At 42.8% G+C, this 142,835-nt stretch overlaps 1 protein-coding gene across 2 annotated transcripts; it reads right to left on the reverse strand.

The window, feature by feature from the left end:
• Positions 1-40,072: 40,072 nt before the first annotated feature.
• On the reverse strand, positions 40,073-113,867 carry LOC109641014 (storkhead-box protein 2-like). Of its 2 annotated transcripts, none has more exons than XM_069531052.1 (4): positions 112,788-113,867; positions 50,443-50,595; positions 42,434-44,804; positions 40,073-41,210 (listed from the first exon to the last, which is right to left on the reverse strand). In XM_069531052.1, exons 1-4 carry the CDS (start codon positions 113,125-113,127, stop codon positions 41,006-41,008), a joined length of 3,069 nt encoding a protein of 1,022 aa, XP_069387153.1. In that variant the 5' UTR covers positions 113,128-113,867; the 3' UTR covers positions 40,073-41,005. The 2 variants fall into 2 exon arrangements, with proteins under 2 accessions (XP_069387153.1, XP_069387154.1); XM_069531053.1 differs by lacking the exon at positions 112,788-113,867 and adding an exon at positions 58,331-58,625.
• Between the last annotated feature and the right edge of the window lie 28,968 nt (positions 113,868-142,835).

Genomic DNA, 142,835 nt, shown 5'->3' on the forward strand with positions numbered 1-142,835 from the left:
GACCCCGGAACAGGAGTGCGCCGCCGTCCGGGAGACCCCCCCCCCGAAGCAGGGTCAGCAGGCGTCGGCCTATCCGCCGACCGGGGACCCAGAGCTGCGGGGATCGCAGGGCCCGCGAGCGTCAGCCTCACCTCTGACCGGGGACCCCGAACTGCGGGGACTGGGAGCCTCAGCATCTCCGCTGACCGGAGCGCAGGAAGAGGATCAGGACCCGGAGGTGTCGGCTTCCCCGCCGACCTCGGCACCGGGACCGGTGGCGTCAGCTTCTCCGTGGACCGGGGCGCAGGAAGAGGAGCAGGACCCAGAGGTGTCGGCTTCCCCGCCGACCTCGGCACCAGGACCGGAGGCGTCAGCTTCTCCGCGGACCGGGGCGCAGGAAGAGGAGCAGGACCCGGAGGTGTCGGCTTCCCCGCCGACCTCGGCACCGGGACCGGTGGCGTCAGCTTCTCCGCGGACCGGGGCGCAGGAAGAGGAGCAGGACCCGGAGGTGTCGGCTTCCCCGCCGACCTCGGCACCGGGACCGGAGGCGTCAGCTTCTCCGCTGACCGGGTCGCAGGAAGAGGAGCAGGACCCGGAGGTGTCGGCTTCCCCGCCGACCTCGGCACCGGGACCGGAGCCGTCAGCTTCTCCGCTGACCGGGGCGCAGGAAGAGGAGCCGGCCCGGGAGGTGTCGGCTTCACCGCCGACCTAGGCACCGGAACCGGAGGTCTCGTCTTCCCCACCGACCTCAGCGCTGGAACCGGAGGCTTCCCCGCTGACCCTGCAGCCGGACCCATCGGCTTCACCGCCGATCGGGGACCAGCGCTCCCCGCCCTCTCCAGCTCGGTGCCGCAGGTGAGACGCCCAAGCCTCATCCTCTCCGTCTGCCTCAGGATCTCCTCCGTCTGCCTCAGCATCTCCCCCGTCTGCCTCTGGATCTCCGCCGTCTTTTCCCAGTCCATGTCTCTGGCTGTGTGAGGTCCCTGTTCAGGCGCCAGTGTGGCAGTCGACCATGCCACGGGGTTCCCACCATGACAGCCAAAGACAAACCAGTCCACCCATTGCGTGCTCATCAACATCTTTTATTAATATCCAACTTTTCAAGTCTGAGGATCAATCAGCTAACAGCTCTCACCTGTGCTGACTGATCCTCTGTGGTGCAGGTGAAGGTGCTCTCTCCGCCCCTTCACCTCCACAGGCTCTTTCTAAAAGTTTAGAAGTAAATGGGAGGTTTGATATAGGTCTGTAATTTGCAAAGATACCTGTATCTAAACTAGGCTTCTTTAGCAGAGGCTTAATTACTGCTAGTTTAAAAGCCTGTGGTACATAGCCAGTTAATAAAAAGCTATTGATAAGATTCAATACAGTGCTGCTGACTTCTAAGAAAGCCTCTTTAAAGAGCTGAGTAGAGATTGGGTCCAGCAAGCAGGTTGAAGTTTTAGAGGATGAGACTAAAGAAGATAGCTATGAAAGGGTTATCTGGGAGAACTGATCTAACCGTGAGTCTAAGTCTACACTTTTTTCATAGTTGACAGTTTATGACTGAGTTTTTGGGGAGTAAAGGTAAATTTTCTCTCTGATAGTTTCAATTTTATCAGTGAAGAAGTGAATAAAATCATTGCTGCTCAATGACAATGGGATTTTTGGTTCAATAGAGCTGTGGCTCTTGGTCAGCCTGGCTACAGTGCTGAAGAGAAACCTGGGGTTGTTCTTATTGTCCTCTATTAGTCTAGAGTAATATGAGGTTCTGGCATGTTGAAGAGCTTTTTGATACACTTCAAGGCTACTGCTCCAGGAAGAAAATTTACTTCAAACTTCCTCTTTAACCTCCGTGTTGCCTGTTTTAGGGTCAGAGATTCAGAAGTAAATCACGGAGTGAACCTCCTCTGATGAATTAACTTCTATTTCAGAGGAGCAATACGATCAAGGACAGTGTGAAGTGATGAGGTTGTATTATCCACTAAGTTATCGAGCTCTGCAGGAGTGAGGTTGAAAAGATTATCATGCATTTCATTTACGCATGGCTGCAGAATACAGGAAATTATCTCCTTGAATTTATCAATTTTGTAATCGGACAGTAACCGACTATGGGAGAATTTTTGACTCGCTAGAGCACAGTTGCTAGTCATAAATTCAAATGAGAGAAGGAAATGATCTGATAATAAAGGGTTGGAATCACACACTACTAGATTCTCAACATCAATGCCAAGTGTCAGTATAAGGTCTAAGGTGTGGTTTAAGTTATGAGTTGGTTTATCTTCGTGCTGACTGAAACCAAATGAGTCTATCAGAGAGTCAAACACACCTCTAAGGCTACCATTGGCTTCATCAACATGAATGTTAAAGTCACCCATTTTATCTGCACTAAGGACTAATTCTGACAGAAATTCTGCAAATTAATTTAGAAACTCTGCGGGTGGGCGATAAAGGATGGTTAAATAAACAGGTTTATGTTATTTGAGGGTTGGGTGGGAAAGACAAAGGGTGAGGCTTTCAAACGATGTAAAATGTTCTTTAACTCGAGGGGTAATTGTAAGGTAAGAGTTATATATTGCTGTTACCCCTCCACCTCTACCTGTACTTCGGGGAATATGTGTATTACTGTGGGTTGGAGGTGTAGCTTCATTTAGGATCACAAATTCGTCCTGTTGGAGCCAGGATTCTGTTATACAGAATAAATCAAATTTGTGATCACTAGTCAGGTCATTGATCAGTAGAGATTTGGACCTGAGTGATCTGACGTTTAGTAAGCCACATTTAATTTTACTATGTTTAGATTCTGTGGCATGGGTTGTCAAGATTTTTACTAGGTTACTGTGGACTGCTCCTCTCCTTCCTATAATATAATACATTACAGATATGATACATTACAGATTTTAAAGAATCACTCAGCACATGCATACACACACTGGCCACCTCATTAATACATCTGTGCGATCTAATACAACAACTCTGTCATAAGTTCAACTTTTACCTGTATATATTGTCAGACAGTGGATTAATGTACACTCCTACTACTATTATTAATGTTTATTAATACTGTTATTAATTCTAAGTATAGCTATCCTTTATCTAGCCTTTTGCAATCAGTTGATGTGAACCCAGCGCTAAACAAGCAGTGCGTGTTCCTGTGCTCCGGAGGCGTGGCTTCTGAGAGAAGTCTGAGGAAAACGGCTTAGAATTTTGTCTGTGTATTTTTAAATTGTGGCCTGCTCAAACTGTTTTTCCAGGATCTCCCACCCATACCTCTAATTCTTCTTTGTTTCCACTATCACAGTGAATGGTGCTAGAAGTGTTCCAGTGACACAGAGTGAATGTGGCAATGCAAGACCTGCCCTTCAGTTTTTCCAAGTAGGTCCCATATTCTGAAGCAATATCAAGTCAGACATAGACATTATGGGAATAACAATCGTATTCCATGTGTGCATGCCAGCTGCCCATGCACTTTAGAACATGGAATGCACTGTTATTCATTTGAATAGATGTCATGTTATTAAAACGAGTCGTCATCAGTCAGAGAAATGTACATTTAGTTGCCATTTGTGTCCTTGTAAGGATCTTGTGTCTGAGAGGGATTACTGGACTCACGTTAATGCACATTTGAAGAAAAATGAGGTTGTAACGTGTATGTTCTTGGATTGCAAATTTCAAACAAATATCTTAGGATCTTTTAAATCCCACAAGAGCAGAAAACACAGGTCGTTTTCACCAAAAGATTTTAAACTAGGAATTGTCGTATCAGTCACCCTCGCTTCCCCAGAATCTGCTTCAAATACGTCTGATGATGACATTGGTAAGGATGCTCAACCCAGTAGCAGTACTGGTGCTCTAAATGACCTCCCAGATGTAATCAAGCACAGTTTGGCAGCAGCTTTGTTAAAATTTGAACATTTTTCCCATGTATCAAGCAGAGCAATCAATGATTTTTTGGTAGAACTTCACCACTTAACTGGCTGTCTCTCCAAATCTCATGCTGAAGGTGTTCTAGTAGACATTTTTCCGAAGCACAAGCTCCAAGTTGACAGAGCTATCATAGATGAAAAAATCTCCTCTCTATGCTCAGAAAATCCTCTAAATAAGGTTATGGAGAAGGATGGACCTTTGAGTTCTGCATATCAACGTAAGCAATATTACAAGGTAATATTTAATGTTGTAGAACCACTTGAATATATTTTAGATGCGAAAGAGAACAAAACATTCCAGTATGTCCCCATCCTAGAATCCCAGCAAGTGCTGCTGAGTAGGAAAGATGTTGTGGACAAGATAGTTAGTAATCACAAAACACAAAGGGAGACAGAGACTGGAAAATAAATTGTGTACAGGTCTTATAAGGATGGTCTGCATTTTAAAGGAGCTGAGGTCTTTGGAAGTAGATGGAATTTTGTCCCACAACTGAACAAATCACTGAAGGGTACAGTGCAGACTATTGCTGCTGACAATTTAGGAGCACATGGAATAGCACGTTTTGCGGAGAACTATACAGGCTGCTACTTTTGTCGTTTTTGTACAGCACCAGCTTCAGATATTCAATCGCATGAGGTTAGGTCAGGAACTTTCAGCCTCAGAACAAAAGAAACACATGAAATCCATTTCAGAGCAGCGCTAGATAGTGGCAGTAGCTTTTTTGGGGTTAAAAGAGCCTGTCCTTTTACTGAAGCACTGTCTCATTTTCATGTTGTCAGTGGCTACCCTGACATTGCTCATGATCTTATTGAAGGCATTGTCCCTGTTAGATAGCACATTGCCTCACATTACTAATATCAAAGAAGTACATCACCTTGGATGATATAAACAGTTCCATTCTGTATTTCCCGTACAAGTGGACAGACAAAACAATAAGCCTCATACTTTGCCACAAAATATTTCAAGCAGGAACACCATAGGGGGCAATGCCCATGAAAATTGGAGCTTGTTAAGATTGCTCCCATTTCTAATTGGCTCCAAGATTCCTGAACATGAGCCAGTATGGCAGGTCTTGTTGGGTCTAAAACAGATTGTTGAGCTAGTGGTTGCCCCAGTTCACAGTGAAGAGTCCATCGCTTACCTTGAGAGCAAAATTTCAGATCATCAACAAAGGTATCAAGTGGTGTTTCCTAACAAAAAATTGCTGCCCAAACACCACTACATAGAACAGTACTGTCAGGGTTTGAGTGGGGGGTGACGTGAGAAGGGGAGGACCAAAACGCAGAAACTAAATATGGTTTAACAAAAAGTGTATTTTATTTAACAGGGGGTAAACGTAACACAAGAAATCTTCAGGAAATAAAAATCGCACTCAAAAACAGGAGTGGAAACACAGGAAGGACAGGAAACAAACTTACGGGGAAACGTGACGAGAGCTGACGAGACACATGAACAGACAGAACCAGGATTGAGCTGACGGACAGGACCTGACCCGAAATGACGATGACACATGAACAGACAGAACCATGACGACGGCGAACCAACAACCACATGGGGGAAACACAAAGACTTATATACCGACTGGAACTAATTAGTAACTGGGGACAGGTGGCACAAGACAAACAGGTGAAACTGATGAGGGCAGGAAGTCAATAGATGAAAACACACAGGGAGCAAGGACTACAAAATAAAACAGGAAACACTGAACGAACTTATTAACAAGAACAAAATACAATAACCAAGACAGGGATGAACACAGAAGAGGCACAGGGTGAAACATAGCGAGGGACAAGGAGGGGAACACAGGAGAGGGACACCGAATACATAACCGTGACAAGTACCGACAACAGATACAGCTTTTGGGGCCTCTCGTGGGACTTTGGACCATCAGGTTTGAGGCAAAGCACAGTTTCTTTAAAAAAGTTATGAAACACACCAGTTGCTTTAAAAACGTGCCTCTGTCTCTGGCTGTGAAACATTAGATTATGATTGGTTATCACTTGTCATCTCCAAATATTGACAAACAAATGCTGGATGTATCAGATGTATCCACTGTCCCATTAGATGTTTTGAAGGAAGAGCTAGCTCAAGCTTTTAAACAGAGAGATCCTGATGTATCTGAAATAAACCTAGCAAAAAACATTTGGAGCAAGGCAATAAACTACAGACCAGGTATGATAGTGGCATATGGTTCTGAATTTAGGGAAATCCATCAAATATGCATTTTGCAGCAGAGACTATTTTTTGTGTTGAAACTACTGTGTGGACGGTATTGTGAGCATTATGGAGCCTTTCAGCTGACTCCATCTCCAGCACGAGAACTTGCTCTAGTGGAAATCTCCAAACTGGTTGATGAGTATCCACTGGCTGCCTATGTAGTTGGGGGGTGTGCGGATGGTGACCTTGAAGAGATCAATCTGTGTGTTCTGGTAAGATAATGTAAAAATCATTGTGCCTACAGTTGCAAACAGTCTTTAAAAGGAGGCACAGGGTTCTCATGGACACACAATTCCAGCAAAAGCTATTAACTTGTCCTCTCCTTTTGCGACCTCTCTTTCTCTCCTCCTCTTCTGCTCCTCTCTTCTCATCTCTTTCCTTGTTATCTTCCCCCTTTCTCTCTGCTTATCCTATCTCTTTCGCTCCATCTCTTTCCGCTTTCTTTCTTCTCTCTGTCTCAATTCCATCTGCTCTTCTCTTCCCCTCTTCATCTCTTTAATCCTCATCCTTTTTTGTCTTCTCTCTGCTCATCTCTTCTTATTTCCACTCCCTTCCTCTCATTTCTTTCCTCATCCTCTCCTACTGCTCCAATAGTTTTGTTCCCTATGATCACTAAAAAGATCTATTTTTTTTAAATATTATGGGAATCTTATGGAAAAGTTTGAAAAATTAATGTATGGAAACCCTGGAGAACACTCTTTTTCAATTCTGTTGTGTGCCTGTAGCGCACTTCATCACTCCTCTGGTATTGTCCTTTGATCTCCTCAGCCTCTGGATGTTATCACTACATGTTTAACCTCGTTTGTGTGGGAAATGGTGATGGGATTGGCAACATCATGCACTCATGACTGCGATGCAAGGTGATGATGATGATGAACGGTAGGACTGTGTTGGGGAACACTAGAAGACAGTGTAAAAAAAAATAAAAAATTGTCTTCTCTGCTGTCATGCACTAATGTGCATGGGAAACCCTGGACAAACTAACTAACCCAATTTCTTGTACACTTCTGACAAATTGATGTTGGCATGTCTGTTTTTCTTTCTGAGTTAAGTTGTCAGATTCTTAAAAGTATTAGTGTTTTAACAGTAAAAGATGACATTTGGTAATTTAACAATAACTCGTTATAAAACTGATTCTAACTAGATTTTCTTATTCTTTCCTAACAGATAGTCAAGTGAGACCATGACAACTCAAGCTATTCTCAGAGTTATCCTTGGACCAGACAGTTGTCAGAGGGTCATGTTTTCTGCTGGTCTGCCTTCAACTGTGGCTGAACTAGAGACTAACATAAAGACTCAGTGTAAAATAATGGAACCCTTTTGACTGTAGTTCATGGACACGCTTTTTGGCAACGAGTTTATGAGCTTAACTTCAATGGAAGAAATAGAAGACAAACCGACACTCAAAGTTGTATACACATCCTGCCAACCTCAAGACCAAGGTGAACACAGATTCTCCTTTTCATCAACCAGTGGTCCTGATGACACCTCATCCTGTTCTGGTGACAGCACTGTGATTCTTTCATCTCCAGAGTCCACATCATCACGGGCTTCATGGCCAGATTTGTTCTGTGTTCCGTTTCACATATGATGCGGAAAAGCTTCAGAAAGCCCACGTAGCTTTCAAAGAAAATGGGATGCTGCTGATCCCTGATCCAGAGGCACTCATCCTGAAGCATCCATGTTTAAAAGAAAAAGGCTCACCCACTGGCTACGAAGGATGGAAGATGAGCCTCAAATACAAATTGTCAAACTACCGCACACATTTCCGGAAAGTAGGATGTCCTGAAGTATCTGTAAATTCTTTGAAATATAAACCAGCTGAGAAACGTTCCCCTGCTTTTGACGTTAAGAAACCAAAGAGGGGTGAAGTGGAATACTGCCCCTCTTTTCCACTTGGAGAATGTGCCCAGTTCCTGGAGAAAATGAGGGTTGAACTCCTTTCAGATGTCAAGATCGCAACAACAGAGAGACAATTAGGGCTAAAATGGACAGAACATTTGCATTAAGAAGACAAGAAGTTATTTGTGATGCTCCCATGATCAGCAATGCACAAGAGAGATGGCCAGCTCTTTTTGATGCAATGGAGGTAATTTAAAAAATGATGCCCTGACTAGTGGTGTAATAGATAATGTCTTAATGTGTCAAAGTAATGCTCAACTTCATTAGGATGTGTTTCCAAATATTCCATAGCAGAGCCCAGATGATTAACCATGTACAATGCACGCCATGATATGGCGGCGGGTGTAGTTTTGATGTTAGAAATGTCTTCTAAAATCTGTTGGCTGTGCCATTATTTAAAAATAATTTCATGTTTCAGATAAACGCAGAGTTTAAGCGCATCACAACCATGCCTCTACAATCAAGGTTTCTGTCGCAGCTTGACCTTCTCTCTGGAAGTCTGCTGAGAGTGTTTGCAAAGCAATCAGTGGAGCAGGGCAAAAAGCTGAAAGACATAGCTGCCATGATGACGGTAAGAACTTTTAACTCTAAATTGTTTAACTATAAAGTGTATATGCATTTCATTAGGTCAGTAAAAGATTTATATACATCCATTGCAAAGCTCAACTCCCTTTACCTGTGAGTACTGATTCCACTGAAAGGACCCAGTCATTTTTTCTCATGCATTCACTGTCCACTGTGAGAAATGTATATTTTTTATATCATCTCTGGTGATGATATAAAGTCCAGTCGATAAAGGTCAGGTCCAAACTGGTAGTTCTAATGTTGTTTTGTAGATACTGGTGTCACATGCTGATTGTTTAAAACAAGTCAGAGTTTTTGTCTTTGATCACTTTCTTCTGTGCTACTGAAAATTTGAGTTCAAATATGTATATTTTCTTTGTGATAATTCTTAAGGATGACATTGATGCCGGAAGGGAGTCCCTCATTAAAGGACTCTGCATCTTCGTGCGCATGCGCAAAGTCATGTGCTGCCTGTTACGAGCGCTCCCGATACCCAACCACTTTTCTATACTTTTCTTAGACTTAACTTTCTTTTTAATTTCTTTTTTCGAGTATGGGGATCACTTATACTTCACATCGAATCATCATGTGGTTTTCTCGAGTTTTGGTGTTTTTGTTAGCTGCTACACAACTCTACACCGGCACAGCGGCACAGCAACTCCATGCTGCCCGCATTGTTTACAATACGGATCAGCTGATCGACCTGAAGCCGGCACCTTCGGTGACCACGGACAACAATATTTCGGCTGAAATCTTGAGACGGACACACAGGAGATGCAGAGGAAGTAAAAAACTATAGAGGAAAAGGGAGGCTGTGAAACAACAAAGACTTATCGAGAAGAGCTATAAGCCGAGTCTTCCCTCCGTTGTCATGGGAAACGTGAGATCGCTGGGGAATAAGATGGACGAGCTGACTGCACTGGCCAAAAGTCAGAAGGAGTATCGTGAGTGTAGTTTAATGTGTTTTACAGAGACATGGCTGCACCAGGATGTTCCTGACGACAACACCACGATCAAGGGCTTCCACACAGTGCGCACGGACAGAGACAGCGTTCAGAGCGGTAAGCGCAAAGGAAGGGGGCTTGCCGTTCTTGTAAACAGCCTCTTTCCTTCTCCTTTGATGGTTCCCAGTGGCCTTGCCTTCCTGCTATACTCTATGAAGAGAACATTAGTGAGGTAAAAAAGCCTACCAGCATCCTCAACATCTCTATATCTGCTGTCCCAATCACTCTGAATGTCTCCCAGTGCAGCACTTGGAAGGTTATCCCGATACTTGACCTAAGGTCAACCTCTCCACCACAGCTTGAGGCTGAGATCATGCTCTTCCATCAGATTTGTTAGCGCTCCAGTCAATAAAGGCTCTCCCCTCTACCAGTAAATTATCCACTTTAGCACCAGAGCTGGATGCAGTTCTTAATGTCATCAGGGTTGGAGGAGGCATCTCCGTAGAGCAGAGGATCTTGACCCTGACATGATACATCCAATCATATTAGATTCCAGTCACCCAATTGCCAAACTACTGATCCAGGAGTATGATAAAAAATATCCTCCATCCAGGACCTGAGCACCTTTTTGCGGAGCTGTGTCGCAAATACTGGCTACTGCGAGGGAGATCAGCAGTTTGTCAACACCTTTCTTGTCGACAATGTCAAAAGTTGCGTGCTTCACCCGGTGTTCCCAACATGGCAGACATACCACCGGCTAGACTCTGTCTGTTCAAGCCAGCTTTCTAGTCCACTGGTGTTGACTGCTCTGGACCATTCTCTGTCAAAGGAGGCAGAAGGTCTGAAAAGTGCTGGGGAATTATCTTCAAATGTATGACCACAAGATGTGTTCATCTGGACATTTTGGAAAGTCTGGACTCGGATGCATTCCTTATGGCCTTCCGGCATTTTATAGCAAGGAGGGTTGAACCCTATGAAATCTTGGCTGACTGTGAACCCAATTTCCAAGGAGGATGTGCTGAGCTGAAAAGGGCCTTCTAGGATATGGCTCCTGTCCTTCAGGAGCAGCTGCAACAACAGCAGGTCACATTCAATTTCAATCCCCCCAGCTCTCCACACTTTGGCAGCACCTGGGAGAGAGAAATAAAGTCAGTTCAAGATGTTCTAAGGGTCATCGTAGGCAGCCAGTCTGTATCTGTAGACGTCTTGCATACTGTCCTGGTGGAGGTGGAGGTGATCCTAAATTCAAAACCTCTTGGATACATCTCCTCAGACGTTGCAAGTCTGGACAATGTCACCCCAAATCTGCTCCTGATGGGGCGGTGTGACATATCATTTCCTCAAGCTGATTGGGAGGAGGCGCTGGCAACACACTCAAATCCTAGCTGACCACTTCTGGAGAAGCTTTATCTGGCCCCACCTTCCAGACCTGCAACCAAGACTAAAAGGGACCACGGAAGAAGAGAACTTAAAACAAGTTGCGATGATTGTGAATCTGCAACTTCCTCGATCCGTATGGCCTGTGGGAAGAGTAATGGAGACTTACCTGGAGCAGACAGCCATGTCAGGTCAGCCAACATAAAAGTAAAGGATCGGATCTACCACTGTCCTGTGGCCCACCTGGTACCTCTCCCTGAGATCAAGGAAGATGATTGATGGGGACTCTGTGTTCCAAAACATCCGTTTTGGGGGCGGCTGTCAGAAGTCCCAGACCAGGGATCACAAGACTTCACCTGAGAAGAGGAAAAACAAATGCTCCTGCCAGGGAAGGACACGCCCCCCTCAGGTGGAATCACTTCAGCCTAATTAGAGGCATTAATACTGCCTTCCTCCCTTTGTTCTGTCTTTTTCCCCTCAGCCGTGCGGTGTGTGTCCTGTAAGTAGAATTTCTCATTTGATTTGTTTTTCTTATCAATGCCCACTATTTCTGTTGAGATTTTCTGATGATTTTCTGATAGCTAAAGCCACATACACACCAGAAAATAAAATTACCCAGAAATGAAAGAAAATAAAATTGCTCTGATTTGACCTCTGAATTTGGAGACTTGTCTCGTCTGTGGTTCTCCAACATACTCCAGCCTTACCCCTAACCGCCAGATTCAGAATCTGACAAACAATACACTTCACATTTGTTCTATACAGATCCCACAAGAAAACTACATCTCCCATAATGCCCGCGGGTCACTGGTGCGATTTGCCAGGAGCAACCTGGGAGCAACTCTAAATAAGCGGCAGCACTTCAAAGGGACACAGCCGAAAACAATGCAGCGCTAACTTCTAAAATAATTCTAAAAACGGCTTACAGTACATACTTGTGCTTTATACATTACAGCTGTCTTATATTGCTCTTTAAGAAAGTAGGTAGACACAGGCTGTCTCTGTGTCAAACAGCTAAAACCGGACTCAAATATCAGTAACATCACCTGTAATATATCTGTATATACCAATATGCTGTACACACTGTATATGTATATTTATTATTTCATCCTTGCACTATGCACCATTTGCACCAACTATTTAGCTTTTTTGTACATGTACATAGCTTTTGTTATTGTCTTTTGTCCTTGTTCATCTCTATGTTTGTATGTATACCTGTCTCCTTCAGCTCCAAATGCAGACAGGTTCCTGAGCAGCATGTACCACAGCACGACAGGGGGTTAACAGACAGGATTTTGGCTGCATTTGTTTTGTAAAGCATCACATACTGACTGGTTCAGTGCTCCTAAGCCAGGAAAGGTACAGACCTGTCCCTCTAAGTCTACATGCTGAACTACAAAAAGGGATGTTCATTGATTGCTCTGCCTTTTTAGCTGGTTTTGTATTAATTGTTCTGCCTTTTTGACTGGTTTTATTTTTTAATACTTAAGCAATCTTTATACATTTTTATCACAACATCTGATTTTAAAGTATCACATTTATATTTTATATTTGTCTGTTTTATACATTATTACATTATTTTAAAGCTCCCTCTGTGCTATATTTCTCCTCTCATCCCCCTCCCCCCTATCTATCTCTCTTCTCTCCCTTCTTTTCTACTCGTCTCTTCTCTCCTTCCAATTTTACTCAGCTCACCCAACCGGTCGAGGCAGATGTCACCCACATTGAGTCTGGTATGGTCTATGGATTGTTTTTTTGCACAAATTTCTCACTTGCACAGATTATTGAAATATTAATTTTATTATTGCTTTGACTGTATGTATAGAGTCTCTGAACCACTCTGTTAATTTTATGTCCTTGTATTTCTGTCTGTTAAGCAGTGAGTAGGTGTTTTGTGTACATGTGTGTATTTTTACAGTTTGTGTTCTGTCTGTTTGTATGGTCAATTTCACTGAAAGGGACAATAAAGATACTTTGAACTTATTAGACATTAGTCTATGTCTAACTGCAAGTAACTGAAGAATGTTGTTGTAATTCTTTCCTAGATGAAAGTAAAATGAAAAACTTGAGGTCGACAAAGCAAAGATACCCCTGCCAGTTAGTCAATGAACAACTGTCTTACAAAAGTATTCCAATCCCACCAATCATTAGTGTAGCCAAAGCTTAATGATCATATTTAAGTGTTGGCACAACTTATGGAAAGCCTAATGAGAATTTTTCATTTGCCACCTACACGTAAACAACATGTTAACAACACGTTGTTAAAGCATTGATTTTTCAGGCGTCAACAACATGTCAGGGTTCGAATGGGGGGTGACGTGAGAAGGGGAGGACCAAAACGCAGAAACTAAATAAGGTTTAACAAAAAGTGTATTTTATTTAACAGGGGTAAACTTAACAAAAGAAATCTCCAAGAAACAAAAGTCGCACTCATGAAACAGGAGTGGAACACAGGAAGGACAGGAAACAAACTTACGGGGAAACGTGACGAGAGCTGACAGGATACATGAACAGACAGAACCAGAATTGAGCTGACGGACAGGACTGACCCGAAATGACGATGACGAACCAACAACCACATGGGGGAAACACAAAGACTTATATACAGACTGGAACTAATGAGTAACTGGGGACAGGTGGCACAAGACAAACAGGTGAACCTGATGAGGGCAGGAAGTAAACAGGTGAAAACACACAGGGAGCAAGGACTACAAAATAAAACAGGAAGCACTGAACAAACTTATCAACGAGAACAAAATACAATAACCAAGACAGGGATGAACACAGGAGAGGGACACAGAGCAACACAGGAGAATCACCGGGTGGAACATAGCGAGGGACGAGGGGAACACAGGAGAGGGACAATGAAAATACAAAACTGTGACAGAACCTCCCCCTTAAGGACCGGATTCCAGACGGTCCAAAACTGAATTAAAACAAGGACTAAACCTGAAACTGAGAGGGGTGGGAGGAGGGTGGGAATCTGGAACAGAGCACGGGGCTCGACCCGGAGGCCAGTCAAAGTCAGAGCACGGGGCTCGGGCGGGCGACCCGGAGGCCGGTCAGAAACTGACCCCGGGGGCTCGGGCGGGCGGCCCGGAGGCCGGTCAGAAACTGAGCCCGGGGGCTCAGGCGGGCGGCCCGGAGGCCGGTCAGAAACAGAGCCCGGGGGCTCGGGCGGGCGGCCCGGAGGCCGATCAGAAACAGAGCCCAGGGGCTCAGGGAAAATCAGCTGCTTCTGCAGTCCAGTCAAAGGAAGTTCTGGGGAAGATAGCAGCTGGGGCTGCTGCTGTGACACAGAAGGCTCTGGAGAAGATAGCAGCTGAGGCTGCTGCTGTGACACAGGAGGCACTGGAGAAGATAGCAGCTGAGGCTGCTGCTGTGACACAGGAGGCTCTGGAGAAGATAGCAGCTGAGGCTGCTGCTGTGACACAGGAGGTTCTGGAGAAGATAGCAGCTGAGGCTGCTGCTGTGACACAGGAGGCTCGGGAGAAGATAGCAGCTGAGGCTGCTGCTGTGACACAGGAGGCTCGGGAGAAGATAGCAGCTGAGGCTGCTGCTGTGACACAGGAGGCTCGGGAGAAGATAGCAGCTGACGCTGAGGTCGACACTCAGGAGGAGATGACCGATGACGCTGCTGTCGCTGTCCCGGAGAAGACGACAGCTGCCGTCGCTGCACCGGAGGAGACGACAGCGACCGCCGCCCCAGCTGTGCCGGCGCCAGCCTAACCCTCGACCGTGGGACAGGAACAGGAACTGAAACGGAGCCCGGCGAGACCCGCAACCGTGGAACAGGAACAGGAACTGAAGCGGAGCCAGGCGAGACCCGCATCCGTGGGACAGGAACAGGAACAGGAACTGAAGCGGAGCCAGGCGAGACCCGCAACCGTGGAACAGGAACAGGAACTGAAGCGGAGCCAGGCGAGACCCGCATCCGTGGGACAGGAACAGGAACAGGAACTGAAGCGGAGCCAGGCGAGACCCGCATCCGTGGGACCGGAACCGGAACTGAAGCGGAGCCAGGCGAGACCCGCATCCGTGGAACAGGAACAGGAACTGAAGCGGAGCCCGGCGAGACCCGCAACCGTGGAACAGGAACAGGAACTGAAGCGGAGCCCGGCGAGACCCGCATCCGTGGGACAGGAACAGGAACTGAAACGGAGCCCGGCGAGACCCGCAACCGTGGAACAGGAACAGGAACTGAAGCGGAGCCAGGCGAGACCCGCATCCGTGGGACAGGAACAGGAACAGGAACTGAAGCGGAGCCAGGCGAGACCCGCATCCGTGGGACAGGAACAGGAGAGCTGCTCGCCGTAACCCTCAGCCGAGGGACAGGAACTGGCGAGACGACTGCTTGAACCCCCGACCGTGGGGCAGGAACTGGAGAGCCGCTCGCCGTAACCCTCAGCCGAGGGACAGGAACAGGAACTGGAGAGCTGCTCGCCGCAACCCTCAGCCGAGGGACAGGAACTGGCGAGACGACTGCTTGAACCCCCAAACGTGGGGCAGGAACAGGAACTGGAGAGCCGCTCGCCGTAACCCTCAGCCGAGGGACAGGAACTGGCGAGACGACTGCTTGAACCCCCGACCGTGGGGCAGGAACAGGAACTGGAGAGCCGCTCGCCGTAACCCTCAGCCGAGGGGCAGGAACTGGCGAGACGACTGCTTGAACCCCCGACCGTGGGGCAGGAACAGGAACTGGACAGCCGCTCGCCGTAACCCTCAGCCGAGGGACAGGAACTGGCGAGACGACTGCTTGAACCCCCGACCGTGGGGCAGGAACAGGAACTGAAGCGGAGCCAGGCGAGACCCGCAACCGTGGAACAGGAACAGGAACTGAAGCGGAGCCCGGCGAGACCCGCAACCGTGGAACAGGAACAGGAGAGCTGCTCGCCGTAACCTTCAGCCGAGGGACAGGAACTGGCGAGACGACTGCTTGAACCCCCCACCGTGGGGCAGGAACAGGAACTGGAGAGCCGCTCGCCGTAACCCTCAGCCGAGGGACAGGAACTGGCGAGACGACTGCTTGAACCCCCGACCGTGGGGCAGGAACAGGAACGGCGACCTCCGAAACCGGAACGTGGGTAGCATCTGCCAGGATCCCCGACGCCGGAACATGAGTGACGTCAGCCGGGACCCCCGACGCTGGAACGTGGGTAGCATCTGCCGGGATCCCCGACGCCGGAACATGAGTGACGTCAGCCGGGACCCCCGACGCTGGAACGTGGGTAGCATCTGCCGGGATCCCCGACGCCGGAACATGAGTGACGTCAGCCGGGACCCCCGACGCTGGAACGTGGGTAGCATCTGCCGGGATCCCCGACGCCGGAACATGAGTGACGTCAGCCGGGACCCCCGACGCTGGAACGTGGGTAGCATCTGCCGGGATCCCCGACGCCGGAACATGAGTGACGTCAGCCGGGACCCCCGACGCTGGAACGTGGGTAGCATCTGCCGGGATCCCCGACGCCGGAACATGAGTGACGTCAGCCGGGACCCCCGACGCTGGAACGTGGGTAGCATCTGCCGGGATCCCCGACGCCGGAACATGAGTGACGTCAGCCGGGACCCCCGACGCTGGAACGTGGGTTGCTTCTGCCAGAATCCACGATATTCCGAATTGAGGTTGCTGCCTGTTAACTGGTGGAGACGGATGGAAACTGAGTGAGGGGGCTCCCCTCCGGCGCCCGCCCCGCGCCGTAGCGTTTCTACGCAGACTACGGGGGCCACCAAAAGCCAGGCGGGTGCCGAGGTAGGGATCTGCAGGGGGAGTTGGGGATGAGAGGATGTCCTGTAGTCTCCTCTCTACGGTCACCAGGTGCGGGACAAAGTGGCTGACCCAGGGTCTGTCCTTAAGCCAATCCCGCACCGATGCCATTTTCTCCAGGAGCTCTTCACGCTCCTTGGTGCCTGCGGTGCTCAGCTCCTCCACCAGTGAGTCAAAATAAAAAACCTTCCTATAAAAAACATAAAGCTCTGCTTGGTCCATTACTGGTTGGTTCGTACTGTCAGGGTTCGAATGGGGGGTGACGTGAGAAGGGGAGGACCAAAACGCAGAAACTAAATAAGGTTTAACAAAAAGTGTATTTTATTTAACAGGGGTAAACTTAACAAAAGAAATCTCCAAGAAACAAAAGTCGCACTCATGAAACAGGAGTGGAACACAGGAAGGACAGGAAACAAACTTACGGGGAAACGTGACGAGAGCTGACAGGATACATGAACAGACAGAACCAGAATTGAGCTGATGGACAGGACTGACCCGAAATGACGATGACGAACCAACAACCACATGGGGGAAACACAAAGACTTATATACAGACTGGAACTAATGAGTAACTGGGGACAGGTGGCACAAGACAAACAGGTGAACCTGATGAGGGCAGGAAGTAAACAGGTGAAAACACACAGGGAGCAAGGACTACAAAATAAAACAGGAAGCACTGAACAAACTTATCAACGAGAACAAAATACAATAACCAAGACAGGGATGAACACAGGAGAGGGACACAGAGCAACACAGGAGAATCACCGGGTGGAACATAGCGAGGGACGAGGGGAACACAGGAGAGGGACAATGAAAATACAAAACTGTGACACAACATGTTGAAAACACGGTGACAACACGTTGGCAATGCGTTAATTACATGATCTCAGGCTTCAATTTTATGTGTTTTTGAGCTTTTTGGTCACTTCCCCAGTTTAAACGTGTGTCTGCCTCAAGGTCTCATTCACTGCTGAGCACTATTTTTTTGTCAACACACACAATTTAACATAATAGCTGATCAATTAAATATTTTAATTGCACTTTGATGACTCATCTTTTATCACCTTATAAAAACTTCCACCTGTTGATCCTCCAAGGAAGAAACCCATTAGTACATATTCTGGCTTCAATCATTCATCGACCAACAGTTTTCTATTTTCAAAAAACAATAGCAGCTGAATCTTTCAATGATGGTTCAGATGTTTCATCATACAGATCATTGAAAAATACAATGTGAACATGCTGTGTTGAAGGTGAATTGTTTCTTCATTCTCCAGCACAACAGCAGAGGATATACTTGAATATATCGTTAGTTCCAATGAAATGGTAATATAATGACAATCAGATTGACAAAAGTGATCAGATTTTAACTAGGTGCTTAGTTAAAGGAAATCATGTAAAATCATAAACTCTAAATCATAATTCATAATTCTTAACCCTCAAGCTCACCAATTGTCAAAATAGCTCTTGAAACTGCTTTCAAAAATATTTTTTCTCCAAATGTATGCGTAACACAGAACAATACTGCTCTTGTAACAATTTACATATATTTTAAGCAGATGTCTCCCCATTATTCACTTTCTGTAGACCAAAGTTAATCTTTTTCCCACTTATTCTGTGGATATACACCTTTAAATGGTTTGGGTTGAACACCCAGGGGTCCATCACATCCATAAGCCTAGAATACTTCAGAACACACCTGATATCAATCCATTCCATGCTGAGCAACAGTATCTCTTTTAATCAGTCAATCAATCAAATTTTATTTGTATAGCCCATATTCACAAATCACAATTTGTCTCTGTGGAGGTGAAGGGGCTGAGAGAGCACCTTCACCTGCAGTCAGCACAGGTGAGAGCTGTTAGCTGATTGATCCTCATGCTTGAAAAGGCAGCAGCAGAGCTTCCTCTAAAAACACACACTGGGGAAGAGACTGGGTGAAGCTAATGGTCCAGCCGAAAGTGCTGGACCCTTTAAGTTCAATGTTTTGTCAGTTCTGTTGGCATGCAATAAAAAGATGTTGCTGAGCACCCAATGGTTGGACTGGTTCGTCTCTGGCTGTCGTGGTGGGAACCCCGTGGCATGGTCTACTGCCACAGTCTCATAGGGCTTTAACAAGCTGTGACATCCTCTGTCCTTAATTCTCAACAAGAGTAAGGAAAGACTACCAAAAACTTTTAACAGGGAAAAAATAACGTAGAACCTCAGAGAGAGCCACGTGTGAGGGATCCCTCTCAGGATGGACAGTAGTGTAATAAATGTCACATGTAATGGAGAATGTCAGAGAAATAGAGTAATTACAGCATTGGTTAAAGTAAAAAGTTTGTAGCATGATGTAAGGTAAATTAATTAAGGACTTATTGTCAGTAATAGTAGAGTATCTGAGGAGACATATTGTATGTCAAGCAGTCTTGTTGTAGTCATAGTCCATTATCAACTGCCACCACGATCAGGATAGACCATTAGAATCCATCATCATGATCCATCGCCATCATGATTTACCATCAGCTGCCACCTTAATCATGGTCAACCACTACGATCAGATGCCAGCACGATACACAATCCATCATTTCCTTCATGATCAGCCAGCACGATACAGGATCCGCCATTATGATCACAATCTGTGATTCCCAATCCACCATCATAATCCACGATGTGGCCGCAGTCGCGGTCCTGGATCTGTAAGCGATAAGACACAGGGACTCCGGGGGAAGAAGTCGAGTCAGTAACAGGTACTGATGTGACGTTAAGTTATTTGATGTGATAAGGAGGGAGAAAAAGAAAGAGAAGCTCCATGTGGAACCGTGGACAAGATGGCGGCGCGTGTAGACGCAGCGACCACCCACGCTCCCGAAAATGCGGTGTTTTGTTTATTTAATAAGTGTTTGTCCGAAAGTTTGTCGTGTTCGTCTCGTCTGTATGCGTTGGATTACAAGTACAGTCAACAGGCTCTGCTAAACATCCGTAAAAGCAACAATAACAACGTGTTGGACACTCCAACAGAGAAAACAATCCAGGAGCTCGGACTACTTCGCCAGCCCTGGACTACACCGGACCCACACCGGACTACACCGGACCCACACCGGACTACAGCCCCGATCAGGAGACGTCGGAAGCGGTGTGCGAGAGTGCAGAAGAGGGGCAAGCGTGGAGGTATCCGAGCCAGGCTAGCGGCTAGCCCAACTCGCCCAGCCATACCATCCATCATCATGGCCAACGTAAGATCCCTGGACAACAAAATGGACCACATACAACTGCTGAGATCTGCTGTGTGCTTGTCTTCACTGAAACATGGCTAACTGACAACATCCCCGACTCTGCTGTACATCTTGAGCAGCTAACATGCTATCGAGCGGACAGAGCCCACGTTAACGGGTGTAAACAACGCGGTGGAGGAGTCTGTGTTTACATTCGTGACGCGTGGTGCCAGGACGTTGTGGTAGTATGCAGACACTGTTCACCACTGGCGGAGTTTATGATTCTAAAGTGCCGTCCTTTCTACCTGCCGAGGGAATTTACTGCGGTTTTGATAATCGCGGTTTATATCCCTCCAACCTCCAGCAGCAGTGACAGGAATGCGGCACTCTGTGAATTATATCAGGCCATCAGTCAACAACAGACAGCACACCCAGATGGATTCACTATCGTCGCTGGAGACTTTAATCATGCCAATCTTAAAACACTACTCCCAAAACATCACCAGCATGTTAATTTCCCAACAAGGGAGAAAAACACCTTGGACTTGGTTTACACCTCACACAAAGGTGCATACAAAGCCTCCCCCCTCTCCCACATCGGACTTTCTGACCACATCACTGTTATGCTAATGCCAGCATATCGGCCCAGAGTGAGAGTGGAAAAACCGGTTCGGAAAGAGATTTCAGTGTGGCCGGAGGGATCAATGAGTGCTCTTCAAGACTGTCTTGCGACAACAGACTGGGACATGTTCAAGCAAGCAGCCACTCACAACAACCTCATTGACAATGAGGAGCTCACAGACACTGTTTGCTCTTACATCCGCAAATGCATAGATGATGTGACCCACACAAAGACCATCATCACTCGGGCTAACAAGAAGCCATGGCTGACAGGAGCTGTCCATCAGCTGCTGAGGGCCAGGGATAGGATTGGCCTAAGAACAGCGAGAGCCAGCCTGTCCCGTGGCATCTAAACAGCTAAACAGGACTTCACAAAAAAGATTACAAGCCACTTCAAGGACAGCAGAGACACGCGCAGCCTGTGGCAGGGCATCCAGACCATCACGGATTACAAGCCTGCATCACAGACCTGCGACGACAACACCTCTCTGCTCAACGACCTCAACAGCTTCTTTGCAAGGTTTGAAGCAACCAACAACACAAGCCCACAGAAAACTCCACCCCCCCCCCCACGACCAGGCTCTGTGCCTGTCTGCAGAAAGTGTGGAGAGGGCACTCTCCACTATCAACCCCCGAAAAGCAACAGGCCCAGACAACATTACAGGCCGTGTACTGAGGGACTGCGCAGAGGAGCTTAAGGATATCTTCACAGATATCTTCAACACTTCTCTGAGTCAAGCTGCTGTTCCATCACATTTCAAGACCTCCATCATCATACCTGTACCAAAGAAACCGGCTCCATCCTGCTTCAATGACTATCGCCCTGTGGCACTTACCCCCATCATAATGAAGTGCTTTGAACGGCTAGTCATGTCACACATCAAGTCCATCCTCCCCCCCACCCTGGACCCCTTTCAGTTTGCATACCGGGCCAAACGTTCCACAGAGGACGCAATCTGCTCTGCTCTCCACCCAGCCCTCACCCACCTGGAAAAAGCAGACTCACATGTGAGAATGCTTTTCATAGACTTCAGTTCAGCTTTTAACACCATTATCCCACAACAACTCATCTGTAAACTGGACCAGCTGGGGCTCAACACCTCCCTTTGCAATTGGGTGTTGGACTTCCTCAGCGAGCGGCCACAAGCAGTACGAGGCGGCAACAACATCTCGAGCAGCATCACACTGAGCACAGGGGCCCCACAAGGCTGTGTGCTCAGTCCCCTGCTCTTCACCCTGCTGACTCACGACTGCACACCTACCTACAGCACCAATCACTTGGTTAAGTTTGTGGACGACACTACTCTGGTGGGTCTCATCACCAAGAACGATGAGACCTACTACAGGAAGGAGGTCAACCTCTTGACCACGTGGTGCAGAGACAACAACCTCCTGCTGAATGTCAGCAAAACAAAGGAGATTGTGGTTGACTTCAGGAGAAGACACACTGAACACCCACCACTGACCATCGATGGTGCTGCTGTGGAGCGAGTGAGCAGCACCAAATTCCTGGGGGTGCACATCAGTGAGGACATCTCCTGGGCCACCAACTCTGCATCACTGGCGAAGAAAGCCCAGCGGCGCCTCTACTTCCTCCGCAAGCTCAAGAAAGCAAAAGCCCCCACTCCCATCCTGAACACATTCTACAGGGGCACCATTGAAAGCATCCTGTCAAGCTGCATCACTGTGTGGGGCAGTAGCTGCACTGAATACAGCCGAAAAGCACTGCAACGCGTGGTGAACACAGCTGCTAGGATCATTGGTGCCCCACTCCCTTCCTTGCAAAGCATATACACCACCCGCCTCACCCGGAAAGCCACCTCGATTGCGAGGGACACCAGCCACCCCGCACACAGCCTTTTCAGCCTCCTACACTCTGGAAGAAGGTATAGGACCCTCCGTTCCCGCACCACCAGACTCAGCAATAGCTTCATCCACCAAGCTGTGAGGAAGCTAAATTCTCCCCACTCACTCCCCCCAGCCATATCCGACAGTCTGACAACAGGCTGAAATCCCCCCCCCCTCCAAAAATCACTCAGGACTCTGAAACAAACTGTCTCTGCACTTTATCACTTTTTATCACTTATCACTTATACCTCGTTTAACTTGCACTGCTAATACTTATATCTATATATGTTCTATTTAGTGATATGTTATGTTAAGTTATGTAATGTCTTGTCTGTATACTGTATATTACCTAGCTCCAAGTAATGTTTATCTGTTGTTTATCTCTTGTGCCTGTGCACTTTATATGTTTCACTGTGGGGAGAGTGGGAAACGTTCTTTCGACTGCTTTTTATGTTTACATGTAAAATAGTTGACAATAAAGCTACTTTGACTTTGACTTTGATGTGTCATGTGTCCCTCAACATTCTAAACCTATAGCAGCATAACTAAGAGCAAATCTAAGACAAACCTGGACCAGCTCTAACTTTATCAAAAAGGAATGTTTTAAGCCTACTCTTTAACATAGAGAGGATGTCTGCCTCCCGAACTGAAACTGGGATATGATTCCACATGATAGAAGCCTGATAGCTGAAAGCTCTGGCTCCTATTCTACTTACCGATAGTTTCGGGACAACAAGTCTGAATTCTGGGAGCGCAGTGCTCTAGTAGGGGGATATGGTACCACAAGTGACAATCAAAGGACAAATCAGGATCAAAGATGACTCCCAAATTCCTGACTGCTTCATTGGAAGCAAGGGCAATGTCATCTAGCGCAGCTATATCATTAGATAATGTATATTTAAGGTGTTTAGGGCCAAGTATTAGAACCTCAGTTTTATCTGAGTTTAATAAAGGAAAATTGCAGGTCATCCAGGTTTTTATGTCCTTGAGACATGCTTGAAGTTTAGTAAATTGATTACACTGTTCTGGTTTTATTTTTAATTATAACTGGGTGTCATCCGCATAGCAGTGGGAATTTACAGTGTGTCCTGATAATGTTTCCTAGTGGAAGCATATATACTGAGAATAAAATTGGGCCGAGCGCAGAACCCTGTGGAACACCATGGTTAACTTTGGTTAATGGCTCATCATTAATTTGCACAAATTGGAAAATAGGATTTAAACCAGTTTAGGGTGGTTCCTTTAATGCCAATTAACTGTTCTCATCTCTGTAATAAAATGTGATGATCAATTGTGCACTAAGGTCTAACAGGACAAGAACAGTCACAAAACCTTGATCTGAAGCTATTAGAAGGTCAGAAGGTGATTTTTGCCAAGGCTGTCTCCGTGCTGTGATGAGCTCTAAACCCTGACTGAAAGTCTTCATATACATTACTTTTCTGGAGAAACTCACACAGTTGATTAGCTACAACCTTCTCAAGGCTTTTAGACAGGTGTTGGAATTATACCAGGGAGCTAATTTACTATGAAGTCTATTGTCAGTCGTAATGAATTTACAGAGCTATCAACATAATGGTCAATTTCAGTGGAGCTTGGGTTTTTAAAGAAATTGTTGGATACGTCACCGGATAATACGGGGTTAAATGTAATTGGAATAATTTCCTTAAATTTAGCTACAGCACTATCAGGTAGACACCTAGAAAATTAGTTTTTCATTAATGGCATGTAGTCTGATAATGAAAAACCAAAGGTTATTAAGTTATGGTTTGATTGAATCGGATTATGTGGAAGTACTATTAGATGTTCAATTTTGACACCGTATGATATTACAAGGTCAAGTGTGTGGTTACATCAATGAGTAGGTTGGTGTAGACACTGACTGAAACCAATTGAGTCTAATATTGAGATGAATGCAACACTAAGGCTATCATTATTATTGTCTACATGAATATTAAAGTCACTGACAATAATAACTTTATCTGTTTTTAGGACTAGGCTTGATAAAAACTCATAATAAGCCCCCAGGAGCAAGGTAAACTACAGCAAATATGATTGGCTGTTGTGTTTTCTTGGATGGGTGTGGAAGACTAAGAACAAGACTTTCAAATGTGTTGTAGCTTAGTTTGGGTTGAGGATTAATTGACTGGAGCAGCAACTCCACCTCCTCGGCCAGAGTCTCTGGGAATGTGTATTTATATGACTGGGAGGAGTTGATTAATTTAGGCTGACATATTCATTAGGATGCAGCCAGATCTCAGTGAGGGACAATAAATCAATATTGTGAACAGAGACTATTTCATTTACTAAAATAGCCTTTGATGATTTTGATTTTATATTTAAGAGTCCACATTTAATTGTTTTTGTTTGTTGGAAGGGACGGCAGACACAGTCTATGGAGTTTTGGTTGTGTAACTGATACAGAGGGAGCACAGAGAAGTGTGTAGGACTACAGCTCGGCATCCTGGTCCCAACTCTGGACTGTCATTTTATAGACTTAGTTATGTTCCTAGATAAGAGAGCTGCTCCATCCCATGTGGGATGAACACCGTCTCTCCTAACAAGACCAGGTTTCCTCTAAAAAACACTTGCCAATTATCTACAAAGCCACCTTGACAGCCAGCAATTAAATGAACATGTGGTTAAACATGTCATCACCGGTTGTAATAAGAAGAGGTCCGACATCGTTTTTGCAAAACCACACACAGACTCCACATTAACTTTGGTGACCTTCGACATACAAAGTTGCTGCTGACGTGAGTAACTATCTTACTATATTTACGTTTAAATATAGTAAGATATTTGCCATGCTCATCTTTCTGATTGCCTGCCAGTCAAAACATCATTCATGACGTGATGACGTTGTGTGTAGACCTGGCTGTTTGTGCCATTTATCAAGCTGCTCTGCTCCTCAAGCTAGCGTAGCAAGCGCTAAATAGACAGGTTTTTGACAAGAAAGAGACCGAAGGAACAGACCAACCACCAGCTAATGCTGTTTGGGGGGCCATGGCATGGAACAGTTTGGGAACCCCTGGTCCAAGGAACATATTACTTTTTTTTCTGTTTTTTTCTCAATATTTTTATTGAAAATATGGCACAAGGGATACATATAAAATACATTTCAACAGAGAAAGTAATCCATAAGGCCTCTAGGAAAGTGATGGTATATTTAGAGGTACAGCGAGTCTCAATGGGTCCAGTGAAAAATATGCCATACTTTCTATGTTTATTTGTTTTTTAACAGAAATCTTTGAATTCTACAATAAATTAGTAACTGAGATCAGAAAAAATAAATAAATAAATACAAATAAAATAATAACAATAGTAATAAAATAAAGAGTTAACATACAATTCAATTTAAATAAATAAAAAAGGAAGAAGGGGGGTGGGGTAGCGTGGGGACTTCACTGAACCACTCAGAGCTGGAGGGAATTCTAGTGGACTTCCAGTGAAGCAGAAGATGGCGTCTTGCAAGTAAAGAGGTAAAGGCCAAAATGTCTAGTTGCATGGGGGTGTATTGGCTATAATCTTCAGGAAGCCCAAATATAGCAATGTGGGGAGAAACTACTATAGTTATCGACAGTATTTTTGACATAGTGTCAAAGTTTTTCTTCCAGAAACAGGATAATAATGGGCAAGAATAAAACATGTGGGTTAAATTGCAGGATGAAGAATGGCATTTGTGGCAACTATCAATGACGTTGGTATATATAGTAATGACAGTCAAGCTTTTGAAAAGTGAGTTCTAAATATCACTTTGACTGTATGAGTGTCAAACGAACGCTAGTTGAGCTTGTGTGGATCTTGTCTAGTGCCTTATCCCACCAATTATCTTCCAGGCTCAACCCCAGCTCATTTTCCCAGGCTGCCTTGACCTTAGTGGCTGGTGAACTGTTATAGGATAGCAATTTGTTATAAACCTTTGAAATTAAAGATTTTTGGAGGGGATTAGAGCAGAGAAACTCATCCCATAATTTATTTGAAGGTGAATAAGGAAAAGTTGGGAAGAAAGATTTAATACAGTGTCTGATTTGAAAATAACGAAAGAGATGAGAGGTAGGGAGATGAAATTCAGGTCTGTAAAACTCCGAAAAAATACCATCCTATATAGGTTTTTAAACATTTCAGGCCTTTAGCATGCCATCCGGAAAAGGTGGAGTCTGTGAATGTGGGCTGGAATAAGTGATTCTCTAGTAAGGGAGCAAAAGTTAAAGCTGGAGTAAATTTGAACTGTCTTCTGAATTGGTACCAGATCTTGATGGTGGAAATTACCACTTGATTATTTGAAAAGCCAGAGGGGCTGTTTGGGATAGAGAAGGTAAGTAAAGCCGACAGAGAGGACAAGACACAAGATTGATAGATAGATAGACACACTTTATTCATCCCCGAGGGGAAATAATTGTGTTCCAGCAGTACAGACGTGCAAGTTAAACCAAAATTCAATTTTTTGGATGTGTACTGCCCGAAAATAATTTGGAAATTGGGGAGAGATAGTCCACCATTAAATTTGCATCTCTCCAGTAGTGATTTGCTAATTCTGGGTGCCTTTCCACACCATAAAAAAGAAGAAATTGTCTGATCAATAGTTTTAAAAGAGGATTTTGGCAAAAATAGGGGGGAGACAATTGAATAAAAACAGAAATTTGGGCAAGATGTTCATTTTCACTGCATTAATTCTTCCAATTAACGACAAAGGTAAACTTCATCTTTGATGGTCAGATTTGATTTTGGTCATCAGAGGGGAGAAGTTGGCAGAAAAAAGAGACATTAATCTTCTAGTCACATTGATTCCCAGATACTTGAAGCCAGATGGGCTCAATTAAAAAGGGATATCAGTCTGGTTAAGTTTTAGGGCCGAGGCATTGATAGGATAGCATTCACTCTATAGAAATGTTTACTTTATACCCTGAAAATGAATCAAATGTCTGTAGGAAGGATAGGATAGCAGGTATAGAATGATCTGGATCTGAGACAAATAGTAATAGATCATCCGCGTAAAGTGATAGCTTGAATTCCATGCCTGATCGAGATATCCCAGCAAAAACGGAAGATGACCTAAAATAAATTGACATTGGTTCTATTGCTAGGGCAAATGATAAAGGTGACAAGGGACAACGCTGTCGAGTGCCACCCGTCAGAGTAAAAAGCTGGATTGAATGCCATTGGTGGAGATGCTGGCTTTTGGGGATGTATAAAGGAGGCGTATCCATGAAATAAATATATTTCCCAGCCCAAATTTATTTAGAACAGCAAGCAAGTAGTCCCTTTTTCGCTTTTTCAGCATTAAGAGAGATCACAACTTCAGGGGAGTTTGTGGTTGTTTTAGAATGAATTATGTTTAAGAGGGATATTATAGAACAGCTGACGCCCTTTTATGAATCCAGTTTGTTCCTCTGAAACAATAGTTGGGAGAATATTTGCCAAGCGATGAGCGAGAGCCTTAGCAAGGATCTTAGCATCCACATTTATTAAGGAGAGAGGTCTGTACGAGCTGCAAAGATTTGGGTCTTTATCTTTTTTAGAAGCAGACTTATGGAGGCTTGTCTCATAGTGGGAGGGAGAGAGCAATGCTGCAGAGATTCAATGTAAACAAAGTGCAACAGTGGGGCCAGGTTATCCTAGAATCTTAAAAAAATTTTTAACTGGGTATCCGTCAGGGCCAGGAGCTTTACTGTTTTGCATGTTTTTCATTGCACTAATGATTACCTCTACACCACCACCAAAAAGAAAGAAGAGAAAAAAGGAAAAGACAAATAAATAAATATAGTAAAAATAATAATAAAAAAAAAAAGATTAAATATCTACCGTCCCTATCAGATATAACTTTGGAAGCTGAAAATTGGATTCTATTAGTGGCTTTTGAATTGAAACTGTTTCTGGGGGTGCTCCAAGCCCAGGCGGAGAGGCATGGCAGCGTGCTTGAGAGGCAAGGCGGCATGCTGGAGCCCCGGGGCCCGCTGCCCGCTCCCCGTTGGCCGGCATCACCCTCCACAAGATGTCAGAAGCCGACGATTCACAGGCGTTCTTGGAAATGTTTGAGTCGACAGCGGAGGCGTGCGGCTGGCCGACGGGGGAATGGTCCATGCTTCTCCCTTTATTGTCAGGGGAGGCTCAGACCGCGGCGCAGGGTCTTCTGCCGGCGGCGAGGGGGAACTACGGGCCCGTGAAACGCGCGGCCCTGGACAGACTTGGACTGACGCCGAAGGACCATCGCCGGAAGTTCCGGGACGCCAGGCTAGGGCCAGCAGACCGCCCGTTCACATTTGCTAAACAGCTGCGGGACGCAGTGAGACGGTGGCTACAGCCAGGGGGATCGGATGGAGAGACAACAATGCTGGAAAAAATAGTACTGAACCAGCTGGTGGAGGGACTTCCGGACCACGGCGTGGGTTTGCTACCATCGGCCAGCGACGCTGGAGGCGGTGGTGACACTCGCCGAGGACCACCTCGTGGCCCATCCCGGTGGTCAAGGGGGGGCAGCCGCCCGCCCACACCGAACCGCCAGACTCCAGCCCCGCGCCGAAAAAACCCCCTGGCGGCGACGTTCCAATTCAATTTATTTATATAGCGCCAATTCATAATTTACATTATCTCAAGGCACTTTACATTTAAAGGTCAAGACCTTAAAACAATATTAACATAGAGAAACCCAACAGTTCCCACAATGAGCAAGCACAGGCGACTGTGGAGAGGAAAAACTCCACCGGCGCTCCACCCTAACCAAGCTCTTTATTGTCCCCCACAGGTCTCAGCCGCTACGGGACTCCTCGAATGTCTGGGCAGGAGTGTTGGAAGTGCGGGCAGTCCGGACACTTTCGTGAAGCTTGTCCTCTCATGGAGGTGGGGCAGGTGATTCGGGTTGTCGGCGCTGCAACACCCTCCACCGATTCAGGAGCGACATACCGCGTTCCGGTAAGGATTCAGGGGGGTGTACATCGGGCTATGGTGGATTCTGGCTGTGCGGAGGCAATGATTCACCAGAACCTGGTTCGACCCGGGGCATTGGTGGAGGCATGCTGGGTGAAAATTAAGTGTGTGCATGGGGATATTCACAAATACCCTTTGGTGACAGTTGAAATTAGACATAAGGGAAAAAGCATAAAATCAAGGTTGAGGTTAGCTCCCGCCTGACGCGCCCCCTGATCCTGGGGACTGATTGGCCTGGGTTTAACGCAGTAGTGGGGCAGTGTGCGGGGGCGCGTTCACGACAGACAGGGACATATGACGTATGTGCGGCGCTCAGTGGTGACGCGAGGTTGTCCAACACTGCAGACGGGGAGGGGGAACCCACAGCGCCTCCTCTGGAGGCACCGCTGGTACCCGAACTACACTCCATGGAAGATTTTCCACTCGAGCAGTCTCGGGATGACACTCTACGCTTTGCCTTCGGCCGCGTGATGACGATTGATGGCCACAAGGTGCGCCCTGACGCCGAGCAGGCGTTCTCCTATTTTTCACTGATTAGGGACAGGCTGTACAAGGTGAGTCGTGACACTCAGACCGGAGAGGAAAGCACCCAGTTGCTGGTGCCTAAAAGCCGTCGGGAAATGGCGGCTCATTATAGCCCAATGGCTGGTCACATGGGGGTAGATAAGACACAAAACTGGATAATGACCCGATTTTATTGGCCTGGCATTCACGGGGACGTGCACCGCTGGTGTGCATCCTGTCGTGAATGTCAACTGGTGAATCCTCCAACGATTCCCAGAGCACCTCTGCACCCATTACCGCTGATGGAGGTTCCATTTGAACGCATTGGCATGGACCTCATCGGGCCATTTCACCGGAGCGCACGAGGATATCGCTTTGTGCTAGTCCTGGTGGATTATGCAACATGATATCCCGAAGCAGTGCCGCTGCGCACTATCTCGGCAAAAAGTGTGGCACAGCACTGTTTCAGGTCATCTCCCGAGTTGGGATCCCGAAAGAGATCCTGACTGACCAAGGCACGTCATTCATGTTACGAACACTAAAGGAACTGTACGGATTACTGGGCATTAAGTCTATCTCTCGGACCAGCGTCTACCATCCACAGACTGATGGGCTGGTAGAGAGGCTGAACAAGACATTAAAATCCATGATCCATAAGTTCATTCACAAAGACGATAGTAATTGGGATAAATGGCTAGACCCCCTGTTGTTTGCAGTGCAGGAGGTACCCCAGGCCTCCACAGGATTTTCTCCCTTTGAGCTATTATTTGGTAGAAAACCACGGGGTGTACTGGACCTACTTAGGGAAAACTGGGAGGAAGGTCCAAGCCCCAGTAAGAACGAGATTCAGTACGTCTTGGACCTGAGAGCAAAACTCCACACACTGGGACAGTTATCACGTGAGAATTTGCTCCAAGCCCAAGCACGTCAGCAACGCCTGTACAACAGGGGAGCTCGGCTGAGACAATTCACACCGGGAGAGAAAGTACTTGTATTGCTTCCCTCGTCGAGCTCGAAATTACTCACCAAGTGGCAAGGACCCTTTGTGGTCACACGGCGGGTAGGGGAGGTCGATTATGAGGTGGTGCGGTCTGACAGGGGAGGAACCACACAATTGTACCATCTTAACCTCCTCAAAGCATGGAGAGAGGCTGAGTCCGTTTCTCTGGTGTCAATAATAAACGAGAGAGAGGGGTTGGGTCCGGAGGTGCCAAAAGCGATTAATCCAACCTCGCTCCCCTGTGATAACCATCTTACCTCTACCCAGAGAGCGGATATTGCCATGCTACAGCATCGATTTGCTGATGTGTTCTCCCCCCTGCCAGGTCACACCACACTCATACAACATCATGTTGAGACTTTCCCCGGGGCATCTGTACGTTTACGGCCCTATCGGCTTCCTGAACATAAAAGAAAAGTGGTTCAGAAAGAATTGGCAGCTATGCTTGAGATGGGGGTGATAGAAGAGTCCAACAGCGCATGGTGTAGCTCCATCGTTCTGGTGGCAAAGAAGGATGGGTTCTGCGTGGACTATCGCAAGGTGAATGATATTTCACATTTTGATGCGTACCCAATGCCCCGGGTCGACGAGCTCCTGGATCGGCTGGGCACTGCACGTTTTTTCACCACGCTGGATTTAACCAAATGCTACTGGCAGATTCCCCTTTCTCCAGGGTCTAAGGAAAAAACGGCCTTCTCCACTCCGTACGGATTGTACCAATTTGTCACGCTTCTGTTCGGGTTGTTTGGGGCCCCAGCCACTTTTCAATGTCTCATGGACCAGGTACTGCGGCCGCATGCTGCATATGCTGCCGCCTACCTTGATGATGTCATCATCCACAGTGACACCTGTGCGGAGCATGTGCAGCGGGTGGCCGCGGTGCTTGAGTCACTGAGGCAGGCGGAGAGGGAAAGAGTGGGCAGCTGGCTCAGGGATTGGTGCCAGGGAGAGAGTCTGATTGTGTACAGGTGTACTGTGTTTGCTAATGACTTTCTCCCCCCCTCTTATTAGCAGTAGCGTGCTGGGACAAAGGGAGAGACGCTGGAGGACACGAAAGAACGGACTGATATCTGCTGACATATGTGTGTGTGTATTGGAAAATAAAGAAACTTAACTGAACCCTGTCCGACCTCATCTGTAACGAGGAACCCGCGGTGGCACGAGCGTGCTACAGTATGTTACTAACTAAACTTCTTCCCCAGAGTTTCTGTGCTCTCTCGTCCAGCAGGTTCTCATGGATCATGGCTGCTCCCAGGTCATGGATCGTGGTTGCCACTACTGCCATGGCCCTGCCTGACATCCACCACTACTGTTATTATTATTGTTAGTCATAATTCTATGACATTAATATTAACTTGCATATTATTGTAGCATTGTTATAACTCACCACTATATATTTTACCACCACTGCTAACCACTGCTACTGTAATCATTGTCATTCATTGTAATTGTACAATATGTTACTGATGCTTTGTTCTGTACACGTGACATCCATTGCACGTCTGTCCGTCCTGGGAGAGGGATCCCTCCTCTGTGGCTCTCCCTAAGGTTTCTTTCAAAATCAGAATCAGAAGTACTTTATTTTTTCCCCGTAGGGAAATTCATATGTTACAGAGCCCCTGAGAAAGAGGCGAAAGAGCAAAAGCAGGTATAAACATAGCAATATAAAAATCAATTAAGGCTAAAAGAAATAAAAGATATACATATGTAGAAATAAAAGATATACATATGTAGAAATAAAGACCGGGTATATATAGATTTACATTTCCAGCCACAGACAGGAATGATTTCCTGTGATGTTCTGTCAAGTAGTGTGGGTGGATGAGTCTGCCACTGAACGAGCTGCAGAGGCTAATCAAGACAAAATCGAGAGGGTGTGGCGGAAAGTCCAATATTGTCCTTACTTTGGACAAAGTTGTCCTCTCCATCCCCACTGTGACACTGTCCAGCACCCCCCCAACAACATAGCTGGCTTTCCTGATTAGCTTGTTGAGTCTATTAATGTCCTTCTTCTTCAAGCTGTTGCCCCAGCAGACAACAGCAAACATGATGGCACTGGACACAACAGACTCATAGAACATCCGCAGCATCGTTCTGTCTATGTTGAAGGACCTGAGCCTGCTCAGAAAATAGAGACGGCTCTGGCCTCTTTTGCAAATCATATCCACATTTTTTGACCAGTCCAGTTTATTATCTAAGTACAACCCCAATTACTTGTAGTTCTCCACCATGTCCACACAGGCCCCTTGGATGGTAACAGGGGTCACTGTCCCCATAGACCTCCTTAAGTCCACCGCCAGTTCCTTTGTCTTTGACATGCTGAGCTGTAGGTGGTTCTTACAGCTCCATGTGACAAAGTTGTCCACCACAGTCCAGTACTCACTCTCATTACCATCAGTGATACATCCTACTACTGCAGAGTCCTCAGAAAACTGCTGATGGTGGCAGGTCTCTGTGCAGTAGCTGAAGTCAGTGGTGTAGAGAGTGAATAGAAAAGGAGAGAGGACACCTTCTTTTCCCTGTTAAAAGGGTTTTTTGGTGGTCAAGTTTTTCCTCACTGGAACCGAGGGTCTAAGGACAGAGGGTGTCACTCCCTGTACAGATTGTAAAGCCCTCTGAGGCAAAATGTGTTTTGTGAATTCGGGCTATACAAATAAAATTTGATTTGATTTGATAAGTTGGTGTGTGGAGTAAATAGTTTGTAATTGTCCATACTATTTAGGAGTTGCATTACAACACCAACATTATAACTCTTCACAGTTCTCTTACTTGCTCAGGGTTGAAATGAATGCGCTGGCATCTTCTGGTGTTTTAAACTCCTTCTAGGTGCCGTTGTGGGTAACACGGAGGGACGCAGGGTAAAGCAGTCCAAAACGAATCCCCGGTATCTCACGGAGCTGGTGCCCAATGTCATTGAAGGCAGTTCTAGCCCGGGCTGTTTTCGCGGTGTGGTTGGGGAAGATGGAGATGACCATGTCTCCAGCCTTGATTCGCTGTTGGGCTCTGGAGCGGCGCAGGATGTCAACACAGTCCGTGTGATAGTGTGAACGAGCAATTATGGTGCGGGGACGGTCACCTGGTTTCGGCTTCGGCTGAAGAGTGCGGTGAGCACGGTCAGGAGGGTCTCAAGTTGAAGTGCCTCCTTAAGCAAAGTGGAGACAGCCGCTGTAGTGGAGGAGTTGGGCAAGTCCTTGGGTATACCCACTATCCTAATATTGTTGCACCGCAATCTCGCTTCAAGATCTTCACATTAATTATCCAATCTGGCTAATTCGGCTGACATACAGTATGTTCCACTTTAGCCTGGACCAATAACGTTGCCTGTGCATGAAGAGAGGGAAGTTTCCATTACGGCTACGGTGATATTATGTTTTAGAGCGCTCACCTCAGACTGGATGTTCGTAATATTTAGGGATAACTCCGTTTTCACTGCCTGGGGCTCTGTCTTAATGGATGATAGGTTCATCCCTCAGAGCCATTTGTAGCTTAGTCTTGAAAATACCTGCCATCTCATTGTGTAGGGAAGAGAGCAGTCACCGTCCGGGTGTGTGGGGATACCATGAGGCGGGGATGTGGTGTGCGTTACAGGCCACTGTGGTTGTGCAGATGAATTACTCCTGGTTTTGCGGGCATTTTAGTCCACTAAAACTCAAAGTTAAAGTTTTGGGAAAATCTCACACCAGAAGAGAGCATATAAATGTGTTTTGCATCAGGATTGGTAATGACTGTTGCAGGAGCATCTTACTTCACTGATAACTACGCCGGAAGTCAGTAACATATGACTTTGAGAACATCATATGGTGTTTAAAAACACTAAGTTGTGAGCATGATGGCACTAGCATTAGCAGGCTGGTTTGGTGGTGTTAGCATGTTAGCATTAGCATGGATGTCATTAGCATTTTAGCTCGTTGGCACGTCTTGTGTGTTAGCATGTTAGCATTAGCATAGTTACTCATTAGCATGTTGGCTTGTTAGCTGGTTGGCACGTCTTGTGTGTTTTCACTCTGTCCAATGAGTGACGAATAAAGTTCATGAAGGAGAACTACTTCAACGTATCATTAATTCGAAGAGTTAGCTATCTGCGTAGCTGCATCGGGGAAGCAGCGAGGGCAGAATAAGGAGCAACATTTCTCTATTGTGATAAAAGAGTAATTTAAGTGCAATTCACATATTGTATTTTTATCAGCTACACAAAAAAGAAGAAAGCTCAGAGAAATAAAAGGGCCTGTATTATTTGCAGTTGTACTGACTGACTCCCCCTGGACTTACAAATACGATTTAACCATAGTGCTCAGAAGCCAATGAGACCTTGAGGCACACACACGTTTAAACTGGGGAAGTGTCTAAAAGGCTCAAATACACACAAATTTAATGACTGAGATCACATGTAGTTGCATTGTCAACATGTCCCTTTCCTAAACTCAGTTTACTGGCTCCACTATCTTATGCTGTGCCAATGCCCCAGCACTATTGCTTTCCAAAAGGCAGTGACAGTGATCACATCACAGTTAACAGTGGTGTAACCAAATATTTTATTATCTTAAAAAGTAACACAATCCCCATTACATACACTACAACAATGGTAATACCAACACGACACACCACAGGGACTCTCATATTACAGACATTTGAAAAAAACCTCTCTTTATTGTTCATATTATTTGACTATGAATGAATGCTAAACATCATTTACAGGTATGGCATACCATCACCATTAGAAACGATGTTATTGTTTAATCTCAGTTTTAATAGCCCACCACTGATGTTAAAGGAAGACCTTTGACATTTGATTTGAACACTGTAGAAAAGGGATAGAAGGTGACAGCAGAGGAGCACTGAACAAGAAAGTTGCCGGGCAGATGGGGAATGGGGCAGTGCACACATCAGACGTGAGGCATGGAGCCCATGACCTCCACCAGGCATGCCAGCCTTATTTTAAAGGTGGAACAAAGGCAGGAACTCTACTGTAGCTGTGGTACAACAGAGATGAAAAGTAAATGGTATGGACAAGAACTCAACTTTAGGTATAAAGGATAAATGCAACATTAGTGTTAAAAAAGTGACTAAAACTACTGTAATTGAAAAAACCTTAATAGAATCTGGACTTACCCATGTCCTTTTGTCTCACAGCTGGCACGACAAATCCCACTGTCGAGCTATAACTGGGATCAGAAGCTTACTGTAAGTATGTAGCCAGGGATAAAGCCTTGTGAACTTTGTAATGTATTGGAAGTGTCCTATTACTGGTAGAATACGCCCCTATAATATTGAAAGACGAGGGACCAAAACCCCTTGAGTAGCTAGAAACCTGTCAACATGATAGACAATCAAAAGACCCAAGATCTGTAGTGGACTGCAATTTTCTTTCAGACTCAGAAAAGAGGTAAGAATAATAAGATGTTTATACTGTAGAAGACTAACCATTAGTATAATCCATTGTTCTTGGATCCTTGAGGACAGCATATAAACCAGTATGCTGGTAAATGGTGGAGAAGGTCAGGTCATAATATAGTTTGACGGATACTGAACAGCAGCTGTTCAGAAAATACTGTATAATCCTAAACAAGTGGTAATTGTGACACCCCTTACTTCACATCCAGAGCCATGTGATTAGTTCTTGAATGGGCTGAAGAGATTTATGAAAGATGTGAAGGGGAAAACACTCAAAAGTTTAAAATCTCACAGTGACTGGACATGTTTGAAGGTGAAAAGTGCATTTAAAATTCTCTCTTTGCTTCACTTTGTTTGAACAACCAAGCACAACACAATGAATGTCTTTTAGGATGGACTGAAAGTGTGCAGCATATGAACAATTCATCATGTCGAGACTACAAAGACACACAATAGACAGTTCTGGGAAACCATGGAAGCAGTTGGATGCAGCCAAGAGGGGCCTTCTAGTGTGGATATTAAGAGCAAGCTTCAAGGTGGGTGTAGGAATATATATATATATATATATATACACAATGTATTAAAATATTTATAGCGGCCAACAACTATTTTCTACGTAAAGACCTTATTATATGATGTCCTGAGCAGAGAATTAAGTCACATTCTCTCTCTATGTGTTGTGATCCAACTTTCTGTTTTTGTTTTGGTTGTCGATTTGGGCACATTTATGTAATTACATGCAAGACTCTCCTTATGAAACCATTGACCCTCCTCCCATTTGTAGACAAAGATGTACTAATCAACAGTGATGTACACATGACACTCGGGTGGACGCAGCCCTTTTTCATGCTGTGACACCTTTAATAGACACTAACACATCTGCCACCTACCCATCATGGTGCTTTTTATTTCTTGTGCAGAAGATACCTTTTGATGCCTTACCAGAGCATGCAAACATTTATCACTGCATATCAGGATTTATTGTCACACGTGTTGTTTGTGAAAAGGCCAACATTTCTTGGGTTTCAGTTCTTCTTTGGTATCCACCAGAATAAGTCATTTACCAGCAGAGGGTCCAGACATTCACAGACGAGTCTGATGACAGTGCTGTGGAGATAGTTGTAGCCTTTGTAATAACAACACTGCGATGACTACAGCTCCCTGAGCCAGTATGAGAACCAGAAATGACTAATCTATGGGACTGCGGGATATTTTAAGAAAGGCTATTCCAGCCCAGGGTGTGTTTTACACAACTGTGCAAGATGCAATCACAAATCTTTACAGGTGTGTAAAGATCAAAATGGATGTTGAGAGACAACAGTGTTCTCCAACCTGTGAATACTGAGTTCTAATGTAATAATGTTGTAATAATTACTAAGTACTCATGTGTTTGAACATTAACATGCTGATGTGTTTGGGCTGCTGATTCCATTGCCTGTCTGATTTCATACCTCTGATTTCATACTTCCCTCTCACTGTCCCTATGTGCATCTGTTGAGTCAGTGTCAAATCCTAGGCTTTCAAGCGAATGCATTATAAAAGGGACTAAATAGCCCTTTCCAAAGGTGTGCCAGTTAAACAAAGTGTAAGAAGTCATTTGATTATATAGTTCAACACTGTCTTTATTAAGATTATTACCAAGGCCATCACTGACCATTATACATCTTAGCACAAGGAGTGAGAGTGGCTTAGGGATCTGATTCAAATAATTCAAACAAAATCAAGTAATAAAAAGCTTGAAAAAGTGAAAAGAAAAATTACACCCTTATTTTTGTGTAGTGGTGAGGATGACTTTAGATGTTCTTTGTTGGATGCACAGCCAAAGAGTGCCATACTGCTACTCCGGATTAACATAAATGCCATGGGCTGACCACCATAGAGCAGCACATTCTACCTTTTTGAATTCCAAGACACATATTTTCAAATTCCTTATCCACTGAAAATGCATAGTGCTTCTTGATGGTTAACATCTCAAGATGGGAAAGTTTAGCTGTTAAAATCATTAGTGTCAAACCCATCAGTTCCACTAGCTGCAGTTGCATCATGTCTTTAAGCAGTCTGTTATTAACACCACTACTGGAGTTTGGTTTTTATGCTTCTAGTGTTTACTGGAATGAGGGTACTTCAAGGAGGTTATACTTTCATTGCTGTCTGTAAATCAGAAGATTACAACTACTACTGTAGGCTTTATAAGGAATGAATATAATGACATATGCATTCTTTGAATCATCTTTGTGTCAAAGTACTTCATCTTGTGTAACAAATCCAATTATCTTTTGCAAGTCGTCATTACATGCCTCCCCATATGCAAATATTCCATCAAAACATGATAAAATGCTTCTTAAAAGAAAGGACAGACAAATATTTTCCACAACTATTGGAGAATAATGATGGGAGCGGCCAGATCTTTTTCCAGTGGTGACACAGTACTGTGGCAAGACTTTTAGAGAGGCAAGACTAGTTCTGAATTTAACCAAATTGACAACGATATGAGGCCATAACAATGTTCCCATGTTGTGTTGCATTGTCACAATCACACTGCTTTTTCTCACTGAAATGCAAAAACATCTCAGTGATGTTCATTTAAAGGAATGTGATGTTTAACTAAAATGTTTTTGTGGCCAATTAGTTACTTGTGCAGCCAGTATGAATAGTTGTTTGGCAGTTGTTACTGTGACCAATGAGATGAGCAGGACCTCAGCAGTTTTCTGTGTGAAACTGCATTTGCTATATGAACCAGTGTTTTTTCCATTAACTATCTTGAATGTAGCAGCCCACCAGATTCATAATGAACTAAAAAATAGTTTACACTTTTTACACCGTCCATGCAGACAGTCAGACCTCATAGTTTCAATAGCAGTTGTGGCATGCAATGCAGTTTTTCTTCAGATCTTTCACTATTTAGCCTGTGTACCTGTCAATCAGAATTTGTTCCGAGGGAGTGTGACTTTTGAGACCATGCTCGTGCATCCCCCATTACAGCCACATATTTAATTATTCTGTGGAAAACACTATATGAACATAAGTCTAAAGTCAGTAACTAAAGTAAGCATGTCATTAAATAATTAACTTCATGACAAATGTCAAATAACGACATTCATATATTGAATATATAAAATTTAGTGTGTGTGTTATTTTTGACAAGGTAGTGTTACATATACAGTGGAAACCGCTTATAGTGAACACGCATATCCCAGGCCAAATTTATCACCAAAAGTTGTTGATTACTTAAACCAAACTGAGTAGCTTGTGTATGATAGTCCCAGAACTTAAAGGAAAAGTAACGGTGGTCTTTAAGATAAGGTTCGATATCACATCGCACACAACCGCCCGCAGGCATACACACACGCGCTCTACTACTCACTTCTCTATTTCTCACTGTTGCCCTGACTCGTGAACGCACACACAAATCACAAGAGACACTGACATAGAACTGCTACAGTTTCTATGTTGATCTGTTTGAAATGGCCCCCACATTTTCAACACTGATCACCACATAATGATCGATAGTCTTAAATTAGTAAAATCCTTCATCACAGCTGCATGCATGATTCAGTAATTCAGCTCATCTCTCTCTCACACACACACTGGGTAAAACAACAAAATGTGTGAACTTAGACAATGTTCGGAGAGCTGGAGGAGATGGTGGTGTCCTTTTGGCTCAATTCCGTTGGCAGTGCGCAGCGCGAATAATGGCAAAACAGTGAGGAGCAGTAAATTATTGACAGAGCCGGTAAAGCTGTAGAAAATAACTTTTTTTTTTTTAAAGGTCCAAGCTTTTTTGAACCATATAAACGGTTCATCACTCCATCCGGTTTCCACTGTATGTTGAATATAGATGTTTAATACAATTGCTATAGTAATTTTATATCGAATTCACCGTATGTGTTTATTAAGTTGCATCTCTGAGCTGCTGTAACACAGGAATTTCCCCTGAGAAATCAAGTCTTTTTTATTAAAAACACACCTGGCCTGCTACAATAGTACAGTGGAGAAAACATGTGTCAGTGAACATTTTAACACTCACTTGAAGGACAGAGATTGTTTATGGCAACCAAAACTGAAACATGATGCAGCTGCATCTGGTGGATGAGCAGTCAAGTGAAGGGGCCCAGAAATATGCAAATTCTAAATAATTTCTAATCAAAATCTTATCCCTTGAGATGGTCCTCAGGCTGCCTGTAAAGCTAGAGGAGATTTAAAGTCAAAACTGGAAACAATGTTCACACAGTTTATCTGGGCATTGGCGCATTAATGTTACAGGTTATTGATTTGAAAGTCTATGCACCAAAATTCTCTCAATATCAATTTTTTGCTACATTTTACAGGGTACCTCCTAGTGGATAATGTTAAGAGTTGGATTAGTGTCAGTGTGTATACCATTAGTAACAGTGGTCAGCAGAGCAGCATCTCTTCAATGTGAACACCTAGACACACTGCAAGAGTTATATGTACTGATCTGGAGCAGCTAGAATGGGAGTGGAAAAAACATGACCTGAGATTACAGATTATACAAATATATCACACACACACACACACACACACACACACACACACACACACACACACACACACACACACACACACACACACACACACACACACACACACACACACACACACACACACACGAGCCAATGTAAGTGAAAGAACATAACAGCTTAAACAAGAGGCTGTACAATGACTACCCAGTGGCCTGTGTTTATATGTGTGAGTGTATGTGTTTAACAGCTATAGTTCCAGAGTGGGCCTGTCACAGCTCCACTGACTAAATCCATTTGTTTGTCTTAAAGTGTAACAGTCCTTGGGATTGGAAATTATATTTTATCTTATATTTCAGCATCCAGCTCAGCCATTAGTTCTGTCCCTAGACGCTGGTGATTGATGCAAGGCAGGTGCTGGGCTTCTGAAGTTTCTCTGGTTGGGTGCTGGCAGGTTCTGTGATGTTATGGAATGAGAAGGGGGGACCGTTGCCAGTATTGATGCTGAGGTGTCCAGGACTCAATGCCAGGTTCTGCCGACGGTTACTCTCCACTATGGAAGAGGTGTTAGATGCTAGACTCTCCCTTGTTCTGTTGAGAGATAGAGAAACCCAGTGACAAATTGTACAACACTGACGAAAGCACAAAAAGCTTCCTCTTCTGCTGGAAATAAAGCATAGGAAAATGACAATAGAAGTCTATGTAGAAACACATAAATAAATGACCAGCTGGATTGGAACACTCTTCTACAGCCTCAAAACAACTGACAAAATTATGTCCATCACTGAATGCTTTGTCCAATTTTTGCTTGTGGCTTCCATGTTCCCTATTTTTGGAAGTAAAAGAGAATGTAACAGGCAAAGATAAGATACCAAAACTAAACTCAAGTGGCAGTCAGTAATGCTAATAGGAGTAAGTAATATCGAATGTTGCACATGATATAAAACGAAAACAATCGTAATATCACAGTGTTGGTATTGTTTTTCAGTGTCTAATAATCAGGGGTCCTCCCTGCAGAAGGGGGATGTGTTATACAAGACAGACTTAAAAAAAACAAAACATATAAAGGATATTAACTTGAGGAAGACATATCCACCATCCCCACTTGTGGTTACCCTTTTCAATATACATAAAATATTGTAGGCAGTTTTTTACATAGATCACAACACTGTCAACACAGTTATTTTTATTACTACTACTACTGGTGCTGCTATCATTAATAACATAAGTATAAGTATTATTATTTCCATTATAACAACAATTCTGAAAGACCTTAAATATGACTGTTACAGAGCTGTTACTAGCATTAGTAACAACATTCATGATAGATTGTAATATCCAAATATCACAATCACAATCTAACTCATACATTTTAATTCAGACATTGCATTTGACAAATGCAAAATTACAGTTAACTACTTGTCAGTGATGACTAAAAATAATAATTCCTAAATGTCTGTAATCTTCCTTTACTGGCTACAAAAAGAAAAGTTAATTATTCAGTGTTATACTGAATATAAATAGTTTTGCCTTTCTGCAAACCCAGCCGATCTGGGCACATAAACCCAATGCAATCTTGTCTGGGGTTAAACATCATTAGCTTACCTAAAACAGATAAAACATTTGAAAGCTGAGAGCGACAAAAATGAATCAACATTTGCCCAAAACCAGGCAGTGCAATCCCTTTCATTTAATACATACAAAATTATGGCAATAAATGTGCATCTACAGTGCAGGGTACAAAAACTACTGTATCAGTTCTAAATGTGTGTGTGTGTGTGTGTGTGTGTGTGTGTGTATCTACAAGTTCTCACCGTGGAGAATTGAATCCACTGTCAACTGTGATAGAGCTGGAGTCCATACTGTCCAGTCTAGCAGAGTGGGCTGACTGCTGGTTCTGACTGGACTCTGGAGGCCTCTCTTTAGCACTGGGGAAGGTGAGGGTTCTTTCAAACCTCCTCTGTAAGTCCCTCTCCTTCTCTCTCTCCAAGAGCCACTGCATGGTACCTGCTGCACCGCCCCCCATCCCAACAATGCCTCCTCCAGCCTTCTCGTCCTCTCCTCGACTTTTGGTCCCACCCTCCTCAAGTTCATCGTCATCTGAGACATTGTAATAATCAAATGATGCCTCTGCAGTACTGGTAGTGGGTTCAGTCCCCTGTGGGGGGGCAGATGTGGCCACCAAAGGTTTGGGAGCATCAAAGGCCTCCTGGGAATCAAGTACATCACAGGATGAGGACAGAATAGAAGAGACAAGGGCAGGTGTTTTTCTCAAAGAGCTGTAGCCAGGCAAATGTAGGCCAGGAGGAGGTTTGAAGAGAGTGTCTTTACTAAAGATCTCTTTACGTTTCTCCTGACCAACGGAGGCACTGTGGGAAGGTCGTCCATTTGGAACGGGTGGGTCAGGGTTAGTGAGAGGTATAGGAGGCAGGCTGCCACCTTTAGGTCCCACCCATTTGTCCTCCTTATTTTCTGTCAGGTGGGGTGTCTGTCTGTCTGTCTTCCTGTTAGTGTTACCTATTTTTAATCCTTCATGACTACTTTTGCCCAGAGTTCCCAGTGGGTCTGCTGTTGTGAGAACAGCATCAGAGGAACCAGAGCACTGAAAGTAATCATCAGGAGCAACACAAGTGGGCAGTGGTTTCGGTGAGTATGCTGGAAGGTTGTCCCTGCTCTTATTCCTCTCTAAGCTCCTGCCACCATCCAATCCCAGAGAATCCCCAGCAAGCTTAGCTGAGGTGGGTGTGGCTCGAGGGTAGTGAGAAGAGCTCTGATTGGCTCGCAGGGTGCCATCATCAGTATAGTAACGGTTCCGGTCATCATAATAATCGGGTGGTGCAATCAACCCTGCTGCAAGCGGTCCTTTGGAATTGTCCATGGATCTAGAGCGTTCCTTGGCCTTGTCACTCCTTTCATTCCTTGATTTTCTCTCCTGGGTGTGAGAGTGTGAGCGGTGGACTTTGGAGTGGTGGGCTGATGGGCCATGGCTTGGCTCTGGGAAAGGCATTTCTGTTCTCCGCTTAGCAAGCTCTCCAGACACATCCCATTCCGGTGTAACAGGCAGGTGGGAGGCGTCAAGAATGTTGGGGTTGCTGTGTGCAAGGTGAAGCCGGGCCCGCTGTCGCTCTATGGCCAGAGCATGTTCCCTTGGTGACCGAGCCAGTGAGGCTGAGTAGGCTCTATAGTCCCTGTCAGCCAGCTCTAGGTGGGAAGCATCACTTGGCTCACCATGTGATGCCCTTGTTTTACTATGAGAGCGGCTGAATTTGGTCTGTGATTGCTTCCTATGTCTACCTCCACTTCTCCTACTCCTAGAGCTCTGATTGGCTGTTGAGGCTTTACTTCTTTGAACACGCTCTTCTTCAAGGCGCTTCATGACCGCTGTGTGCCGAGCAAGGTTCTCCACAGTAAGGTCAGGATTGATTCTGCGGATAATTTCCATCTCTACATGACGTGGCAGCTGGCTGGGCACCTCCTCATCACGGAGTGGCCACTCATCAGGGGGGAACTGTGCCGAGAAGGTGGTGAACTGCTTGGCCTTATCCTTCTTAAAGCTCAGACGGAACAGCTTCAGACCAAACTTACGACTACCTGTGCCACTTCCTCCACTGGCTTGTTTCTCTATCTCTGCAGTTCCTCCTCCTCCCCCATTGCCCCCCCCTCTGTGCTTGGTTAGAGTGTCCGTCTTGAAGGTGAACCCGAGGGTGCTGCGGTTTTTTTCTGTGTTGCCTCCTGTTTGCTGGGGAGGTGTTTGTGGGGGGTGTGGGGATGAATACACTTCCCGGTGGTCTTTGGAGAATCTGCACTGTAAGCTGGTGTGGTGGCTTGGAGGTTCGTCTCCACGGTAAGTGTTACTGTAAAAAGAATCTCCACCTCCCCCGCCTCCTGCACTATGGTTTTGGCTAGTCTTTGGCTGTGTTTTATCGCGCACGGCTCCAGAAGTGGATGGGTTAACAGCGCCAAAGAGAGGTGAGGTGCACTGTGTCTGCTGATGCTGCTGGTGTCGGTCAATGGATCTCTCGTCTAAGTGGTACCACTTGGAGCTGGTTCGGATTAGGCTCGGAGTGATAAAGTAAGTCTGTGGGGTAACAATAAAATATCCGTCCGTTGTTGGGTAGATCTTCCTCTCATGGACCAGCATGCTTAGTGTGTGGTGCAAAACCTCCTCCGTTGGCGTAGGAACACCTAAGAACAATAGACAATAAGCATTGGAGCAGGGGCAATTCTCACAGGTAATTAGATTAAACTGCAAGCAGTAATACCTCAGAAGATTTTTAACTGATAAAATTATTAACCGGTAAAATCCAAAGGTTTTGTGAAACCTGTGCTCCCAAAGGTACACATAGTAATACCACCATATAACCAGGTTATATAGAAATAATTTTGGAGAAAGGGTAAAACTGTGCACAACTGTGAATGACATTGTTCACTCAACTTCTATTTTTAGAAAGATTTTCAAGTTTGTTAGACAAGTATCACATGTCTCCTCGTTTTTAACAAACCATACCTATATATGTGAAAAATACTGTATTATACATTTTTGCATCAGCTTTGTGTTAGAAATTTCCAGAGAAGCTCCAGAGGATCTCCTGAGTTCAGTGCATGTCTGAAAGCAGTTTTACAGAAATGATAGTACGTGAATGATGGTTATATCTTAAAGCAAAGACAAGAATCAAAGATAACACCTATATTCCCTGCTTTATCTCTGGATCTGCCATTTGCCATGTAAACGTAGTTGATAAAATAACCACATTATATTTCAATGTGATTGTCAACGACAAGAAGTTACATGATGATTCACAGTTTTTTAACGAGTGATGAGTGTGTGTACATTCTTTTGCAAACTCTCTTATTATCTTGTCTCTACAGTTGGTTTCCTCTTCATTTTTCCCTTTGTCTACCCTCCACAAACCTCTCTCTCTCTCTTCAAAATCTCTAGCTGTCTCTCTTTGTCAGTCTGGAGGTATTACTAGCAGTTACATCATAATAGCCTTTCAGCCCAGCCAGAATGATGCAATGCCATGCAGACAGACTGACAGTCTGCACACGTGCGTGTGTGTGCGTGCACATATTCACACACACATACAGGGTTGGTCTATGCCTCTTCCTCTCCAATTTGTTCATTAGAAGACAAGCAAGCAGGAAGAAAGCAGAGGAAACAGAGTTAGGCTAATGGGCAGGTTCATCCTGATAAACACACTCACTCTTCTGCATTGTAATATACCAAGTTTAATATGGAACAGAATATGTACATGATTGTGAGACTGTGAGAGTTCTGAGTCTACTGACAGCAGTTTTTCCACTCCATAGTAATTGATTTGATCTGTCTTGCTCTCTCACCTATTTCCCCATCCCCCAAGTGATAAAGTTATGTGTGTGCAGATAGAGGATTTGTTTGTGCAGGTAAACATCCTTTAGTTAGTGCTGATAACTACATTATGGGATCCGCAATTTATTCTAAAAGTTTAAGCAAATACATTAGGTGAAAATCCAAACAAAGAAAGCACAGAAATGTGCCCAACCCCCAACACAGCGGGGGGTTCTCTGCACACGTTCACAGCTAAATATTCTCTTCAGGAGTCAGGTAAGGGGTGGAACAGCAGAATGGGGCACAATTTACATAATTGGAAGTATATAGTATTGGTAACATTCTTCACATTTTAGCAAATAACATTTATGAGTAATATGTACCATAAATACGACGGAGTATTAGGGCCACATTTTAAAAAACTAAAATTGGAATTAATTACGAGATTTAAGTCGTTATTAAATATGGCGACAATTAATTACAAGATTAAAGTCGTTATTAAATATGGCGAGAATTAATTACGAGATTAAAGTCGTTAATAAATATGGCGAGAATTGATTACGAGATTAAAGTCGTTATTAAATATGGCGAGAATAAAGTCCAAAAGATTCAGTATCTCCTTGTTTGTGAAACCTATAATAAAGTACAATTCAATTCAATTCTCCACAGCCCTCATTTTACCAACTCTCCTCCTCTAAAACAACGGGTTAGAATATTTACGACTTTATTCTCGTAATTAATTCTCGCCATATTTAATAACGACTTTATTCTTGTAATTAATTCCCCCAATTTCTTTTTTAATGTGGCCCTCATACTCCATCATACATAAATGCTCAAACAATATTTAAAAATATGCTAATGTTAATTTACTTCCCTTATACATTTTATGGAGTTCACTTATGTGTATTATAAATGCTCAAGCAGTAAATATAACAACATAAATGTACTTGTACTCTATTAGTAGTATATTTCACATACATTATAAGTATTATCTAGTGGAGTATATGTTAGCACATTGTTAGTGCACTTTAAAGTCTCCCTTACTTACATTAGTTTTTTAAATTATTTTTACTTCACTTCTTCAGTATTTGTAATGTTCAGATTAACACCAAAAGTCTGAATGTACATAATGTTGACACTTTTACATATACTTCAACATAGAGACGAAGTCTGATAATGTTGTGCACTTGGGGAAAGTATTATAATTATGAAGACCCAATCTATGAATATTGCAAACTTTTTTCACATTGTACACACTATTTTCACATTATAAATAATTATATAAATAATTTTTACAAGTTAAAATATGCCCATCACCCACTCATTCATTCTCTCCACAGCCTTGTTGCTTCAACACAAAGTAGCAGCAGCTACAGGAGGCAGGGCCCCTCCCCAAAATGGGCATCAGCAGTGGGCAAATAGGGCACACATGGTATTCTCCACTTAAGACATTTTTAAACATGAGCTGTGGGTAAAATTCCAGAGAATTGGCTACAGAGTTTACCCGCAGTCTGCCTTTCACACATGCAAAACACAGCCGGAGGTTCTATGCACAGATGTGTTCACAACAGCATCAAATACTCTTCTGACATCTTTGTCAGTGCCTGCTACCTGTGTGACACTGCTTTTTCACCAGGAGATATTTGTATTCTCTATGTAAGAAGCGGAAAAAAGTCTGCAGGAACATATCAGAGCATATCACTTGGACATTTGCGTTCACACATGCTCCTCCCTCTGCAGAATATACTGAGAAGATGCAGAGTTCAGTGCATTTTCTCGCTGATTCTTGTTTAACAGGTTAGATTGTAAAAAAAAACCAAAAAAAAACAGAAGCCTTTCACATTTACCACAACAGTTAACTGCAAAATAACAATGTTAAGGTTAAAATCCCTATCTTAAAAGCCTGGATCTATAAATGGGCAGGCAAGCTTCTACTCTGTGTGTGTACAATACAGGAAAGTTATCAAAACTCCACTCCTGCACTCAGAGCTCCAGCCTGACTTTTTTTACAAGGAGCACTGTAGCCCCTTTGAATATTTTAGGAACACAAGCAGAAAATTTAGGGGCACACCTTAAAATGATGCACTTATTCACATTTCCCCCCATAAATAGACAACTTACAGATATTATAATGTCAGGGCTCCAGCACTAGTTTTAGGGGCACCAGTATGGAGCCAAATCCAGGCCAAGAGTTTTGATCATTTGAAACCGAAAGTTCAAGTTTTGGTCTTGAACATTGAAAAATACAACAATGTATTCAAATTTTATGGGTTAAATATAAGTTTGATTCAGTTCTGGAATAGTTTTCAATAAAATATTTTTTTTCATTTTTCACTTTCATATATATTTTGATATTTTATAGCCATTCAGACTATGTTTTAAGCCTAAAATTGCTTTCAGTAAAGGGAACTTCCTCTTGCCTTAGAGCACCCCCCCTAAAAACCATTAGGGCCTGGCACCTCTTTTGCCCTGACTGAAACTAATCTGTACAGCCTCTGGCATCAACCTCCTCAAGCTAGTTCCCTCAAGACTTATTCTAATCAGCTCCTCCACAGTCTCCCCATCCTGGGTCCCTCTGACATCAGATTTAATCCTTTTCTGTGCTAATAATCCTGAGATATTATTCTGAAATTGGCTATTCTGTTTAAGTAGATGCTGATTCGGGCTGGGTATCCTCACACTAATTTCCCAAATTGATTTGACTCATAAGTTCTCGATTCAACATCGATTCAGTTAGGTATATGTCAGTCTACAATACCCATTTTACTTGAATATGAGAACTAAAGCTGTAAACTGTGAAAGGAAACTTCTAACTTGATGCATTATTAAAAAATATCATGTTAGGCCTGTCATGATAACAAATTTTGTTGAATGATATATTGTCCCAGACATTGTTGTGATGAATAATATTATTATCATCATTTTGAAACAATTTCATACCACTGAAAAAAGAATGATATTAGAGCATAATCCTTCAGGTACACCCCTTCAAAGAGCAATGAACTTTCTATTCATAAAAAATATACGATCTCACATTTGAATTAGAATTAAAAAACATAATATCCTCAATAAATAAACAATTAATAAAATACACCATACACAGTCAAAACAGTAAATAAAATGGACTCTCTGGCTCTGTTAACAAAAATTGCTCTTGAATAAGATTTAACATTTTGCACAAGGTATGTGTAACCAGCTCGGTAAACAGGATGGGATGGTTATGATTTAAACGACAAACTTACGATCATGTATTTAGTTATTAATCGATGGTGTCGTATCAGGAATCCTGATCGCTCCAGTCACTTTAACCTTTTGTTCGCGGCACATCTCGTGTTGTACTGAGCAAATCAAACAAACACTAAGTAAACTTCATGTACTGATCAGGTCCTAACAACTTGTGATGAGTGTTTATTAGTTAACGTGAGAGCAGATAAGCAGAAGAGTAGAGGAGAACAGAAACCTACAGCACAATACAAACCAAAAGCAGCGATGCTGATCATTGAGTGTGATATTTTCAAGTTTGTGCTGCAAGTAGCTATAAAATTTACTTGTGCTGTCTCCAAAAATAGTTGCATTTTGCGACTATTTGGTTGCAGTCTGGAGCCCTGCAAACTAGTTGATAACTTTGTCAATAGTACAGCAGCCTTATTACAAATAAACCTTGACACTGTCAATGCACTAAAAAGTAAATCTGAGGTGATTAGTTCCATGTTATAATTCTCAAATACGTGTTTTAAAACAGACATCATGAAAGCTGGAGAGGAAGTGGCGTTCCACCAGCCAAGATGATTTTCACCTAGGCTGGAAAGATAGCCTGATAAATTACAAGAAAGCACTCCAAAATGCCAGAACCTCCTATTATACATTATTTATAGAAGAAAAAGGGAACAACCCCAGGTTCCGCTGCAGCACTGTAGCCAGGCTGACAGAAAGTCACAGCTCTAACCCATCTTTTCTTCTAACACTGAGGAGCAATGATTTTATGAGCTTCTTTACAAATAAATAGCCATCGGGGAAAAAAATCCACCACCTCCTCCCCATGAACAGCAGTTACATTGTCTAGTACAGAAACCAACGAACCATCTGTTGCAAACAACAACTATTATTATTATTATTACATGAATTGTTGCTGCTATCATTAATAGCATTTTTACATAAATAACTATCCATTTTATTGTTTTCATCACAAAAACTATTCTGTAAAGCTAAAACCTGATGGTACACGACTGTTCCTGGTCTGTCTCTCCTCTCCCCCACCCATCTCTCCTCTCCTCCCTGTTTTTCTCTGCTCATCCCAACCAGTAGAGGCAGATGTCTTGACCTTCAATGTAAAGTGCCTTGAGATAATATAAATTATGATTTGGCTCTACCCAAATAAAATTGAATTGAAATTGAATTGTATTTCTTTTGAATACAATATTCATCCCCAAAAAATCCCAGGACCATTCTCAAGCAGCAGTAGGCATAAACTGGTGGCTGGCTGTTGCTTGGTGGTGGTGTGTATGCTGGTGTTACCTGGAAAACATGTCTGCAGGTGTTCAGTTAGGGCCTCCTGAGTGACAGGCCTGTGGGCAGAGTTCATCGCAGAGATAGCCAATAGCAACACCTCTCCCAAAGGAAAGAACTGCGATTGGCTGATAGGGGACATACTGATGGGTGACACATCACCTGTGAAAAGACAAAAGCCAGATAGTTAAGCTTAATGTTGCACTAATACATGATACCTGACCCTGTTGCATGAAGATGCATCCTCCATATGTTATGTCATCACTCTAATTCATAATTTCCTTTCACATCTCTACTTTTACCTACCCAATGAAGGGCAAATCTTGGCTAACAATTACCAGGAAGAATATTGCCTCTATTGTATTGCCAGATCAACTGAACATACCATACCATATTGCATTTTCTCCAAAAAATTTCTAGCTGCTCATTCTTCTACACTGCCAATGTATAATTGAGTTGAATGTAGGGCTTCAACTTTATTAAATATCCCCATCCCCAATCCCCAAACCGAATGAGCAAGGTGAGCCCATCAACACAGACGAGCCAGTGTGCCGAATTTGTTCAAAAGTGGTGGCTACAAAAAAAGGCAACACAACAAACTTGCATGCCCCCCTAAAGCATAACCACCCGACCCAGTTTTCCCAGTTGGGGAAAAAACTGCACCTCGAGATGCAGAGCCCTCATCCCGACAGTCAACACTCACTGAGGCGTTTGGTCGACAAAGTAAATAAAAACGAAACAGCACAAAATGGTGTACGCTCACAGAAAGTGTAGTTTGCTACATCGCAAAAGAAATGCTGCCCTTTAATACTGTTGAAAAGCCAGCATTTAAAGAAATGCTGAAAAAGTTTGACAGACAGTACGAATTGCCTGCGAGAAAATACATGTCACAAACGGCCTAAATGTTCAAAATTTATTGAAATGCAATTTTGTTTGTCGAGACTTGATAAGCCATTTTATTAATTTTTTTGGTTGTGTGTGGTTTTATATTTGAGTGCTGTTTTTCTTAACAGAGACGGGGTCTATTTTATTGTTTTTGGTTGTGATTTTTATTCAAGTGCAATTTTTGCTAACAGAGACTGAGTCCATTTCATTTTTTGTTTGTTTTATTTATTTAGGATATTTAAACGTTCTTGAAATTACAATTACAATGGTAAAAAAACACTGAGAAATAAAAGTTTATTGTATTTGAAAGGGTGTGCATTATTATGATGTATTATCATGTTGACGATAATATTGTTTATCGGCAATAATTTGTGGGACAATATATCGTCCAGCAAAATTTGTTATAGTCCCAGGCCTAAGCAGAACCAGACTCAATGTGGCCACGACCGGTTGGGGTGAGCTTGTCTGCTCATGGCGGAAAATGGGGGAGAGAAGAGAGAGATATATGGGGAGTGGAGGAGATGGGGAGATTATCTCTGACTTGTGAATTGGAATCTAATTGATATGGGAAATCAGTGGTGATACCCAACCCAAATAAGCATATACTTAAACATTTATAAGAAAAGTAAAAGTGCAGGATAATACATGACAAGACCTGGTCCTTAAGGGGATGTGCTCCAAAGGGAGAGGAAGGAGAGGCATAAGCTGTTTTCAGACATGACCTATGGTAAGTACCAGAGAATTGGCTACAGAGTTTACCAGCCGTTTGCCTTTCACACATGCACAACACAGTGGGAGGCTCTCTACACAGACCAGGGGTGTAATGGTACACGTATCCAATCCGAAGATTTCCGGTACGAGCACATTGGTTTGGTGAACCGCAGAAGTCTCAAATGCAGAGGGACAACTTTAGTGAGGGACTGGATGTGCTGTAGGCTTGTGGTCAAAGCAACTGCGGACAAACAAGGGTGTGAAGACCCTCCCTCTTCATATACAGTAAGTCTGCTGTGTGGGAACCTTATATACAATCTTTGGTGGGAACACTTCAGTGTTCAAGCAGATCATACAAAAGCTGTATGCAAACATTGCGCATCTGCTATTGGATATGTAGCTGGTAATAGGCCTGGGACGATAACAAATTTTGCTGGACGATATATTGTCACACGAATTATTGCCGATAAACCATATTATTGTCAACATGACAATATATCATAATAAAGCACACCCTTTCAAAGACAATAAACTTTTATTTCTCAGTGTTTTCTACCTTTTGCGATGTAGCGAACTTCACTTTCTGTGAGCGAACACCATTTTGCGCTGTTCCGTTTATATTTACTTTGTCGACCGAACGCCTCAGTGAGTGTTGACGAAGGCTCTGCATCTCGAGGTGCACTTTGTTTCCCCAGCTGGTTAAACTGGGTCAGGTGGTGATGCTTTAGGTGGGCATGCAAGTTTGTTGTGTTGCCTTTTTTTGTTGCCACCACTTTTGAACTGGCTCGTCCATGTTGATGGGCTCACCTTGCTCATTTGGTTTGGAGCCGAAATATTCCCACCCCGGCGCTGTGGCATTTGACTTTGCAATGCTAGCGGCCCCGCCTCCCCCCACAGAGACAAAGAGACTGGATGACTGACAAGAGGGTTCACTCCGTTCATTCTGCAACAAACGCCCCCAGGTGCTGAGGCCGAGCACAGAGTGAACCCTCTTGTCATCCAGCCTGCTTGGAGGCGAGAGAGGAGGGAAACAAACACGCATGCGCATGGCGATATATCGAGGCCGGCAAAATTATCAAGTTCATTTTAATTTATCGTGCGATTAATTGATTTATTGATTATCGGCCCAGGCCTAACTGGTAGCACATTGGACATGCTGACTCGTTAGAAACAGCATCACCAGAGTGATGTCCCACTAACATTGGAAATAACACTAACATTAGTGGGACAAAGAAAAAATTAGTTCCTTGTGTCAAAGCAATAATGAGCAACAGGTGTTATTATAGCAGCAGATAAGCGACCATTCTGTTGTTGAGAATGCAGGGTTCAAACAGTAGCTGAAAGTAATCGAGCCCCCGAAGTTCCCTCTTGTCAGCCAGTAAGTAACATTATACCAGCCATTTATAAACCTCTGTCCCCAGTGTGAGGGTGTTCTCCACAGCAGCGACATTGTAAAACCCAGTAGGGCCACCCTTTCTGCAAACAACGTGGACAAGTTAATTATTTTGAATTTAAAAAAATTTAATAAATATATTTCATAATGATAATCATAAAATACAATATCTGTGCAGTTTAAGTACAGTTAATTTTCTAAATGCTGCACCTTAATGGATATTTATTTTACGATTTTTATTTTTATTTATGATGTTTATTTTGTTATTTTACTTGTATAAATTACTTAGGTAAGACAGACACATAGAAAACTGAATCAATTATTCAAGGGTTGAATAAAGAGAAAAACATATTTTTTCTATTCCCCTTCTGCTGTACTGAAAACATACTGAACCGTGACCTCAAAACTGAGGTGCATACCAAACCGTGATTTTTGTGTACTGTTAAACCACAAACATAATATAGTTCACAACAGCAACAAAATGTCCACATTATTCATGCGAGAGGTAGTGCAGCCGGGTTCTGCAGGCAGAGACATTTTAAAAGTCAAACTAGGGCTGCGAAGCAGCACTGAGCAGGCCCGAGTACTCATGAACTCAGGACCTGATGTAGTCGCAAGGGGAGGGTGGTCAGGGACGGGCAAAACAGCTGTGTGTTACGTGCGCTTTGCGCACCTCGGGCAGGATAAATGCTTCACTTCCAGTGTCCGTCACGCAACACCGAACCAAGCCCACCAATCACACATCGTGGTCTATGCCATCAAGTGCAGACCACAACATGAACATTTTATGTAAATCAAATTAAAGTTGTAAAACAAGGCTTACTTCCTGTTGCCAGTAGGTGAGGCTATCACTACATGAAGACAAATAGGTCTGTTAAGGTCAGGGCTCTGATGAAGAGTGATCAATTTGAGGCCAATTGGACAATGCACATTTGAGTAAAAAAAATCCTGTTTCATGGCAAATCAGTAGGTGGCACAATAACCCTGAGTTAATATTGACATATGGAGCGGTTCAGGCCTGGACTGTGATCATAGGTTTTAATGTTGGTGATGATTGGACAATGCACAGTGGAGTTAATTACAAATTCCTGTTTTTGGCAAATCAGTAGGTAGCGCTATGACCCTGAGTTAATATTCACATATGGAGCTGTTCAGGCCGGGACTGTGATCATAGGTTTTTAATTTAGGTGCCGATTGGACAATCAACAGTAGAGTTAACTCAAACTTAATTTTCACACTGTTCAGTAAGTGGCACTATGACCCTGAGTAAATATAGACATATGGAACTGTTGAGGCCTGGTCCCTGATCATGTAACAGAATTTTGGGGCTTATTGGACAATGCACAGTGGAGTTAAAAATATTTCCTGTTTAGCAGTGAATCACAAGGTGGAGCTATGACCCTGTATTAGTTTTGACACATGGAGCAGTTCAGGGCAGGACTCTGATCCCATGTTGACATATTTGTGCTGATTGGAAAATGCACAGTGGTGAAAGTTTACGTATTCTGGAGTAATTTGAAATGAGGGTGGCTAAATGGTTGAACAGCGCCACCTAGAATGCACGCGAACGCAGCCCCTGAGTTTTCTTTTACTAATCTAAAAGAAAATCAGATTGGTCTTGGTCTCAAAACCGGTCTCGAGACCACTTTTTGAAGGTCTCGGTCTCGTCTCGGAATCGACTACATTTTTACTCTGTCTTGTCTCTGGTTTTTATTTCAAGACCGGTCAAGACCACAACTGTGGGGATATCAATAAATTGCCTGTGCATTTTTGGATTTACTTGTTAATATCATTACTATGATTTTGTGTAAAACATATTGCTTCGAGTACAACCAATAACTTGACTCATTTATCATTTCAAATTGAAACTGACAATGCACTTATCTTCTGGGCCAAAAACCATGACCGATTCCCACAACTTCACAAGTTGGCACTGAAGGTGTTGTCAGTGCCTGCCTCCTTGGCACCAGTGGAGAGGGTTTTTAGTAGAGGGGGCATCATAATTAGGCCCCATCGTGCACGAGGTCACAGAATGTTTCAGTCTCTGATATTTCTAAAATGCAACCAATCTCTACTTTGAAGTCCACGTTTTTGTGGTCTTTCACAATGTCCATGTCATGAGTTTATCATTTGTGGTGCGCATTGACTTAAATGTTTCAGCTCTGTAGTTTGTTCTGGTTTGGCATATGATTTCATAATTTTTGTGTGTGTTAAATAAAGATGGTTAAGTTGATTTCAGCTTCTTAGTGTTTGTATTTGTTTGCTTATAGAAAACAAAGGGAAAATTCCCACACATGAAATTCATCTCTGCAGTGCCTTTTGATTATTTTATCAAGTCATTTCATTATACAGACATATAATATAGGTCAACAAAAGAGGTGAATGAACAGGAATCTTCATTTGTTTTCTGTGGGTGTTTTTATGGGAATGTGGATTACTTACAGATGTATTTGAGGGGTGCCTATGGTTTGCATGTTCCACATTTTATCATAAGTGTGTCATGCAGTGTGGGACACTGGTCTGGTCTTGACTCTGTCTCACCCTGCCTCGGTCTTGGTCTCGACCCCTCAAAGTCTTGGTCTTGTCTTGGTCTTGATACACTGTGGTCTTGGTCTTGTCTTGGTCTCGGTTTAGGTGGTCTTGACTACAACACTGCTACATAGAAATCATGACTTTCATTAGACCAGCTTTAAATTCAGTGAGTATCATCTCAACAACATTTGAAACTAAAACTACCTCGATTTTGTCACACAGTCTGACCGTGGCATGGCATCAAAGTTTGATGATTCACCCAAAAAAAGGGATTTATTATAACTCCTCTGTGCATTGTCCAATCAGCCTCAAAACCCATTCACATGACGACAATCTCGCCCTAAACAGATCGATATGTCTAAATTCCATTTAGATAACATTTTCACCCAGTGGTCTGCACTTGACGGCGTGGACCATGATGCGTGATTGGTGGGCGTAGTTCGGAGTTGCGTGACGGACACAGGGAGTGAAGCGTTTATCCTTCCCACGGTGCCCAAAACGCACGCAACACACAGCCGTTTCATCCGGTCCCCGACCGGCTTCCCTGGCAACTGCATTAGGTCCCGAGTTCGCAAGTGCTCGGGCCTGCTCAAGGATGGTTCTTCCTTTGTTTTTTCTTTTATCAAGTTTAAAGACAAATCTCCATTGTAGTAACATTGTAAAACTGCCTGACAGAGCGCTCAAAATATGATGACATTAGATGAAATGTTTTAAAAATAAAATTACTTTACACACACATACAGTAAAAACAATATATATATATATACATACACACACAGATGTTGTGTTTTGGGTATTAATATCCTGTTTAATTGCAATTATCATTGTTATGGCCATTTCTGTCAATAAAGGTTAATTGACTCAAACATAAAAATTGTTTTCTATCAAATATGATGTGGTGTCCTCTGCCCACACGAGTAATAAATATTCAGCGTAGAAGAAATCAACACCTATAGGTGTTCTGTGATTAGAAAAATAAAATTCTCAGTACTGAAGTTTCAAAGATTGTTTATGATAGGAGACTGTGCATGACAATTCTCCCATCAGCCTTAAATGCATGTCAAACAATTTAAAACCTTAATTTCCTTGATTGTATTTTATGACTTTCTAAGGAGATGCAGGTACCCTGGCTGTGTTCACACATCGAATTCTCCTGAATTTCTACAGACTTTATACAAGGAAGCCAGACAGAGAAAGTCAGCAGAAACTATGGAGCCTTTCACTCTGACATTAGCCTTCACACATGCACCTCCTGCACATAAACATAGCAAACAGCAAAACTTCAAATATCTCAGGATGAAAAGGCAGTGCCACACACAAAGAAGACACAAACGAAGATGTCAAGAGAGGTTTTTACTATAAGCGCTGACACCAGTGTGTTGTATAAGAAAGCATGTGATCTCTGCATCAAAATTGCTATGTTATGTCCTGCCTCTGCCTGCTGGGCTACCCCTCACTTAAGATTAAGATTGCTTTTTATTATCCCACAATCATACAATCAAACACACAGCACTACATGCAACATGGGGGGGGGGACCTCTGCATTTAACCCACCCATGTGAACACAGCACACAGGGAACACAATACACACACACTTGAATGATTCGTAGAGTTCCCATGTTGTGTACGTGTCTAAGCGGTGTATCTCCCGCTTGTTCATCTGTGAAAGGCAAAGTCGGGACAAAGTCCGGAGCCAATTGTGAGGTCATTCTCCAGAGTTCATGTTTGAAAATGGCTGTAGACAGAACATAGTGTAGTACTCATCACAAACACTTGTTATCAGTATTGAATTAAGGCATTAACATTACTTTGAGAGTTGATTGTCAGAACGCATCAGCACAAGTATATCTGCTAGACGTAAAGAGGAGACATTTTGTAGCAGCAGCAGGCGTTAGATTAAAGCCATGCTCCCTCCATTTTCACTACACTAACCACCCCACAGACAGACAATAAATTACAGGACGGGGAAAATAATGCGGAGGAACGTACAGGCTGGCAAAAACACATGTGATGCAGAGAAAGGGAACAGAGAGGTGAGATAATAAATAGAGTAAGAATGATGGAGCATCGATCGTCCACGTCTCTCTCTATGCAGTGGTAGTAAACAATTAGCAAGGAGCCTTTGTCTACAGTGTTAAACCACACCCTCCCCCTCCCCTGGCTGCCTCCCTCGCTCTCTCACCCTCCATTTATGTCTCTTACCTGTTTTCAATTCCTCTTTTTTTCTAAACTTGTTTTCTTTCTGCTATGGCACATTTCCACCTATCCGTCTATCACACTGTCTCGCTTTGTTAAGCTATGGCGCTAAACTGCTAATACTAACGAGCCACTGCTACTACATTCTAGCCAATGAAAGACAGACATACAGACTCATACCTTGGCTGGTAGTAATCCACTCCTTTACTAAAACCAAAGTCCACTGGTGAGCTTTTCAGTGTAGCTTCTGATGGCAGCGTTGCGCTGTCTCTTTCACACACGTACTCAGCCCCTCTCTCTCTCACTCACTCACAAGTAACTGCCCCTTCCTCTCTCTCGCTCGCACGCACGTACTCTTCCCCCCACTCTCTCTCTCTTACACATACGCGCGTGCACACACGTCGTCATTATCCGTTTTCACACAAATGTGCATTCAGTCTAGGGCTACCCACAATCCATTGCGCCACACAAAGACAAGGGGGTGTGACCAATCAAACACCGCCTCACGCTGAACCGTGTTTTTTTATTCTCCCTCACTGTGTAATGACCATTGACTTACAAGCTGGTGGGTGGGCTGCCAAGAAGGATACCATGACAACGCAACCCAGCTGCTTTTTTTTTGCAATCAATTGCATAATCTCTCTCTCTCTCTCTCTCTCTCTCTCTCCCATTTTCACTGCAGCCATTTTCTCATGGAATAGTAAGTAATCACATTAATTAAGGTTGTGCTTTATTTATCCTTATTCTGAACCAGTCACAGAATTGGACCTGATAGAATTTTTATTCTTCCATAAAACATTAACACAACCATCTCCCATTGTATGCATAACTTACAAGGAAGTCAGGGCTTAAAGAGATCTTCGATTTATAAGAGCACCCTGTATGTCAAGGGTGAACTTAGGAGTAGGTAGAAGTTGACCATTTCCAGCAGTAGAAGCTCCTAGTCTAAATAATGGACTGAATATGGCTGAGGAGATTAATTGCGGAGGACTAGTTTGAAATGATTGTTAACCAGGTTTTTGATAAGGAAGTATTTCCTGGAATGAGAAATAATGTACAGAGGGAGCCAAGCGCCCACTAGTTGTGGCTTTTTTGTAAAGGATGTGACCTTTCTGTACAGCTAGTAGTTTGATCAATGACAAATTAAAGCTTCTAAAAAGGTATTTTTTTAAAAACCTTTTTAATATAGATGTAGTACATGTTGGTTAGTCCAGACAATTGTTTAATGTCTCCTTTGTCAAATATGTTTTCAAATTGCTTATATTCATTTATTAACAGTATTTTTAAATGTATGACCCAAAAAATGTCAGGTGGCTCAACCAAATGTTTGTTAATATATATATATAGTAAAGGTTAGTATATATATATATATATATTATAACATTTTTTAAAATAATTTTATTATCCTTTTTTATCAGCAACATACAGCAACTTTGTAATCCAGTAAGTGCAAAATGCTAATACAGAGGTGTGCCTGTTGCATTTGTTTTATAACAATTTGAAGGTTCAGTGTGTAGAATTTAGAGACATCTAGTGGTGAAGTTGCATGTTGCAACTGAATAGCCCTCATCTCACCCTCCCCTTCTAAACATGAAAGAGAACCTTCACACTAGTGAAAAAAATTACTAGGATTATTATATATAAAATTTCTACCAATAGACCTTACACACTGCACCTTTAAGTGAAATCTTTGGCAAGTATCCTTTAGAGTCTAGACAGGCATTCAGTATTTTAACATCAAAATCTACATTTAAATATTGAATGGTGTGTATTTATTTTCTTTCTTCTTTCTTTTCTAGTCTTGATGACCACTCAAAACACTTTATAGTACAGTTTGCCATTCACACACACATTCTTACACTGCATCAATGGGCAGCACTTTTTTCTATGAGGGGCCATTTGGGGATCAAGGACACTTCAGCATACCAATGAGGAAGTTGGGTTTCTCTATAATAATGTAAGGTCTCTCCCTTACTATTAATATTTTGATACACTAAAAAAGAAACATATCTAAACCCATTGAATCTAATATATCAAAATGTATAAAAAGTATTAAAATAAATCTAATTTTTGCAAGATATACTTTTCTTGCAGCCAGATTTATTATGTGCTCCTTTTGTTGTGCTGATTTGTTTTTACTTGATGGTGGCATCTTCATTTTAAAATGATAGAGTTTATAGCATCTTTGACCTAGAAATAGTACAAATCTAACTAGAAACTCTCTCCTGCCGAGACATTTTGAACGGGTGCCTTGTGCTTGTTGCCGACGCTCGCACAGAGAGACATTTCCTTATAGAGAAAGGACAGAGAGAGAGTGGACCAATTTCAGAGAGAGAGAGAGCGAAAGACATTTCCAAAAGCTGCTTGATTTTATAATCATGCATGATGTGATAGAGAAAGACATGTATAAAAGCTGCATTTTTATAACATGATCCAGGTTGGTGAATGAGAGACAGACTGTACTAATTTCAGAGAGACAGAGAGAAACCATGTTGTAAGGTCTTATCACCATCCATGGCATTTAAATTTTAAAATTCAGGCTTCCTGGGAACATCCTGTAACTATTTGTGACAGACTCCTTCGGGCTTCCTGGTAAGGTCTTGTCATCATCCAGGACTTTTATTTTGAAAAACCAGCATCTTTTAGTCTTCCTGGAAACATCCTGTAACTATTTGGGCATTTTATTTTGAAGGTCCAGCGTTTTTTAGACTTCCTAGGGACATCCTGTAACTATTTGGGGGTTTTATTTTGAAAATCCAGTGTCTTTCAGGCTTCCTGGGAACATTATGTAACCATTTGGGGGGTTTATTTTGAAAATCCACTCTTTTTCCGGCTCCCTGGGAACATCCTGTAACCATCTGGGGGTTTTATTTTGAAAAACCAGGCTCATTACATGTTTCCTAGTAACATTCTATTACTATGGGGGGGCTTATTTTTACTTTTATTTAAATTTTCAACAATGAAGCAAAAACCACCACCCTCACTCAGTCTTGAACCCAGACTTACGTCACATGATGCAAGTGCCTTAGCCACTAGGCCAAAGCAGAGTGTGGTGAAAATTTTGATTTTAGTAAATTTAAAGAGGAGACTCCTCCTCTGTCAGTCTATGGGGTTGCTATACTTACTGATTCAGGACACTCACTGATTTGATGAGGAACACCTGTTGTCCCCTCACTTTCGAGAGCCAAACAAGCTTCAGACCACCCCTCAAACAAATGCTTCTAACTCAAAATCTATAACTCCTATCTGAGAAATAAACACATTGTGAGAATCACAAGACTTTGACCGACGTCCACATATGTATATTTTATTTAATTAGAGTTAAGAAATGACACAGTAAGAGTGATTTAGAAATTTAGTTTTCTCATCAGGAATCATTTTTTGAGATCTACATTGGAGTCAATGGGAAAGCCAGAGGCTCTAGCGCCAGTCTTCAAACAAATGTCTCTTACTCAAAAACTATAAGTCCTATCTGTGAAATGAAAACACCGTGGGAATCCCAAGACTTCCCCGAACTTAGAGATCTATTTTTTATTGGGGAGAGTTCAGAAATGAGACCGTGGGAGCGAGTTAGAATTTTTTTTTCTGTTTTTCTCATTTCTGACTTTTTTTTTCAAAAATTAACATGGGAGTCAATGGAGAAATGAGACTGGAAAAGATTTTTCAAAAAAATGTTCTAGCCTAAACTACTGCACCGAGAGATGTCAGAGTGACATGTGTGCGTAGGAAACAATCTCTATTTTCACCTGCTGGCAAGGCACCCATAATAAGCCAGAGCAATAATAATATAAGTGCCAATGCATTGCATGGGGCAAAGCCATAATAAATGTAATGAAAGATCTGAGACCTCTGAAGAACATATTTATTTCATATAGTGACATTCCTTTAAGTTGTGCTACCTGACCTACTAGTTGCACCAATTGATTTCCTGGTTGCGCCACCCTGAGTTTTGCAACAAATTTCAAATGAAACAAGCTTCTACTTAGATGCTACAATAAGCCTATTTTTGTATTCAATTCAATAAAACTATTTTTATCAAGCTCATACAGATACCTTTGATATGTAATGAAGACAAACCCCACATTTCAGCAAGGTAATTAATCACATCCAAAGACAGCAGGATTCACCCAACCATCCAACAACATCCATATTACTTCAAGCATGGAAATGACCCATGGGCCACCTCATACTTAGCACCCCGTAACCTGCTGAAGATTTTTAGCATGTTGTGTGGTCAGTCCTTAGGAACTTTGAGGACTGATCAGATGGTTTCAGGGCATGGGAGTCAGCTTTCAGCAACAAATTTATGACCTGGGTTTCACTGGTGGTGAGGAACTGGATTTACTCATAAAAAAGTTGGGCCAGGAATCATCAGAGCATGTGAGGAGAATTTGTTCTGCCAGGTGTTTGACCCCAACAAAGCTCTAGAAATGGCTTGAAGTAGGTTAGCCGAGTGCTATGGTTCACTGCGCTTGTTAAGGAGCTGGATGCATTTCCTGAAATGTCTATCAGAGACTACGGCAACCTTTAAGAACGCCCTCTGGTTGCACTGTAATCTGCTACAGATGACTAATAATTACCCGGACTGCCTTGTAGCAAGCAGATTAATCTGGTAGTTGAGAAGCTGCCTCATTACTTACAAGAGACGTATGAAATACACAGAGGAAAGCTATGGCCAGGAGTGTCAGCTGCACTGTAAAACATCCTGGGCTGAACAAAGGTCAGGTTATAGATAAAGGACCAACCAACATTGTAGTGTCTACGCTAAGGGACTTTCATATCTAACCCAGATGTGCCAGACAGAGAGGCACCAACTTCAACTTTTTTGCATATTTCACCCGTGGCAAGACATTAGGACACAACATGATTTATTTATGTATACTTTAGGCATAACTATCCAATATGATCCTATGATCCTAGGTATGTTACACCTACATGTAACATACCTTCTGGTCTCCTTGTTGCATCAAGTCTACATAAAAGTCTTCTGCATAAGACATCAGCTGTTGTCTGAGTTCTCCTTTCACCAGCTGCCAGAAAACTTCCATAACAAATACCACTGTGTAAATAATTAGTAAAACCTTATAATGAAGAAAAATCTGAATTTCAACAAAATAAGATAAATTACCTTTTTTCAACAGACTTATTTCATTTCACATTCATTTGACAGCTATAGTTACTCTTAAAATTAAGATTTTAAATAGATAATATAACAAGCTGTTAAAACATATTGATAAAAACTAAACCTCTGGTTTCAAAACATTTTTGGTTTCTGAAAAAATAATTTAGTAATTTAAGATGTTTTTAAAAGCTTTTTCCCTATTAAGTTCTCAAATGTTTTAATGATCCAGTATCTCACCGAAGATCAAAGAGAGAATAAAACTCCTGATATATCTAACGTCCCTGTATATCAGAACTGGACTTCCCTATACGCTCAGTACGCACATTGTGTAGGGCCCCACAAATTAGCAAGACTCTGCAATCCCAGAAACCTCGTAGTCGCGTGTTGTTTGAATCATTGTCTATGCGTTGTGTCATTCAGTGAGCGTGAATGTTATTCCTATTATTTGATATTACCATTTGATGATAGATTACACGTCTAATTTAATTTTTCTAGCAAAAAATGTGACCTTTACTTACAAAATAATCAGCCAGTTCATGCTAATGGTATGTATTTTATTAGTTATCATGGATATTTTTTCAGATCACGCCAGAAAGTTGTTGGATTGTAACGTATTTATCATTGCTATGGACTCTGCAATCCCGGAAACCATGAAACCACAGTCATACAGATCCGTGACACATGCACAATCTGGCCCGGCTCTGTCGCCTCATAAATATCGCCGCACCTGGACTGCCCGGTCCATTTAACACAAAGCTACGTGATGAGCATGGACCGCTTGGAAGACGATGATGCTATATTGCGTGTCAGATAAGAAGTTTCTTTAAGGATTTTTTGTATTGTAATGTCTGGGTTTACAGTACGAATGATGAGAGAGAGAGCGAATGTGGAGATTCCATTGATACAGCGAATTGAATGCTATTCATCGCAAATGTTTTATTGTTTTGGCGCAGGCTACGGCCCACGGCAGCCTTTGTTACCTGGGTTGTGAATAAATGGTTGGTATATAATGTAATGGTATAAGAAAACTTACAGAAACCAAGAATCATCTCATAAAATAGCTTTACACGGCACCGTGTAGGGCCTGGGGGGGAAGGGCCTTATGTAGGCCCTGCACGGGAAAGGGGCCTATGTAGGGTCTTCACTATACACACATTCTAGGTTATGAGAGCTTCCCTGTAATGAAGTTTTATTTTATTTTCTAAAATGAAGGATGGTTTATGATTGAATTGAGATTTATGAATTATATAGATTAACAATGGATGTGTTTGTCTACCATTGCTCCACAATACCAGATCAATTTGGTTGAATTAGTAGTATGCAATATGACAATAATGTTTTCATTACAAGATGTTTGTACGTTGTAAGAACCTTTTACAATTGGTATGTTCTGTGTCAATTCTTTAATCAAGGAGAATCCAAGTGAAGCTACAGGAGTTGCAGCAACATCAAAAACTGGGACCTAACAGTTTATTTGGTTTGATGAGGACCAGGAAGGGCAACCTCTCCCAAAAAGGACGAGAACTGGAAAGAAACGGAAGCAGGGTTCAGCCACTGGTTATTTATTTCCACTTTGTTAGTGTTAATGATGAATACTCATCATACACTAAAGTTAATCATGGAGTCCCACAAGGTTTGGTTCATGGCCCAATACTCTTTAATTTATACATGTTACCATTAGTCAATATTATTAGAAAACATAACATTCTTTTTCACTGCTATGCAGATGACACCCAGTTATATTTATTTATGAAGCCAGACGAACTGAACCATTTAATTCGACTTCAAAACTGTCTTAAAGACATCAAGGCCTGGTGACCCAGAATGTCTTATTGTTAAACACAGACAAAACTGAGGTCATAATCCTAGGTCCTAGGCATCTCAGAGAAACTTTGTCTAACCAGTCGGTTAACCTAGATGATATCCGCCTGGTTCTAAACTCCACTGTGAAGAACCTAGGAGTTATCATTGATGAACATCTGTCACTTACCCAACACATTAGTCAAACCTCCAGAATAGCTTTCTTTCATCTGCGTAATATAAAGAGAATCAGACACATCCAGTCAAAACGGGATTCTGAAAAACTGATTCATGCCTTTATTAAGTCTAGGCTAGACTACTGCAACTCCCTATTTTTAGCTCAACCCTGAACCATAGTCATCCATAGCTATGCTGCTATAGGCCTACACTGCTGGGGGATCACCCATCAGGCACCAGCACCTTCTATCTTCCTCTCTCTTCTTCACTCTCTGCCTGGTTTATTTTGTTATATCTTATTACATATCCCTAACTCCTTGGGTCTTCTCCTCCCCTCCTTGGTCCATACTGTGCGGCTCTCCGGAGCCCGTCCTGGCTCGGGTCCTGATGAGGGATGGATCTAGTGAGGTCGCCGGTCTTTCGCAGGGCTGACATGGAGGGTCACACAACCACCAGCACTCCCACCTGAGGACCTCCCACCTCTGGAGCCATGGGTCATATTACTGCGCATGTGAACCATGAGGGAGGCAGGAGTGCCCGGGGGGACCAATGCGCCCTTGGACGACTATGCAAATGTCCATGTGGAGATTCCCGGGCTGGATTCAAGCCCCTGACCTGACACTTGACTCAAATCTTAAATCCCAGTCACCTCAAGCAACTCAACATGTAATAGTGTCAGAAAATAAGAGTAACTAAAAATACAAATACAAATACACTAGTGCAAATAAAAAAATAAAGTACAAATGTCAGTAACTAGTGCAAAAAAAACAAAAACATTATAAGGTGCCAATAAAACATTATAATAAAACATTATAAGGTGCCAAAGTGAAATTTAAGGATTTAGCAGCAGTTATGGGGAGGTATGAACAGATATGAATTATTGCACTCATTATATTTTTATATAGGTTAGAAATATGATGAATAAAAAACATAATGACAGAATCAGAATTACTGTAAACGAAATGAATAAATATAGTTTTTTGTGCGTATGAATAATATAATGTATAAATGAATACGTTGCTATAAACAGATGTAGTGACCTTCACAGAGCTCAGGAGTTCAACAGTCTGTTGCTGGGGTGATGGGGGTCTTTTAATATCCTGTGAGCCTTCTTCCTACAACACTGGGTGTAGAAGTCCTTCATGGATGGTAGCTCCATCCTGGTGACGTGCTGAGCAGTTTTCACCACCCTCTGTAGAGTCTTACAGTTGAGGACGGTGCAAATGCTGTACCAGGCCGTGATGCAGCCGGTCAGGATACTCTCGATGGTGCACCTGTAGAAGTTGCAGAGTATCCTGGAGTCCATGTTGAAGCTCCGCAGCCTGCGGAGGAAGAAGAGCCGCTGACGAGCTGTCTTTGTAATAACCCTGGTGTGATGAGTCCATGTCAGGTCCTCAGTAATGTGAACTCCAAGGAACCTGAGGCTGCTGACTCTCTCCACAGGAGTCCCGTCGATGGTGATGGGGGCCTGTCCATCTCTCTGTTTCTTCCTGTAATCCACAATCAGCTCCTTGGTTTTGCTGACGTTGAGATGGAGTTTGTTTTCCTGGCACCAAGATGTCAGGGCTCTGACCTCCTCTCTGTAGGCCGTCTCGTCGCCGTCTGTGATCAGGCCGATGACGGTGGTGTCGTCAGCAATATTGATGATGGTGTTAGAGCTGTATGTGGCCACGCAGTCGTGCCTGAACAGGGAGTAGAGGAGAGGGCTGACTAGCAACCCTGGGGGGCTCCGGTGTTGAGGGTCCGGCTGGAGGATGTGATGTTACCTATCCGCACTGCCTGGCGTCTGCCCGTCAGGAAGTTCAGGATCCAGTCACAGAGGGCGCTGTTGAGCCTGAGGTCCCTGAGCTTGATGACAAGCTTGGAGGGCACAATAGTGTTGAATGCTGAACTGTAGTCAATGAACAGCAGTGTGGAGGGTGAGGGTGAGGCATCGGCTGTGGACCTGTTCTCCCTGTAAGCAAACTGCAGGGGGTCCAGTGAGTAGGGGAGGGAGGAGGTGATGAACTGTTTGACTAACCGCTCAAAGCACTTCATGATGATGGGGGTGAGTGCTACTGGGCGGTAGTCGTTGGGGCAGATGGTTTTCATCTTTTTAGGTACAGGAATGATGGTGGACTCTTTGAAACGAGTGGGGACTATAGACTGAAGCAGTGACTTATTGAAGATGTCTGTGAACACCTCTGCCAGCTGAACTGCACTCACCTTGAGAGCACGGCCAGGGATGCCGTCAGGCCTAGGAGCCCTATGTGTGCTGATCCTTTTTAGGGATCTGCACACATCTACACTGGTTAAAACCAGGGGACAGGGGCAGGGATCCTGAGCATTCTGTAACTCCACAGCCGGGGGTCTCTCAAAGCGTGCATTAAACGTGTTCAGTTCATCTGGGAGAGATGCACACACTTCCTCGGCACCACTTGTTGTTCTTTTATAGTCTGTTATAGTTTTTAGTCCAGACCACATGTTTCTAGCATTGGAGTACTTGTAGTCAGACTCCACTTTGTTCTTATATTGTCTTTTAGCACTGCTAATAGCGCATACCTGGAGTTCCTGTAGTCATCCAAATCACCGGCGCTGTGTGCGACAGCCCGAGCTTTAAGTTTAGCTCGGACCTCGCCTTTTATCCAGGGCTTCTGATTTGGGAATGTCCGTACAGTAATCTGCGGCACAACGTCATCTATGCATTTGCTGATGTAGCAAATGACTGTGTCTGTGTGTGTGTCCTCCTCCTCAAACACACACCACTCCGTGGTGCTGAAGCAGTGTTGGAGAGCAGAGTCTGACTGCCCGGTCCAGCGCTGGACTGTCCGGCAGGACTTTCTTCATGTTGGCGCTGTTAAAATCCCCGGCCACAATCAATGCAGCCTCCGGCCTTGAAGTCTCTGTCCTGTCGATAACTCTATACAGCTCCTCCAGCGCAGCGTGCGGTGGCACATACACTGCTGTTAGAACTACAGATGTAAACTCCCTCGGCAGGTAAAAAGGCCGGCATCTGATCATAAGCTGGGAGAACAGTCCGAAGAAATTATCTCCACATCTGAGCACCAGTTGTTGTTAATCATAAAGCAGACACCCCCTCCCTTACTCTTCCCTGGTGATGAATGGAGAATCCGTGCAGGACAATGTCGCCTGGATCGAGGGGTCAAGCCAAGTCTCCGTGAAAACCATAACGTTAAAGTTCTTAATGTCCCGTTGAAATGCCATCCTGCTTCGGAGTTCATCCAGCTTATTATGCAGGGATTGGACATTGGCCAGAAGTAAGCTCGGTAGAGAAGGCCGGTTGCAGTAGTGAGGTGTCAAGATTGTTTACCAAGACCACTTTACTGTACAACCTATGATTTTGCCATACACAGGTCTATGGTGCTCCATAATAGAGCATCCATGGGGTTGAGGGGTTCTTCAGGCCACTGCCACCATCCACATACATCAAGGAAGATGAGGGAGGACAATTCTCCTACCATGAAAGAGGTACTTCTAAGTTACAAAACACATAGGCCATAGGCCTGGGACGATAACAAATTTTGCTGGACGATATATTGTCACACGAATTATTGCCGATAAACGATATTATTGTCAACATGATAATATATAATAACAATGCACACCCTTTCAAAGTTTTTTACCTTTAACGATGTAGCGAACTTAACTTTCAATGAGTGCACACCATTTTGCGCTGTTCCGTTTATATTTACTTTGTTGACCGAACGCCTCAGTGAGTGTTGACTGTCGGGACGAAGGCTCTGCATCTCGAGCTGCACTTTGTTTCCCCAGCTGGTTAAACTGGGTCGGGTGGGCATGCAACTTTGTTGTGTTGCCTTTTTCCGTTGCCACCACTTTTGAACTGGCTCGTCCGTGTTGATGGGCTAACCTTGCTCATTCGGCTTGGAGCCGAAACATTCCCACACCGGAGCTTTGGCATTTGACTTTGCAATCATCTTTTCTCCTCACGTTGCTCCGCACGATGCTCACTCGCTGCACTCTGTGCGTGTAGCATGTGTAGCTAATGCTAGCGGCCCCGCCTCCCCCCACAGAGACAAAGAGGCTGGATGACTGACAAGAGGGTTCACTCCGTTCATTCAGGCAACCAACACCCCCAGGTGCTGAGACCGAGCACAGAGTGAACCCTCTAGTCATCCAGCCTGCTTGGAGGCGAGAGACGAGGAAAACAAACACGCATGCACATGGCGATATATCGAGGCCGGCAAAATGATCGAGTTCATATTAATTTATCGTGCGATTAATTGATTTATTGATGATCGGCCCAGGCCTAATAGGCCATTTTATATAATATAGTAAATTTGATTAAATCCAACAAATATGCTGGGGGAAATAAGTTATTATCGCACTGAAAGAATGCCTCCACTGATTAAAGTTGATGTTACTGGAATTTAACCAATCATGCTTCCCTGCTGTGATTGGAATTTCAGGGCGATACAATCTGTCTATCCCACATGGTAGCTGCTCCTATGGAAAGTCTTTTTTGGTGGACACATTCAACTTTGAAACCTTGTATGCATTGGATTTGTTTACTACATTTGAGGATCTCAAGATTTTGGCTCTGGGAATGTCACAGCAAGCTTTTGTTAGCATGCTTGAACATCCCACTAAAGTGTTTGGTCGGGTGAGTATAAGTTGGTAGTGATTGCCCACTGCTTGCAATGAGTTCCTATATATTTATTATAATATAATGTTGGATTTTTCTGTCTTTTGCTATCAGAGTGGAAATATATGTGGGGATACCATGCAGAAGGCATTTCTGGAATGGACCTATGCCAAATATGAGGTTGAGAGACTGTCTCAGGTACAGCATTTTCAGTGCCCTGCATGCACACCCTCCATGTTGGCTATTGCAGTGGATGGGAACCTTAAACTACACTGCTTTAAGAGCCAACCAGGTTATGTAGAATTCTTGTCCATTTTTTTTTATTTTCTGATGGCGTATTTCTGGCCAAGGACTTTGAGGTGTCTTCCTTTGTTGACTATATCCATGGGTTGACAAAACACGTAAGGTAATTACATTGTTCCTTATTTTACGACACATAGCTTAATGAATGCTTGTACCCTGTGCAAAGTGTTCCTCTTCCTCTGTATAATGATGACCCCATAAAACATCATATTAGCAATATTTACATTTACTTTAATTTATACTGTTTACTTAACATGTGTATTTGCCTTTATTTGTTTTAGAATCCTGCGAAAGGGTGATGTGGTACTGGTCAGTGGGCGGCAGCACGAGAATCCGCAAACAAGTCTGCAAGCAAAGTAGATGAAGAAGGTGTTGAGGTTTTTTTGCTCCGATGTGGTGTGCAAAAACTGGCCGTATCTGCAAAGGGTTGTGCGTCACTGTCCAGAGCTGCAATACTTGTTGACCATGCTTCCAATTCTCTCCATCATGCACACTAAAGCACATTCATGGATGTGTGCGGTAATGATGGACATAATCTCATTATCATTTGCGAAACACACTGTTTTTTTCAAATGGTAACATTCAAGTAAATGTGTTGCAGTTGCAATGGGGAGGACGCAATCAAGAAGGAGCAGGGATGACCATTGGGGAGGAGGTTGAAAAGGTCAACAGCTTCCTCTCCCGAGCAGCCATATGTTCCAAGTACATGTCAAAAGCTGGTATTTTTCATTTACATATAAATTGTTAGTTTTTAATTGTATTGTATTGTGTCTTAGGTTTGCTCAGATATACCATCCAAGCAATTGGCTGGAAAAAGCGGAAAGCAAAAAACCTTGACCGGACATTGGCCAAAAGATACATCAACGTAAAGGCCAAGATACTTTTTTGCGGAGGAATGTCAACATCTTGTAACTTTGATTTTGTTTTGACAGACTGTGCAAAGGATTACAGAAGCAATAAACGACGTTGAGAACATCACCACTGAGTTGTCTCTACAGGAAGACACAGTCCAGCAACGTCAGAAGTTCAGCAGTGGATGACAGGTACTGTGGCAAGGAAATATTAAAATTTTTGCACAATGTCCTTTGACTCTGTTTATTTAGGTCAACACAAAAAGTTTGACTATAAACTGATATTGGCATGAATTAATTTAATGCTCCTCTTCACAAGGACCAACCAGTCAAAATGACTTGCAAAAGACCATTGAAGGACCATATCTGAGCATTAAGCAGTGGAAATTTCAGCTTAATCGTCAGACTGGTGACACAACAAGATCCCATCATTAATGCAGATTTCTTAATGTAACATGTTGTGACAAAATGTATTAATTACTATTTAATAGTCACTAGCTATCGCTGACACAGAGGCATACAATGGAGTAGACTTGATTTTATTGGTGTTTCATTGGTCATCTTATACAGTACACTAAATATTTTGTTGTTTCACATTCTAGATGGCAATAAGCCAATAATCTAAGATAGCTGTAGAAAAGAAAGCCTTGGAGGATGCCATCACTCAATACAATGCTGACAAACTTCCTCCTCCTAATGAGCTCTTGGCTAATGACAACTATTCCTGGCATTGGGAATGTAAGTACTGTATTGAAAGCCAGTGAATACAGAATCGCTGACTTAACCCTTGCTATAAATGTTATATAATTGATAACACTTTTGATATGATGAATTCCAGGTCATGGTGATATGGTACAGAAAAAAAAGGTTAGGTAAGGTAAGGTAATTACGACAAAGTAATGCTGCTGTCCAGACTTAAAGAGAAAGTGGTTATTGTGGTTCGTGAGGTCAAGCAGCACTGGGAGTACATGAGAAGTATGGTAGGAGGCTATCGGCAGGCAAAGTAAAATACATTTTATTTTTATATATATACAAATACACAACACACACTATGAATGATGATGTTGTATGATGATGTCAGTACAGTATGTCTCTGTCTATGTAATGGTAGTGGCTGGTCTGTGAGGAAGATCAAATTGTTGACATGCCCAGTCTTTTATAAGTCAGAAAGTGTCATGTCTTCCTTTACCACATAATTTGTATGCCTTCCCAACACTGCCATTTTAACATGTGGGTAGAAAAGAGGAATAGACAGGGTTTGGGTGAAGCCATTTGTCTCTGTAGCTTGTTGGTAGGTAGCTGTAGCTTCAATATATTTAGTTTTTAGCTGCCTGTCTTTAAAAAAACAACCAAAAGAAACTGTCTTCATAATTCTAACACTATGGTTTGTGTGTGTCCTTCAGTTCTTCTCCACTGTGCTCCACTACCATGCTCCTGATGCTAACCTCCTGTCTCCATCACTCAGGACCAAGCACACAAACAGGGGTGACAGGTGACCCCCCCTTTCCCCAAACACATCAGAGAATGCACATAACTGTCCACTTTCAAATCATTAATCAAAACCCACTGATTCAGAGCTACCGATGTTTTTATAGTTGTATTGTTTTTTACCTGTATTAAGTGTCTGAGTATCTCAAAGGTACAGTGTGTAGAATTTTGTGATATCTAGTGTTGAAATTGCATGTTGCTGAATACCCTCACCTCACCCTCCCCTTCCAAAAGTGAAAAATAACCTGTGGTAGCCTTTAATTGTCATAAAAACTCAAAAGGTGTTTAGTTTGTCCAGTCTGGACTAATGTAAAAAACATGGCAGCCTCCATAGAGAGGGTCCCCTTGATGTAAATATAAAGGGCCTTTTCTGGGGTAAAGAAAACTACAATTCATACAATTTAGATGAGATGAACTAGTGAAAACATCATGAGGATTACTCTACATTAAATTTCTGCCAATAGTTCCCTTTCACCTAAATCTTACACACTGGACCTTTAAAGTGCTCTGACTGAATTATTTCATATGCCTCAGATTCTCATTTTTATTTTGCTCCAATATTTTTGTACTTAAATGTTTTCTGCATTACCATTGTTCATATAATTTTCAGCATAATAATTGTGCATAATAAATTACATTTAACATAACATATTGGGGGATTTCCTTGCACTTCTACACCATGTTTTTGACAGTTAAGATCCATTGAGTTGATGCAGTGGAAGCCTTGCGTTAAGCACTCAGAAAAATAAGCATCAAATGTATTTGAAGTATAAGCGTACATTACATTCTGTAGAGAGTACCTCAGTTACAGCCATAACAGAAAATAATAACTTTCTCTTTATCTGAGGTTTCAGTTATTTATAGTCGTAGCAAAGCACAAAGCTCTGGTTGTCTAAGTGGCGCCCATATCATTGTTTTCAAGCTTGCATATCAGTGCTAAATTCATCCCGTCATAAGTCTGAGTCCATCCTCTTGTTTACACTAAAATTATGTCACCCAGCTGTTTCATGATGTAATCTTATAAAGGTTGTATGAGAAACAGTCTAACAGCAAAGAAATGAACAGAGTATAGTGATAAGTGTTTCATTTTAACTTAATATAACAAGGTTGAAAACATTTACTGATGTAAATGATGCTTTAAGTGTTTTTTGCAAATACATATATACATAGGTGTTTACTGTTTCAGCACTGCTTAAGTTTTCATAACCCCAGGTAGGCATACCTACATAACTGTCCCACACCACAACTCAAAACCTCCAATCAAATGACATTAATTTACTTTATTTTTACACATATTTATATTGTTAGCCAATTATGTTTCCCTCAATGAACTACTTGTGTAGGTGACAATAGGTGGAAGGTGAAGGTAATTTCCATGAGCTTAAGAGTGACAATGGTACATCTTAGCAGCTCATTTTTGGATCATCTTAAATCATGCACCCAACTAGGTACCGCATACTGTAATACTGAAAACGAGGACCATGCTGCATGGGGGCCTATGGGAAGGGAGCAGCAATGTTAAAAATCAAAGGGAAAATGGGGATATGAAGTGTTTCACAAGGAAAATTAGGTCTACACTTGCCCAAATTGAAATGCAGATATGTGTATATACTTAGATATATATACAAATGATAGTTTACAATTACAAAATAATTTACATCTATTTTCCATCAGATGAAGCCATGTTTGACCTATGAGCAAGTAAACAGGAATAAATGTATGCAACTCAAATGGTGTGGGTGTGTTGGTATGAATGCCAGAGTATAGTGTGTATGTGTATCATGAGAAATCAGTGTGTACGTGTGTGTATGTGTGATTTTAAAGAAAAAGAAGATCATAAATCAAGACTGATGTTGGTTGAATCAATTAAATTAACAATACAATAAAGGTGGGAAGTAATGATATACACAATATTTTGGGGCTATTACAGACCAAATGAAGATTAACAGTATGTACAAATAAAACTGTACATAGCATTAATACAAGTAGTTAAAAGTTATTAAAATATAGAATAGAATTCAAGATCCTGCTCCTCACATATAAAGCCCTTAACAATCAAGCCCCTTCATATATCAAAGAGCACAAAACACCATATTATCCAAATAGATCACTTTGTTCCCAAAATACAGGCTCTCTTACTAACTTAAACTTAAACTGTTCCTTTTTGATAAAGCCTATAGTTAGTTCTGGATCAGGTGAGTCCTGAACCATTCCTTAGTTATGCTGCTATAGGTGTAGACTGCTGGGGGAACTCCAATCATTCACTCAGCACTTCTCCCCTTCTCTCTACCCCCACATTCATTTATTTATTCCAATACATGTCACTATGTCTTTTTCCTCCAATAGTCCCTCTCTCTCTTTTTCTCTCTCTTTGCAGGTATATCTGATTCTAGAACTGCAGGATAACAACTATTATCATTATTATTATTATTATTAATGACAATAATACTAATTAGTAATTAATTGTTACATGAATTGTTGCCACTACCATTAATAATCAATAACCTCTCTATACTGTTATTGTTTTCATTATAAGTGTTCCCTGGTCTCTCTTGCCCCTCTCAGGGACGGGGGCAAATTAGGGCTAGTGATGAGGTAGAATGATTAAAAAATAAGTGATTTGAAATGCTGATGTAAACAGGTGATTGTAATCATGATTTAGTACACAGCAGCATCCAGGAAAGGCCTAGTCCTTTAGGAGCAAAGATGGGCAGAGGATCGCCAGTTTGCCAACAAATGTGTGAGAAAATTATTGAAATATTTAAAAACACTGTTCCTCAAATAAAGATAGGAAGGCATTTGGATATTTCATCCTCTATGGTGCATAACATTATGAAAAGATTCAAGGAATCTGGAGGAATTTCAGTGCGTAAAGGCCAAGGGCATAAGCCTAAACTAACAATGCTCTCCGATAACTCGACGACAGTGCATCAAGAACTGTCATTCATCCATAAGTGATATAACCAAATGGGCTCAGGATTACTTTGGCAAGCACCACAATACGTAGTTACATCTACAATGATAGTTAAAACTTTACTGTGCCAAAAGGAAGCCTTATGTTAATCGTGTCCAGAATCGTCGTCAAGTTCTCTGGGCTCAAAGGCATCTGGGAAGAACCATAACACAGTGGAAACGTGTATTGTGGTCAGATGAGTCAGTATTTCAGGACTCAAAAAATGAAAAGGACCATCTAGACTGTTATCAGCAACAATTCCAAAATAAGCCACTTTCTATCATGGTATGGGGTTGTGTCAGTGCCTTTGGCAAAGGTAACTTACACTTCTGTGATGGCACCACAACTGCCAAAAAGTACATAGAGATATGGAGCAACATATACTGCCTTCAAGAGGACATCTATGCATATTTCAACAAGACAATGCAAAACCACATTCTGCACACATTACAAAGGCATGGCTGCGGTGGAAGAGGGTGGGGATGCTGGACTGGCCTCTGCGTGCAGTCCTACAAAAGAGAATGTGAATTTGTTGTTCCTAAAGAAAAAAACTCACCAAGCAACAATGGTTAACTTTATTTTTGCAGGCCAACAACAGCCACATTCAACTGTCATTGTTTGTTCACGCCACTTAACAGAGAACATGAACCTGGATATACAGTTAGCATTTTACTGAAAGAAAGAGCAGAATGGATAAAAAATAATTTATTGTCTGGTGAATTCACAGGAAGATTAGGCTTGATGGTGATGAATGAAATGGGTGAGGTTTGAACCCAAATGCAGCATAACAAGCGTAGGATAGTTGGTAACAGTCTTTATTCTTCACTGCCTCACAGCAGATGAGGTGGCAGACAATACAAAAAGGCAAAGGACTTGGTCAGGGACGGAAGGCAGAGGTGATTACCAGGTTTCAGACGAGGCAGGTAAGTCAGAGACAGGCAGGGTCCGCAACAGAAAATCAATCCGAAGGTGAGTGCTGGATAGTCTTGCACCAAGGCGTAGAACAATCTGGCAAAGGACTGAGAGTGGAGCTGGTGAATATATGCTGGGCTGACTGCAGGTTATGAGGAGCAGCTGTGTTCACAGGTGAGTAGTGTTGGCTTGATGAGAGGGTGTGGCTTGGCAGGCAGAAGCGGAGACCATGGAAAAGTACTGAGAAGTGGGAGGCTGGGAGACTGAACTGTGACAGAACCCCCCTGTCAAGGGACGGCTCCTGACATCCCAAAAAGCCGACATACAGGGTGGGAGGAAGGGCCTGTAGGTGCATCTAGAATTCTAGAACCAGTCCATGCCTTCAGCAGGGTGGGTGCAGGGGCAGGAAACACACTGGAATGGTGAAAGGCCGGTTGAGGAACTGGTCAGGGTGTTGTGGGCATACTCCACCCATAGCAGCTGCTGTGAACAGGACGAGGGGCGACTGGAGACCATGCAGCGGAGTGCCACCTCCATCTCCTGGTTCTTCCTCTCAGTGTACCCATTGGACTTTGGGTGGAATCCGGAGGACAAGCTAGCCGAGGCCCCAATGAGGGGGCAGAATTCTCTCCAGAACACAGATGAGAACTGGGGTCCTCGATCAGACACCATGTCGACAGGAAGGTCGTGGAGGCGAAAGACGTGCTGGACAACCAGTTCAGCTGTTTCCTCAGCTGAGGGGACCTTGGGCAGGGGAATGAAATGAGCCATTTTGCTGAACCGGTCCACAACAGTCAGGATGGTGGTATGGCCCTGAGAAGGTGGTAGACCTGTGACAAAATCTAGAGAGATGTGGGACCAAGGGGTGATGGGGCACAGGGAGAGGTTGCATGTGTCCAGCAGGGGCCTGATGGGAGGGTGCAGACCAGGGCAGGTGCTGTGCCCCGGTTGGTTCTCCAAGGCTGTTTTAACTCTCTCCTCGACCCCCCCAGGTGAGGGCAGCAACCAGGCGATCGGACGGAAGGATGGTGTTACAACCTGAAGCCGATTCCTCCTCTTCCTTCAGGAATTGGCGAGACAAGGCTTCAGGCTTAACATTGCAGGACCCTGGGCGGTATGAGAGAGTGAAGTTAAACCACGTGAGGAACAAGGACCACAGAGCCTGCCTGAAATTCAGCCTCCTGGCTGACCGAATGTACTCCAGATTCTTGTGGTCGATCCAGACCAGGAATGGCTGCTTGCCCCCCTCCAACCAGTGGCGCCATTCCTCCAGCACCAGCATGACTGCTAGTAGCTCGCGGTTCCCAATGTCATAGTTCATCTCTGCGGGAGAGAGTCGTCGAGAGAAGAAGGCGCAGGGATGGAGCTTCTGGTCATCGGCTGTCCGCTGTGAGAGGACCTCCCCTACCCCAACAACAGAGGCATCCACCTCCACCACAAACTGTCTGTCAGGGTCTGGCATGCAAAGGATGAAGTCCGACGCTCCCACTCGGCTGTTCCCCACAGGCGAGCCCTCCCAGTGAGGTGGTTGATGGTAAAAGCCATCCTGGCCTCCTCAGAAGCAAAGTTGTGCAGTTGTAGGACAAACAGGATTGAACAGTTTGTGAGGAAAGGATTACAGTTCTCAGGATCCCCCGCATAGCACTCCGGGGCCCCCACATGTAGCTCAGAGGATGGCCCAGGGGACGCTGGCGGGGGTGTAGCAGAGGAGGACGCTGTAGGAGGGGCTGGAGCTGTCATCTGTAAAAGGACAGCGATGAGCTTTTGAACTTGTGCCGTTAACAAAGCTAGCGCCTGCTCCTGGCTAGCAGCTGCTTGCTTCTGGGTGGGGACAGCTTGATGTATCCCTGCTGCGGTGGAGATGAGCAGAGCCTCATGCTGCTGAAGAATGTTCTCCACACTCTCCAGGCATGACTGTGGTGACGCTGTGTGCGCTGGGTCCATGTTGTGGCCAGATTGTACTGAAATGGGTAAGGTTTGAACCCAAATGCAGCACAACAAGCGTAGGATAGTTTGTAACCGACGAGGCAGGTAAGTCAGAGGCAGGCAGGGTCGGCAACAGAGAATCAATCCGGAGGTGAGTGCTGGATAGTCTTGTATCAATGTGTAGAACAATCTGGCAAAGGACTGAGAGTGGAGCTGGTGAAAATATGCTGGGCTGATTGCAGGTGATGAGGAGCAGCTGTGTTCACAGGTAAGTAGTGTGAGATGAGAGGGTGTAGCTTGGCAGGCAGATGAAGCAGAGGCAGAGACCATGGAAAAGTACTGAGAAGTGGGATGCTGGGAGACTGAACTGTGACAACGAAGAACATAGTGTAGCTCCGTGCTTGTTTCTGCTCATCTTAAATCATTTTTTACTCTTTTAAACATGCTGTGAACCCATTGAAAACATGTGGGCTATCATCATTATTTGTGATAAAAGTGTATGAGAGAAGTGTCTCACACAGACAAGAGACACTTTCACAATATGTCTGGAGTTAATGTGAAAACAGATTTACCCTCGTCTTTAGTCAACCATGCTGCAGCTTCTGATACAGGACAGTAACAAAATAATTGTTATGCATCTTAATGAAAGCTGTTGTTTTAGATCTACCAGCAAGTTAATCATAGCAAAAAAAATTATTTCTGTACACTGAAATGTGTATTGTCTATCCAAATCACAACAGACCCATGAAACACAATACAGAGACACAGGCTGCAGCACTGACCCTGATGTCCTACTCACCATACCAAATCTGTGGGCATACAGTTGTCACACAGAACACTAAAAGCGCATGTGAGAAGTAAAGGTGTGTGTAACATATACAGTCACTAAATGGGTGTTATTTACTGTTCTCTACACCTGTAAAGAGTTCTCCACTTCTGCAGGTTTTCAGACCAGCCAAGAAACCACCTTTTTAATTTCTGGAAGAGGAAAAGGAATAGGATGTAAAAAACCTTTCAAAATATCCCACAGCTACATGACTCCACATTAGAACCTGGTGACTCCATGACAGAGCCATCTAAAATTAAATAAGAAAGGTGCTATTCTTACAAATTTAGTTTGTGGGTATAATTTAATTAAGCAATTATTTTTGTCATTTTCCAATAGTGGAATGGAGCCTAATGAGGACAGATACAAAATTGAAAAATACAATAATTAAAAGAAAACATATATCTACAGGTGAGAAAGCCGGTGACACAAACGTAGAAGACACAGATGAAGATATCTAGACAGTTTGTGGTTATAAGATCTGTGTAGGGTTTTAATGGGTACTAGTACATATGCAAAAAAAAAACCATGATTAACTGAAGAAATACTTAACACAAATCAAACTAAGCAAAAAAGGTCCCCTATACTCCCCTCCTCTCTCTACCCTGATTAAACTAACAAGGTCATTGGCATCTGTTGGACTCCGGTGGCTGCCTGTGTGCACTCCATGAAAACACACAAGATGTAAGTAGACATCATAGAGGCAGTGGTTAGTAGGGTGTGGAGGTGAAGGGGCTGAGAGAGCACCTTCACCTGCACCACAGAGGATCAGTCAGCACAGGTGAGAGCTGTTAGCTGATTGATCCTCATGCTTGAAAAGGCAGCAGCAGAGCTACCTCTACGGACACACACTGGGGAAGAGACTGGGTGAAACTAATGGTCCAGCAGAAAGTGCTGGACCCGTTAAGTTCAATGTTTTGTCAGTTCTGTTGGCATTCAATAAAAAGATGTTGCTGAGCACCCAATGGTTGGACTGGTTCGTCTCTGGCTGTTGTGGTGGGAACCCCGTGGCATGGTCGACTGCCACACTGGCGCCTGAACAGAGACCTCACACAGCCAGAGACATGGACTGGTTAAAATCGTTCGGGAAGGGGACGGATGAAGAACTTCTGCGCCCGTACGAAGATCAGACGGCGGAGGGCAGAAGGCAGACAGAGGAGAGCCTGAGGCAGACGGAGGAGATCCTGAGGCAGATGGAGAGGATGAGGCTTGGGCGTCTCACCTGCGGCACCGAGCTGGAGAGGGCGGGGAGGGCGGGGAGCGCTGGTCCCCGATCGGCGGTGAAGCCGATGGGTCCGGCTCCAGGGTCAGCAGGGAAGCTGACGCCTCCGGTTCCAGCGCTGAGGTCGGCGGGGAAGCCGAGACCTCCGGTTCCGGTGCCTAGGTTGGCGGTGAAGCCGACACCTCCCGGGCCGGCTCCTCTTCCTGCTCCCCGGTCAGCGGGGAAGCTGACGCCTCCGGTCCCGGGGCCGAGGTCAGCGGGGAAGCCGACACCTCCGGGTCCTGCTCCTCTTCCTGATCCCCGGTCAGCGGAGAAGCTGACGCCTCCGGTCCCGGGGCCGAGGTCGGCGGGGAAGCCGACACCTCCGGGTCCTGCTCCTCTTCCTGATCCCCAGTCAGCGGAGAAGCTGACACCTCCGGTTCCAGCGCTGAGGTCGGTGGGGAAGCCGAGACCTCCGGTTCCGGTGCCTAGGTCGGTGGGGAAGCCGAGACCTCCGGTTCCGGTGCCCAGGTCGGCGGTGAAGCCGACACCTCCTGGTCCTGCTCCTCTTCCGGCTCCCCGGTCAGCAAGGATGCTGAAGCTCCCAGTCCCCGCAGTTCGGGGTCCCCGGTCAGCGGTAAAGCTGATGCGCACGGGCCCTGCGATCCCCACAGCTCTGGGTCCCTGGTCGGCGGATAGGCCGATGCCTGCGGACCCTGCTTCAATGGGTAGGACCCCCGGACGGCGGCGCACTCCAGTTCCGGGGTCCAAGGTGCCCGTGCGATGGCGCCCACCTTCCAGGCCGCCAGAGAGATGACGCGTCCCACGACGCCCACCTGCTCGACCCCCGGAGCGCCTCAGTCGGTGGGCTGGGTTCCTCCCCTGGCCGGATGGAAGGGGGGGAGTAGTTCAGGCCGGATACCTCCCGGACCTGAATCTGACGGTGGGGGTATGTGGAGGTGAAGGAGCTGAGAGAGCACCTTCACCTGCACCACAGAGGATCAGTCAGCACAGGTGAGAGCTGTTAGTTGATTGATCCTCATGCTTGAAAAGGCAGCAGCAGAGCTGCCTCTAGGGACACAGACTGGGGAAGAGACTGGGTGAAGCTAATGGTCCAGCAGAAAGTGCTGGACCCGTTAAGTTCAATGTTTTGTCAGTTCTGTTGGCATTCAATAAAAAGATGTTGCTGAGCACCCAATGGTTGGACTGGTTCGTCTCTGGCGGTCGTGGTGGGAACCCCGTGGCATGGTCGACTGCCACATAGGGGTTAGAAAATAAAAGCACCAACATTAATTTCCTGTCTTGGTCAGTGTTGTCAAACTTTAAAGTCAATGTGTATGAGTATCATCAAGTCCGCCATCTATGCTGGCCTCCACCAACACCAGTATGCTTACAGAGCAAACAGATCGGCAGAGGATGGGGTCACGACAGCTCTCGTCACAGCCCTCACTCACCTGGATCATAGCAACACCTACGTGAGGCTGCTGTTCGTGGACTTCAGCTCAGCTCTCAACACAGTCATCCCCCATAAACTGATTTAAAAACTAAGCAACCTGGGCTTAGGTGGCTCACTGTGCACATGGATAATGGACTTCCTCACTAACAGACCTCAGTCAGGATGGGAGAACGCACTTCCTCCACTCTCATCCTGAACACAGGAACCCCACAGGGTTGTGTCCTCAGCCCCCCCCCCCCCCCTTCTCCCTCTTCACCCACAACTGCTACCCCATCCACCCCACAAACACCATCGTCAAGTTTGCCGACGACACCACCATCGTAGGACTGATAAATAACAACGATGAGTCAGCCTACAGAGAGGAGGTCAAACGCCTGACAGACTGGTGCTCCCACAATAACCTGGACCTAAACACAAACAAAACAAAAGAAATTATTGTGGATTTTAGGAAATCCAAGAGAACTGTGCTCCCCTCTCCATTGATGGACAGGAGGTTGAGAGAGTGGAGAGCTTCAAATCACAGCTGACCTCACCTGGTCTGTCAAAACCTCTAATCAGGTGGGGCAGGCTCATCAACGCCTTTACTTCCTCAGGAAGCTGAAGCAAGCTCACCTCCCCCGCCCCTGTTGGTCAACTTCTACAGGGCCACCATAGAGTCCATACTGACCAACTGCTGTGCAGTGTGGTTTGCCAGCTTCAACGTCAAGGACAGGTGGGACCTGCAAAGGGTGGTGAGGGCTGCAGAGAGAATCATCGGGGACCACACTGCCCCCCTCAGAGACATCTAGACTGGCTGACTCCATAAGAAGGCCAATAACATTAGCATAGATCCCACACACCCCAGACATGCCCTATTCACACCCCTCCCCTCAGGTAAGAGATACTGCTCTCTCAAAGCCAGAACCACAAAACTGTTTAACAGCTTCTACCCACAGGCCGTTAAAGCCATCACCCCACCCCCACCCATACATTCCAAGGACTGTTAAACAACATACACACACACGCACCACCTCACCCATTCTACCCAAGGACTGTAAACAACACACATACACACACACACACACACACACACACACACACACACACACACACACACACACTCCCCTTCACAATATATCCAAGAACTGTCTTAAACATCACACACTTACACACCCAGTCTACCCAACAAGGAAACATTCACTGTGAATTACTTTTTCTTTTTTTTAAGCTGTAATTTTTGCATGAAATCACTATACACCACTACTCAGGTGGACTGTCAGGCTGACTGTCCTACTGTACAAACTGCACTGTTAATACGCTGTTTACACTTTACTATGTTTACTTCACACTTTACTATGTTTACTTTACACTACTTTTTATTAAAAAATAAAATAAAAACAAAAATAAAAAAAAATTGTACATTAAAGATTTTTACTTCTTGTTTTAGTTCAGTCAAATGCTTCTGTAACAAGAAGAGCTGCTAAAACAAATTTCACTGTTTTAATGTTGGTGACAATGTTGAACATTGACAATAAAGGTTCTTTTTCTAACCTCGTTCGGTGTTTCACTATGGGAATCGCCTTGGAGTGACCAACTACGGAAGCTCCAATGACACAAAGTCTGTCAGTGACAGACAGGTCGAACTGTGCTGGGGCCCCGCCCCCTCATCTTACCACAGCCGACCCGCCCCTCTCAACTCATTCTCGCTTTCTTCCCATGAGGTACGAATGAACCTCCCCCAGCTAATCTAGCCGAGCTAGCCTGGACACCCACTTAACAGTTCATAGACAACCCGTAAAGGATTCACGTCGCCGAACGCGGCTCCGGGTTTGGTCTGGATTGGCCGAGTAAGTACTTACACACGGTCCTTTGTGCAGTGTCCGCGTCGCGGCGAGCTGACCAGTATTAAGTTACCGGAGTAGCCAACACCTGTGTTTACGTAGCATCAGGCTAACACGTCAAGGCGAGCCATTAGCTGGCTGCACCGTGTCAGCTCATTGGTGTAGTCGGCGACTGTGCTGCATAATACCCGCTGACTAACGTGTTTCGGCGAGTCAACCGAGTTTTCTGCTAGCACCGTTTTTGTTGGTGTTTCACGGTGTAGCTTGGACTAAACCCCAGGTGCTAACACTGATAACCGACGGGCTAACGCATTACGGCACGCCTTGTACGGCTGTATATTCACACCAATATCTCCCTTTCCAGGCACCATGTCTTCGGCTGTGACCCCCGCCAAAGGGTCGGAGCCGAGGGGGAAAGAGGTAGAATCCCGCCCATGCCCCGCGTCATGCGGAGCGTCCATCTCGGGCCAGGACCCTCATCCCATGTGCTTTGCTTGCATGGACGCTAAACACGCCCAAGCCTCGCTGGCCGACCCCCAGTCATGTACCCACTGTGCGTCGATGCCAGAAAAGATCCTGGAAAGGAGGCTGAGAGTGGCGGTAGCTAACAACCAGGACCCATGCCTGACAGGAGCCACCCCACAGACAGCAACCATCACCCATCAGCCGCGAGCTACTAAGAGCTGGGCCGACATGATGGAAGATGAGTCCCCAGGATTGCCTCCCCTATTCTGGGACCTCCTCGAAGGGGAGCCTGGAGGTGAGGACGCAGAGGGCAATGCCAACTCTGACCTCCTCAACCTGGACGAGATGGAGGAAGAGGAGGATGATTCCACCTTTCCTGTCCAACAGTCCAGACCCCCCAGCACATCGGAAACTGCTCCACCAGTGGACAGTAATCTGTATGAGGTCTGCAAACGGGCTGCAGAGAAGTTAGGCGTACAATGGCCGGCAGCCCAGGACTCTGAGGGGACAGAGAGGGATCTGTATGATGGCAAAAGGCTGCCACCAGCCCAGCCACCAGCAAAGCAACTCCTGCCACCAGTACCAGCCTGCATGAAGAAAATGAGCCGATACTGGTCCAGCCCATTTAAGAGTAAGCTTCCTACCAAAGGCTACTCTAAGCTGGAGATCCACGGTATGGGGGAACTGGGGCTGGCCGAACCCCCAGTAGTGGAGCCGTCAGTGGCTTTTCACCTCCACCCCAACCGTCGCGCTCTCTCAGCCTCCTCCACCACTTCTCTGCCCAGCAAAGCGGAGTGTCTCACCGCCTCCATTTTCCAGAGGATGTACAAGTATGCAGCACAGTCAGTATGCTCCCTGAATGCAGCCACACTGCTGTCTGCATACCATGCAGAGATCCTGGAGGAGATGGGTCGACAACTGGACTCTGGGGCACCTAACCCAGCCCTCTGGGATGAGATCTGTGTTGTCAATGACCTCATCCTACGCTCCTCACGAGGTGCGGTACAAGGCTGCGGTCGAGTGATGGGGCTGGCAGTCTCGGGTGAGAGGGCCTTGTGGCTGAACCTCTTGGGCCTGAGTGATGGCCAGAAGGCAGAGGGGATGGATGTGCCGTATGACCGCACCAAGTGTCTTTTTGGTCCAGCGCTGGAAAAGATGAGGGAGACCAGCACCCTCAGGAAGCAGGAAGATGAAGCCTTTGATCTCTTTCTTCCATGGAAACCCACCCCTCGCCCCCCTCAGGGTCCGAGAGCTGCCTTTGCTGCTTCGGCGGCAGCGGTGAGGGGGAGACAATGGGGTGGCAGACCACAGACGCAGGCAGCTGGTCAGCATGCTAACCAGCAGCCTCAACAGCAGCCTCAGCAGAACCAAAAGCCATGGGGCAAACACTCCTTTGCCGCAGTGGCAGCAAGGAACCGCCCCCAACCCCCCCCGGGGGTGGGAAGAGGAAGCAGGCGCCTTGATAACCCCAGCTTCTCCCTCCCCCCTCCCATGAAGAAAATAAGGAAATCAGGGGTGAATCAAATCCCCGTAGTTCATGGTTCAGAGACTCTGGTGGTTTTCTGTGGTCCAGAGGTCTCTCTGTTCCTCTCCCCTCACGTTCAAGAGGTGGAGAGTCGGGGACAGAAGGTAAAACAGTGTCACCAAGCACTTTCACCTTGTTTAACAGAAATAAAGTTCACACCCTCACAGCCAGGCTCAGAGCCGAGGGCGAGTTGTTTTCCCCTAAACAAAGAGGAAATAAAGACAAAACACTGTCATGCCCCCTCCAATCCGACAGGGGGAGCTCATGCTCCTCTGTTGGGAGACGGGTCCCGCCAGTCGCGGCGAGTGATGTCACCGCAGTGCGACACAGTGAGTACGTTACCTGCCCAGGCGGCAAGGTAGCGCGCATGCGCAGTTCATCCATGGGTTTTGTCAACTATTTCTCAGGGGTACAGACTACAATTCGCTATGAAACCACCCAGATTCAACGGCGCGGTGGCTTCAGTTTCCAAAGGGGATGCGGCTCGAGTGTTAAAGGACAAAATAGCTTCGCTATTAAACAAACAAGCGATCAGAGCCATCCTGAGCGAGGAAGCTCAGCAGGGTTTTTACTCCCGTTACTTCCTCATTCCCAAGAAAGAGAGCTCATCCCTTCGCCCCATTTTAGATCTCTGTGTGTTAAACATACACCTACGGAAATACACGTTCAGGATGTTGACACACAAGGTGCTCTGTCAATCAATCCGTCCAGGCGATTGGTTTGTTACCATCGACCTCAAGGATGCATATTTTCACATCGCCATTTATCCCACACACAGGAAATTTCTCAGGTTTGCTTTTCAGGGCAGAGCCTACGAGTATCAGGCCATCCCCTTTGGGCTGTCATTAGCTCCCAGAGCGTTCAGCAAATGTGTGGAGGCTGCTCTGTCTCCGTTAAGGAGCAGCGGTATCAGAATATTTTCGTACATAGACGATTATCTGATATGCTCTCGATCGCGGGAACGAGCGATCAGAGATTCCGCTACGGTGATAAATCATCTCGGGGATCTAGGGTTCAATATAAACTGGGCGAAGAGCCTAGTGGAGCCCGCACAGTGCACAGAATACCTGGGTCTCAACATAAACTCTCTCTCTTATCGTGTCACGCTGTCAGAGGAGAGGTTAATATCTCTGACACAGTGCCTCTCCCTCTTCAGGCTGGGGAATGTCGTGTCATTCAGACTATGCCTGCGCCTGCTCGGCCTCATGGCGTCAGTGATTTCTGTTGTACATCTGGGGCTACTGATGATGAGGGATTTTCAACGTTGGGTCGCGGCACTACGCTTATGCCCACACCGTCATCTCAGCCGCAGGGTGGGCGTTACGTCGGCATGTGTGGCGGCTCTCCGGCCGTGGAGAGACACAGCGGGTCTCGCGGCGGGGGTTACGCTGGGTGCAGTGAAGTCCAGAGTAACCATGACAACGGACGCGTCCCTGTCAGGATGGGGAGCAACCATGTTGGGCAGAACGGTGAATGGGAAATGGGATCAGAGCCTGGCTCGTTTTCATATAAATGTTCTGGAGCTTTGGGCGGTGTTTCTAGCATTGAAACATTTCCTGCCTCTTCTCCAGGATCGCCATGTCCTGGTGAAGACAGACAATTCCACTGTGGTGGCATACATAAACCGCCTTCTGTGGCACAGGCGGTGCTAGAGGCACACAGACCAGAGTCTGCATAGCAGCCACTGCCGGGCTTTATGATTGTTAAGGGCTTTGGGAGACTTATGCAATCCGGGAGTGGTCTATATCTCCCATAGTGAAACACCGAACGAGGTTAGAAAAAGAACGTTGGGTTACTTAACGTAATCCCTGGTTCTTTGATAACAGAGTGAGGTGTTTCACGATCATGTCCCTCCTCGCATAGACACGGGAAGAAACCGGTCTAGAATGAGTTGAGAGGGGCGGGTCGGCTGTGGTAAGATGAGGAGGTGGGGCCCCAGCAGAGTTCGACCTGTCTGTCACTGACAGACTTTGTGTCACTGGAGCTTCCGTAGTTGGTCACGCCAAGGCGATTCCCATAGTGAAACACCTCACTCTGTTATCAAAGAACCAGGGATTACGTTAAGTAACCCAACGATTCTGATCCATGTTTTTCACCTCAGTGAGGGGGATGCTTTCCAGCTCCTTCACAAGCTGACGACAGTGTCGGGGTACTGTTAACGCGATTACGTGTGGAGTTAGTACGTCACTTCCTGCCTCTGCTGTACTCTGCTGCTCCATCTCTCGCCTGAACAATGCGGAGGATTTGTTGCTGTTGTGAACATGTCTGTGCAAAATCCTCCCGGTGCATTATGCATGTGTGAAAGGCAGACTCTGGACCCATTTCTCTGGTGATGTCTGAAAACAGCTTAAGAATAAAAAGGGAGGTTGAACCTTCACCTACAAGGCTCCTCTCCTGTGGAAACAGCTCCCACTATGGGTTCAGGAGGCAGACACCATCTCTATATATAAGGTTAAATTTAAAACATTCCTCTTTGATAAAGCTTATAGAAAGGGCTGGATCAAGTGAGCCCTGAACCATCCCTTAGTTATGCCGCTATAGGCCTAGACTGCTGGGGGAACTGAGCACTTTTTTCTCTCCCTGTTTGTTTTTTTTCCCCTGCCATAGTTTGTTTCTGTCAGTCTCTGTCTCTCTCTCTCATATTCTTCAGGCATCTGACTCCAGAGCTACACGATCCAGATGACAATAATTATTATTATTAATTAAAATGTAAAGAACTGTTGCTAGTTTCATTAATAACATCGTTATGTCTATAAACATCACTCTTACCATTTTTATTATAACTATCAGTCTTTAGTATGATGGTAACACAACTGCTCCTAGTGTCTCTCTCCCAACCTATCGAGGCAGTAATGATGATGTATGTTACTATATGGTGCTATATAAAAAAAATGTAATGAAAGCTTTTTGGTGTCTTTTTTATTTATGCTTTCCTTGTTTGTACATTTGCTTGTTGTGTGTGTATGGATTTCCATAAATCTTTGATTACAGACCTGGAAGGATGTTTTACTATCTTGGAGAAAGACAGCATTATATTTGAAAGTTTTTATGGCCCCGCCTTCCATTCCTTTTTTCAGAATTAGCAAACTTACCCAACTCCCACATCATCTTAGGATATTTTAATTGTGTATTGAATCCAGATCTTGATCGCTTTTCATTTTCTAGACAAACCTAGTTACTCAACCTCTATAATTAAATGAGAAATACAGCACTACGGTTGTATGGTTCAGCCAGCCAGTGCAATTTCCAAGTACATATTTCTACTTCTTTTCCAGATTCACTGTGACATTTGACCTTTGACCACAGAAATGTAATAACTTTATTTTTAGTCCAGGTGACAACTGACAACAAATTCCCTCAAGCAGTCTTGAGATATCACATTCAAGAGGCCAAAAACATGTTTTTTAAGGCCAACTTGACCTTGACTTTTGGCCACCAAAAATCAGTTAATCAGTGAGTCTAAATGAACATGTGTGCCAAATTTGAAGGAAAATTCCTTTGAGATGTTTTTGAGATATAACATTTAAAAGGCAAAACGTGTTTGAGAGACCACAGTGAGTTATTTCATTTAAAGAGATCAATAAATAATAAATTCCCTAGAAAAAATAGATTAAAACCACATTTTATTATAATTTCATAGAATTTTAATGAACACAAACATTTTATAATAATCATCACAAACATTAAGTGCAGTGCACATTTGTGGCCTTTCACTTTTCATAAACTTGACATCATCATGCTGCTGATGTCGGCGTGGAAGTGGGGCATGTGGTGTTTACTGCAGGCATTTCTTAACCCCAGGCTTTTCTGAACTTTGCCCGATCTTGGCTGCTCAACTTAGCTCAAGTAGTATGAGGTTGCTGACTCAGGTTCTGAGATGAGAGCATGAAGATCTTTCTTATGGTATAAAATGTTTGTTAAGTTTGTGGCCACATAAATAAGTTATTTTCACCTACCGCATGACTGCCGCTTGACTATAAGTTGTAAGTTACTTTGGACTAATGATATGATAATGATAGATGAACATTTTAACGATAAAATGCATTTCCTCCAGGTTATGAAAAACACACAAGAGCAATATGTACTTCATGTTGTTTTATTTATAGTTATCATTTGACATTTTTTTAACATACCTTTCTCTTCTCCTATAGCAGGGTACTGCCGCAGTAACTTTCTTAAGTTCAGTCAAAATTGACAGGCACAGAATTGGCACAAAAGGTCACTATGACATTTAGAATCAAAATATATATTTGTAGAAATAACTAAAAATGAATTGCTTTAGAGGTCACACCACATGATATCCAAATGGGGCAACTACATACCAGCCGTTAAAAAGGTTGCTTCCATGGGTTTCTGGCAAACAGGTATATGATGCAACTTACTTTTTTAATGTATTTCAAAATAAAAGTCCCAAAGTGGTCGTTTCTTGATGGTCTCACCACATGATATTTCATAAAATGGACATCTTTAGACAAAGTTTGTTTGGATATTATGCTGTAAATATAAATACAAATTCTTTGCAATTTTGTACAGGACTACAAAAGACTTTGGAACTCATGCCGGATAGGGCACAAAATAAATGAAAATAGATTTAGAGTAATTTCAAAGAGGTTTTCACAACAAGTTAAGCCTTGTTCTTGATGTTGGATTTGTTGGTGCCAGTGTCTAATCTGATTATTTAATTCTGATGTGATAATGTCAGATTTTTGCCAACTTATTCATTACCAATTTTTCTATTTCTCTCTGCTGACTCTACCAGAGGTTGAATGACTGATGCTTTAGTTGATGATGATGACATGAAACAACTGGACCTCATCCAATGATCAGATGACTCGTGTCAACAGAAGGACAACCTCATGTATGGGTAAGAATATTTGGTGCCATTCTCAGGATGTGGCGGAGACTGGATATCAACATCCTTAATTCTTTAATTAGATGTGATGATGATGTCAATAAACCACCTTCATTTTCCTCTGAGATGACAGACCAACAGAACTTTGTGTTTGATTCTCTATATTCTCAGATTTAGTTTATTACCTTTTGTAATGGAAATATTTTAGATCTAACTGTTTTACCTAAATGCTCTCGATGTGGTCAGTTCAAACGGCTGGAATCAGCATCAAAAGTCCAGTGTGTAAGATTTTGATGAAAAGGAACCATTGTCAGAAATTTAATGTAGAATAATCCTCATTATTTTTTCACTAGATTGTTTCATCTAAATTGTATGAATTATAGTTTTCTTTACACCAGAAAAGGCCCTTTATATTTAAATACTTTATATTTACATTGAGGGGGTCCTCTCTACGGAGGCCGCCATGTTTTTAACGTTAATCCAGACTGGACAAACTAAACACCTTTTGAGTTTTTATGACAACTGAAGGCTTCTACAGATTCTTTTATATGTTTGGAAGGAGAGGGTGAGGTGAGGGGTGTTCAGCTGCAACATGAAACTTCTACACTAGATATCACAAAATTCTACACACTGTCCCTTTAAGTTCTACTAGGAATTATTGCTTGGGTGTAATACTGGAGAATGTTTGTGATTTGTGAGTTGGATAAACCGGTGAACTGTTTGATCAAATATGCAGAGTTTGTACATCTAGGAAAGAGAAACCAAACCTTCTCCACCATGCAGCAGGTTGCAGGATGCGTGATCATGGATTGATGGTGATGTGACTGAGCACAGATGTGTATTCCTAGCTTTGTGTATAAAAGCCAGCCCGTCAGAAGAGACATTTGTCAGATTCTTGATGCCTGCAGTGGCTTTGAGAACTCTGTCCCTATTTGGCCAAATGGTAATACTGTAACTTTGTTTGTGTTCAATATACTCTATGTGATCTCGCTTTGCTCGATATTAAATACTTTGATTACAATTATCCAGTGTCATTTTTTACTTCCTCACCAGGGTATTAAATGCAAATTCCCTCCACACCTTTTACTTCATTTCTGCTGTTTTTAGAGGTGGTAGTAACATTTTTACTACATAACTTGCAAAGTATTTACCTAGAATTAGTCACAACCTTCACAGGTAAGTGTTTAATAATGTGAAATGAAAAGTCCTCAATCGTAAACAGCTGGGACTGTACAACCTGAAGTTCACCTGCTAATTGTGACTTCTATAACAAATGTTTACTGCTGTTAACACAAGTATGTATTAGATATGAATGATTAAGTGTTTACTTAACCTCTGATATTTATGATTAAACTCTGCTGAGTACATTTTACATTGACTACAGACAACTTGCCTGGTTTTTGCACCTTTACCCCTTATAACAAATCAAACAGGGCACTTTGGTGAATTATTGTTTTCAGTCATAGGACAAATCAGCAAAGTATTAACTCACATCTTAACTACAGTATCAATGACTGATTTGACTAAAACCAAAATGTAAAAGGCCTGTGATTAATTTCAACACATTCATCAAAGTGTTCTTGTAGATTATGATTACAATACTGTGCATGTTGCTGCTGTGACTTTTTACCAGATGTGCTCCTGTGAATCATAAGTAGTAAAATTGAGTTTTAAAGATAATTGCACAGTAAACTACATTCATTCATATATAATCCAACAAAAGATGACATATAGTTATGGATCAAGGGAAACATGATCTTCACTGTAGGATGGATTAATCTCTACTGCTTAATATTTAGTGAGTATAATTTACAGTAGAAATGTTAGAAATGAGAAAGCACAATAGTAAAGTATTATTTCATATAAATTTTAAGCACCTGATGCATTCGTCTGTTTACTGTAAGAATAAAGTCCAAAGACTGGGGGAACACAAGCTGCTTTTACATTTAAAATGTGTGTAGTTAGACTGTAACGATGGTGATGGAGGAAAGATGCAAACAGTCAGGAGCCATTATTCATCACACTTCATGTAGCAGCTCACATCTGTTCTGATGTCTCTTCATGTTCTGCAGATCAAAACAGTGTCAGAATACATTTTACACACAATGTAACATTAGTTTGCACGCTAACTTCAAGTACATGTCTGAAATATGTGGACATGTGCACCACTGGCCTTTTACATTATTAAACTTTTAAGGAACTTTACTTCAGATGATGGAAGCTTACTATGTTAGCAGCTAGCTCTCAGCGCAGTGATGAGTTTGGTGTGGTCAGTAGCTGGTGTAGGTGGGCTTGTTTACACTCCTCGAGTCGGAGGTCAAAGGTCAGACCCAACTCCTACCTTTTACCCAAATATGGTTACATCCTCTTCAGCCTGGCTCCAAATAGCCAAGACGGCGCTGATCAAATTCGATACTCTTGGCTTCAAAACCGAAGTTCACAAACCAATGGGTGACGTCATGCTTGTGTAACCGGATGGTTGTTTACAGTGTATTTCTCGCATTTTGATTGTGCCCCTCAGTCTGTTTATTTTAGCACGCATGGTGATCGCGCCAGGTGTGTGGCATGCCCTTTTCCCCGCACCTGTAGTGGAGCCGCGTCATCGGCCACTAATGCGGACCTGTATATATACTCCGCTGCGGTTTAGTTGCTCTCTCTCCTCTGCCGAAGCGAGTGCGGGTCGGTGTGCAGTTCCGCCGAGCCGTGGTGTACCGGCGTGGTATGTGTCGTGGGTTCGTTCTCCAGGTATGTAGCACAGTCTCATTACGCTGTGAAGTTTTTTATAAGATACCGTGTTGACAGTTCTTTGTTGCGTGTTTAGCCTGCTAGTGTCTATGTGTTGTACCCTAACAGCTGGCTGTGTGTCTTCCCTGTTGTTAGGCTGCTGTGTTGCCCTGCCTTGCCTCTTTACTTGTTGCCTCTTTACTCTTTACTTCCGGAGCTTGCCTCTAGGTTATTGTTTATTTCTTGGTGCCTCGCTCATTTATGCTTATAGCCGCACTGCCTGCACTGTTTAGACGCTCTGCCTTCATGGTTTAGACGCCGTTTTAATATTAAGTATTATAGTTCAAGACTGACCTCGATCAGACTGTGACTATTTGGTGGAAGTTAGTACAGCATAGTGAAGGATCTGCGGAACTGATGCATGTTGCATGTTTTCTTTCTTTATGATTCGAGTTTGCAGTTGTTTTGTATATAGATATTTTGCTTGGTTTCTGTCTTTTCCTTTTGTTTGATTATTTTGGGAGAAGTGACCTCACGTCACCTTTATCAGTTACTACACCTGTGTGTCATGAGTAAAGGCTCACTATTGGATTGTGGAAAGCAAAAACTATTGAACTAGTTTTAAAAAGAAACTTAATAAAGATATTGTTGATCACTGTGAATAATAAAACTTGTTAAATTGCTATACATCGTGCCTGTATTCATTTGTGTATTTACCTGGGCATGGGTGGTTTTTGGGAAAACCTCTCAGAGAAAGTAAAGTAAAAATAGATTATTTAGGTGCAAGTCCTAAGGTGGCGTTGTTGGTATTCAATTCTCTAGATCTGCCACTTGCAGTTCAACTGATATTGCCACACTTGGTTGCCACGAGATTGAATCTTGTGCCACATGTAATGAAATTCCCTTTGGGTATTGCTCACATTATGTGTTTAAAACAAGCCATGGTCATGTGCCCTTGAATTTTTGACCTCCGACCACCAAAATATAATCTGTTCATCTTTGAGTCCAAGTGAATGTCTGTACCAAATTTTAAGACAATTGCTCTAGCTGATCTTAAGATACCACACACAAGAAAAACATGAATGTAGTTTGTTAGGCCACTTGGACCTGTTTGGCTTCCAAAATCAAATTAGTTAGTCCTTTGAGTGCAAGTAATTTTTTGTGCCAAAGGATTCCTTGATGGTGTTCCGGAGATATCACCTTCACAAGGCAAAACATTTGCTTTGTGAGGTCTCCATGACCTTGACCTTTTACTAGCATAATCTAATCAATTTGTCCTCAAGACAAAGTGAATCTCTGTGCCAAATTTGATGAAATTCCCTCAAGGCATTGTTGACTTATCACATACATGAGAATGGGAAAGACTGACAATCTGAAAACATGCCTCCCGCCACTGGCTGTCCCTAGCGCAGAGGCATAACAATATGTGTGGACTGATGGAAATCTGAAGTCGACACAATCCAGACTATAGAGAATGTTCTTACTTCTCCTCATATCAGAAAACATACTCATGCATTTACTTGTTTTTGATTAATATCTCACTCACACAGAGTAAACAAATCAAACATCCACTCAATTATTATGTCAGACAATGTTCCAATCATCCTTAAATCATTGAGAGAGAACAACCAGTATTATTATTATTATTAACCATACTTATTAGTAATTAATTATTATATGAATTGTTGCTCCTATCATTAATAATCAATAACTTCTTTACACTGTTATTTTTTTTCATTTTAACTAGTCAGAACTGATACCTGGCGGTGCTCAAGCGTTCCTGGTCTCTCTCCCCCTCTCCACTATCTCTCTCTCTCTCTTCTCTGGCCTCTTTTCCACCCATCTCCCTTCTTCTCCCCATTTTTCTCTGCTCACCCCAACCAGTTGAGGCAAATGACTGCCCGAATTGAGCCTGGTTCTAGAGGTTTCTTCCAGTTAATGAGGGAGTTATTCCTAAAGTGCCTTGAGATAATGTATATTGTGATTTGGCACTATACAAATAAAATTTTATTGAGTTGAATTAACAGGAACAAGCTCACATCCACCACCTAGATGCTGCTTAAATACCAAACTTCTGACCCAGAGTTTATAAAGTAATTTTAACATGAACAGGCATCCTTTCTAGAGACTAATAACACCACAGACATAATGCACTATTTGAGTAATAGCAAAAGTAATTTTAAGAAGTAGAATAATAGCATATTCCACAAAGAAAAGAGGAAACTGCAAGATAACATATTCTACAGCTGGAAGTGAAGAGACCAGATGCCGTGGACACAAACCTACACAAACCTAATAACTTCCTCAACAAAAACATTGAATACAACCTTCTCAGACTCCAATATTTAAGATTTGGCAATACAACTGGTAAACTCTTGGCAAACAACAAACTGAAAAATCTGACATCACATCAATTAAAGATACCTCTGAAAACAATGTACAAGAGCTCTCCACAGTAAATGAAACATTGAGACTTTATTACTCCAAAATGTACACCCCTGACCATGATACAACACCTGAAGACGCAGATGCCTTTCTGAAGAATGTCTCTCTCCGATGACTAAACCCAACCCAGGTAGAGATTTTGGACAAACCAGTCGCTCCAGACAAACTGAAGAACGCACTAAGTACTCATGACCAACAATGAGTCACCATGTTTAGATTATTTTTTTAAATGATCTCCAAAATCCTGCTCAATTCCCAAATTATCACCATATGAATATTGCCGTGATAACACTCATCCCTAAACCAAACAAAGACCCAACACACTACCACACTACTCCAACTACAGCCCTATGGCCATAATAAACACCAATGTTAAAATCACAAGCAAAGCATTTGCATCTAGACTACAGTCTATAACCGTCATTCTAATCATTCTAACCCTGGATGCTGAAAAGGAGTTTGACAGGGTAGGGTGGTAATTTACTTAAAATTTTGTAAAATACACCCTCAGCATCTGTTATCACTTATGGACAGATATCTAGAGCATTCAACCTAAATAGAGGAACTAGACAAGGATGCCCATTATCATCATTACTCTTTGCACTTTTTATAGAACCACTCAGCTCAGCCATTTGATAGAGTAACAACATTACAGGCATTATATTACATTTAGCTAACGCTTTTATCCAAAGCGACTTACAATAACTGCATTCAACCTAGGCCTGGGCCGATAATCAATAAATCAATTAATCGCAGGATAAATTAAAATGAACTCAATTATTTTGCCGGCCTCGATATATTGCCATGTGCATGCGTGTTTGCTTTCCTCGTCTCTCGCCTCCAAACAGGCTGGATGACAAGAGGGTTCACTCTGTGCTCGGTCTCAGCACCTGGGGGCGTTTGTTGCGGAATGAACGGAGTGAACCCTCTTGTCAGTCATCCAGTCTCTTTGTCTCTGTGGGGGGAGGCGGGGCCGCTAGCATTGGCTACACACACAGAGTGCAGCAAGTGAGCGTCGTGCGGAGCAACGCAAGGAAAAAAGATTATTGCAAAGCCAAATGTCACAGCCCCGATGTGGGAATATTTCGGCTTCAAAATGAATGAGCAAGGTGAGCCCATCAACATGGACGAGCCAGTATGCCGAATTTGTTCATAAGTGGTGGCAACAAAAAAAGGCAACACAACAAACTTGCATGCCCACCTAAAGCATAACCACCCCACCCAGTTTTCCCAGCTGGGGAAAAAAACTGCACCTCGAGATGCAGAGCCTTCGTCCCGACAGTCAACACTCACTGAGGCGTTTGGTCGACAAAGAAAATATGAATGGAACAGCGCAAAAGCCATTTTATTTATTGTTTTGGTTGTGTGTGGTTTTATATTTGAGTGCTGCTTTTCTTAACAAAGACGGGGTCTGTTTTATTGTTTTTGATTGTGATTTTAATTCAAGTGCAATTTTTGACAGAGACTGAGAGTCCATTTTATTTTTTGTTTAATGTTTTTTGTTTGTTTTATTTCTTTAGGATATTTAAACATTCTTGAAATTACAATTGCAATGGTAAAAAACACTGAGAAATAAAAGTTTATTGCATTTGAAAGGGTGTGCATTCAGCAATAATTTGTGGGACAATATATCGTTCTAGCAAAATTTGTTATCGTCCCAGGCCTTATTCAACCATGAGGGTACAAACCCAGAACAGCAAGAATAAAGTAAGTACAATGTAAGTGCCATGTAAGTGCAACAATACTGAAAGTAGCACACAAGTACGAGTGTCTTAAAATGGATGTGGGCAGCCACTGGTAGCCAGTGAAGAGAGCAGATGAGCGAGTAACGCAAGTGAACATAGGTAGGTTGAAGACTACATTCAGGATCAGCTTTCAGAGGTCTGATGGCACTAGCAGGTATACCAGCCAGGAGGGAGTTGCAGTAGTCTAGGTGTGAGATGGCCAGAGCCTGGACCATTGGCAAAGTTACTGGCTACTCCATTAACTGGGCAAAGTTCAAGACTCTACACAAATTTACAAAAATATCAATTTCATGGCTTACAATGCCAACCTGCAACTTATATAAGGCTGGGCGATAAAACGATATTGCTAATTATTGCAATATAACTTTTCCATGATAAAAATGTAAGACATGGATATATCGTCGATAGAACTAATCCCGTGAACATTTTGACGGACAACACAAACAGCCAATGATGATGAGAATAGCGCCACGCCGAACTAATCATGTGGTTGGGATAGTTACACCGACATCAGGTCGTCCTGTGTTGGAGTCTCTGGCAGAGTCTGCTTCCTCCTCACCTCCCCTCTGACACCATCACTGATCACTTCATGTTTGTTTGATTCACTCTGGAGTTTATGAGAATAAAATGTAGTGGATTGTATAAAATGTTATAAGTGCAGTGGCACAGGATGATTGTTCGAGCAAGTAAAAATCTGTTTGTACATACGGAGAACACTGTACATAAACACAAATGTGCAAAAAAGAACTGATTTGATTTATATTGCGATATATAGCTATATCAACTGATAAAAATAAACAAAATTTAAATTGTTTTATTTACACCAGAAAACTGTTCACATTGTACACAGAATAACCCAATAACTATATTCATGCCACCTGGCACTGCACACATTTAACACTTTTGGAAGAACACCACAGAGTCATTGTCCCTCCTCCTGGGCTGCAACATCCCACTACCCCAGATTACATCTCCATGGAAAATACACCCTATTCCACCCATAACACTACACTGGATATAAATGAATTACTTCATAAATACAGGTATAAATGATAATATTATAATGGAAAAAGGTCAATCAAGTACATTTACATTTAGGGTGGGTTGACAGTGGTCTACCCGATGTTTTTTGAATCTATTTATATATTTATTTATACATAGTGGGGTTTTTTTTGTTTTCTGTGTTTCTTTTATGTATTTGTACTTTCAGTAATTGGGATGATGGTAATAGTATGCTAATTATATTATTATGGCGATTACAACAGTAATAGTAACTATTATAAATTATAAATTGAATTATTGATAACACAAAATTCAACACAGCCAGATACACAACTGTAACTTCTCTGTGTCCTTGTCTGTATGTCTTTTATGTTTATCTGCATGTGTGCTTCCATTGCTACTCTGTCCCCTTGTCTTGATGTGTCACCTTATTTCACTAATAATTAAAAGAAAAACAACAACAAAGAAAGTATTTTCTTCAGGTCACACAGAAAAATGTCCCAGTCCAGGAGTCCAGAACATTATCTTTCCTTATGGGTACATCCACATATTTGTGGAGAGAGAGCAGAACTCCCTCTATAATCTGCAGCTATAAAAGTCACCAACCATGAACACCGGGGTTTCTGGGTATTTGGCCTGCATGAGCTACTGCATCCGGTAGGATGTAGATAAAGATGATAACCACAAGGGCTGTAATAATACTCCAAATCTACGGTTTGGTTCAGTCCTTAGTTTTTGAGCCACTGTTGGGTTCATAACTTGTTTTGTTTTTTTGAGGGGTGATGTGGTGGATGTTTAAGAAAAAGTGGGGGGGAGTTGGTCAGTCAGGTGGGTATAAATCAGCCAAGAGCTCCAGGGAAACTCCACAGGGAATAAGTCAAGTCAACTTTATTATCAATAATGCCATATGTGCAGGACATACAGAGAATTGAAATAGCGTTTCCCTCTAATCCCCGGTGCAAACAGCATTAAACATGAAATAAAATATAAAAACATATAAGTAATTAAAAGACATAAACAGGCAGTGGCAAATCTAGATGATATAAAGAGTATAAATATGGCAGATGTGGCGGGATGAACAGAATGAACGGTATAAATATAAACAGAATTATCAGCGGAATATAAATATAATATAAATATAAATATTCCATTATTCACAGAATTAACAGAATTACAGTATAAATATAAATATGGCAGATAAAAACAGGATTAAGAGTATAACAGTGCAAACAGTATTGTAAACAGTTGGTGTACAGCAGTTGACTGTACACAGTGCAATTTGTTTGTATATATAATATATATTTTGAGTTTATAAAAGTGGCTGGTGCCATTTGGTTTGTGCGTAGTGGTGGGTGGGCGGGGGGTGTGTGTCATTGTCCAGTGTTTGTGGGGGCAGAGGGTGGGGTGTGTGTGTCAGTGTCCAGTGTTTGTGGGGGGGCTTGGTGGATGGCTTGGTGGATGAAGCTGTCTCTCAGTCTGCTGGTTCTCGCCCAGAGGCTCCTCATTCTCCTCCTGGAAGGCAGGAGGGTGAAGAAGGGGTGGTTGGGATGGGTGGAGTCGCCCGCAATGCTGAGTGTATTTTGGGCCAGGCGTGTGTTGTAGATGTCCTGAAGGGAGGGGAGGGGGGCACCGATGATCCTCTCAGCTGCTTTCACTATGCGCTGCAGGGTCCTCCGGCAGGATGCGGTGCAGCCGCCATACTACACAGCGATGCAGCTGGTCACGATGCTCTCGGTGGTTCCACGGTAGAAGGTGTGCATGATGGGGACCGGTGATCTGGCTCTTCTCAGTCTGCGGAGGAAGTAGAGGCACTGCTGAGCTGTTTTGGCCAGTGATGCGGTGTTGCTGCTCCAGGAGAGGTCCTCACTGATGTGAACACCCAGGAACTTGGTGCTACTCACTCTCTCCACAGCAGCACCGTTGATGGTCAGTGGAGGGTGCTGGGTGGAGGTTCTCCGGAAGTCAACAACAATCTCCTTCGTCTTCTCCACATATAGAGAGAGGGAGAAGGGGCTGTGCATGCATCCATGGGGGGCCCCTGTGTTCATTGTGATGGTGCTGGATGCGTTGCTGCCGACCCGGACTGCCTGTGGTCTTCCGGTCAGGAAGTCCAGCAACCAGTTGCAGAGTGAGGTGTTTAGTCCTAGACAGTCCAGTTTCTGTATCAGCTGCTGGGGGATGATAGTGTTGAAAGCTGAACTAAAGTCTAAGAACAGCATCCTCATGTAAGAGTCCTTAGTGTCCAGGTGAGTAAGAGCTGAGTGGATGGCGGTGGAGATTGCATCATCGGTGGACCAGTTGGCCTGATATGCAAACTGGTAGGGGTCCAAGGAGGGAGGGAGGATGGATGTGATGTGCTGCATGACTAACCGCTCGAAGCACTTCATGATGATGGGGGTCAGTGCCACAGGGCGGTAGTCGTTGAAGCACGATGGAGATGCCTTCTTTGGAATAGGGACGATGGTGGTGCTCTTGAAGCAGGTGGGGACAACAGCTTGGTTCAGGGAGGTGTTGAAGCTGTCTGTGAGGACATCTGTGAGCTCCTCTGCACAGTCCTTAAGCACACGACCAGGAATGTTGTCAGGTCCAGCAGCTTTGCAAGCGTTGATCCTGGAGAGGGACCTCCTCCTCTCAGTGTTGTGTAGACCAGGTCCAGTGTGTTTTGTCCCCAGAATCCACCAGATGATATCCTCCTGACTCCAACTTCAGAGACGAGTCATCTGCTACCTGCACCTGCTGCTGTGGCAGAGTATGGGGTTGGGCAGGGAGATTTGTCGTGGTTCCGACTTCTCATACTGCGAACCAGAACCTTGGGCATTTGGTGATGGGGGGGAATTGGTCAGTCAGGTGGGTATAAGTTGGCCAAGAGCTCCAGGGAAACTCCACAGGGAATAAAGAATCCACCAGATGATATCCTCCTGACTCCAGCTTCAGAGACGAGTCGTCTGCTACGTACACCTGCTGCTGTGGCAGCGTATGGGGTTGGGCAGGGAGATATGTCGTGGTTCCGATTTCTCATACTACGAACCAGAACCTTGGACATTTAGTGTAATAACATCAAAATCCATTGCACTTGTCTGTGCACAGCCTGTAACCACTGTAGGGGATTCCCTCTGGAAGAAAACGTAGTCTGTACGAAGTGGTTACAGACTGTGCAATTTTGATTTTATTACACCACCTGTTGTTGAGAAAGATGCAGACACCACCACCTCTTTCTTTGCCCGACTGCCTAGTTCAGTCTGCTCACAACAAGGTGAAATGATAACAACTGACCTCAGTGTCTGGACAGGCCTCATCAAGCCAGGTTTCAGTCAGGGCGGTGATACAGGCGTCTCTGAAGACCCTATTCACCTTACACTGGAATAACTACATTTTTTTATTCTTGAACGTACATTTGTCAGTATGATCGTCTGAAAGGACGCTTCTTCAGTCTCATGCATGCACCTCCTCACTTCCGTCTCTTACATGGATAGATCAGCGATGTGGGAATACCTGCCTGTTTTGTGTTTCAGAGGACAGAAGAAAGTAATTAGAGAAGAACATCCTGGCTGTAGGTGAGTGGTCTGTAGCCGTTTACCTCTGGTTGCAGCAGTGCTCAGCTGTTCATTAATGATCCAAAGGACTTGTGTGATCCAGACAATTTTGCATTGTGGATGCAGAGCTAGATGAGGGTGATACCCAAAAAACTCACTAAACAAGACTTGACAGATTGGAAGCCGACATGAACTGTAACAGCAAGACAAGACTGACTACAATGTCGAAGCAGAACCTGCATCTGAGAACATTATCTATTTATAATACAATATATCTTGCTATATTTGCCAAATCCCTTCCTTTTTTTCCCCTTCATTCTTTTTTTTGTTTTGTTCTGCTTTTGTTAACTGTCTTTGTCTCTCTGTTGTAGTTAAGTGTTTGTGTGTAAAAATTAAATAAAAATAAAACATCTGTTACGAGCTGTTTTTCGCTGAGTTACAAATTACCCACGTCTTAAATGAAGCCGTCTATCTTTAGATTAAATGCATTGATTTTGTTGGTCAGTATAAAAGACAGTCATTGATTCACTATTAGTTGTTCGGTAGTCAGTTCATGAACAAATATATTAATAACCATTCGTTCTCCCGGCATAGCATCCATTATGGGGCTTCACTTCCTTTTCCCTTTCCTTGTGTGTTTCTTTATTCTGGGAGCCATTTGGGTTATCTATTGAGAAATTTGCCCCTGGTCACTAGTTTCCTAGTTTTAAAATTATCAGTCCCTGTTGACCCGCCACTTTTGTTGTTTGGATTCCCTGGTAATGGTAATATTTTCCCTCTGGGTACTAAACCAGTTACACACTGATCAATGCCTGAAAGAATTGATAAATCAACTTTTAAATAAATAAGGTCAATCACAGATTCCTGCTGTGCTGGAATTGTTTTTTTTTCTAAGTAATGTTGGTGTTAAGGCTTTTAACAAGTTCTTTGCATGCAAAATTTGTCAAACCTTTATCAAGTCAATGCAAGCTTTCACAAGACTGGACATAATCATGTTTTCCGCTACGTTCATAGTTTCAGCGCTTTCCCACCACTGAATAATTATAACTTTGCTGCTTCAGGAAAGGGGACACACACACACACACACACAGAGAAACACACAGAGAGAAACACACTCTGGCTGTGTTTTAACTTCTTTGTTGCAGAAGAAGGCATGCCCTGTTTATTCAGGAACATAAATATGAATTCAGCACGTTTTTATAAAGATCAGTTCTAAGTGTGATGATTTGAAAACATCAGAGCAGCAGAGTCACTTGTTGACCTGCGCAGAGTATTGCGCCTCAGTGCAGTGGTGCTGATTTAAGATAAGATTAAACTTTATTAATTCACGAACCAGGGAAATTCAGTTGTTTCCGCAGCAGGCAAGTCACAATGCAGTAGACAAGAGAATAAAGAAATATAAAAAGGCAACAGAATAAAAATTAAGTAATTAATTAAACAATTCTGAGTATGTACATTATATACACCTTTTGAATGTAGTGGTTTGTATGCAATGTTTTAAGTAAAGTGCAGTGGCACAGGACGATTGTACAAGTAAAATCCGTTTTCTTGAATTAATTAAAAAGGTTTGGTTTTCTGGTTATTTGATTAATATCTCAATATATATAATGGCCGAGTCATGGTGCGCAATGCCCAGTTAGACGCACACGGAACCCGCGCCCCTCTTCACCTGCAGTATTTGGTGTCAGTTAATTTTTTTTCCAGTGTTCCAGAGATCCCAGTGCCTGTGTGCTGCTGTCTGTGCCCCGCCAAGTTCACCCACATGCTTTTCTGTTATGAAGATTAACAAAAACCCACACAGGAGTCATCTCATTAATGCACACCTTCACTCCATCTTGAGGGTTTCCACAGCAAAGAACCTAACCCCAAACTTTAAAGAACGGGCTAAAGAAATTAATAAAAGGTGAATGAAGCCTACCTAAATATGTTTTCTTTTTGCACTTTATCCAATATCCTGTCTATCCCGTTAAATAAATGTTGACCCTCGTCCCAGTTTTTAATTTCGGCCTTCTCTGTGATTGAGTTTGACTCCACTGGTCTACATTATTGAGGAATCTATTTATATTATTGGGGTCTGGTTCATTGTCATTGAAGGTATACAGTTCACGGTAAAATGTTCAAAAAGTGTTATCAAGGTTATCACATTTCGCATGTTTTCCTAATATTGTGCAGCCCTACTAATCATAACTTACTAGAACCTGATCAGTACATGCAGAGGCTGCATTTAAACATAATGAAAATTGAGACATCAACGTTTTGTGCACACTACAACACCAGGACAAGCATTGGTGAAGTGATATTGTGACACTTAAAGTTACAGTGTGTAGAATCTAGTGTTGAAATTGCATTTTGCAGCTGAACACCCCTCACCTCACCCTCCCCTTCCAAATATGAAAAATAACCTGTGGTAGCCTTCAGTTTTCATAAAAACACAAAAGATGTTTGGTTTGTTTAGTCCGGACCAGGGTTATTATAGTTAAGGAAAACTAAGACTAAAACTAAAACTAGCAATGAAAATATAATTTAGTTAACTGAAATAAAAATAAAAACGACAATTCCAAAAAAAATTAAAACTAAATTAAAACTACAAAACTGAATTGCAGATAAATTCAGCTTCGTTTTTGTTTCCTTTTCTCCCTCGATTACTGCCTGTCCTGCAGGTGATGGTTAAAGAATGAAATTAAAGGACTTGATAAACCATATTTGGTGTCACACATTGTTTAATCCTTTTTCAGCTTCTACAAGTCACGGCTTTCTCTTAATACCTGGAAAAACTAAAACTAAGACTAAAACTAAATAAAAACTAAACTGAAACTAGTCGATTCCTCAAAATAAAAACTAAACTAAAACTACAAAATCACATGTTGAACTAACTAAAACTAAACTGAAATAAAAAAACTAACTGAAAAACTAAATAAAAATAAAAACTAATGAAAATTTCAAAACTATAATAACCTTGGTCTGGACTAATGTAAAAAACATGGCAGCCTCCATAGAGAGGACCCCCTCGATGTAAATATAAGGAATTTAAATAAAAAGGGCCTTTTGTGGGGTAAAGACAACTATAATTCATACAATTTAGATGAAATTAACTAGTGAAAACATCATGAGGATTATTCTACATTAAATTTCTGCCAATAGTTCCCTTTCACCTAAATCTTACACACTGGACCTTTAAGCCTCTACATTGAATAGTGATGGCGTACACTTTGACAGAATGCCAACAAACAGGAAATGGTTGTAACGTCACTCCATATGCTTAAAAACTCCCCAAATTATGCAGGCGCATTACATCTGATGAACATTTATATATTTTAATGTTTACAGCAACATACATCCAAAAATGGCTCAATAGCGCCCCACTATAAATTTTCAACATGGGTCTTCCTACCCCTTTACTTTTGTCTAGAGTAATGAAAATTTGCACACGTGTGTCATGCCTAGATGCACTTAACATCCTCTACCTACCCCTGGCCACAACCAACAGAAAGGCCACCATTTTGGATTAAACGTGCAATTTTGGCTTGATTTTTGGCATTTTCACATTTTACAAAATCATACTTTCACCTACAGATTTCGTGCAATCGACTTCACTTTGGTTTATGTCATGTTAGAGACTTATTTATGAGTTTACGTCAGGGGCGTGGGTTAGGATCCATGGCGGTGAATTCGATGATACCCGTGAAAACAATAAGTGCTCATAACTTCCATGTACACTTTCAAATCAGCCTGACACCAAATATATACAACAAAGGTCCCGCCCTGAACAGATCCATATGATAATATTTAATAATAGTCATAGTGCGACCTTGCTGTAACAAGAAATGTAATGTTTTACATTGAAGAAGTCCTTATAAGGTCCATGTATATTGTCCAATCTGCCTCAAAGTGAGTATGTACTAGGGCTGTCAAAATTGCTCCAAAATGACGTTCGAATATCCGCTCTAAAAAAACACATAGGTTTGAACCATTCGAATAAATGAGCATGCGCAATGCGCATTATGTCAATCACAGGAGGACAAACTAATACAACGAGACATAACTACCTGTATTGGTATTTTTATTTCAGTTTTAACATAAAACATACCTACACATTACAAAATAAGTAAATGAAATAACCGTAAAACTTAGACCGCTGCCTGCTGAACAGAGTGTCGCGGGAAGAGGGATCTGAAGTGCCCGTGTTTCGGCTACAAAACCCAGCCGAACCGATCTGAAACCAGCTCAAATTTGTATCCACCCTCCTGGCAACCCTGGTCGAGTCTAACTTTCAGAAGTGAGTGACGCTGTGCAAGTGCAACTCCTGTGGCCTGTCCCTGACCCGTCATGCAGTGCGCCCACTTGCAAAGCAGCCGCTGATGTGTTTTTTTCCACAGTCGAATATTTATTTTCACAATCAAATCACAGTTTTTTAAATATTCGAATATATATTCGAATTAAGAATATTCGTTGACAGCCCTAGAATGTACAACAACCAAGTTCTTGCCCTAAACAGATCCATATGATAATATTTGATAATAGTCATAGTGCCCACTAGTTGTAACAGGAAATATCATGTTTTACATGTTGGTGTCTGGCAGCTAGCCGCACAACATTGTGAAAATGAGGAACATCCTGTCTCAGAAGGATAATGAGAAATTCGTCCACGCTTCTGTTACCTCTAGACTAGATTACTGTAACTCTACATTATCAGGTTGTCACAGGAAGTCTGTGAAAAGCCTCCATTTGGTACAAAATGCAACTGATTGCAGAGTGCTGACTGGAACTAGAAGGAGAGATCATATTACTCCTGTCTTAGCTTCTCTGCATTGGATCCCTTTAAAATTCAGAATAGAATACAAGATCCTGCTCCTCACATATAAAGCCCTTAACAATGAAGCCCCTTCATATATCAAAGAGCTCATAACACCGTATTATCCAAATAGATCACTTTGTTCCCAAAACGCAGGCTCTCTTGTGGTTCCAAGAGTCTGTAATGTTTTTAGTTTAACCTTAAATGCAGAGATGGTGTATGCCTCCTGAACCCAGAGTGGGAGCGGGTCCACAGGAGAGGAGCCTGGTAGCTGAATGCTCTACCTCCTGTTCTACTCTGACAGACTCTTGGAACCACCAAGATTGCTGCTATCGATTATTTTGATTATCAAGTATTCTATCGATTATTCCATCAATTAGTTGGGTAAGTATTACTTTTGCATTTGAGTTGAGCCAACATCATGATGCCCCCTCTCCTGCCATTAGACACTGACAGACGGCTGCAGCCTGCCATGCACAGACTATAATATCAGTGTCTACTACAACATAGATAACTATATTTATTACTTGTTTGCAAGGGTTACCCCAAAAGCGTTACCTCCACCCCCCTTTCACCGATTAACAGTAACAAGCGGCAGAACTAAAGCCACCAGACTTATACTAATGGCTGCATACTTATTGGTAGTATGTTCAGGTACCTCAGGACAAAAGGAAGCTGTGAATGGACGATGCTGCAATTAAACACTGACGAATATTTTTTATTATACAGGTTTAATCAATTGAAAAAAAACAGTAAACAACCCACTATACTTCAGTAAATGGTTAAACTGTGCACACCAGGAGACTTTAGCTTGGTTGTTTTCTGTGAAGTGTTTGGTTTTTGGTTTTTCAACAGCGCCCGAAGGCAGCAACAAAAAAACGAAACTTTGTATACGAGCCCCCTCGCTCAGGCAAATGTCTGTTTTGAAATTATCAGTTTTCTCTCTATTATCTTCTTATCCTCTTCTTCCAACAATGATTGATTGGGGTAAAAACCTGTCAATGGTCTGAAAGTCTTTAATTTATTATCTAGGGCAGCATGGCTCCATCTGATTGGCCAAATATGCAGAGCATGAGTGCATGGCACATGGAACACAATTTATTGCAGTTTTTGATCATCTCGGGCAAAACGTTCAGGCACGTTAATATCTTGATGATGATAGATTTTTGATAAATCCTGCAGCCCTACTTTATAGTAGCACAATGCAGTCAGGCACGTATGGTTCTCCTCACATTTGACAAACCTAGACTCATCCATCAGACTGCCAAATAGAGAAGCCTGATTCTTTACTCAGAACACAGAACACATTACCACTGCTCCAGAGTCTAGTTCATACAACTCCATCTGACACATGGCATTGTGCTTGGTGATGTAAAGCTTGCATGCATCTGCTTGGCCATTGAAAACCATGCCATGAAGCTCCTGGTGCACTGTTTTTGTGATGATGTTAATGCCAGAGGAGGTTTTGGTACAAGAAAGCAATAAAAATAACACAGTTATTGAGTGAGCTCTTTAAATGCCCATTCTTTCACAAATGTTTGTAAAGGCAGACTGCATGGCTAGGTGCTTGATTTTATAAACCTGTGGCAATGGGTTAGGGTTAGGGGCTAAATGAAATACATGAATTGGAAGATTAAGAGGTGTGTCCCAATACTTTTGTCTATATAGTGTAGCAGCTATCAAAGACTCCTGCAGATTGAACTGGACCAAACAAACACTCTGAAACTCTAGAATACTCACTGTAAACATGGTTGAAAATGTTCGTCTCACCTAGCAACATGACAAAGCAACATATAATCCACAGTGCAACACTTTGAAAATATCATAGTTACACTCGTACTCTCTCCATTCAAAATAATATCTGTTGTGATGAATGAATGCACAATTGTCTGTACTAGATCTGTCTAATATGAGAGTTATTATGGTATTTTCTCTCTCCAGAGCAGTAGGGAACTCTCATCATAGTTTTTGTATTTTTATTCTACAAGTTTATAAGTTTGTATGACAAAGTTCAAGGGGAAGTATATGAGGTGTCAATGAAGTAGCACTTTCTAGTAAAAATTCCCATAGATTTGTGAAACTTAATAGGCAGATATATCTAGGGATGTCACAATATGAAATTTTTGTGCCAAGATTATTGTCAGAGGAAGAATATTTAGCAAATATATAGCAAATAATATAGCTAATTAAATAAAATATTTATTATTATCACCAAAATATCCGGTTAGTTTTTAAAATGTAACGTTTGGCAATTTAAAAGTAATTTATGTAAGCAATTTTATTTAGATTCCTTATTGTGGAAGGTTGGTCAGTGAATTTGTGTTTCCTGTCATCATAAGTAGTGTATCTGTGTGGCACTTTAATTCTGAAGGGCCGACAAAGTTGTTCTGTTTTGTGAGCGAGGTGTTGACTAGTTGTGAAAAGGTAAACAGGTAAACTCAACTGGTTCAAGCCACATTCTTCATGTAGTTATTATAATATTACCTCTCAGATGGGAGGGGGAGGGAGAGAGGGGGAGGGAGAGAGAGAGAGAGAGAGAGAGAGAGAGATCTCCCCTCTCTGTGAACTCCTCAGATGGAAGTCTTTGTCTGACGTCGGTGGAAATAAGGCCGTTGAGTCAGTTTCCTCTTCTCAATTAACGATACAGTGGCTTGCGCACCCAAAACGAGACTCGCGAGACATTTCACCGCGCAGCACACACACAAATAACATGACTCGCAAGAGGCAGTGTTATGGAATTTTCATAGACACTGTCTCTTGTCCTCTCTGGGGCAGAGTGCAACAGGCTGTCGTGTTTGGGAAGTGCGAGAGCTTGGCGAAGGTCAAAGCCTTCACTCCCTAGACATCACAGATATGAGACTGCGTAAGCAGGCACTACTGTCTCCATAACTAGTAAATACATTTGATTGTTTAGGAACTAGCAGACCCATAGATTAAATAATCTGTTGGGGTTTAAAGTGTGACTGAAGGAAAGCAGACTTCAGAATATGAGAGAGCATCATGCACAGACGTTGTATGGATGAATTCTGATTTTCTCCCTGGCCAAGCGTCAATAAATATTTCAGCATAAGACATCAAAGGGCTCCTGAACGCTTTCTTCATTGATGAGGTGACCATTGATCAGCAGGTTTTCCACAACAGGCAGGACACCATAGTTAGATATCGTACTTTTTAAAATTCTTACGGTTATGAGATCATGACGTTATGAAACCGCAGTTATCATAAAATCACATTATCGCGACATCCCTAGATATATCACGCCCTACTATGAATTAAGTCTCTGGGGTCTATGACTTACATCCAACAAGAAGTCCACAATTTAAATATTTCTTTAAAAATAGGTACATTCCTTAACAACAAAACATACCTCAGTTTTTGTCAGCATAATCCTTAAAACTTCCCAATGCTTAATTAAAAAGCTTCTGAGCTTTCATTTACAATACTGTGTGGACATGGCAAAGAAAACATCTTTTCAATCCTAAATCAGAACAAACATGTACTTCTACCTTCCTCAAGAGGGAGGATTTCTGTTCCTGTGTGTGTGTCACAGACAGCAAGTGAGAAGAGAAATGCTTCTGGAGATAATCAATTCTAGCCCTGATGTATGTTTTTTTTTTTTTTTTTTTTTTTTTTTAAATGTATGTTTAATACCCGGTTTTAGTACCTATTAGGGCTGTCAACGAATATTCTAAATTCGAAAATGTATATTCGAATATTAAAATAAAACGGATATTCGATTGTGAAAATTAATATTCGACTGTGGAAAAAAACACATCAGCGGCTGCTTTGCGAGTGGGTGCACTGCATGATGGGACAGGCCACAGGAGTTGCACTTGCACAGCGTCACTCACTGCTGAAAGTGAGACGCGACCACGGTTGCCAGGTGGGTGGATACAAATTTGGGCTGGTTTCGGATCAGTTCGGTGGGGTTTTGTAGCCGAAACACGGGCACTTCAGATCCTTCTTCCTGCGACCCTATGTTCAGCAGGCAGCAGTCATTCACTCTCATACACACCCACTACAGCTCTGGCTGACGTGCCCCCTAAACTCGCAATATACACTTCCACTACCCTCAGCTCACATCACCCACAGAGACCCGTTATTACCAACCGTTATTAATAAATTGTTTATTTTAATCAGTAGAGAGAGAGGTGGGGGCGAGCGACGGAGCGGTCTTTTTTTACGGTTAGTTCATTTACTTATTTTGTAATGTGAACGTATGTTTTATGTTAAAACTGAAATAAAAATACCTATACAAGTAGTTATGTCTCGTTGTATTAGTTTGTCCTCCTGTTATTGACATAATGCGCATGCACATATATTCGAATGGTTCGAACCTATGTGTTTTTTTAGAGCAAATATTCAAACGTCATTTTGGAGCAATTTTGACAGGCCTAGTACCTATCACTGAATTAAGTCATTGTGAAATCTGATATTGTATTATCACTGTTACTCTGGAGTATCTGTGTGCGTGACCACTATGTGCATTAGAAATAAACCTTACAAAACACTGATGCAATGAGAAACAAAACATGCAAGGATAGTTAAGAAACATTTAACGACTAATTATGACCACAGGACAATAGTGGAGTGGTGCAGAGTGAAAAGATTCTCAAACAAATATGGATGGATAACATACAGGTTACACTTTTTTTTATCAACAAAAATAAATATAGGTACTAGTTATCATCTTTAAAGTCATATTTGATAATTAACATCTGGGCCTCCTCATCATCTTCTAGTCTTAGTCTTGAGGAAAAAGGTTATTGACAAACATATTTTGTCATAGTTTAGGCTGATGAAACTAAAACTACACACAATGGCATATAAACTCAATGGAACTACACAAGTGGACACATCTGGGTTTGTTGATAATATTTTAACAAGACAGAACTATTGAAGTTCTTTATTAATTTGTCATTAAATTTAATCTACAAAATGTATTTTGTAACTCCAAAACCAAAACGTATACAATTGACTGAGACATAAAATAGAACAACACAAAATCATCATAGAGAACATACATTATTTTACAAAATAGCCCCCGGTTATATATCTGTAAAATTAGTAAATAATTAATCAAATAGTTGCAGCTATAGCCTAATTGAAAGCACAAATGAATTGAAGCCAACATAAGCTGCTTTCAGACATTTTCAGACGTATTTTCTCCAGAGGAGGTGCATGTATGAAAGGAAATGTTCGAGTGAGATGCTCCACAGTTTCTACAGAATTTATCCACCTGGCATCCTAGTATTAAGTCCATAGAAATCCAGGAGAAGTCGACGCGAGAACACAGCAGGAGATACCCTGCTGGATTCATCACAAACGAGTATGAGGCTTGATGACACTTCTAACAGGCGACAGACGCAAAAATGAAAAGACAAAAAAAAAAACAAGCAAAACTAATATCTTTATTTTACCCTGTCCTGTCTGCTATTAAGTTCAGTGTATGACAGTAAATGGAGTGGAGCAACCAAAGGAATCAATAGACGTTTAAAGGGATTGAGGTAAAACCTGATTCCTCTCTTATTAGGAACAAATAGGGTGGCTGTGCCCCATTGAACAACAAAAAGTGCTAGTAATAGAAGCACTGTATGTATGAATGTGTGTGTGAATGGGTAAATGAAAAACTGTAACGTAAAGCACTTTGAGTGGTCATCAAGACTAGAAAAGCGCTATATAAATACAACCATTTACCATTTAACTAAGGCATTCAACATATGTTACTACAGGTTAGTAGCTGTGCAAGTCATGAGGCCTGACTTGACAACAAATCTTTTAAGTTGTACTGACTGTGAAATGTACATCATTAATATTCCAAGTTATAGTTAGTTGTGGGTCATTTACAAAAGAAAATGTGTAAGCCTAGTTATGTACATGAACAGGCATAAATGGTGAGCATTAAAATGTAGAAAAGCGGCAACTAAATCAATTATGTTGCACATAGGAGATACCACGATTTAACCACCCACCTCTGCGGTTGTAATGCCCTTAGAATTTAAATTTTCCTATGATGCTACTGCTTCTGCCCCACAGTCTAAATGAAAACAAACGCAAAAGCCCTGCAAAATCAATGTGCCCAACCTTAAGTAGACATGTGAGTGAAATGGCCTCACCAAGGTATTTGATGGTGAATCCCCGAGGTGGATTGAGGTACCTCCGCATCCATCCATCCCTCAGCACCTCCAGGTGGTCCTCTTTCCCCTGGATCAGCAGCACATGCTCCTCTATCCAGCCCAGGAAGAAGGTCTCGGACATAGCCTCGGTAATCCGTAGGTTCCACACACGTTGCTGGGTATTTTGTGCTTTGAAATCGGCAAAAATCTCATAGCCTGTGTGGTGCCTCGGCAGGTCGTCGCTCTCTGAGACCCCGGCCGCCCCCGTCGCTTCCCCAGTCTCGACCCTGGCTAGCACGATTGCCAGGGAGTGGGGAGCTATCTGCAAGGAAGTCTCCATTATCGTGTCGGCCTTCTAGAGGTTTTCCTCTTGCAGTCTCCTCATTGCATTTCCCAATGCGAGACACAGTGAGGCTTGGTGGAAATAATACCGTCCATATTGGCTAGCACCGTCTAAAGCGACGTGCAACGCTCTTCAGACTACCGACGTGTTTCCACGAAGCTAGCCCACTAGCTCCGACTCATTACACTGAACACATTCATGCACCTTTTAGGTCCGTCTTCTTATATGGACGTGATATAACGCTCCGTTACCGCCCCTGTATTTACTGGAGATCCCCGTAAAACACTGTCCACCACAAATGACAGCCGACATTTGCGATTTTCAATACAACCCTGATAGTTACGTTAATTGCCTAGCATTACAGCTAGCTAACTGGATGCTAATTTGGAAATTAATTCACCCACGCAAAAGATGCAACCAGACCCCTCCTCTCGTCGCCGGCCACAAACCCGTACTCGTGGGACACCTGTTTGTTGCTGCCTTTAAGGTTAACAAGGGGGCGATGTCAGCAGCCGTGGGGGAACGGTGTCGTGTTGTGGCCTGGCACGCTCCGATCCAGTGCAGGGGAGCATTGCAAGATTCGGGACGGTCCTATCCAGGTTCCAGGTATGATAACGGCGTCAATACGGAGTTCTGAAACGGAGTGGCAATTACGCAAACAGCACATTCTTGTTCTTCTTCCTCTTCTTCCTCTTCTTCTTCTTCTTGTTCGATTTATTCGGCTTCTTCTTCTGCTGCTGCTGCCCCCGCTGCTTTTTTAAGGTGGTTGGCAAACAACGTTTAGGTTGCATTAACGCCACCTTCTGAACTGGAGTGTGAATCCGAATGTTTCTCAGTCAACACAAAATTATTTTGATTAGTCCTGTTCAAGTTAGAAAAGAAAATATTAAAACTTATATTACGTATATATATGAATACATTCTACATGCACAGAGTTCAATGTCAGCATTTCTTCCAGTAGCAATGTAATGACAATTTGCCTTTCCTGTTTGTATTGATGACATTGAATCATTAAATGTTCTATGGTTTCCTGTGTGTTACAGTAATCACAATCACATCTACGATTACGTACCCTCTATCTTACATGATAGGATACCCATTTTCTCTTCTATTTCCAGCCATTCTTTTAATCATACCCCATACCCTGTCTAGTGATGTAGTTCTACATAGTAAGTCATAATATTACTTCCAATAATAAGTTTACTTTTGTACTCAATAAAATATTGAAAATTGTGCGTATTCTTCAATACCTTGAATGCCTTATTTCTATTTTTATTGAATTTTGGGTGCACAGGAGGAGGTTAATAAAGATCTTTTAGAGGATGTAATGGATGAAAAATAATTAGTGTGTTTAAATGATGGATGAGGAAAAAGGGTGAATTTGGTGAAAGGAAGAGAGTCAGCTATAGATCTATCTTTAGTTGAACAGTCATTATCCGGTAAAGCTTGTTGGGTAGTATTCAAAGAAAGCCCCATAGAGAGTGATCACTATCCAATATTCAAGAAGGTAGGTGTAGAAAGGAAAATGGATTAGGATGACAAAGAAGGCAGATGGAAGTTTGAAGGAGCAAATTATAATAAATTTAGACTATTATCAGAAGACAAATTTAAGCATGTAAAATTAGATCATAGATGACATCAGCAGAGAAATATACAGCATTATTATTGGGGCAGCAAAAGAGTAAATTCCAAGTGTTGGGAATAAAAATGTCACTCAGACGTATTAACTTCTGCTAGCTTAGCCACTTCTGGTGGACTTTAGGCTTAAAACATGGTATAAATTAAATGGTTTCGAGTTGAATATGAATGTTGGGGCTTGCAGACACTGGGTTGACACCACATGAGCAGTATGGAGGCATGTTCAATTTTTCTGTTTTATTACATTTGAAAATTTGGTCACCAGTTACTTCAATTGAATTGAATACTGCTCTAACACTGTTTACCCCTGAGTCTCCTAAAGTGTTTTGTGGACTCAAACACTTCACCCATCCCTCTATCGGCATTGGTGAGTAGATAATGAGTGAACTAGCCTTTTAATGGCTGTGTGTCCTCTATTCACTGTAATGCAAGCATTATTGAAATGATTTCTCCTGTATATGCCTATAGCGCCTCACTGTTCTTTTCCCCTATTTTGGAATTATAATTGCTACTCCCACCTTATTGAATAAAATATTTGATGGATTCATATATACCTAAATGTAACTGTAGTAACTGTCAATATGAACATGTATTGTATGCAAATTGAAAATAGCCGCTCTATCCTTTTTTTGCTTTTTTAATAATGTGAAATCTACAGTAGCATCAGGAAGTATTGCTCGAAATGGTACTGTTGGACTGAAATTTAATTCTGCTGTTTAGTTCTGTTGCTCTTTTTGCTACTGTCCGTCCAGAGCTCTGTGTCTCTCTTATCTCGTTTACCAACAAAGTTTTAAGTGTCCTGTGTTGCATTTTCTTGTGTCCCTGTAAATTACCCAATAGTTTAATACAAACTGAGCATTTCTCCCATTTCTACCTGTAATGCTGCTGTTGGGTTTGTTTTGAAAGCACCTGTACATAATCTCATTGCTTATATTGAATACTATCTAATTTTTTGAGAGATGTGCTCGCTACTGATCCATATACCACACAACCATAATCTAATGATGATCTAATTAATCCACTGTATATGATCTTCAGAGCAGATCTATCTGCCCCATTCACGTCCCACTAATTATATTTAGCACTTTCTTACACTTATCCATTACTTTTTGAATATGTTTAACCCATGTAATTCTTTCATCAAACAACAACCCTAAAATGTAAAGCACTTTACTATGTCCAGTCTGATTATATAGATTTAGTTATTTTCATTACCAATTTCTTTCCTTGTAAAGAACATCATTTTTGTCTTATCCACTGAAAATTTCAAACCCCATTAATTTGAGCATTGTCACACCACGGTAAAATCAAATTAAGTTTTTGTCCTGTCTCCATGTTTGTATTGTGACTTCGTGTTTAATTTTGAAAAGTAACTCTCCTTTCGTTTCAGGTCACTTGCCCTTCCTCATGTGCCTCGGTCTGATTGTCTTCTCCGATCCTGATTATACTCACCTGTTTCCCATTACCTCCATGTGTGCTTATAGTCTGCGTCTCCCCTTTGTCCTGTGCCAGTGTGTCTTGTCCCTTCATCAAGTGCCACCAGCCTTTTCGTCTCGTTATAGAACCATAGTAACAGTCGGTTGCCTCCTTAAGAGTGTTTTTTTGTTGGTGTAGTTCAGTTATCTTTAGATCTTGTCCCTCTTCGGAGAAGATTTGACACGAGGGAGACTTGGAGGTAGGACTCGGACGCAGATTTTAGGAGAATGCTGACAATGATCAGGTCAAAAAAACTCTTAGCGAGGCAACCGACTGTGACTATGAATATCTTTCTGTGACGAGGCAAAAGGCTGGTGGCACTTGACGAACGTACAAGACACGCTGGCACAGGACACCAGGCTGGCTCCCCCGGAACAATACTCCGGGGATCTGGGACAAAGTAGGTCGTTCATTACAGAATGTGAGATGCACTTGAACACTCACCCCATGACTTTCCCACAGAACGATCAAAGGTCGCATTTATGATGTCTTACCTCACGGGGAGGGCCGAGCGGAGTGGGCGTGGGACTCTGATGTGTGTGGCTCAATCAGTGACTTCGCCGGGGCGCTCAGAATGTTTTTTGACCCCGTGGCGATCGATAGGGAGAAGGCTCAGGAGCTCTGCGGACTGAAGCGAGGAGGAGAATAAGTCCTTGATTACGCCCTCCGCTTCCACACCCTGGCGACGGAGAGCGGCTGGAACTCCATGGCGTTATATAACGTATTTCTGAAGGGGTTGTCAGACCCCATCCAGGATTTTCTGGTCCCGTTGGACCTCCTCCCGGACCTCGACTCCCTCATCGCCCTCGCCATCCGCAACGATAATCGGCTGCAGGAACGGAAGCAGCAGTGTGGGACCAAGGTTGTGCCAGCGACTACGCGGGGTGCCTCCGCTGCTCTCTGTCAGTTGTCCCCTGATCACCATCCCTGATCCTCTTCGGAACGTGAAAAGGAGCCCATAAAGCTGGGAAGGGCCCGGCTCTCTCAGGAGGAGCGACAGCGACGTTTCCAGGAAGGCAGGTGCTGTTACTGCTGCACACAGGGCCGCCAGATGAGAGCTTGATTGACTGGGTGTTAGCTCAGAAACTGGGGCTTCATATCCAACCGCTGAGCAAGCTCATTAAGGCATGTGCCCTCAACGGAAGCGCGCTGTTTGACATTACACATATCACCGAACCTGTAGACATCCATATAGCGGATCATTGGGAGCGCATTAGACTGTACCTAATGGACTCACATCTGCACTCCATCATCCTCGGGCACCTGTGGCTAGTGCGCCACAACCCAACCATAGATTGGCACACTGGGGACATTACTGGGTGTGGGGAGAGTTGTAGGGGCCGTTGCCGGAAGTCGGAGCCCTGGAGTAATACGGTAACATTGAGTAATGTCATTTCTGTTAACTCTGTCACAGCCCCGGAGACCTCTGACTTGACCACAGTGCCGAGCTGTTATCACCACCTAGCTGAAGCTTTTAACAAAGAGAAAGCCACCTCTCTTCCGCCTCACCTGAGAGACTAGCCATGAAGGAATATATTGAAACTTCCCTGAAAGCTGGACTAATTCGACCTTCCTCATCCCCGGCCGGAGCTGGATTCTTTTTTGTGGGGAAAAAGGATGGGACCCTCCGTCCCTGTATAGACTATAGCCCCCTCAACGACATCACAGTTAAAAATAGATACCCCCTCCCCCTCATGACGTCAGTGTTCGATCAACTACAGCAAGCTCAGATCTTCACCAAGTTAGATCTGCGAAATGCATACCACCTCATCCGCATTTGGGAGTGGGATGAGTGGAAGACGGGTTGAGACATTATGAGTACTTAGTAGTGCCATTTTGTCTCACCAACGCCCCAGGAGTATTCCAAGCCATGATTAATGATGTATTAAGAGACTTTTTAGATCAGTTTGTTTATGTTTATCTAGACAACATTCTTATTTACTCTCCCGACTTGGAGACCAACCACAGACACGTCAAGCTCGTTCCGCAACGTCTCCTAGCAAATAAGTTATATGTGAAAGCAGAAAAGAGCGAATTTCATGCTGATACCATCTCCTTCCTGGGCTTTATCATAGCCCCTGGAAGGGTTTAGATGGACCCAGCTGAAGTGAATGCGTAGCTGAGTGGCCGACACCTGATAGTCGCAAGAAAGTGCAGCAATTCCTAGGTTTCACTCACTAGGTTTTACAGGTGGTTCATCAGAGGCTTTAGCGCAATAGCTGCTCCTCTCCACGCTCTCACTTCTCCGCAGGTGCCATTCCGCTGGTCCTCCGACACGGACGCAGCGTTCCAAGAGCTTAAGCGGAAATTCAGCACGGCACCTATCCTAACGCTTCCCTCTCGCCAGTTCGTGGTGGAAGTGAATGCTTCCAACAGGGGGTTCGGGGCCGTCTTGTCCCAGTGAGCAGAGGTGGACAACAAGCTGCATCCCTGCGCCTTTCTGTCTCGGTGCTTGACGGCAGCTGAGCGGGACTACGATATGGGAAATCGTGAACTGTTGGAGGAGTGGTGGCACTGGCTGGAGGGGGCACAACACCTGTTCTCGGTTTGGACAGATCACAAGAATTTGCAATACATAAAGAGAGCTAAACAGTTAAATTCCCGTCAGGCTCGTTGGGCATTGTTTTTTAACCGATTTCATTTTTCCTTATCCTACAGATCGGGGTCCAAAAACACAAAGCCTGATGCCCTGTCCCGCCTATTCAGCCCCGAGCCTGTTGCCGTCTTCGTCTGCCTCTGTACCTCCAAGTACATCCCACCTTCCACATCAGCAAAATCAAGCCGGTCAAAGATAGTGCCATATTGCCAGCTACCAAGCCACCCCCATCTTCCGAATGGTCAATGGAGGGCTGGTTTATTCTGTAAAAAAACTGTTGGTGGTGCGCAAACGGGGCCGGGGCAGGCAGTTCCTGGTGGACTGGGTGGGGTACGGACCTGAAGAACGCCAGTGGGTTCTGGCCAGCTTCATCATGGACTCTGACCTCATTAGTGACTTTTATAAAGAGTTGTGTTGGGTAGTGTTGGGTTTTCCCTTATACCATCACGGAAGGTCATTTGTAAATTTTGTAATCATTCCCTCTTTTTCGAGGCGCCCTCTGTTCTCCAGTTTATTGTATTTGTCTGACAAATAAACACCTGACCTGAACCAGCTCTCTCCTAACTCTGTGTCCGAGTCCTTCTTCCAAGTCCTGTGCTTGACAAGCATTCCTCTAACTTCATAATGGCTTTCTGAAGTTTCTTGACAATGAATTCCACATTTCTTTCCCTCTTCCAAATTGCTCCATCATCAGCCAACAGTAAGAATCCCATCCCATTTTCTAAACACATCATTTATCATTATGGAGAATAATAAAGGACATTCTATACTGCTATTTTCAGTCACAAACTTTCTTGAATAGCTCTTTCCTTTTCTGACTTGTATTACTCTATTTAGTAAAAAATCAATTGTCCATCTGTTCATTCGACCTTTAATACCTAATTTCCAAAGTCTAATTAATAATCCGTCTCTCCACATCACATCGTATGCCTTCTCTATGTCAAAGAAGACAGCCACAACACTTTGTTTTTTTGCACTTTCCTAATTTCATGTTCCAAACATAAAGCTGAACCTATTGTATTTCTCTCTTTCCTGAAGCCACTCTGGTCATTGGATAGATACCCTTTCCTTTTATGTAATTTAATTCAATTCAATTCAGTTTTATTTGTGTAGCGCCAAATCATAATATACATAATGTCAAGGTACTTTATATAGAAGGTCAAGACCTTAAATCTTTTTTAAAATAGAGAAACCCAACAGTTCCCACAATGAGCAAGCACTTTGGCAACTATGGAGAGGAAAAATTCCCTTGTTAACAGGAAGAAACTTCTAGGGGAAACAGGCTCAATGTGGGCGGCCGTCTGCTTCGACTGTTTGGGGTGAGCAGAGAAAAATGGGGAGGAGAGTGTAGATGGGTGGAAAAGAGGGGAGAAAAAGAGAGAGAGAGATAGTGGGGAGTGGGAGGAGAGGGGGAGAGAGAGGCAAGATAGACCAGGAACACTTGTGCAACATCAGGTTGCAGCTCTGACCAGTTATAATGAAAACAATAACATTATAAAGATGTAATTGATTATTAATTATAACAGCAACAATTTATATAACTAGGGCTGAGTGGGCTCGAGCACTTGCGAACTCGGAACCTGATGTGGCCGCAGGGGAGGGAGGTCAGGGAACGGGTGAAACAGCTCTGCGTTGCATATGTTTTGTGCACCACCTTAAAAATAAATGCTTCACTTCCTGTGTCCATCACGTAATGCCGAACCACTCCCACCTATCATGCATTACAGTCCAATCCATCAAGTGCAGACCACATGGTGAAAGTTTAATGTAAATTGAATTAAAGTTTTGCCAGTAGGTGGCACTACCACTACATACAGACAAATAGATCTGTTCACGTCTGGGCTCTGATGAAGCGTGAGCAATTTGGGGCCGATTGTATGATGTACAGTGGAGTTACAACAACTTCATTGTCATGCTGATCAGTAGATGGGGCTATCACTGTCACTACATACACACTAATAGATTTGTTCAGGCTGGGACTCTGATCATGTGACAGGATTTGGGGGATTATTGGACAATGCACAGTAGAGTTAAAAACAACTAATCAATCAAAAAAGATTCCCATCGGAGCATCTGAGCATCATCTCTGACCTGGACACTGTACTCAATGCATCTCGCTATCCGAGTGGTGCTGACAGCACGTTAAAGAGCTATGGACAGGAGGCTTTGGAGCGCGTCTGTGACCACAATGGGTCACAGACCGGTGCATCTGATCCACTGGTGCAGAAGGAGAGCATGCTGGGGGATTTCCTACCGCTGAAGCGAGTGCTTACAGGATCAGGAAACCCCTCGTTCAGAGAGTCTTGCCGACTTCTGATCACTTCACTTGGAGAAATGTTCCCTGATTTCAAAACTTTGGCTGAAGTGGCGCTTGTAACTCCAGTTTCCAGTGTGGCAGCAGAGCACGGATTCAGTCTCCAGAACAACATCAAAACAGCCATGAGAAGTCGCCTGAACGAGGAAAAAGTCTACAGCCTCCTGGAAATAGCCTCTGCAGCAGTCCCACTTGAGACATTTGATTACGCGCAAGTGGGCGCGCGATTCAAGTCCATGTGGACCAGGAGGAAGGTGTGAGACTGTGCTTGTTTGGACTGAATATTAATTAAAAATGAATTAAAATTAAATGCTATTGAATATCAAATCAAATCAAATCAAATTTTGTTTGTATAGCCCAAATTCACAATACACATTTTGCCTCAGAGGGCTTTACAATCTGTTCAGGTAGTGACACCCTCTGTCCTTAGACCCTCGGTTCGAGTGAGGAAAAACTTGCCCACAAAAAACCCTTTTAACAGGGAAAAGAAGGTGGAAGAAACCTCAGGGAGAGCCACAGAGGAGGGATCCTTCTCCCAAGATGGACAGACGTGCAATGGATGTTGTACAGAACAACACAACAGAAACATATTGTACAATTACAAAGAAAAACAATGATTACAGTAGCAGTGGTGGTAATATGTAACAATGCTACAATAATAAACAAGTAAATATTAATATCATGGAATTATGACTAATAGTAATAAGAAGAGCGGATGTCAGGCTGGGCCATGGCAGTAGTGGGAACCACGATCCAATACAGGGAGTAGCCATGATCCATGAGAACCTGCTGGACGAGAGAGCGCAGAAACTCCAGGGAAGAAGTTTAGTTAGTAAGTCTTAAGTCTACTCTTAAAAGTGTTGACCGTGTCTGCCTCCCGAACCCAAAATGGTAGTTTGTTCCACAGAAGAGGAGCTTGATAACTGAAAGCTCTGGCTCCCAATCTACTTTTGGAGACTATGGGAACCACAAGGAACCCAGCATTCTGAGAGCGTAGTGTTCTGGAGGGGTAGTAGGGTACTATAAACTCTTTAAGATATGATGGTGCCTGCGAATGAAGAGCTTTGTATGTAAGGAGGATAATTTTAAATTCTATTCTGGATTTAACCGGTAGCCAATGTAAAGAAGCCAAAATAGGAGAGATGTGATCTCTGATCTTGGTTCCTGTTAGAACACGTGCAGCAGCATTCTGAATTAGCTGCAAAGTCCTAAGAGACTCATTGGAGCAACCTGATAACAAAGAGTTGCAATAGTCCAGCCTTGAAGTAACAAATGCGTGGACTAGTTTTTCTGCATCTGCTTGAGATACAATGCATCTAATTTTGGCGATGTTACATAAGTGGAAGAAAGTAGTCTTTGAAATTTGTTTTATATGGACATTAAAAGACAGATCCTGATCAAAAACAACTCAGAGATTCTTAACGGTGGAGCTAGAGGCGAGGGTGATCCCGTCTAAAGTAACTAAGTCTCTAGAAAGAGAGTTTCTGATGTTTTTGGGTCCAATTACAAGAACTTCAGTCTTGTCTGAATTTAGCATCAGAAAATTGTAGGTCATCCAACTTTTTATATCCTTAAGGCATTCTTGAAGTTTAATTAACTGATTGGTTTCATCAGGCTTGATCGATAAGTATAATTGGGTGTCATCAGCATAAAAATGAAAATTAATGGAGTGATTCCTAATAATGTTCCCTAAAGGAATCATATATAAACTGAATAGAAGTGGTCCTAACACAGAACCTTGTGGGACTCTGTGAAACTTTGGTATGTACGGAGGATTCTTTATTGATATGAACAAACTGGGATCATCTAAAAAATAGGACTTAAACCATCTTAAGGCGGTTCCTTTGATGCCAATATGATGTTCCAGTCTCTGTAAAAGAATTTGATGGTCAATGGTGTCTAATGCAGCACTGAGATCTAACAAAACAAGTACAGAGATGAGTCCTTTGTCTGAAGCCATTAGGAGGTCATTTGTAACTTTGACTAGTGCAGTCTCTGTGCTATGATGCATTCTAAATCCTGACTGAAAATCCTCAAATAAACTGTTCTTATGGAGAAAGTCACTTAGCTGATTGGCTACAGCTTTCTCAAGGATCTTCGAGAGAAAGGGAAGATTTTATATTGGTCTGTAATTGGCTAAAACCTCTGGATCTAGAGTGGGCTTTTTAAGTAGAGGTTGAATTACAGCTACTTTAAATGACTGTGGTACAAATCCTGATAATAAAGACAGATTCATTATAGTCAAAAAAAAGGGCTAACTAAAGGTAGAACATCCTTGAGCAGCCTGGTTGGGATGGGGTCTAAGAGACAGGTGGACGGCTTTGATGAAGAAATTAATTAAGTTATTTGATGGAGGTCGATGGGGGAAAAACAGTCTAAAAATAAATTTGGTTTTATAGCTGTTTTCAAACTTGCTGTGTACGAGTGCAGATCAGTGCCTGTTGAGGGCAGGTGGTGATGAATTTTGTCTCGAATAGATATCATTTTATCATTAAAGAAGCTCATGAAGTCATTACTACTTAGACCTAACGAAATAGATGGCTCAATAGAGCTGAGGCTCTCTGTTAGCCTGGCTACAGTGCTGAAGAGAAACCTGGGGTTGTTCTTATTTTCCTCTATTAATGATGAGTAATAGGCTGCTCTGGCATTATGGAGAGCCTTCCTGTATGTTTTAAGATTGTCTAGCCAGACTAAACGAGATTCTTCCAGTTTAGTGGCACGTCATTTACGTTCGGATTTACGTGTCTCTTGCTTTAAGCTGCGAGTCTGCTGGCTATACCATGGTGCTAATCTCCTTTGTTTAATTATCTTCTTTTTCAGAGGTGCAATAGAGTCAAGAGTTGTTTGTAAAGAGCCTATAGTACTATCAACAAGATGATCTATTTGTGAGGGGCTAAAGGAAGCAGACAATTCCTCTGCTACATTGAGACATGGCATTGAATTCAATACTGAAGGAATCACTTCCTTAAATTTGGCTACAGCACTATCAGATAAGCATCTGCTATTGGAGTTTCTGCCAAAAGGCTTATAGTCCAGTAATATTAACTCAAAGGTTATTAAAAAATGGTCAGACAGAAGAGGATTCTGTGGAAAGACTGTTAGGTGATCGATTTCAATGCCATATGAGATAACAAGATCAAGAGTTTGGTTCAGACAATGAGTCGGTTCATTGACACTCTGACAGAAGCCAATTGAATCTAATAGAGAGATAAACGCAGCACTAAGACTATCATTGTGGTTGTCCACATGAATATTACAATCACCCACAATAATGACTTTATCTGTTTTAAGGATCAAGCCTGTTGCAAACTCTGCAAATTCAGTTAAAAATTGTGAGTAAGGACCGGGAGCTCGATATACTGTAACAAATAGAATTGGCTGTAATGTTTTCCAGGTTGGATGAGTAAGGCTAAGAACAAGACTTTCTTGTTTCTTTCTTTCTCGGCGCAATGGATAGTGTGCACAACATCTTGAGAGAGGCCCAGTCTCTCTAAGCGCTCCCATTCAGCGGACCCACAATCTCTGGCCTATTACCAGGTAGTTCCTGGTCGCTCCCTCCCTCCCTTGGTTACACGGGGGAAATGTTGAGCTGGACGCATGAGGCCTTCAATTTTATCGGCGTCATTTACACATGTCTGTGCAACCATTTTTGTCGCTGAAATCATCATAAATGTTTATTTTGCGTGATTTTTTAATAGACCATGCTAGTAAAGATATTCCATAGCAGACACAAAGGTACAAAGGGCGTGGGGGACAGGTGTGTGCTGTGTGAGCCATGTGCAGAGCAAGGTGCAGGTGTGTGCATGCTTGTGTGTGTAAGTGAGTGAGTGAGTGAGAGCAACACGGTTAGCTGACTGTAAGTAAATGCCAAATGCCAGATTACTGCAAAAAGTGTTGTCTAAAGTAATAGTTGCTATACGTGGTTGAGGTTGTTATGCAACCATGGAAATGAATGTCATTTAATTTGAGGGCTGCAGCTAACGATTATTTTGATAATTGATTAATAAGTTGATTATTTTTATTTAGGTTGGATGAGTAAGGCTAAGAACAAGACTTTCAAATGAATTATAATTTAGTTTAGGCTTAGGATTTATTAATAGACTTGAGTCAAATATGGCTCCAACTCCACCACCTCGACCAGTGCTTCGAGGAATATGAGTATTATAGTGACTGGGAGGAGTGGATTCATTTAAGCTAACATAGTCATCCTCCTGCAGCCAGGTTTCGTTAAGACAAAATAAATCAATATCATAATCAGATATTAATTCATTGACTAAAACAGCTTTGGAGGATCTGATATTCAAGAGTCCACATTTAATTATCTTATTTTGGACTGCTGGAGATGTTGATTTAATTTTCATTAAGTTATGATGAACTCCTCTTCAGTTTGCTATACGTAGTTGAGGTTGTTATGCAACCATGGAAATGAATGTCATTTAATTTGAGGGCTGCAGCTAACGATTATTTTGATAATTGATTAATAAGTTGATTATTTTTATTGATTAATTGGATAAAAAGACAAAAGCAAAATTTTTACCAGTTGTTCCTGTATAATGCTGTTTTTACAAGTATTACAGACATCTGCAATTATTTATGACTATTATTCCACTTTCAGATACCTAGAATTAAATTCTGAATCTATGTGCAAGATTTCTTAAATAAATCTAAAATGAAGATGCCTTAAATTAAATGTGAACTAGTCCGTATCCTGTTTTATTTATGATTTGTCAGAATTGTATTGTATTGTATATTGTAAAATTATTCCACTGAATTGTAGATTTGTACAATGAAACAACACACACAAGAATAACAAAAGTAGTTTGAATCTTACTATGTAATAACATATGTTGAAAATTTGAGTTTTGAGAAGTTAAAACAGATTCAAAGATATTGTTTTGAATAATTAGAATATTTTATACAAATCTTATATTTGGAAAATCATGCTCAACACACACTAAATGTTAAAACTACTTGTCCTGCTTTATAAATGAATTAGTTGCCAACTATTTTTAAAATCAATTATTTAAATTTGTTGCAGCCATCAATTATTTAAATTTGTTGCAGCCCTATTTAATTGTAATGGTTTATAACAATCACTCTTACAAAATGTGTCTAATGATGGCAACTTTGGGATGGAGTTAATAGTGCAATTGTTAAATATTGATCTAAAATTAGACAATAGTAAACAATTTGGGGTTTTGAATCCCAGATGTTTGTGTCATGTTGTCATGTAAATATAAACGTGTACTATACATGAGGATTCTCTCTCTCTCTCTCTTTGTGTTTTGACCTACTCCTGTTCTCTTATTATTATTTCATCATGAAACATTTCATGTTTCAATCTAAATAGCCAGCAATATATGTACAGTTGCACTGAAAAGCAGTGCACTTGTTTTTGCCTTACTGGAATGATGTGCAGCGAAGACCAGCAGGTTTTGTGACATCTGAGCAGTTTTACAGTAGTTGTCATGTGACATTACATGATGGATGGGTGCATTTAGTTAAGTCAGTTGTAGAAGTAAATAGAAGGAAATGGATGAGATGGATGCAGAGTTGGATGACATCCAAAACACAATTGATAGGGATGGTATTTTAGAAGATGCCTGGTGCGAATTGTACCCAAGAATTGGATAATTTAGAGTGTGTACAGCTATACATAGATGAGAATCAGGTAGTGGATGAACATATTATTACGTTGATATTATTCCAGATTTAGCAGTGAGTAGTAACCAAGTAGCACAAGAGAAATAATGTCATTTGCAGAAACGATGGTGTGACTTTAATACTGTGGTAGTGGGGGGTGGTTAGTGTCGGTGGCAGGAGGGAGAGAGTGGGCAGGTGGCTCAGGGATTGGTGCCAGGGAGAGAGTCTGATTGTGTACAGGTGTACTGTGTTGGCTAATGACTCTCTCCCCCCTTTTATCAGCAGTAGCGTGCTGGGACAGCGCCGGCTGACACACACACACACACAGGAGGAGAAACTGGAGGCAACCCGGGAAGCCCAGCAAAAGAACATTGAAATATGCATGTGTAAATGTGTGTAGAGGAGGAATAAAGAAAGTAAACCGAATACTGACTGACTCATCTGTGTCGAGGAACCCTACAAATACAATTGATGAATGAGACACAGATTTTTTATAAGATTAGACAGTGGCACTAAGATAAGGTAATTGGGAAAAATACAGACCCATTACATGTTTTCATCACAGGTGGTACAGGTACAAGTAAAAGCCATTTAATAAAGGCTATTCAGTATGAAGCAATGGGGTTATTGTCGACAGTGTCTCGTCATACGGATGACATTTGTGTTTTGTTAACAGCTCCAACCAGTATACCTGCCCACAATTTACATGCTGTTTGATCATCGACTTAATTTCCATGGTGGGTCATAACCTGTTGGCTAAACAAGTAAATGAGCATAATATTGTCCAACTTATGAAGACTTGTCCTGAATATGTTGAGATAAAGGCTCAAGATTTTGTATTGTATGAAAACAGGCAAGTTGAAGTTAATAAGTGGGCATCATACACAAGTACAGAATATGTGTTTGGATGAAACACTGGCTTTGGGAAAAAAGCTTGTGTAATGCTTTGTAAGAATGTAGACTTAGCAGATGGTCTGGTAAATGGAGTATGTGGCACTGTAAGGCATATAGTTTACCCGAGTGACAATAATACATTTCCTGATACAGTGTATTTCAAGTTTCATGACAATGAAGTCGGTGCAGAGAAAATGCTGTGCGTATTCCAAAGCAATTGATAATGATTCTACTGATATTCAACCAGAGGAGGAAATGGTCACCAATAAGGGAGGATTGCGCCGGCAATTTCCCCTGAAACTTGCTTGGACTTTTACTGTACATAAGGTACAGGGTCTTACTGTCGATGGGGTGTATAGTGTCTCTCAAAAGTATCTTTGCACCTGGACAGGCATATAGGGCATTAAGCCGTGTTAGAAGTTTATCAGGGTTGGTGATTCAGGATTTTGAAGACAAGGTTGTATATTGCAAGGATGATGTTAAGGCTGCAATTGAAAACATGCCTCCCTTCTTGGTCAAAAATATTACAAGACAAAAATTCACACATCCGAATACACATAGTTTGACATTGTTTTTGATGAATGTGCAAAATTTAAGTCGACATGTTGCAGATTTGGTGTCGTGCACACAGCATTTGCAGCTTAACTGTATCGCTGTCACAGAAACATGGCTCCCTGATGCTTTTCCAAGTGAATCTTTTTAAAAATTTAAGGTTACAGCTTTCAAAACCAACCACATAATTTATCTTATAGTAGCAGTGACCAAACATTTACAAACATACAAGAACAACAACATGGTGGAGTTGGCATGTATAGCGTAGATAATTTAGCATATGATGTCATCAAAGCACTACATTTCAGTTTAGAATGTTTAGTGTACAACTACACAACATCCAGGATATTGATAGCAGTCTTTTATCGGTCGCCATCATATCCTATGACTCTATTCAAAGAAAATCCGATCAAGTTAATTGATTGGTTAGATCCGATAAGTACCACAGTTGCTATAATAGGAGATTTCAACGATAACATTTTGAAATCGTCTAGCATCTGTGAATGTATTACTGAAAAAGGATTTGTCCAACATGTAACCCAACCAACAACCGAGAAGTGTACATCAATTGGAAAAACAGCAGATAATGACGTAGAATGTGTAGTTTTGCCAACGTATTTTAGTGACCATGAGGGGATTGTATGTTCTTTTACGTCTAGGTTATAAATGGTGATGATGGATTTAAACAGCTGTAGTTAGTTGCGTTGTAGTGCTTGTTTAAAGGGAAAAGGTAGTTTTATGTACTTGGGTTGATATTTATACTTGTATTCACTGGCTGCCAAATAGATGTGTCAGGTTTTTTTGTATCCAGGCCAATGTGTATGCATAAAGGGATAATGGAAGACTTCAGCAAAGGAATAGGCTTAGTGTGTTATTTACTTCTTCCTGTTGTTGTGGGTAGAGCCAGTGTGTGGAGGTGGCATCAGTAATTGAGTGTGTGGTGAGTGCATAGCCTTTGATTAGATCTGTTCAGTCCCAGTATGTGCATGTTGTTCTGTGTTATGTGTATTTTGTGAATGTCTTTGCATGATTTGGTTTTGATAACAATAATAATATATGCATGTTAACTAGGTTCTTGCATGTGATTGCATTGTGTTTAAAAAAAACAAACAAACAAAAAAAGGTTTCTTTACCTGCATTGCAACAGCATTTGTCATATTGAAAACTTAACAAATTAATAATTGCTCAAAATTATGAAATGCTTCCATTTATATGCTGTTGCTAATGTAGTTTTATAGTGTTTAGATTTTATTATTATCTTATTTTCCCACTAGTTCCCACTTGCATGTCATTTTAATGTGTGTATTTTTTAAGTTTTTTTTCCTGCATCACAACAGCATTTCTAACATATTGACAAACTATTATCTTATATTCAAAACTGCACTTACCATGCAGCTAAATCTATTGAACCAAATTTAGTACCTTTATTGTAATAAAACATTTTTACACAGAAATGCTTTTGCTGATGCAGGTTTTGCTTTTCCTTGTTTGTAGTGTCAAAAAGCAAAAGACACCAGATGGAATTTTCCGTTTACTGGAGACAGGGTTTGATTCCCTGTTGTGTCTTGACTTCGCATTTACATGACAGGCCTTTTTTTTTTTACTGAGTTAAGAAATTACTGTCACTAACCACAATAATGTTTTTACAAACTACATTCAGCAGTAAAGGTAGTTTATTAGTTACAAATACAATGTACACTGTCATATATTCAATGCATAGTAAAATTAAATGTCTTTGTGCATTGGGAGAAGTAGAGCATTTCTCTAATCATATGGTTTTTGTGTGTCTTCCCTCATGTTCATTTCTCCTTCTCTCTCTAACTAGCTCTCTCTGTCTTCATGGTGGCAGGTCTTCATGGTGATGAGGTTGTATACCTTTTGTCCCAATTGGTGGCGCCTGGAGTTGTTAAGCGTCAACCTGAATCCACATGTTATATTATATTATATATCTATGTATATCTATATATCTATATAAAACTCTGCTATATATATTGCAGAGGGTGTCATTTGTAAATCTTAAATCTCCTCAGATGTCCTCGATCCAGATTGATTTTGCACTACACAACTGTCATTTTATCCAAATTTGTGTTGTGAGTAATGTATTATATGATTTTTTTCCCCCAAAAAAATTATAAATATTATAAACCCCACTAAGGCAAATGTGATTGGTGATTTTGAGCAATGCATGTAAAATTTGTCTCATGTGGTCAACTTACTATTTCATGTATTATATAAAAAAATATCAAATGAATGTAATTGTTTAATTACCAACCAAAAGTGTAAATTGAAGTACACTCCTTTTGTTCACAACATAGCAGGAGAAAGCTTGCGGTGCCAGTAAATCGTGTTATGAATTTAAGTCAAATTCAGGGACGATTGGACAATGCATATTGGAGTTTAGAAACAAAATGTCAATTTCACAGCGAATCAGCAGGTGGTGCTATGACCCTGAGTAAATATTGACTTAAGGAGCTGTTCAGGCCAGGACTGTGATTATCATTGGTTTAATTTTGGTGCCGATTGGACAATGCACAGTGGAGTTATGACAAGTTCCTCTCCTTTGGCGAAGGATTAACCTTCAATGTTTGTCTAATCAATGTTAACATGATTAGAGGTAAAGTAAAAATCCTGACCATGTTCTTATTGCTTGTCAGAGCTCATTTGAGCTGTGTATTGTAAAGCAACGAGCAGCTTTGCGTCAATGACTAAAATATATAGATAGATAGATAGATAGATTACTTTATTCATCCCCAAAGAGAAATTAGGTTGTCATAGCAGTCCGGTATTTGGATACAATAAAAATACAATAGAATAAGATACTGAAAACATGTCATGCGATATCGTAATTAGTAATAGTAAAAGTTGTTGTCCTGAGGTTCCGGGGTCAGAGATATCTGTAATGAGAGAGAAAAAGAGAAGAGAGACTATGGGAGTACAAAGTTGACATGTATTAAAATAAATAAATGAATGAATGTGGGGGGGCAGAGAGACAGAGAGAAGTGGAGAGGTGCTCAGTGGATGATTGGAGTTCCCCCAGCAGTCTAGACCTATAGCAGCATAACTAAGTGATGGTTCAGGACTCACATGATCCAGAACTACCTATAGGCTTTATCAAAAAGGAACGTTTTTAGTTTAACTTTACATGCTGAGATAGTGTCTGCCTCCTGAACCCGGAGTGGGAGCTGGTTCCACAGGAGAGGAGCCTAGTAGCTGAATGATCTACCTCCTGTTCTACTCTTACAGACTCTTGGAACCACAAGAGAGCCTGTGTTTTGTGAACAAAGTGATTTATTTGGATAATATGGTGTTATTAGGTCTTTGATACATGAAGGGGCTTGATTGTTAAGGGCTTTAAATGTGAGGAGCAGGATTTTGAAATCTATTCTGAATTTTACAGGGAGCCAATGTAGAGAAGCTAAGACAGGAGTAATATGATCTCTCCTTCTAGTTCCTGTCAGCACTTGTGCTGCAGCATTTTGGACCAACTGGAGACTTTTTACCGATTTCCTAGGACATCCTGATAATAAGGAATTACAGTCATCTAGTCTAGAGGAAACGAATGCGTGGACTAGTTTTTCAGCATCCTTCTGAGAAAGGATGTTTCTAATTTTGTTAATATTGCGCAGGTGGAAGAAAGCTGTCCTAGAGACTTGTTTTATGTGTTGGTCAAATGACATGTCCTGGTCAAACATAACTCCAAGGTTCCTCACAGTTGAGTTGGAGGCCAAGCTGACACCATCCAAGGTAACTATCTGTTCAGACAGTGATTCTCTAAGATGTTTAGGGCCAATTACAACAACCTCAATTTTGTCTGAATTTAGAAGTAAGAAGTTTTGGGTCATCCATGTGTAACCCGGTTAAAAACATTAAACAATATCATTTCATCCAAGCAAATAAATAGTGTGATTAAAAAGGTTGAAATTCATTAAAATGTTATAAAAATGTTAAAAGCAGTTTGTTTATTGTTTTATTTGAAAGCTGATGTAAAACTGTATGAACTGGCATTTATGGGGTTAATAGAGAGTGGCCAGAACGTGACATTTCAGGTGTGTGTTTTTTTCGGGGTACGGGAGAAGAGGGGGAGAGGACACAGAAAAATAGTGGAGAAAAAGTGTAACAAAAAGAGACTGTTGAGCAAGTGTAAAAAACCAGGTCGTGGAGGCGTTCAACCCGGACTCTCCAGAGGACATTATGGTGACTTTTCTGTTTGTTTGAGTGAACTACTCAACTCGTGACGAGAGGACGATGTGGAGCTAGCAGCTAACGCAGTAGCTAGTAGATCGGCGGGATTTTGCTAAGTTAGCAGCAAGCTACCTGTGAGGCAGAGACGGTGGGACAGGAGCGTGGAGCTGCAGACGACGAGCGAGCACCAAGACATCGGCAGTGACGGATCTTCCCCTCAACTCATCTCTGTGAGGGGCTACAACACTGGTCGATAAGTTGCTTTTTTCTTTTCTGTTGCCCGGTAGGGGTGAAGCAGCCATTGTGTTTGAGGCTTCAACGAACCCAAGCTACACCCAGGCCTGCATCGATTGTTTAAAGGGGTACCCCATTCTATTTTCAATAAGTTAATAAGAGTGCTGGCTTTATCAATAAGGTGTGTGGGCCCATAAATTGTATGGTTTTGATATCTGTGGTACATTGTTTCTTTAAAACAGAACAAAGAATATTTTATTTACTGTATTTACCTTGAGAAGAAGGATTTTTCAGTTACAGTATTATTTTCCTGTGAGGGAGGGAAATTCCTTTACAGTGTTTGCCTTTAAAAGGAGGTAATTTATTTTGAAGGTTTAAAAGAGAAAAAGAACATTCATATTTGTATTTTATTTTTACATTGCCTTGATCATTTAATTATTTACTAAATAATTGAGAACTAATTTTCTAAAACTGGGTGTTGTGTATTTTATTACTTACCTTAAAAGAGAAACTAATTTAATTCTGAGAGACACATAGAGACCTGAGGGGTTTAAAATCTTTATTAAAAATATAAGTTAAAGGTGAATTCATAGGTAAGTTAAAAACAGTTCATGTGTGTATTTTAAAGAAGAGAGATTCAAAACAAACATTAAAACTGAGTTAATCAGGGTTAAGAATAGTTCATAAATATATTAGAAGAACCCAAAAGCCCTGGCCTCATCATTATAACTACTCAAGTGAGTGCTACACAAGACTTTATGTTCTTGAGACATTCCTGAAGTTGAACTAAGTGATTAGATTCATCATGCTTCAGAGAAAAGTACAGCTGGGTGTCATCTGCGTAACAATGGTAGTGTATGTGGTGCTTTCTCATGATGTTGCCTAAGGGGAGCATATATAGGGTGAAGAGTATCGGACCAAGGACAGAACCTTTTGGAACTCCATGACTGTTACGCCTGGCTCTGAGGCCACAACAACACAGACAAGGCAGCGTGATGTAGCGAATTACAATATGCTTTATTGATTTAACATAAACGGAAATGAGCGATGGAGTGTGAAAGTGAGCGTCAGTAGTGTGTGAGGGTGTTTGAGTGCTATGTAGTATGTGTGGTGCATGTTGTCAGGTGCAGAACATAACAAAAGTAGATGCAGCAGGATGGAGATCTCAGGGATGAGTGAGAGAGCAAGACAGCCCACGGCAGGGGGTTTATAACAGCAAGCCAATCAGGGAGCCCTGCACAGGAACCTCCAGCCGGCTAACAATCAGCAACCTGCAAGACACACCCACACAGCATACACACCATACACAGACAGGACACAGACATGGGCTGGGGCCGTAACAATGACTAACTTGCATGTGCATGGAGGGGTCATTGTTGACGTTAACAAATTGAAATCTATCTGATAAATATGATTTAAACCAGTCTAGTGCAGTTCCTCTGATCCCTATATATTGTTCTAGTCTCTGTATGTACAATGTGATGCACACTTCAAAAATAGTAATTTTTTTTTTTTAAATGTGTTTATTAATTTTCTTCATAAACAAACATACAAATGACAGGACCAGACTAAACAGCAATACCACATGACATTTACAATAACAACAACAACAACACAACAACAAGCTGGGAATAGTAATGCAAAAACCCCAAACCACTCGGTTCTGGGTACATGTGACTGGTACAATATACAACTTAGGGTGTGATACAGCGGAAGCTAGACAGGGAGAAATATAAAAATAAATAAATAAAAATAAATAAAAAATATATATAAACAAAATGGACTTTTAAACAAATGCTCTCATCAGTATAGCAGAAATATTTACATTAATATAGTCAAGAAATGGTTTCCATGTTCTTTCAAAGGCATCCGTTTTGAAGTGCAATAGACAGGTGAGAAAGTCCAGAGGTATGTATTCCATTATTGTCCTGTGCCATCCCGACACTGAAGGGGCCTTGTCTGTGATCCAGTGTGTAAGAATATTTTTCCGGGCACAAAATGTCAGGATATTACACAGCTTTTTCTGATACATATCAGGAACATGATCATTTGAAAGACCCAGAAGAAGAGAAACCGGGTTGAGTTCAAGCTTTTTTCCCAGAATCTTCTGAATTTCAAGCAGGATATCATTCCAATATTTCTGTATTTTTACACAGAACCAATAACAGTGAGTAAGATCACCAATTTCTGTTTTACATTTAAGACAAATTGGAGAGACATCTTTTCTATATTTGGAGAGACGTTTGGGGGCAACATGTGCTCTATGCAGAATCTTTAATTGCATCGCTCTTGTCCGGTTACAGACAGTTATTTTCCTTGCGTTATCCCAGATGTCATCCCACATCTCCTCTGTTATCTCAACACCCAGTTCCCTCTCCCAGACTTCTCCCAGTGTCCGAGTGCTGAAACTTGAGCAATCTCCTAGACTGGTATAAAAGGTTCTAATGGCAGCCTTTCCCTGAGAGAGAAGTACTTGCTTCTCTATCTGTGTGACACTCATATCAGCAAGCAAAGTTGTATCTTTTATAATAAAATCTCTGACCTGAAAGTAACGAAAAAGATCATTTCTTGATATGTCATATTTTTCTATAACCTGATTAAAGGTCATGAGGGTAGGACCTACAAAGAGATCACCCAGGGAAACGATTCCCTTAGCTGTCCAGCTTTTGAAAGCTCCGTCTAAGGTTCCCGGGAGAAAATCAGGGTTATCAGTGATCGGGGTGAAGACTGACGTAAGTCCTGATCTGCCTTCCATGTGCTGTGTGATCCTCCATGCTCTAACAGTATTGATTGTAACTGGGTTGCTGCAAAGCTTTTTGATACATTTTAGTTTATCAATAAAAAGTAAATGTTTCAGTCGGATAAAGACTTCTCGGAGAGTGGCTTCCCTTGATATTCCAAGTGCACAGCCTCAATGTGTCACAGGTCATAACATTTTTTGTTGAAAACATTTAAACTCCCAAATGTATTATAATCTCCATGTAATTTCTGCACTTGACTATAACCCAGCTGAAGAACAAAAAACAAACAACACACATTACAAATAACAAAAGTGCCAACAGCACTGTGGGAGGAACCTTCCCCACGCGGTAACCAGGGGATTACCATGACCTTCTCCACTACTCTCTACTCTAACTTGGTTAGCTTCTCTTACAGCTCCGAACTCAAATCACACCACCTGAGTGATAATATCCACCCCCCAAAAAAAGAAATACTCTCAGCAGTGTTAGTTTACACATCACGTCATCAGTCATTCCTGATCACCATAAACATAGGATGATAGGGCAAAGATTGCCATTTGAAATTGTTCAGTTTTAGCTTTGTGAGCCATCCTCATTAATCATATATGGTAAATATATGATCCACCCACAAATAAGCAAAGTTCAAAACAAGTTTTTTTTTTTTTTTAAATCAAATAAGTGGCCTGCCCAAAAATATAAACGGATCAGCTGGTGACTCACGTGTAGTTCATCTGAGAGTGTCAACAAAAGCTACTGCTTTAGCGGGGGAGTCAAAGATTCTGGCCTCCCCACCGTGGAATATTTTCAGCGTAGCCGGGTAGAGCATCATGTATTTGGCACCAATGCCCCGCAGGCGTTTCTTCACATCATCAAATCCTTTTCGTTTGCGCAGCACCGTGGCTGACAGATCCTGGAAGAACATGATGGTGGATTCCTGGTGCTTCACGGTCCCGCTGCGTCTTGCGGCATCCAACACCCTCTGTTTGTCAGCGAAGTTGTGAAATCTGATCAGGACGGGTCGTGGTCGCTGGTTCGATCCCGGTTTGGGCGCCAGGGTGCGGTGAGCTCTTTCGATTTTAACGCGGCCGGCTTTCGTCTCCATCCCGAGCAGGTCGGGTATCCAGCTCTCAAAAAACTTTGTTGGGTTGCTTCCCTCCACGTCTTCTGGTAAACCAATAACCCGGACATTTTGCCTCTATTCTCGAGGTCGTCAATATGCTCGGCCATGCTTTGTATTTGGTTTTCAAGCACCTGCACACGCGTATCTACCGTATCACAGGTGTGTTCAGCCGCAGCAATCCTGTTCTCTGCCTCGGTGGTTCTCTCCTCGATCTTTTTCAGCTGCTGGGCGTGGGCCTGTATCGTTTGGGATAACGGCCCGAGCTTTTCATCGATCACCTTGGTGATGTTTGCCGTTATTTCCTGAATAGTTTGACGAAAAGCGGCGTCAAGGACAACCTCGGTGTTAGCTTGTAGCTGTTGCTGCTCTTCCTCCTCCGGGAGAGAGCACGAGTCAGTCATGCTAGCAGTAGCTTCCAGCCCGCTCGTCTTGGTCGGATTTCGATTTTCTTTTGGTGGTATCTTGTCCCGGGATCTCAAAAAGTAGTCGTCTATATTCATGTTAGGACGTGCGACGTGGAGGTGGTTGCGAATATTGAGTTGGGCGGAGTTTTTTATGAAATATCAATGCGGTGGTGTGGAGCTCAGAGAAAGTCAACCACTCTTTACGCCGCCATCTTGGATCCCCAAAAATAGTAATTTTAATCTCCATGTTGTTGAGATGACACATTATCGAATTTAAAGTTGGTCTGATGAAAGCTCTAGGAGGAGTTCGTTCAAATACAACATGTGTAAATAGTCTAAAATGGCTACTTAATTCAAAATGACCAACTTCCTGTTTGGTCCAGCATATCGATCCAAGAGAGATTTTTTTTTATAATACAAAAACACACCGATTTATGTACATATCGGTCAATCGCAGTGCCGGGGCTGCACTTTAGAGGGCGCTATTTTGCCACACCCATTTCTTAAAACCATATGAATGTCTTCAAGGGGGGGCTGTTGTTACACAAATGTAATTTGAGGGAGATTGAACAATGTACACTGAAGTTACAGCATTTTCGTGTGTAATGGGGACTTGTTGAAATTTGACGCCACGCATCAACATCTAATGTTCAACGAAAATTCACAGTTTCCATATGCCTACATCATCAATGTCTTGAGGCCTTTCTGACCATGTTTGACATGGTTGTGGGCATTTGCAGAGGAGGAGTTAATCAAAGCTTATGACATGCAAAAAACAAGATATTTCCTGTTGGCACCAGGGGGTGCTGTGATTATAAGTCATGATTTCTATGTAGATGTCATCAGGCCGGGACTCTTGTCTTACACGTCCAGTTTGGAGTAGATAGGAGTATATATCTTGTATCTCCGAGATACAACAACCTGCTGTTTTGATGGCGTGTAGTTTGCCACGGTCACACCCTGTGACGAAAACTAAAAAATTGAGGTTGTTTTAATCTCCATCTTGTTAAGATGACATTGACTGAAATGGCCACTAAATCCAAAATGTTGCTTTTTTCATAATGCTCTTTGAGACTTTTTTATTCGTCTGGTCATGATACATGTCTGTACTAATTTTCGTGGAGATCGGTGAAGCAAACTCAGGGGCTGCCTTCTAGGTGGCAGCCATTTTAGAAGAAGAAGAAGATATACTTTTATTGTCACGTTTAACTCTTTTACATGTATACATGAAATTGTTCTCCGCATTTAACCCATCCAGTTGGCACCTGAATGAAACACACATTGACAGATGCCATGCACACACATATACTGGAGTGGTGGGCTGCTGTTGCCAGCGCCCGGGGAGATTTTGCCACGCCCATTTCACATTACTGCAGAATATGTAAATTTTCACCACTTTTGAGTAGCCTGCAAAGTTTCATGAGTTTTTGATTATGTTTAAGCCCTCAAAAAGGCACTTCCCTGAAAAATAATAATAATTATAAACATTACAATTTCAATAGTAATAACTAGGGCTGAACGGCTCTGTGCTGCGTGCGTTTTGCACACCACGGGAAGTATAAATGCTTCACTTCGTGCATCCGTCACTCAATGCCGAACCACACCCAACTATCAGGCATCATGATCCACGCCATCAATTGTAGACCAGAAGGTGAAAATTTAATGTGAATCAAATGTCAATTCAAGTTTTCAAACGAGGCTTACTTTCTGTTGCCAGTAGGTGGCGCTATCACTATCACTACATACAGACTGACAGATCAGTTCAGGTTGGGGCTCTGATGAAGCAAGACCAATTTGGGGCCAATTGGACAATTGAGAACCATATGGCTTTCAGGGGTTCCACTAGCCAAAGTGTGTATACATTCTGTCTCTCTGTAAGATGTGGTTTCTCAAGGCAATAAAACTCAAGTCTCTTAAGCCATCATCGTAAACCTTAAAGTTGCCCCTTTAGATTAACAATTTGGTCAAACATTTGGTCAGTCCTGCACATACATGTCTGCTCATGCAATTACACATACACAAATTTAAAAATTCCATTACAGATGTTAAGAACTTCTTGATGTTAATAAACTTGTTGGTGTTAATATTTCTTTGATGTTATTATCTCTTTGATGTTTATATTTCTTTGATGTTAACAACTATTTGATGTGCAAGTTTATTTATTCCTTTTTAGTCCTCATAACTTGCTAATATATTATTATTAAAAAACTCTTGAGAGGTGAAACCAATATTTCAACTCATACATGTTCAATATGACCTCCACCGATTTTACTTTGAATTCCAGGAAAAATGTATGGCAAATATGGTTACTTTTTCACTCTGGCAACCTTAACTATTATTTAAATATTATTATGAAATAACTGGAGTTGTGACACAGATATATGATTGTCTGCACCTGTTCCTCATGTGTTTCACCTGTGTCATATACCCTCACCTCCCCACTGTATATAAATCTCTGTGCTTCCATATGTCTTTGTCAGTTCTAGTCTTTCATTGTCATTTCACCACCCCATCGTTGATTCTCCTCTCTCACTTATAAGTTTCTCGTGTTCCCTTGCTTTTTCTTTTGAGCCTATTTTGAGTTTCTGGATATTTTTGGATGCCAGTGTTTTTCTGTCTATGGACTTTTGGATTTAGTTTTTTTCTGTAAGAACCTTGCTTATTATTGAAAGGTCACCTTTTGTTTTACTTCCTTATTTGCTCTGTGTCTTTGGGTCCACCTGGTTCAACACAACCTGAGAATTATGGCACTCATAACTTGCCATTATTTTATTATAAAAAAACATCCTTCTGAGGCGACACAGATATTTAAACTCATGCATGTTCAGGGTGGACCCCCACTGTCTGTATGTCAAGTTTCAGAAGATTTTACTGTAGAAATCTATAGACAATTAAAGGTAAAGTCTGTTACTTTTTAACGAAAATGAAATGGAAAATAAGCTACATTTTCATTATGGCATTCATAACTTGCTCCTATGAAATAATATTTAAAAATAATAAGAGGTGACAAAGAACTTTCACATCCTCCTTGTTCAGGATTACCCCCACTATTTCAAGTAATTGTACTCTAGAAAAATTAAAGGATAGCCTAATTTTCATGCAATTTCGGATTCATGATCCAAAACCATAGATTAATAACTTGGTGGTAGATGCACTGCAGAGAGGGGTTGTGGTGTCCTGGTGATCTTAGACGCAGTCTTTACCACTCTCTGCAGGCGTTTGCGGTCCCGTACAGTAGAGCTGCCGTACCACACAGTGATGCAGTTGGTCAGGACAGACTCAATTGTGCAGCTGTAGAAATTGCTGAGGATCCTGGGGGCCATCCCAAATGTCCCCAGCCTCCTCAGGAAATACAGCCGCTGCTGAGCCTTCTTCACCACCTGTGTAGTGTTCAATGTCCAAGTGAGGTCGTCACTGATGTTGACCCCCAGGTACTTGAAGTTCCTCACCCTCTCCACCTCAAGACCTCGGATGAACAGTGGCTGGTGAGGCCTCCTCTCCTTCCTCATGTCCACTACCATCTCCTTGGTCTTGTCTTTGTTGAAGGTGAGGTTGTTGTCTCCCTCCTGTAGGCCGCCTCGTCACCGCCAGTGATGCGTCCTATCACGGCAGTGTCGTCGGCAAACTTGGCGATGGTGTTGTTGGGGTGGGAAGCGTCGCAGTCATGGGTGAACAGGGTGTAGAGGATGGGGCTGAGGACACAGCCCTGTGGATTCCCGATGTTGGTGGTGATGGTGGCTGAAGTCCTTCTCCCGATCCTGACAGACTGTGGGCTGCCAGTCAGGAAGTTTAAAAGCCAATCACAGAGGGAGGGGTGAAGTCCGAGGGCTTACAGTTTGTGGGTAAGTTTGTAGGGGACGACCGTGTTGAAGGCGGAGCTGTAGTCTATAAAGAGCATCCTGATTTAGGAGTCTTTATTTTCCAGGTGGGAGAGGGAGATGTGAAGGGCGGCAGCGATGGGGTCAGAGGTAGACCGGTTGTGCCTGTAGGCGTACTGCAGGGGGTCGGTAGTGTCCGGGATGCTGCGGTGAATGTGGGACAGTATCACTCTCTCAAAGCACTTCATAATGATTGGAGTGAGTGCTATAGGCCGGAAGTCATTCAGGCAGGATGGGGGGTTCTTCTTGGGGAGGGAGACGATGGTGGTGGTGGTCTTGTAGCATCTCGGGACGATGCATTGCCTGAGGGAGAGGTTAAAGATGGAGGTGAGAACATCAGCCTGTTTGTTAGCACATGCTCTGAGGGCACGTCTTGGTACATTGTCTGGCCCGGCAGCCTTCCCGGGGGGGACGCTCCTCAAGGCTTTGTGTACCTGGGCTGATGTGACGACTGGCGGGGGGGGGTTCTGTGTTCTATAGAGGTGGTGGAGGTCTCAAAGTGGGTGAAGAAGGTGTTGAGGTCGTCTGGCAGGTTGTCCGATGAGCTGATGGTGGTGGTTCTGGAGCTGGTTCTGAAGTCTGTGATGTGATCCAGACATTGCCACATTCTCCAGGGGTCAGCATTGGAGTAGAAGTCCTCCTTCTTCTCTCTGTGCTGTCTCTTGGCCGCTCTTATGGCCTTCTCCAGTCTGTACTGCGCAGCCTTGTACTCGGCTTCGTTGCCAGATTTAAAAGTAACAGTGCGAGCACGCAGCAAGTGCAGCACCTCGCTGTTTACCCAGGGCTTCTGGTTGGGGAACTTCCTCACTTGTATGATGGGTACGATGTTCTCAACACAGGTGCTGATATACCCAGTCACATACTCAGCATAGTCATCTTTGCTGACAGAGGAGTCCTCTCGGGGCTGCAGCTCTAAAAACATCCCAGTCAGTTGTGGCAAAACAGTCCTGAAGAGTGCTCTCAGCCTCTGGTGTCCATAGTTTAACCTGTCTGTTGACAGGGTTCGACTGCTTCAGTTTTTGTCTGTGGGCCAGGTACAGAAACAAAGAGATGTGATCTGAGTTTCCAAAGGGGAGGCGGGGGCGGCCCGGAGTGCACCACGTATATTGCTGTAAACATGGTCCAAGGTGTTTTTATTATTATTTTATTATCATATCATCTTATTGGCCTGTTTGCATTCCATCCTCCACCTTTCTCCACACTGGAACAGGAACAGCTAAATGCACCCAGTGCACCCATTAGGCACTTACGTGGAGTTACATCTAGTTTCAGAAAATCCGAGCAGCTGTGTGGAGGTGAAGGGGCTGAGAGAGCACCTTCACCTGCACCACAGAGGATCAGTCAGCACAGGTGAGAGCTGTTAGCTGATTGATCCTCATGCTTGAAAAGGCAGCAGCAGAGCTGCCTCGAGAACACACACTGGGGAAGAGACTGGGTGAAGCTAATGGTCCAGCAGAAAGTGCTGGACCCTTTAAGTTCAATGTTTTGTCAGTTCTGTTGGCCTGCAATAAAAAGATGTTGCTGAGCACCCAATGGTTGGACTGGTTCGTCTCTGGCTGTCGTGGTGGGAACCCCGTGGCATGGTCGACTGCCACAAGCTGTTTGTGTCTTGGACTACACCACATTTGGGAAAACCTCGATGAGGTAGCCACAGCCTATAATTGCATGGGATTACAAACCCCCCATAGGTCTGCACACCCATTCCACTTGTGGTATGGCTGCGTCATGGGCACTGTTCCAGGGCGTGTCTGTTGAAGAGATATAGGCGGCTGCCAGCTGGGTAAACCTTCACCAGATTTTATAATCTGGATGTTACTGTACCTACATGGTCTCATGCAGTCCCGAGTATGGGTTCAGTTACAAATGTGCCTGTCTGACTGACTGTTGGTTAGTTATTGGTTTTCAAGGTAAGTTTATCTGGCAATATGGGAGTGTCTATATACAGTTGTGTTCAAAATAATAGCAGTGTGTTTAAAAAAGTGAGTAAAGCTCAAAATCCTTATAATAGCTTTTATTTCCATACACGCAAATGC

The sequence above is a fragment of the Paralichthys olivaceus genome, chromosome 9 (genome assembly GCF_024713975.1).
Source record: "Paralichthys olivaceus isolate ysfri-2021 chromosome 9, ASM2471397v2, whole genome shotgun sequence".
Classification (NCBI taxonomy): domain Eukaryota; kingdom Metazoa; phylum Chordata; class Actinopteri; order Pleuronectiformes; family Paralichthyidae; genus Paralichthys; species Paralichthys olivaceus.

Excerpts from the sequence above, each read along its gene's own strand:
- LOC109641014 (XM_069531052.1), bottom strand. The coding sequence starts at position 113,127 with ATGGAGACTTCCTTGCAGATAGCTCCCCACTCCCTGGCAATCGTGCTA. Across the intron at positions 50,596-112,787 it reads ATTCACCATCAAATACCTTG|GTGATGTGTCACCCATCAGT; the intron begins GTGAGGCCATTT and ends GTCTTTTCACAG. Across the intron at positions 44,805-50,442 it reads CCTGCAGACATGTTTTCCAG|GTGTTCCTACGCCAACGGAG; the intron begins GTAACACCAGCA and ends TATTGTTCTTAG.